General features: G+C 40.5%; 1 protein-coding gene across 2 annotated transcripts; it reads right to left on the minus strand.

Annotated features, from left to right (window-relative positions):
• Positions 1-10,283: 10,283 nt before the first annotated feature.
• KCNK2 (potassium two pore domain channel subfamily K member 2) lies at positions 10,284-115,430 on the minus strand. 2 transcript variants are annotated; one of them, XM_057397035.1, is made up of 8 exons: positions 90,238-90,375; positions 89,535-89,592; positions 87,613-87,923; positions 74,252-74,369; positions 38,598-38,758; positions 35,137-35,323; positions 26,774-26,913; positions 10,284-12,638 (listed from the first exon to the last, which is right to left on the minus strand). In XM_057397035.1, coding segments are annotated over exons 2-8 (1,236 nt in total). In that variant the 5' UTR covers positions 89,536-89,592; positions 90,238-90,375; the 3' UTR covers positions 10,284-12,320. The 2 variants fall into 2 exon arrangements, with proteins under 2 accessions (XP_057253018.1, XP_057253017.1); XM_057397034.1 differs by lacking the exons at positions 89,535-89,592; positions 90,238-90,375 and adding an exon at positions 115,253-115,430.
• Between the last annotated feature and the right edge of the window lie 28,749 nt (positions 115,431-144,179).

The following is a 144,179-nucleotide window of genomic DNA, read 5'->3' on the forward strand; positions in this document are numbered from 1 at the left end:
CAGGTTACGGCAGAGTTTCTTGGATGGTACGTCAATTATGGTTATTCTCCATCTGTCTAAAGATCTTAGCTCTTTTTCGTTTAAGCCCACATAAAGAAGTCTAATCAATCACTCTGGATAGAAAAGCTCTTTTCTTTCCCAGGAAAGAAGTGACATACACATTTCAACTTGTGCCTCAGCCTTGCTTGGCACAGGTTTCTCCCAGCCTCCCTGCTTAGACACCTGCTAAAGCCTTTCAGTTATCTTTGACAGGTACTTTTACTCACTAAAATCTGGTTTTAGTATACTATTAACTTCCATATAGAAGTTAATTTATATTAACTTCTTTCTTACCTGCCAGGTAGGGGGTCCCAACGTTATTCTCAAATATACACCTGCAAATACAGGTCAAATGTAATAAAGAGAACGCTTTCTGTGTACCATCTGAGGTAAGGGTGGTATTGGACCCACTGCTTTTTAATCAACGTACATATTTTAAGAGCGATAATCTAAAAATGCCACTAAATACACCAAAGTACAAATCCTACTACAGGTAAATGCGAACTCCATATGAGAAATCCTGTGTTATTACTACTAACATCCCATTTTTGCCCAGATCTCTTTTAGTGTGACCTGTTTCCTTAGTTTTCTCTTGGAGCGTTCTGGATTTCATTGTAATGGCTACAAAGGCAGCATGATCTTATTTTAATCTCATTTGAATTCTAAAAATTTTATGAAGATGTTTTTATTCTCCTGCATGTTTAATGGAAGGAGGATGTTTCCTGAAGACAGGCATTTTAATCTGCCCACATTTTGCACTGGATTCTCCAGGGCTCTCTGGTGGCCATTTGAATATGGAACTGGGTTAAAATCATACTCCAAATCAATCTTTGCTTTGTATTTGTTTTGTCTTGTCTTTCTAGCACTGTTGAGTAGCTAAGGGTATTGGAGATGAGCAGGAGAACACCTTTTACCTATAGCCCACTGAGCTGAGCTTCTCATCTTGTGTTAGCTAAAGGTATCTTCCTTGTTCCCAGTGAACATGCACCCACACAGCAACGTGGCTAAGTTTACATCCTTTCTCCATGGAGTAAGACTGTGTCCTGAACTGATCAGGCTTCACTGTGGTCTGTAATGATGCCCTGAAACTAGACAACATTTGTTAGGGCTTTAGTCCCAACTTCAAGATATTAATGGAGTGGAGTTGTCAATCCCATCTCTCCTGTCTCAAAGCAGGCAGTGTGTGGCTGAGACGGAGGTAGAGTGCTATATCACACCATACAAGTTTACAGAATAGCACTGCATCCTCCTAAGAGATCCCAAAGGCTGATGTCAAGTCACAGACACCTCCTTGAAAAAGCACATGGCTCAAAGGATGACGCTCACCGCAGAAATACAGAGGAAGATGGCGAGATAATGTTACAGCCTTAACTCCATGCTTTAGTGCATGCTTTACTGGCTTCCCAGCTACTCATAGAGAGCCTATTTCAAAGGAGCAGGATCTCCCAAAGATGGGCTATATTAGATGACACTGAAATCAATATTTCCCCTATCAAGCTTTTCTCATATTCAAACATAGCAGAAAATTTTACACCTAGAATGAATGAAACATTGAAAGCACTACATCTTCAGCAAAGAAATTAGCCTCATTTTAACACTACGCCTTAAACAAATGGCTAAATTCTTTGCTCTTTTAGCATGTTTTGAGAAGTACATATATTCATGGTTTTGCCGTTTCTAAATTGTGTCAGTATTAACATAGGATTAAGTAACATGATTTTCATAAAGGCAAAAATTCCTTCCTAATCATACACTGAAACACACTCAAGGGCTCATGTTAAACCTTCAAAATTCTGAAGCTTTGACACATCATCATAAGTCAAAAAGATGCTCCACCTTATATCAAACCATTATTTCAGCCTGTTCAGGTTGATGGTCTGTTGTTAGCAATCCACTTTCCCTTCCTCTTTGACCTCCTAATAGAGCTGCAGGCAAGTTGGATTATTTATTTATCATCATAGCCTAACAGGCAGAAATGTGAAGAGTTGTATGAGAAGAACTGCTTCCCAGATGAATTGGAGAGCCCATTGTAATGCAGAGCTGCAGAGTACAGGCTCATTTAGGCTAAAAAAGTTATGCAATTTGCAAGAACATCCACTCACCAGATCAGTTCCAGATGCATTGCAGAAACCTTCTAAAGGAAAAGGAGCAAGCCTGAGAAGTGCTTTATTATCAGCACTTCATTAACTAGCCGCCTGGGAAGACCAAAACTAGCCTGATACTTCCAGAAAGTCAAAGCTTCAGCAGCTAATTCCAGATTGAAGCAAACCAGACACCTTTACATTTGGATACAGATATTTTTAGAGTTAGTTTCCAATTGGAAACCACTGAAGGTGTCCATCAAAAGATAACCTGTGAAAACCAGGTGTCAAGACTTCTCAGACATGACCCTCAGGCCTGAAACCCATTTGTTCAGACACCTTCCAGAATAGAAGGGAAGACCCTGCTAGGGTCAGCACACCCCACTCTGTATCCCTCATTCCACAATAGCTTAGGGAACTTGGGCTCTTAAATTATGCACTCTGGTCAGTAAAATGACTATTGGTCAAGCCTGGACATGATTCCCAACTGCTGCAGCTTTCTAACCAACAAATAACATTTCAATACGTTTTCATTATGATTTATGCTGCAAAACATTTAGCAGACCTGCCTGCTCTCTGCCTTGATCTTCTCCATGCCAAATGCTGCTATATGATGGAAACTTTATTTATGAAAGGAAATAGCTTTTTAAAATGATCTAAAAAAGCTACATCAAACCACCACCCCCCCCCCCGAATTTCAATTCTTCACTCATTTAAGTAGCCCCTTATTGAGAAATAGCTCCAAAGGGATGGTATTTCAATTCCATTTTGACAAATAAATCAGAATATTGAAAACAATCTTCCTTTTGTCATAGAAATTGCTTACTTTAAAATTGCATTAACTTTCTCCTGCTTCGTTTTGTGTTTTTCCCTCCAGTTTGCACCAATGGAAACAAATTCTTCATCTTTGCAGAAGAATAGCAAGCAATTTCTCTTTCATTTTCTATTAGCTTGCTCCATTTTCCTGTAACCTTGTTCGACCTTGACCAAACATGGTTTTGTAATGTATTTTCAAGCCTAGATAAAAACTATTAAAAAGCTCCCACAACTGAACTTGTCACATTGAAATCAGTTCATTTTTCATAGCACAAAAGCCAGCTGAAGTGTTCTAATAATGAACAAGAAATCTTGAGTATCTTTTTCTTATAATAAAATCCATTGATTTAGGTGTCCTACTTTTTGACACGTTGAAGGCTGAGCTGTTTCAAAGGCGTTCTCTGGGCTTTTTCATTTTTTTATCCATAGTGAACATTTGTAAGTTGTTTTCCAAATGTTCACTTTTGTTGTGCCTAACATACTGATGTCACTGCTGCTCCTCATGGCAAGGGGTATGGGACGGTATGGAATAAGAGCCACAAGTGATATCATCTGCTTTGAATATGACTCTAAGAATCTGGTCCAAATTCAATTATCTCAAGACCTCAGACAGGATTGATGGCTTTAAGGGTATTTAGGATCTAAACTCAGTAGATACATGCCATAATAATGGATGCTGATCATCACACCTTTGCTGCTGAACTCAAGGTCACAACAGCAGGGATGCAGGGAGAGAGAGCACAGCAGTGCTTCACCTTGAGCCTGTGAAATCACAAACTGAGGTGGGTTTGTGAACACCAGGAGGATTCCTACCTGTTCTCCATTCTCAGTCCTATACACATGCTGAAGCAGAAAGGGATTCTTTTTAATTTAAAGGTAATTCTCTGACCTTGAAATAAGAATGCCTGGGCTCCACAGTAAATCCTGTGTTACATACCCAATTTGTAATTTCTTTTCCATTGCTTTGCACTTTAATGTCTTTTATAAAATGAACATCAGTCTGATGGTTCAGAGTACATATTCCTGAGTTCAGCAAGTGGCTCTCTGCATTTCCTGGCCTTTCACAGCATGCTTTTGTGATTTTAGCCTGCTTCCACAGAGCCAGCAATGCTTGACTTGTTGCCAAGTGTTAGCATCATTTCAGTGTCATCCCTGTGACCTTTTGTACTTGCTGGCTCACAAAGAGGTTGCAGGAGAATCTCAGTCCTCTCACAAAGACTTTTCTAGCTTGTCTTGCTACAGAGGGATAATCCAAGGATCAGAAGTATTGGTTGGATACTGCTCTTTTCATTTAATAAGTCAACCCCTAGGTGTTCAGCAAGTAGACAGTACCATTACCATCCCCTTCAACTTCTCTCCTTTATCGCCATAAGCTGCTAATGAACTAGCATTTTCCTTAGTGAGACACGATAATGAGCAAGTATGGTTGATGATCCTCAAGGCCCTGGCTACCTCTTTTCATGCATTGCCCACAAAGGTCACACTGATCAACTCATAAAACACCCATAATCGGGCTTAGGCATTTTTTTTCTTTTGAAAATAGTTGAGATAAGAATAACAAATTACTAGATATTGGCAATAAAGTCATTTATTAGAGTTGATTGTATAGCATGCCTTATGTTATTATAAGGTTTAATAACCAGAAACACATAACTAAGTCATGTCTAGCTGTGGAGAACGATGAACAATCTGTGCCATAAAAATAGGAGCAGCTGTAGTCATTGATGTTCTCTGATCTTCTTAATGCATGCTAGAAATTTTATTAGCCAAGATAACTGCTGTCTTATTTCAGCAATAGTATGAACATAATCAGATTTGTGAAACTAAATGATTTTAGTAATACGGGGTACTGTGCACTGAGAACAGAGATGTGGTTTTAGGAACCGTAATTCACTACTCAATAAATGACAGAAAATAAGCCATAGGGACTTCACCCTTCACTGTTAGCACGATTACTACTCTTGACAATCCAATATAAACTCCGATTTTTCAGGTGCCTCAAACAGGAAACAGGAAATGCGTAGAATTTTTAACAGAGTATTTACATTGGAAGGAAGAACTGCATGAAAATAAATCAAGTAAATGAAAGTCTGCTCTAGGCATCATGCCTTTCTTAATCAAATCACTATATTAACACACTGGTCATATGAGACTTCTTTGTGCCTTTCAATTGCTCTTTTCTTAATCTTGGTTTTGTCATGCGTATCTCTCCCCTTTGCCCCAAACAGGTGAAAACACGTTAGATGTATTTCCTACTTGAGAAATCGTACCCCTTACCCGATATGGTCTTTTAGCAGCTTGAGAGATGCTTCAGAACCTCCATGTGCTGATGTTTCACTGGGCAAGCTTCCAAATTAGGCTTTAAGTTACATGTTCTTCAACAAACTGATTTACAGGGATGAACAGCTGGTGAGTATAGAGAAGAGCGAGTCTAGCAGAACAATGTGAAAAAGTGGAAAACCTGGAAGCATACAAAATTGATACCACCTCAATAAATGACATCACACCTTAAAAGCCTCCATTATTGTAAACAGATGTGTATTTCCTCTCTATTGCTCATGCATCAAAGTTTCTCTAGGTCCTACTCAAAAGCCAGTTCAAGGGAAGACTTAGGTCCACATAAAAGCATCTGGATCTCTGCACCGGAATCAGACAAGTTCTTAGATGAGTCCAATTCAAAACCCACTTCAGTTAATGGAAGTCTACAGATAACTTCATCCTAGTATTCTATCAAGGAGTAGAGCACCATGTTCATAGTGCCTACACAAACACGTAAGTTACCAAGTAGCCACTACACATTGCTCTTGGAGGGTCACGCCACAATTTGGGAAGGGAGATTAAAAAGCACTCATCGATGTCCTTCACTCCTAACTTCATGACAAGGGAAGAGGGTGGAGGTTGTCAACCTTAATTAATGCCCGCTTTCAAAGCACCTTGCATTGCTTGCCTGACAAGTGCTTCACAAAAGCCAAAAGCTGTTGCTGTTATTAACAACACACAATATAAACACACTTGGCCTGATTTTTCTTTCGCTCATAATAGGCTTCATGCTGAAGTCTCGATTGGGTTGGAATAAGCAGGCTTTCCGCAGTCAGTGCAAGGGGAGGCTCTGAGAGGTTGTGAACGGGAACATCTGAAAGGAAAACCAACAGGAATAATGAAAAAATAATCTTGGTTCAGTGCTCCGTTCCTTGAAGTCTGCGCATGGAATCAAAACAACAACATAAGTCGTTGCCTCTGTGCAGTGTTTAGTCACTGAAGTGAAAAGTCCTCTTGGTTGGAAAAATGTGCTTTTCTTTTTACTCCGTTAAACTGCTTAGGATACAGCTATAGCTGGGGAAGCATCAAAGCAATTCTGCCAAGATTCTCTGATCAGGAAAAACAAGCCAAAAGGAAGGGGATACGGCTCATCACCATGGATCCCAAAACACTTCTCTGCAAAGCATTATGATACTTAGATAGTCAAAAAAGCTCCACCTAATCCTATCGAGTTCTCCAAACAGTCCCAGATGTTTAATGTTCTGCAAGTCACAGGAGCCACTTCTAATGCTAGTTTTGTGCTACAGTCTCGCCTGTTAAAAGCCAAGCCAAGCTCAAAAGTGACATGCAGCTACAATGACAAAACAGAACTGTAGCCTCTGTTCTGGTCTTGAGAGAGAAAATAGGAATCCATTTTTCCCAGACCCTTTCTCTATATAAAACAGCGTTTTAAGGGCTTCATATTGGAAGAAAATGAATACCATTTAGCACTTGGCTGTGGAACTCCCCAAATGCTGCTCCTGTTCTACAAAGGCCAAAGCCAGCTCTACTTACTCCACCTGTGCAGTATGAGCGAGAGAAAAGGTGTCTTCCCTTTCAAACTATCCCATCATAGTGCCAACCAGCACCCAAGAAAGGTATAATACACTTAATAGCTTGCAAAAGCATTGCAAAAGAGCAATAATACACTGATACAATGCAGGCTACTCTCTGACTCTCTTCTGACTGTCTCTAAGGACACCGAGAAATGAAAAAGCCTTTGTGCCTGTTCCATCCCCACTTTACAAAGCACACAATAGCACATGACACGTTACTCCCACTTTCACTTTTCACAGTGGAGCCAACTTTCATCCTCCTTTTCGCTGCAAAGCATTAAGTTTTTCTCCGTTAAAAAAGCATTCAGACTTTGCGGCTTTTCACTCTGTAGTTCAGAAGGGCCTTGACTGCAACTCTTGGGCTATTATTCTGTCCAAGTTGTGCAAGACAGTGCCTTTAAATCTGTAAAATTCCCATTCTTCTACTACAGAATAAGCAAATGAGAAATTATTTTAAGCGCTCTATACGTTACAGGGATTGTATTACAAAGTACGGCTATGGTAGTTAAAGTAGAACCTTCCTTTATCATGGTCAACACCAGACCTAGTGGACTTGAAGGGATTGTCCATTGCAGGGATGCACTATAATTCCCCCTTTCAGACTATTAATTTCAGTACTCAGAGAGCCCTATTGGGTTCACCACTCAACTGTCCAAAAATTCTGTGTGTGACAGAAAATACAGGGAAACTTTGGGCAAAATCATGATCTTGGAAAAAACTTCAGGAAAACTTTCTATCAATCTATTTGAGCGTGCTTGAGGACATGAATACTGAGTCTTTGGAAAAAATGCAAAATTCACACAAAGCACACAAAAACCACCAATGTATTCTCTCATGCTCCCACGAGAGAATTTTTAACCAATAAATTCGTATTTCTAGTCATCCAACAAAATCAGTCTTTGTTGCCAAACAAGGCTAAAATACACTTACTGGGAAAGACCATATCTGGGTCCAGAATAAAAAGCTGTATAAGATACTGTATCAGCTGGAATGTACAAAGAGTAAAATGATGTTGTTCTACCATAAATAACATACCTGTTTACAAGCTTATTGAGCATATTCCTCTGAAAGTTTGTGAAAGCGTGATAAGCAATGGCATAAAAGTTCAAGTTTTCTAAGTATATTATACCTATTCAAATTGATTCTCACATAGGCTTTTCACAATGATAACAATAATTTGGCAAAGCAGAGAATGGTTGCTCAAATGAAAGGGCTAGCTTTTTTCATACGTGTGACTCAACAGGTTTTTACCTCTAATAGTAAAATCAGCATCTTCTCTATTTTTCCTATTGCTCATTTGAATCTGCAGGGCGACACACATACACAAAAAGCCTGATTCATGTTTTATGACAAAATAATTACCTTAACTCTGACAAATTCCTGTAAAATATATAAATTTTTTAATAAGCACTGCAAGGTAGGAAAGAAAAGTTAATTACCACATAACTGTATCACAGCAATTTAGTAGAAACATTACTGCTGTATTTCGACACTAGATGTAGTTCCTCTGACAGGAAAATTTCCTTCCCAGGAAATATAGCTATATACATACGTAAACTTGTGATGTGCATGTAGAGTTGAAGAGAAGTAAAGCAGCCTTGCATTTCTCCTTCCACACAGTGTGTTGTATTCCTAGTTAGAAGTCATTGGAGTAGAAATAATGCATGAGTAGCAAGAACTCCAAACAAATATACAGGTAAGATTTGATCTCATCTGCCACCCTGGTCTTACAGCTTACTTGGTGACCTAAGGAAGGTCCATTTCAGTTCAAGGGTGGTCCCTTCTGTGGGTTCCTGTGTTACCTTCCAGCTTTCCTCCTCTTCTATCAGAGAAGTTTTCAGGAAGAAGTGAAGAGAGGAAGGCATGGTTAAGGATGTTGATGAACTTCCAGGATTGATCCTTCCAGGCTGTTTACAGCTCAAAGAGCAGCACCTCAACATCAGAAAAGAGGACCTACAGAACTGAGGATGCCACAGTCAGCGTTTGGCCTGGTACTCAAGGAAGAACGGAGCATGGAACAAATCCTTCGCAACTCCCAAGTTCTTTCCTTACCTCCCATGCAGTGCTATCAAAAAAATAAATAATCAAAGACTTGACCAATAGACACTTTGCCAGATATAACAGAAACTGCAAGAAAACGCATGGTTATAATAGGCAACATTAAACAATACAGGTTCTCTCTAATTACTTCTCTAACAGGTTTTATTAATGCAGTGTTTCCTGTAACACTGAGTACTAAATTGTTTTGTCAAGTGGCAAAAGTGCCTCTACAGTCTCTTATGTGCTACAACTTGTGCTTCATGTTCTGCCAGTGTCTTTTGAAATGGTGCTTGATTGGCAGTATAAAAGCAAAGAAACCGCTACCAAAATGAAATACCATTTTCAGAAACCTGCTTAAGTAGCAAGTAGCCTGACAGTCTGGAGATGTCCCCATATCTATTTGAGAGAAAGCAGGTTACAAATGGATTTTCATTGAGTGGTAATTCATGATTTTGTAGCTCCATATTGGGAAGGGATAAATGAGCTAGAAAGACACGGTTTTAATATAAAAGCCTTCTTATACAGGAGCAAAATCTTTTATAGAGTCTTATAGAGTTCATCACGGTTTATAAATTCATGTCACCAATTGTGATATCAGTGTATGTGAAGAGGGAAAGATTTTCCACTAGCGTAATGGTACTAGTCACAGTTGGATCACCATAACTCCTCTTACTTATACCATCTGGCCTGTACCATTTTTTTCTTAGTCTTCACTTACTAAACTTACAAATAAAGGACTTTATTTGTTAATGCTTTGTTCCAAACAGGCAAATCTAGTTTGATAAAGTAGGATTAATTTACGTATGTTACAAATGTGGAAAACCCCAGTAACTTTTTTTATATGAATCAACAGGGCTTCTTTTCTGAAAGATCATATACAAAGTTAAGGTAAATAAGTGAATGGATTTAACAAATGTCCATACTAATGTCTCAGACACTGTCACAGGATTTCAAACCAACATACCCATTTCTAGCAGGTCCTGAGATGCCCCAAAGCTTCTTTGAAGCAACCACATAGACACTCGCTCCTATAGATTTCTAACTGGAAACAAACTGGCTAGAACAATCTGAGTATTTAACCTAAGTATCCCATCTCTGAGTGTCAAAGACAATAAACATGAAGCATTACCAGTCCGTTTCTGAAAGTCAGATCCAAAAGGCACCGAGACATATTTGGGGCAATGCAAGAAATCAGTCCTCTTACCACCACCCAGACACAATTAAAGAAGCCATCATAAAATAGTCACTGCTCTGCCATGAAAGGCTTTGCCCTTATAGCTGCTTGTTCACATACTTGCGCAGAAGCAGCCCCAGGACACCTGGAAGGACAGGAGGTCAGAGCTCCCCGCATCTCCCTCAGTGCAAAGAAGGAACAAGTGCCGTCAGCTCTGGAGCACGACAGGAGAAACTGCAGCCTGCCAAGCTTTTGAGACAAAACAGCAAGAAACACAACTTCAGGGAGAGCAACCAAAGAGCATCCTTTTTAATATCAAGGAAAAGAATAATTTGTGCTGGGTGAGTCAAGACTTTATTGCTAAACCAGCTTAAATTAAAGCAGGTGGAAAACTACTATGCTCAGTAACCAATGAAAGCACAAAAATCAGTTTCACAAATCATTTCTTAGCATTCCAGTTGCAGCAAGCAGGAGATTCAGAAAAGCTTATTTTAATGAAAAACTTTATTTTTCATTACAATTCACAGTTTATACACGGCAAAACAAACCCTTGCCATGTGGACATTCAGAACACTGTGCTGGGGAGACAAGGATCTTTGTTATAAGCTGTGTCATGGAATCTCCTTTGTTTTAAAAGCGTACTCTTTGTAAATGTTAATTGACTGATATTTACACTTAATGGACTGAATTTACATATTAACTTATATTTTATTAGAAAACAAGCTAAGCATCCAAAAAACATTAACATTCATATCTTGCATGTTATCTAATGGTCAGAGATGCTGTAATATTTGCCACTTGAATCATGCCCAATCAGCAAAGTCCCATTCTTTAATTTACACAGAACCTTAATTGTTCTCTTAAGGCCTGTTCTATTCATTTTATGTACAGCCAGGTTACAATAGATTAACATAAGAAAAAAAAATGCAAAATTATCCATTCCATCCTGCATTTCTTCTGAATCTCATGTACACCTATAAGCAAAACAGAAGGTACAAAATTAAAGTGTTTTCTTAAAACCAATAAAAACCCCCCATAGTCTGGTTTAGATCTGGTTCTTGTCAGCCTATCCTGTCTGAACAATCATCAGTATTCGGATTGTGCTATTTATCAGCTCTTTTTCACGCCTGCACTTCTATCCAGAGCCATCTCTATTTGAAATGTAGAAAGTCACAGTGATACCACGTCAGTCACAGCTCCATCACAGGCAGCCACTGTACAGTGCGACATTCAGGAAAGCACTTCCAGCAGGATTCCTTGGTAAAATATCATATGGCATCTGGTGTGACTTGACTTGAAGTTAAGAATCCTTTTCAAGGAGCGAATATCTGGCAGACAGGTTTATGCCTATTAGAAAAATCACTGTATTTTTCTGCATTGTTTGCTGGATGTGGTTATTGGAATACAGCAATTAAATAGCCTGTCCTCTAAGTAGTAATTTTCATTTATTCATGTCATCTATCAAGCAATTAGATGACAGACAGATAAGATGCAGGTTTTTTTGGTACACCTGACGCAAAGACAACTGCTGAACACTGCTTGAAATAGACAAGACCCAAAGAGGGCCTGCGAATTCTACAAGTCAGTGTGAACAAGTATCAGCTGGACCTGAGTAAAATAAAATGCTTCTGGGGGGCATGTTTTCAATTTCTGAAACTGCAGTGCCTTTAAATTTAGAGCTAAGATCATCATTTGATGATTGCTGCTTTTGGCATTCGTTCATGCTGGTTGGTATCTTCACAACAGACACCTTTTAAAACACCATCATTTCAAGAAGAATGAAAGCTCAAATGAAACACGTTTCTCATGAAAAAAAACTAACAAACAAAAACCATACAGGAACTGTAGAGGTTCTGGTTCTTCAAAAGATAAGGCACTGACAAAAATTTCTTAGGTAAAAGGCTGCATAAGCATTTCTTGCCATTTACAAATGTGTTGTAGTCCAGAAATGGTCCATTCCTAGGCTCAGTAAGGTAGACCCTGAAATTTTAAGGACTGATCCCTCAAAGCTACATTGTTACCATAAACAAATGTGATTCATTCTTGAGGCCGTATGGCACGTTAAGAGACGTGATAAACAGTCTGGGCAGATAAAGGCAGAAGATGTTGTTTGTTCCAGCATCTTTCGATAACAGAAGTGCCATTCTTTGTGTCTTTGAAGAGATGCGATGGTAACTCTGGACTGCAGTTTCTGTGAAACTCATGCACACATATAAAATGCTATTAGCATTGATCATCGACAGGGTGGGAAAAGAGAAAAGGTATATGGCTAGTCTCAGCCAAGAGCTCCTCAAGGGCTGGGATTCAAAGTCATGGCTACTTAATGTTTTCAATTACAGCTATTTCTTCTGCTGCACAGTGCGGCGTCAAACCATTCATGTAAATGTTGTCTGTCTTTGTTAGAGCTGGCAGGATGTCTTTCTCACTGGTGAGGTGGTTGACTGACAGGGTTCTCTTGCAGGGAGTCAGGTCTTGGTTGTGGTTGACGGCGAGTTCTGCAGAGAGCTTCCTCTTGATAGAGGTAGCCCGCTGGAACTTGTCGTAGATCTCCACGCTCAGGCGTCTTCGGGTTTCTTTGAACTCTGCAGTGACATTGGCTGTCCACTCTGCAGCGTGGGCTCTGAATTCCCCTACCTGTGGTAAAAGTGAGGGGAAAAAAGAAAGGAAGCATTACAAGGACTTCAGACATTGTTTAGTCTCAAGAGCCCAGTGAAAGCACAATGTGACTTTAGGCTGGCAAAGAGCTGCTGCTGCCAGTACAGATTTCTCATGTCACAAACTCATTCGTTTATTGATAGCAACTGAAAGAGAAATGTCACACTGGTAGGAGTTAACAGCAACTCAAAACCACAATAAAAGTCTCGTCTGCTAATATTTCTTCCTTTTAATTACAGGCAGTCAGCAATACAGGAAAGCTACAGAGCCCTGACATCTGCACAGTACCCAGCTGGTCAGGGGATGCTGAAATCCCAGCAGTCTGGGTTGTGTTATGTATTGTTACTAGGGTGCAGGGTTATTTAAGAGCACTTTTAGTGTATCTGGAATGATCCAGACAGACCTGGCAAAGATCTTTCTAAAGCTGGACAGAAAAGCTTTTTTAAAGGAAAACATCAGCTGCTTGTGTTCCTTCTTTTCTGTGCTTGCTCAAACATGGCACCAATACAGCAACAGCTCCAGTCATGTCAGCAACATGTCTGCTTTCGCCACTGCAATGACCTACTAAACAGCAGCTTGAAGACAATTGCAGAGTAGTACCAATTGCACCCTGGAGGTGGGCATTTCCCCTGCTTTGTGCAGATTTCCAGTCAGATTGGCTGCAAGTTACCAGTTTTGTGCCTTCACTAGAATTTCATATATGTATGTAGATCCTTGCTGCCTACTCAGCTCTCCACATCCTTCTACTGACTGACTTTACAGAAAGGCTGACCTACTTTCACTTTGCCATCATCTTTACTCTGTGAGATTTCTTCCCAGCATTTCAATGTTTTAGTACTAGGAAAGCTGGAGCATCCCATGAGCCCAGACTCTGAAGGTAGGGTTGAGGAGGGGGAGAAAGGCAGCTGCTGGCATGGAATCCCAGGTTATCTTTAATTCAGCTACAGTATGAGGCAGACTGGGCAACTCACCGATATAATCATCCGAGGTGAACTGTGGCCTTGTAATTCATATACTATTTGTATTTTGTTGAGAAACTGGAACAGGCTGCCCAAGGAATTTGTAAATGCTCCATCCCTGGCAGTGTTTGAGGTCAGGTTGGATGGAGACTTGGACAACCTGGTCTAATGTGAGCAGTCCCTGCCCATGCCAGGGGGTTGAAACTGGATGATCATAAGGTCCTTTTCATCCCAAACCATTCTGTTGTTCTACAATTCTTTTCTTGCTCATATTTCAACCAAACTCCTGTTACAATATTAACTACGTAACTAAAGGAAGCACCATTTAAGAAGGTTCTCTCGTTATAACTGCAAAGCAAAGAGATTGATTCTCTTTAAATCTCTGCTTTGTAGGCAGTTAATAGCTGGAAGTTACAGCACAGGAAGGATAGACTGTTCCAAAGCAAAGCATTTCAGATGAATTAACCCTCTTACACAAATTAGTCTAATTGGCACTGCTCAATCCAGAATTTCAATCATTAGCAGGCAAGCTTAGACTTGGTGAGCACAGCAATTAATACTAACCAACACCCACAAAAACGAAACAGGGAAATATGGGGATAAACCATCAGAGAAAAGTGGTCAATGGGCTTATTTATGCTTTGCAGTGCAGTGAAAACCAGGAATATAGTGATGGTAAAGGATAAGCAGCCTACCCAGAGGTGACAGGGTTTCAGGAAAAATTCCCCTTTCAGAAACAAAACAAAACCCCTTTACCCAGGGCTCCTTTTATTCCATTTGTCTCAGCTTCAGTGAATTACACAGGCGATTAATACAGACCCATTCCGTATATTGTCTAAAACAAGGATATTATCCATAACACACACACTCACCCAACTGAAGGATTATTAGTATTTAAATTGTGCAATTAGGGTCAGACACACTGCACTTCTGATCCGAAAATAATGAAACCTGTAAACGCTGGAACATTTCATCTGCTCCAATATTTTTATTTGCAGTAAACAAGTAATAAAAATACGATAAGCTGTATCAGCGTACCCCCTTGGGCAGGTTTGTCCTTCTCCAAAGCTTTGCTAAAGGCAGGCTGCTCAGGGTCATAGACTCATAGAACAGTCAGAGTTGGACAGGACCTTAAGATCATCCAGTTCCAACCCCCTGGCATGGGCAGGGACACCTCACACTAAACCACGTTGCCCAAGGCTCTGTCCAACCTGGCCTTAAACATTGCCAGGGATGGAGCATTCACAACTTCCCTGGGCACCCTGTGCCAGTGCCTCAGCACCCTCACAATAAAGATTTTCTCCCTTATATCTAACCTGGACTTCCCCTGTATGAAGCATGCTTCTGTCCAAGGGAGCAAAGAGCCAGTATACGATTTCCTATTTCATCCTACACATTTTTACCCCTCACCAGCTGTGTAAGCATTTGCTAGACCAGTTAATTTGCTCTGGCACACATCTCTGGCATTGCATATTTTCACATTCAAGTGATGTTACCAGGCTGGCAAGTTTAAAATTGTGTCTTAGCAACTTACTGGAAGCTACAAGCATCTTGAACTGTCTCCCCATATGCTTTTAAAACTTGTTTTCACTTGTAGTTTCAATTCACACTTCCCTCATGTTTTCTCAGCAAAAGAAAAACAGTTGGCCATGCTCCTGATCAAAGCTAGTCTATGTAACCCTTAGGATAAGCTCAGAATTCCCCCTTCAGCTCACCTCAGTGCTGGTGATGTACCCATCTTGTACAGGGCAAGCTGCTGTATTTTAACTCTTGCACGCATAAGTTATTCAGAAGAACTTTAAAGCTGCTAGTTGTTAGGATACGTGGTGACTAAATTCCAGTTAGATTTCTTTTGGGAAGCAAGTTTATGCAGCCAGCTAAAGAACATTATTAGATATGCTTTGGAGAGGGGCTCACATTCCAGTTAAAGGTGATGTGGAACATGAATATGGTGGACTCAATTGTATTTACCTGTAGACCAGAGCTATGGTGCTAAAAAAGGTAGGCTATTTCTAAGCAGAAATGAAAATGCATTAGTAGTAAAACAGAGGTAATTGGCACAGCATGAGAAACTAGAATTTGAGTGCTGCATGAACTATGCCTGCCCCAGATTACTGCTTTCCGCCCCTAGCTTTTGTGTGAACCGAAATGCACTCAAAAATGTTATCTCTTCAGAATAAAACTCCTAATTCCATAGCACTTACGGGCTCAAGCACAAAAGGTTATAGGAAAAGAAATGTGCAGTTTTTAACAGCCAGTATACATAAGCAACATGCTCTTATAATTTGCTCTCTCCTTTCTCCATAGGGGCATTTCTGTGTACGTTCAGGTTCTTTCTGTCCTTAGGGTATGACATTTTATCATAATGCATTTCAGCCCCTCTTCATCTGGGAGCTGACAGCCATGAAAAGTCTTATTCAAAGCGATCGAAATGCCAGTTGCCCATGCTACTCAAATAAAGGGAATAATCTTAACATACCTGCCTATTGCAACAACTGATTACAGTTCTCCAATTGTCCTTCCTCATTACAGCACACAGCTCTGTAGACTCTGCAGCTGCCATATTTTGGGCAATGAGGCACGAGGATGAGGCCTTAGTCACAGAAATTATTGATAACTTAGTACTTTACATAAGGCTGAATGACACAAAGCATTTCAAAAGTAACCGGAAAAACACCTCACAGTGATAGCACTTGGTGCATCTACACAATAAGCAGCACTGCTCTGGTGATGATGCTCATGCCTAACCTTTGGGGGAATAGAAATGCCACCAGTAATGGGGATGCAGTCCCTAGCCTAGTTCCCAGATTGGCTTCCTCCTCATCAAAATCCAGATTAGACTGAAAGTTGTTAGACATAGTTCACAAGGAGTATCAACTTTAACCTATTACCATTGTACTTTGAACATCAAGAGCTAGTAATTTTATTAGGCATTTAAGCAGCAATACCCTTACAGAGCTAGGGAAGATAGGTCTCAATGACAAATTCAAGAAATACAGTAATGGTAACACAATAAAATATCCCACACAGCACACTTCACCACAAAATAAGATACTTCCCTAAAAATATTGAGTCAGTTCCTTGCCCAGCACAGGCAGCCTGGCCTCCAGCTACCATTGCAGATGGGCCTGGATATCCCATACACTGCATCATACCTGACAGCTCCAGGGGGTGTCTGAAATACCCCAAGTCATCTCCAGTAGCATCTCTAAATGTCTATGTTAAGGTGTTTCTGTCTACCTGTAGCAGAAATCTCACATTTACTCTACTAGGATATAATGAAGAATAGCCTCTGAACAATTTTGAAGCATATCTACTTATTTCTATTAAAGTCACTTCTCGCAGGCTGTGCACACGTTATCACCAGTATCATTTAAAGTCAGACATACTGAATTTGACAGAACTAGGAAAAAACATAAGCAACCCATCTAAATTAATAATAACCTAAAACCAGCTCTCAACCAATATCACCGATCAGACAAAAACTCTCTACTCATTTTCATCAACATCATGTTTTAGCTTTCTCACTCTAGCTCAGCTCTGTGCTTGGATAGAGGCCAGCAGCATAACCCAGAATATGTCTAAAAGGATGCTACTATTAAAAATGAACAAACAAAGGAACACCAGCCAAAAGCCACATTTGAAGATACTGAATCACCTGCTCCATTGGTCAGTACATTTACTCTAATTCCTTATCCTTGTCTGGAGTTCGAGGACCTTTCTGGAGACTCCACACAAATATCCAAGTAATTATACAAATCAAACTGCCCCCCATGCAGGAAGATCACTCATCCTATTAAGCGTGGTCTGGACAGCACAAGCCATGTAGCCACAACCTTTACAAGAGTAATGTAGGCTTTGAATTAAGCCACATCTGGGATCAAACAGAAAACATCCACAAGTCTAATGAAGGTTATCCTTAGATAGACCAAAATGAAGATACACTTGTCTAACTTTCCCTTAGTTTCACTCTCTTCTTTAAGGAGATTCCTGAAAAACCCCTATATTACAGTATAACTGGTTAATCTACTTACAGAGTGGGAAGAGACATATCCTGCTTGGAGGGAACTCAAATACATGATATGAATGTTATGGTATACTGGGGAGGAGCAAACCCTAAGTATCAAATCAGGTAAAAAAAAAAGTAGCATTACATACACTATGCAAGAAAATGAAAGCATCTCTAATTAATGTCTACCTTTCTTTCATAACTGTACTTTACGCTGTTTCCCTTTGGCATATGGGGCTCATACATTTTATGATGGCCAAATCAGTGCAAGCCAAAAAGTAAGTGGATGAGCTGGAAATATCCATCTGACCGCATTTTAGGAAGAAAAAAGTGACCTTCCTTACAGATACTCTTAATGTTCTACATGTTCCTCAGTATATCATTTCTAGCATTTATCTCTAATGCATTCTCCGAAGTTTCACAGCTTCATTTTTCCACTCCAACGTACTTTTTCTGATACTTAAAAATAATACATCCAATTAACTTCTCCATGATACGCTACTCGGAGAGAAAACTAGAAAGAACATGAACATGTCAAGTTACCCAGGCAGCAGAGCAGAGTACATAACATTATGTCTCAGCTTTCAAGAAACTCATCCAGCATTCAGGGAGGAATTGTTCTCCAAGTCCTACTTAAAAATCGCAATAAAAAATGCAGCTAGGGAGAGGCTTGATGGGTTTAACAATGCAGCTCTGAGTGGGCTGATTCCCTGCGTGGGTAGGTTTTTCTATCTGCCATTACCTGCTGCTCCAGGTAAGCATACAGCACCTCGTCCCACCTGAGCTACTGCTGGCCACAAATTTATGTTCACTACAACAGTGCTCCACAGGGTAGAGAAGATAGGAATGTAGGAAAGTTTCACAAATCTCTTACTGAAGCCTGGGCATTCCCTGTACATTAAGGAGATTTCACTTATAACCCAACTAAATAAATTCCTATGCCCTTTATCTGCTTTTAAGTATTTCAGGCTGTTCAGCCTGGAGAAGTTATGTGGACACCTCAGAGCAGCTTCCAATATCTGCAGGGGGCTACAAGGATGCTGAAGAGGGACTCTTCATCAGAGACTGTAGCAATAAGACAAGGGGTGACGTTCTTTACTGTGAGGGTGCTGCTGCACTGCCACAGGTTGCCCAGAGAAGTGGTAAATGCCTCTGGTGGTGTTCAAGGCCAGGTTGGACAGAGTCTTGGGCAACGTGATCTAGTGAGGGGTATCTCCCATGGCAGGGGGTTGGAACTGGATGCTCTTAAGGTTCTTTCCAACCCAACCCATTCTATCATTCTATGATTTTTGTAATTATAGCATTATTAGTAAGTATCCAAAGCACACAGTGCTGTAATCCTCAGACAGAAGACTGCGATCTGTCTTTAAAGGTAAAGGAAAATAGTAACAACATGCAACATAGAAACACCACATGCACTAATGAGATACCTCTGCCGAGCTTTCCCAGGAGTTTAACCACTGCTTTTTACTCCATCTATCAAGACCTCAGAACTGTAGCAGAGAACTCATCTACACCAGGTCTTTAAGCTACCAGACTTAATTTCAAAGTAAATGGCACAAATGAAGCAGTAAGCAACCTCTTATTTTTTGCTCCCCTGACATCCCTCTGTTTCAGGCAAATATTAGAAGAGAAAAGATGCTATTTTGTGAAATCGTAACATTACAATTACATATACAGTTGTGTTTTTGTAACCATGGTGGTCAGAAATGTTTTTGGAACAATGCTCCCCCGCTGGAAATTGGATTATTCAGTCCTGTAATAAGTAATGTTTGTGGGTTCATTCCGGTGAGCAACGATCATTTGGTTTCACCCACATAACTTCCGTAAGCACACCTGATGCCTGGGATGAAACAAACCATATACTCCAATGGCAATGCTGAGAGTCCATGAATTGTGATTGTTTTTTTGTGGAGGAACATCTACAGTGGCAGATGTGAGAATATGTTTTGTGGAGATGTGACAGATGGCAGATGAGGAAATGGCCCTTCTGCTTTATCATGGCCTGATTCAGCAAAATAAACCCAGGAAGCCTATAAAATAAAAACAATAATAATAAAAGCAATCTTACCTTGTCTACAAACCCAGAACCAGATATACTAACAGTTGCCACATTCATTTTATTGTGCCCCACAAATATGAACACTCCTATGTTAGGTACCTCCTCAGAACTATTACTGAATATGGCCCATCAGACACCTCTTTGCATAAAGCTGCATGTCTGTATCTCAATACTGTACACAAGTTATTAGCCTCATTATCTCAGTCTCTAATATTCTGCCTTGTTAATAACTTCCAAAGGCAAGAGGAAAGATGCTGGCAAATTTCCTATCAAAATCAGCTGTTCTATTTAGTTGTTGCTTCTACCTCAGAGAGCCACGCAACGCCTCTTTCAACTAGATGAGTGTGAATGACATCCACCTGTATTGACCACAAGAAACTATTCAAGTTCCCTGAAAGCTGAACCTAAGGCGATTCAGGAGAACAGCCTGTATTCTGTCTGCACTATCCAGCCAATGACTTTGCTGCAGCCAGAAAGAGCAAACATTAAGAGTTGTACTAGAAGCATAATGAAACCCAAGCCACAAGCAGTTGAAAGACTGCCTCAACTTTCTCCCACAGCAAAGAGACAATGACTATTTCATCAAGTCATTGGACTTTTTGAGCTTATAAAGATATGCTAAAGAAAACAACTCGGTACCTAGTAAAGAATGGCTACTATAACTACATGGTCAAGTCCCAGTAAAAACTATTTCTTAACTTTCTAATGGAATAACTGGAATAATGTTTGTAGGAAACATCAAAACTCCACTTGTGGTTCAACACTTATTTTACTACTGCAGTCATCCCTTGTAAAGGAAAGCATTCCTCTGTTTCTCCAGCCCATTTTATCCATGACTGCAAAGCAGTTTCCTCACTGTCTACAGAACTTGTTAAAGATGTAAGGGTATTCTGCTGAGCTGGCTTTGTCAAGGGACTCGGCCACAAGACAGCTGTTAATCAAATGCATACACACTCAGTGCATACTAACACGCACTGGGCATCTTTTCCTAACAGTAACCAAGAACTGAGCATAGCTTAAAATAAAGTTTTCAGGAAAATCAGCATGTTAATCCTGAAGATTAACAGATTCCAGATTCAATATCACTGTCAATAGAGTTAAATTAGATGTCTTTGTCACAGTAACCTAAAGAGTTGATTAACATCTTGTCTCCAAAAATCAAGACTTCCTGATATAAACCCTGATAATGTACACTCAGGGAATCCTCATGGATAATCAACTCCAAGAAATGCCATTGCTATAACTGAGCTCTCTTTAATCAATTTATCTTACTATGAAGTGTAAGTCACTTGCTCCAGTTTTATTTTTGCAAATTCAATAGCTCTCACCATCACTACCTGGTTGCAATCAGCCCTCAGTAGATGCATTTCCATCTCCCCTGAATCATCCAGTTGCACAGTGAGGCAAGGGGAACCCTGGTGGGAAAGCAGGGCCAGGGATAGGGGCTGGCAGGTGAGGTACTGACAGTGCCCCTTTGCCCTCAGTCAGCACAGTGTGCATGCTGCTCAGGGAAGTGCATTTAGGCAACATGGCTCTATTGTAATCAGCACCACATCAGCATCACTTTAGGACCTGGTACTCAATATTTAATAACAAAACAGCCATCTCTAAAGAGCTTCAATATGCCTAGCTAAGAGGCATTATCTAAATATAAGCCATATAAATATAAACCACCCCAAAATGATAATAGTGCAGATGTTACCTGTCTGCGTGTGCATACTGAATCTGAAGTTGAGCAGCCACCACATGTTCAAAGTACACAAAGCTATGAGGAAAGACACCTCAAAACAAAGTGTCAAAAGCCATCAGTAGATCAGTTTCCCTGGGACTCACAGAACACGTTCTTTCATATTCATTATTGCACATAGTAAAACAGTGTATTTGTAAGAAAATGATCAGTACAGAAACTCAGTATTATAGACTGTTGCTAGGGGAAGACTGAGAATACCACCAGAGTGACTTATGCTCTTGAGAAGGGAAGGGATCAAACTGACTTCAAAGCCAGGTCAGCCATTTCCACCTTCTCCTTACACCAATACCACTCTTTATACATCTTGGACTCAAAGATGTTATGGAGGGACTTCTCCCATCTTTTGTTTCTTGGGTTTGTTTGGGGATTTGGGTTTTTTTTTGCAGGTGTGAGGTGGTTCTTTTTGTTTGTTTTGCTTTTTCACTAGTCAAATTTGACTAGTTAGACCTACGGCTGTGTTTACTTTCTGAATGTGGCTATTCTTTCTCAAATACACTTTTCTGTACTTCTTGGATGCACTGAAAAAAGCCTCCTTAATGCTTAAAGCCTCCATGGTGAATTTCTCTTCAGATAGCTGTTGTGCCATTTTTGTACCTCTTTGCACTCTTTCCAAAGTTCAGACCACAGATCTAGGGTCTGTTTTCCTGTAATGTACTTTAAATAACATCTGTAGTATTCCTACAGAAATGCAATTATCCCCTGCTCGCATCTCCTAGAATTGTGCCACCCCTATCAACTGCTGCCTTGCAAAAGGACTTTACACACAGTTGCTTTCACATCATGACTGTCTCCCACAAATATTTTCATGCTTTCTAGGAACAGGCATCCATCAAGTCAGTCTGACCTACCCATTGAACTTGGGGATAGATAATTCTTAGAACCACAACAGTTGGTTTTGATTTATTGTAAGAAAAGGAAAAGCCCAAGCAATAGTTTGCTTCAACAGAGGCCAATCCATCTCAACACATAATGTATCAGCAGTTGTCTCACACCTTTGTAATAAGCTGATCATCAGGATGAAGAGTTATTCTTACCAACTTCTTTTCTAAGTAAAAAGACTTTGTTTCTTAAAACAGCAAAAGCCAGGTTAAGAGCTCACCATCACTGAAAAAACTTATCCTTTCTCCTCCTTGGTCACACTCCCTACTTGCCAATTCAACTCACTAAAACTTTGTAAAACTCTCTCAATTGAGTCCACTCCTTTTTGCTTTTCATGCATACAGCCTACATTTAGGGTCCCTCCTTAGGGGATTAGAGATGTATTCAAGCTCTTTTTAGGTTGGGACCTTATGCTGAGTGATTACCTTCAACCTGAATCTAGTAAAATGGAAACACAACAAATATCACGGAGGGTGAGATAATCTCCATGGCATCGTTATGTCAAGCATATCCTATTTTGATAGACATAAGTGACACCTCTGCCACTGATGCCAAGAAGATGAAACTAAATGATGATTCAGATGAGTCAAATTTGTTTGTAAAAACTTAAACAAATTGCTTAGAACCAAAATCAATTTTTTTATACAAATTATATTTTATAAAGAACTTTTATTTGTTTATAAAACATAAAAGATGACAAATGCCTCTTGAATTTCCTCAAGAAGTGAATGTGCTTTTTCTCATAAAGTTTTAGGTTTGGTCTTTAAAGCTGGATTCATATCGTTCATTTCAAAAGACAGACACCCAGCATGAAAAAATCACTTGTCCAAACCCAGCCAAGGTCTAACATAAGTCACCTGGATTCTTGGTACACAGCAAAAAGAACAGGCTCTTCCTGGACGCAATTCATATGGTAGATGCCTTAAAAATTCAAATGATTCATGCTAGAAACACTTGTTTCCTTCCACTAACTATAATGGGAATGCAGATGAGTAGGTCAGATGTTGATATCTACACTGGAGATGAATCCCACCTCCATTGACTTGAATGGGGTCTGGACTAGAGCTTAAGGAGACTATTGTGAGGCTGAGGGACAGAAGCATTTAATTTTCAAAGCAAATTTGAAGTTTACAGCCCACATGATTAGGATTCTTGGTTGGACAGGCATTTGTGCCCGAAACACAAACACTGAAACACAGAAGTACAGAAACTGCTGCGTGCTGAAGAAAAGTATGAGAAGGAAAAAAATCCTGCTGAAATTTTACCTTCCAAAAAGACTAAAATCAAAAGACTTTAAAAGTGCTCTGACTAATCAGAGTCTAAGGAATAATGAAGAGGAGAGAGTTTAAGGCAAGCTAGTACAGCTGAAATTGAACTTCAGAGGCAGATCACCTACTTAGGATTACAGCACACAGCATGTTCCAGTGACTTTGTGACACTTCATCTATCCTACTGTATGAACTGCTTTCAGCAGCAGACATAGCCTCCTAAAACTCCCACTTCTGACTCCACTTGTCTTTCACTTCCCTCCCTATTTGAGGCATCAAAACTCTCAGGAGACAAAAGCCACCTGAGCAACTGACAGTCAATCCAGTTATCTGGATTTTTAATATCCAAATATAGCATTATTGTGGATCAGTGTATGTCTGATCAGATTGTTTTCTTTTTGTTCCACTTGCATATGGCAAACTTTGGTAATATCCTGAAAACAATAGATGCTTTATTTTGTTGAAACAGTGAAATACATTATTCCTAGTCTTATGTAAACTGCTTTTCAGAACAATGCAACAACCTTAAGTAAAACGTAAACAGGACTATAGATATTATGTGATATTGATTATCAGCATGCCCACTTTCTGGAATACAGAAGTTTCCTTTCACAATATACATCCTAAATATGCTATGAGAGACCATTTTTTACTTCAGACTATAGTAAACGGCAAAAAGAAGATTTTTTACAGCTGCCTATTAAAAGAGATACTGATACACAGTTTTTGTTATCATAGGGAAGTAGAGAGAGGGGCTTTTCAACACTTGTAACCCCCCTGTCTTCATCCTGCACTCTGGTACAGTTCACTAGATTTGGCTGATACCAGCTCTCAAGTCTTGAGCCACTGAAGCCAATACAACCAGTGGGTATTGAACGATCTGTTCCCTCCTGCATCTAAAACATGGTAGGCTATTATTTCATTTTTTCATGATACAAATCCTCCACAAAATCTTTACTTGCAGGTGTTGATATCCACAATGAGCAAGGTTCATGAAGGAAGGCTTTCAGTGCCTTATATTTCCTAGGAAATTTAGTACATCATTTTCATTTGCAGAGTCCTATAGATTTCATCACAGCCCCTGCGTCTCTGTAGATTTCAATATATGATATTGTTTCTGATTTCATTTTTAGATGTAATGAGCTATTTCCCCAAAGGCTGACAGAATGTTTCCTTAAGACAGTTAAAAAAAAACATTTAGAACTATGATTTTTCCATTGCACTCATTCCTACTCTTTGAACTTTGGTTTCTCTGCCATAATCTTTATCCATAGAAGCTGGAACAGATCATAAATTCAGCTGTAACTGAAAAAGCAGACAATACAAGAAATTCAGAGTCTCCTCTGGCTTCTGCTGGCATAGAAGAGACCTAATGACTACATTTCCACTAAGCTCGCCCAGCTTCTTCACTCAGTTTTTCCAAGGCAGATAGTAAGGATGAGCTACAAGCAGCAGTCAGTTTGTATCACAAAATACTACCTGTAAAGTGAACATTTGTACAGCACTTTTGTTCATACACAGCCAATCGTGTAACAAAATGCAATATATTTATAGAACTTCTTTTTTTTCCCCAACAAAGCATCATTAGGATAGAATGCAGAAACAATTGTTCCTATTTTCTAACTAGAACACAACTTGTGCTATGCCATAATTCAGTTCTCAAGCTGGTCTCAATTTTCAGACCTGTAGCATTTTGAAGCTGCTAAAACATTTTCTTTCTGGTATGGATTCTTAGACATGCCTGAACAATGGTCTAAGAATTGGGGGTGATTTCTGGACATCAGTAATATGATTATTTGGACAAAAGGTACCAATTATGTCTGTCTTTAATCTAACCTAGCACACAAGACGTGTATACAGCAAAATCACGAATACCTGCATCAGCCAAGATGATTTGGATATATCTGAAGAATGATGTTTTCCTTTCTGCAGACAAAATGAATATGCTTGTTTAGGCTACAAAGGTGAGAAAGAACGGAAAGATGAAAGAGGGCACACATTCCTGGTGCCTGAGAAAATAAAGTTTGGCATAGCACTGTGCTGCATAACCCAGCAAATGACATTTTACTTGATAAAATAGGAATGTATTCAATGCGTTATAGGCATCCATGCATTTGTTCAATTAATGTTTTTCTAAATATTTTCTGAAGTTAGTCTACATTGAAATAGCTGCACTATAAAATAAAGGCAAGATATAAATTTCAAACATTCTTAATGTATTATTATTATAATAACATGGATAATGAAACACTAAAGAATGAACCTTCAGTGTGCCATGTGCGGTTCTATAGTCAAGACTGTAAGATCTCTGGATAAGACGTTGTGTGGATAAGAGTAGGAGAAAAGTGAGATTAAAGACCAGATTAGCTCTAGGAAGCAGTGTGAAGAGCTAAACCTTACCACCGGTGTCTGAGGAAATGGAGCAAAGCTAAGCCTGAACAAGGTATTTTTGTATATTAGAAGGAAATACTATGTTGCTAAAACCACAAATCATTTATTTCTCAGACTTTCAGGAAAAACTGAACCGTGCCAGCTACAATCAAAGAAAACTTTATTTATCCTCTAACATTTTCAGAACTGGGACATTTTCTTAAATGACAAAATTTAAAGTAAGATATTGTAGCATTGGCAGAATATTAAATACACATTTGCAAGTAAAAATGTATTTGAACCACAAGCAATGCACCTGACTACAAGTAACTAGGCACGCCACTGAAGATATGGAAAAACACACCCAGGCACATTTAAATAACTCATCCCAATACCTTTCATGATATAAAACATCTATTCTCTTACCACTATAAAATAATGAAAGGTATGTATTTAGTGATTTAGCATTTCTCCTTTACATACCTGCATGCCATATAGAAACAAAAAAGAACGACTTTCAGCTCAGAAATTCAGGGCTACATTCTCAGCCCAGAACAATCCTTTTAGAGACTTTTTTTCCCTGTAAGTCAGGTGCAATTGTGCATATACACTTAATAATAAATATAAAATTAGTTACATGCAGCCATGTAAAAATCACTATGTCTGATTAGACTCCTACAAAGCTTGCTGCAGCTTATGCTTTATACATAAACAGCTTTGACCTATCCTCTAAGAGCAACAGCAGCTGTAAGCTCACCTGAATTCCAGTCAAAGTTTTTTAACAGTAGTATTTCTTCCCCTTTCAACACATTCTTACCTCTTCCTTTGTCTTTTTTGATATGACTCTTAGCCAGTCTCCGATCATGCTGAGGACAGCTGCAAAGTAGGCAAGGCCAACAAGGATCCAGAACCACACCACTGGTTTATAAAAATCTAGGTACTCAATATCCGATCCCCCTGCAAAACAATACGGTTAAAATTAAAGCAGAATTAATACTCATAGGAGCAAACCCAGCTATATGTCTTAATGCTTCTCCTATTTTCTTACCCATGCAATAATTCATAGAAATTCTGCTGAATTGGAATAAATGATGATCTAAATTCATACACTCTTGAAAACAGAGTTTGGAGTATGCAAATTTTAGATAATGATTGCTAATCATTCCTAATAATTAAAAATGAGCACAGACAAACCAATTCAAGTTCTGAGACATCGTTATTTAAGGTAGAGGTCCTTGAGGACAACTTGAATGAAAGCACTTTCCACCTGCTCCAAGTAACAACCCTGTACCAAATACCAAAGTATTGCTCTGGAATATGTAGTGAGTTCCTATCCTGATAAATCAGATTTTGCAAGGACTTTGAAACATCTTAATACTTACACAAATCCTTTAGCCCTAGTAAAGATTAGTACCTGCACTACTAAGTGCTCCTATTGGGTAGGCAAACATTCTCTGTTTTGCAGAGAGGGAAAGCAGGATGGAGGGATTTAAGCTGAACTGATCCATACTCAAGAAAAGGTAGATAAATTAAATGTCAGCTGAAGGCAGCTCTTTTGAATGCCACTGCCATAAGCACCAGTCACTTCCTTCCAGTGTTAAACTAAAAAGCAATTCTGAGATCCCTGTAATGGAGCTTTCAGGTACAATACAGCTACAGGGAACAGATGCCTTATTTTCACACAAGAGAGTTATGTTCATCCGAAGCTCTTGACAACACAATAGCTCACATTTCACAACTTGCAGTTCAATGAAGCAGAAGCCTTAAACTTGCAATTCAACTGTGTTATGACAAATAAAATCAGGCTCCTAGCTTAGGTTGCTACGAGTAGAAGTTTGATGTGCATGTCTGCCCACAGTACAAGTACAGCAAAACCTTTTCAGGCACACTAAAGTAGTCTGTACAGGTACCTAATACGTTGCTTTATGTTTCTGCATCCTGTACTGAAAGAGTCCAAGGATGCTGTGGGGCAAATTTTCAATCACTTTGTTACAGTAACAAGGTTAACTCTCATGAACAGTAATGTTTTTCCTGGCTTTTGTTATCTAATCAGAGATTACATTCAAATAACACAGCGTTTTATTGATGGTTAGCTTTGTATGGAAGCCCTCAGATGGAAACTTTGTCATTGTCATATCAATAAGCCTTTTCACCAATAAAATCCATTGAGCTGCAACAGTTTATTCAATTACCCAAGAGATGAATCCACACTGCAAAAATGGAAATACTTTGACACCTGTACAGTCACATATAAGGCAGAAGACAGTCAAACACCAAAAGGTTGAGTTTGTCACAGCCCATGACAAACAAAGCATCAGAAATGAAGCTGTTTCTCGACATCATCCAGCTCATGTCAATCCAGTAAAACAGGATTTTAGGGATGATCATCATCTGAAAGAACGGTTGATTACCACCATGCCCTTGCTCTATCAGCAGCTAATAACAACCCATGCTTGGAGGTTCACCCTCTCCAACTGCTCTTACAACGCACAAGGAAGCGTCATGTAAAACATCTGCTCAGCTGGTTTTAAATTGATTGTTTGTGAAGTTAATAAACGGAAAGTGGAAGCTAACCCTGCCAGTCTGCAGGAAGCATTTCCTTCAGAGTTTCCACCTAATTTGTTTACAGCAAGGTTAATCACCCGGGCAGGAGTTAGGACACGCTCCCACTCAAGAGTTTTCCGGACCGTCTGGCCAGGAGAGGGCTCCATCTAGCCATGCCCAAAGGAGCTTTGCTTTCCTAGTTAGAAAGGGACAGCCAACAACCCTCTAGGAAAAGGCTTAACAGCCTTATGAGCTGTTGGGATTCTGAATTTCAAGGACTCCTCAGGTGAGATCTCAATTTAATAGACTACCAGGAAGAGAGAGGACGTATCTAAAGGTGTTTGCCCTGAGGTAAATACTGTCTTCTGTGACACTTAATCATCATGGAGTGCTGTAACACAGTTACCTGGAAATCATAGAATCATAGAATAGTAAGGGTTTGAAAGGACCTTAAGATCATCTAGTTCCAACCCTCCTGCCATGGGCAGGGACACCTCAACACTAAACCGTGTCATTAAATAGTATTTCACTGGCAGGAAAACATGAACAAAAGTCAATGCAGTGAATTTAAAGGAAATGGAACTCATTAACTACTGATTTACAATTCACATAAAAGGGTATGAATGTATTTGGGTACGAGTACGTATAGATAAATGTATGTGCACTGAAGCATATGAGGATTCATCTCAATTTTACTGGTAACACTGTAAAAAGTATATCAACACGATACATTTGCACAGATTTTTCATAGCATAACTTTTTACTTAACAGTGCTATCATTTTTCTTTTGCAAAACATCATTTCACATAGCCCTTTAGGAGGTAAAATGCTGAGAAGGCAGAAGTTGCATTTTGTTGTTGGTCAAAACCAATTTTGTGGGCTAAGGGACAAAACTTTTTCCAGCTTTGTTTGACCTCTACCTAAAATAGTTTGCAACCACAATAAAGAGGAAATACCTCACAAATGGAGTGCTCTTACTCTTGAATTAGAATTCTCATGGCCTTAATCTTCCATGGAGATTATGGAGAATCTGATAGGGTAAGAGCAGCCACAATTTATCACCAACATGGTTTGTGGTCAAAATTTGATCCAAAGGCACTTAAAATGTATGAGAAATCAAAGAGGTTTTCCATCCATCTTCATCACAGGGCACTGTAAATCCTGCTGCTACCCCCTTCTTACATCTGCAAAACAACTTATTATTTGGGATTGTCAACATTTTGGAAGGCATGGGCTGTTCTATGGCCTAAACATATTCCTTAAGGAGGTGAAAAGCCCTGTTTTAGTGACGAGTTGCACTAGAGGAGATTTTGGGGGTGCACTAGGACAGATTATGGACCTCATGTAAGGGCTATGGCTTTTATAAATAAATAAATGCATATATTTATTTACATAAATCAAGTATATTGAAAGTAAACAGTTCTTTCTTGTTGACACTCTCTTTCCCATTCTTTCTACAGCTGACTCAAAAGGCAAACATGCAATTATTTGTGCAAAATTGTCTGGTTCTGCTTGCATTGTTGCTTCAAAAGTATAAGCAGAGACTAGAAAGTGCTGTTGGCATCGACTACCTTAATTCCATACCAGCACAAATTTCTGAGTTATTCAGAAACTGGTCCTTCAAACCATCAAATGTCATTGTTATTTATCAGCAGTACAAACGATCCTGAGTATGGGAATAGGCTAAAATCCAAACACTGTTTTAATTGCAAAAAAAATAGTAGCTGTCCATCATCCGCACTGTGGCAAACCTGGCCAACGGGCTTAGTCCAGAAACATCATTAGTCCCAGCCCTGAAGCCTGAAATGAATTACCTCTGAGGACTGTAAAAAAAGCAGAGAGAGGCTGGCTCATGCAGACCCATAAAAGCAACGTGCCTGGGACAAGATAACATTGCACTGTCTGTGAGAGAAAACTCAGGTGGGCCATATGAGTTACTTGATGCCACCCAGTGGAAAAGGGAGAGCTGCTTCAGAATACAAACCACAGCTATAAAACACCCCTTACATGCTGTCCTGTACAGAAATCAAGCAAGACGCAGCATGCTGACTTAGGCTTAAATCTGGCTACGTGGCTCACACCAGACAGCCCTAGTTACAGACATGAAGTCCTGAGGAGGCAAAAAGCACTTCCAAATGCCAAAAAGGGACACAAAACCTGTGGGAAAGCACACAGTTTTCATGGGATGCTCAGCACATGCCTCTGGCTTGGCACGATAGCAATTTCTTCCTGTAGAGGTCTTTCTGCCTGGTAAGTAATATCACATAGCAATATCACGTATTGAGAGCAGATCAGCTGGACTGCTACAACCATCAGGTGAAGCATTAGAATATATTCTTTAAGCGAGACTTGAAAACTTCTGTGAGCTGCTGAATGGCACTGATTGCAGGGTCAGTTTATCATCATTACGCTGCACTGTGAAACAGACCGCTGATGTGCTATTTATATGTTGGACTGTACTACATTCAGTCAAGTTTTGGACAGCTCACCAAATTTAGATATCAAACCTGTTAGATTTAATCACTTAGAAATATTTGACTATACCTTCTCATCTGTACTTCAGTTACAGGATTTATCTGCATGTATGAACAGTATAGCTTCATGTTATACATATATATATATATACATACACGTACTTCAGTGCTAACTTCAGTACCCAATAAAACCTTTCCTTATACTCAAAAAAATGACACTTTTGATCAAAAAAGATCTGTTTTCCCTGTCACAGAATATTGATAATATTGGCTGGATTTCCTGCTGTCATATTAAAGTCGGTGGTTTCTCTTTAAAACAAGAAAAGGGACATTTGACTATGTCCTGGTTTTCATAAGACACTGCAGGCTGTAGTACAGTTTACTTCCCTTATTTGTAAAAAGCTACAAGAATAAGCTTTCTCCAATCACAAAAAATTACTTATACCCCTACAAATATAAAAATCAACACCTCCAAATATTAGAGAAAAATCAAACTATTTCATAAGACAGAGAAATGTTAAATTTGCTTTTTGGGATACTGTTCCTATACTTTCTTGAACGCACACTACAAGGCCTCTTCATCTTTTCACTCCCTGCAAGCCCCTTGAGTAATCAGTCTTATGTTTGCCTTAAGGCTTCTCTTGCTGGTGGAAACTGCAGGTGAAGTTTCCTTAGTCTGCAGACAGATTTTGAGCACAAAAAGGGATGTTTTGGTACTCCAGTTTCTGGGAACAGAGTACTTGGTCTCCAGTGCAAATGAGAGGAAACCTGCAGAAAACTTCTGGGGAAGTCTACAAGAATTTCTAACATGACAACCTGCACTGCAGCCATGAGCACCATTACATTCCTGAATCCCAAGTTCTTCTGGAAGCTCCCTTTTGGTACAGCTATTCAGAAGCACTCTCCCCTTCACCTCCTAAAAGTTCTCAGAGCTCCTCTTCAGCTGAAGTGTACTGGGGTTAAAAGAACAAATACGTTATCACAACCGTGACAGTTGTACATAGGGCTTGCAAACTTGTTCTTTCCTCTGGGATGACAGTTCCCAGGAAAAAAAAAATAACCAGAATACATGGAAGTCTTCAAATATTTAGGGATTTTGGATTTTTTGAGGGAACGTTGAGCCAAAACTGGCACATAATCATGAACTATCCCATGGGGATCAATATGCTACAAGAATTGCCAATTTTATTTTTGTTGCTAAGAGAGTTCACTTGCTGTAATTGCAAAGTGGAGTATTAGCACTGCACACCACTCTGCTTTAGGTTTGACCAATCCTCAGTGTAAGAAGGCAATTTTCACTCAATTATTGAAGAAATATGCCTTTCTGTCGAGGAAGAATCTGAAAAAGGTATAAATCAATGCCAGTGTGAGTTTTTTCTCTAGCTGCATTGCCATCTAGGAACAAAGCAGACTGAAGCATCATTCTGTCTGCTGCCTGGCTCATTGCGACAAACCAAAACCAAGAACACAAGGCTTTAGAGCCGCAGCTTCAGATGCAATACCATATTCTATCATGACAACCTCCCCTACAACGTTACATGGCTTAACTCTACATGCTTGTTTCCATCTCTGTTTACGGCATTCAGCTTTCCTAAACTTCAAGGAAAGAGTACTAGATGGAGTCTACCACAAAAATATCATAGAATCATCATGGAATCATAGAATGGTTCGGCTTGGAAAGGACATTAAGATTATCCAGTTCCAACCCCCCTGCCATGGGCAGGGACTCCTCACACTAGACCTTAGTGTCTATGCCCAAGTTATGTGTCTAGACCAAGTTATGTCTTGCCTAAGAGAAAAACAAGGAAGCACAAAAATTGTAAAGATAACTTACTACTTTGTTAGTGTGCAAAAGATTCTGCATACTTCCTCATGAGTAAGAAGGATGCCTAGCCCTTAAAACAGATTTCATCAGCTCTATTGGGAACTTGCAACACCAGTTTTTCTCAGACACCTTAGTATTTATGTACATTGATGCACTGTGGAAGCTGACAGTCAAAGCACTTTGAATGAATACCCATTTTTTGTAACTTTTATTTAACTAGACAATTATTACTGGAATGACAAGAAAACAAATAAACCTTTTGGAAAATCCTAAGTCGTCTGCCATGAAACAATTGTGTTAGTCCACACACTTATAATATTGTCAACTTCATCTCTGAGGAAACACAGGCCGGTGGCAATGTTAACCTCCCAGTTATGATGGAGATAAACAGTCAGCTAACCCTGTTCTCTTCAGTATCAGCTCTGCAAGTACAGGTCTCATTCCCCCACCAGAAACTTCAAACCAATAACATTACAGTACAAATATACATCGTGTGCATGTTACTCGAACAGAAAATAGAAAACATGAATCACATTTCAACATCATGCATTTACAGTGGAACTTTGATTAAAACAAATAAATAATATAAATAAAATATAAATAATATACAGAATATTCTGTAGAAAGAGACAGTATTTCCTAATAAAGTTAAAAACCACAACAACCCAGACATGATGCAGGAACAAATTATGATATCAAGTGCTCTACAAATAGAAAATTCTGTGGAAATGTATAATGAGAGTAATGATCAATGTACTCAGTGTTCTAGTTAGAGCGAAGTGGGCCATTTCACATAATGCTTTACAGTAAGTATAACCTTTATACACTATTATTTTTATTCCCTGACATACATGCACCCCTCAGGAATGAAACCCTAAACCACCCAGACTCTTGACTTGGAAACAGCATAAATTTTTTATTCCGTGCTAGTGCGAATCTTACCAGAATCACAAATTCCTGACAAAAGAAAAACACGAAAAAATACAAAAAATAATGGGAAAGGAGAAGGAAGAAATCAGTGAGACGCATTCAAAATACAAAAGCATAATAAAAACCCTATGTAAAAGTCCAAACACATTTAATTTGCCATTTTACAGCCCAGTTCCGTGATTCGTCAGACTCTTTGGCAACTTCTCATGTCACCTTTCATTTTTAAACAGGTTGCATAACTTCAACACTAACTTTGTTTCCCCTCGTTTTACCCAGGTCAGTAATGAATATGCCAAACAGTTCAGACCCTTCAGAGGTCTCTGTGGACTTCACCAGCCACATTCCTGCCATCAAGGCAAACTTCAGGCAGGCCCCCAAATCACTAGGAGGAGCTTCACAGCATGAGACCCTCACCTTGGTGCACTTGGACTTGGACAGCTACAGCTGAGGTGGGACATGGGAGGAGCCAACACCATGAGGATGTCTGTCTACTAGGAACACTTCCTCCAGCAGAATAGCTCACTAACAGCAGCCCAGCACTGCTGGTTTTCTCAGCTACTTCTGCCTTGCACAGTGTTCAGAGATGGGAGAGTGAAATCTCATGAGAGAGAGATGATGGTGCTGCATCAGGAGATGCGTGAAATCAGACTGAAGAAAGCAAGTCTCACACTCGAAGCATAATGCTCCGAATTCCTAATCCTCGCCTCAACACATCAATGACTTGGATTAACACACACAACGTACTTCATCCTATTCTGAGAAGCTCCTATTCTAACACCTCTAAACACCTTTCCATGAAACAAGTTGATGCAGAGAACTGACCCAAGCATTTTCAACTCAGTTTGTTAAAGTTATTTGCAACCAATCCAACCCAGATTAATAGAACCATGGAAGCTGGACCCATTATCTATGGGTTATGCTAAACCTTAGATTACAAAACACACATGGTCAAGCATGTACATAAAAAACAAAAGAAAGAAAACACAGAAGCAGGATGCAACAGCAATAGAGACTTCTCAATGGCAGAAGGAGAGCGCTGGGAGAGCACTTTGAAACTAAGAGATGCACATCAAACTGATGTCACATAACTTCACAGGGCAACTTATTTTAAGCAACTCCAGCAGGAAAAAAATTAGCAGACTAAAATACTTTATTAACCCTTGCACTCAACTTGTAAGAACAAAAAACTCTACCTAAAAATCAAGTACACCAGCTTTTAACAGTACAATAAAAGAGAAAAGATTATGCAGAAACAGGCATCTCCTGTCTCTATCCTGCCATATCTTCTAAGGTGCCCTGACACAGGAATGATAAAGGGTAAAACTGGGAGATGCATCTGTCCCAAAATAATATGGCAAAGCAGAACATAACTGCAAAATATTATAAAGAGTTACAAGGAAATCTTACCTGCAACATAGTCACCAAATCCAATGGTAGTTAAAGTGATAACCACAAAGTAAATTGCATCTAGCGTGCTCCAGCCTTCTATGTGCTTGAATATAACTGCAGGAAGAGCAACAAACAGCACACAGCCAAACAGTATGAATATTATTGTTGAAATTATGCGAATCTTTGTCTGACTCACATTCCATTTCTGGAAAGGGAAGGGGAAAAGAGAAGAAACCCATCGTTAGTAAAACTGAACTACAGTACATCAGCACCAATCAATCACCCACAATGAGCACTGGCTGCTCAAGAGCACAGCACATTATAGCTCTCAAACAAATAAGGAAATCAAGTAGGGGTTTATTTTGACAGAGTTTTCAAAGCAAATATGACTATCCTAGGAATCAATCGCACCGGGAAATGCAGAGCAGGGCTGGACTCTATTGTGGCCACATTTGTGATCTGGCCAAGTTACATGTGTAGCATTCATTAACGTTAGCAGCAGATCATGTGGAAGCTTTGAGAGGGGACAGATATTTGAGTGAGCTCCAAGTAGTGCTTGCACCTGCAATCTCTCTACCTTTGGGCATCCACAAATAACAGAATAAACCCAGCAATTTGTAACTGCACAGTTCTCTCTAATCTAGTAATTGGCTAAACAGAATCACAGAAAATAGAGTGGGAAGGGATGTGAAGAGATCACCTTTTCCAAACTCGCCCCAAGACAAAACCAAACCCACCTAAGCCACTGTAGACACACTAGTGGCCAGGCAACATGTGATCATGCTCAACTGTTTTCTTAACACTTGCACTGCATCTCATCTCCTTCATTTTAAGCCTACTATTTATGGTCTTATCCAAGGCAAACACAGCAATTGCTACTTTATTCTTTCCAGCAAACTTTTACAGGTGTTTTCTTTCAATCAGATGTTCTATAGCCCAATTGCATGCATTTATTTCAGTCTTTCATCACCCATCTACTCTTGTTGACTCCAGCAAAATAATCCATGTTTCATTATGTGTTGTACTCAAAGGTAGATATAACCCCCTTCCCTTTGCCTATTTATTTATTTACACTCATATTTCTACTTCTAGCTATGAAGCATCATCATTTCACAGCAGTACAACATTAACCCTTGTTAGCATATGAGCCCCCGGTCCTCAGAACATTTCACAGAAGCCCAGAATCATTAGCGTTGGGAGGGACCTCTGGAGAACATCCAGTCCAACCCCCTGGCAAGGCAGGGCCACCTAGAGCAGGTCATTTCAACTGTTCCCTGAAACAACTGCATGTTTTATTATTCCTTCCCCTGAATTTGTCCTCCTTGAATCGAATCCTGTACATTCAGACTGCTCTTTAAACTTGTCAAGATCATTTTGAATCCTGATTTTGCCTTTCAACTTTTAGTTCTGTCCCCACCTACAGATTACCTGGAGATTTAATAAGCCAAATCCTTTGTCTGTTGTGTAAGCTATTAATGACTTCTCTTCTAAACTGTACAAAAGCTAGAACAGACCACTGTAGAGTCCCATTTGACAGCCCTGGCCAAAGTGACATAATTCCCAAAGAGTTTTCCATCCACCCAAAGCACGTTGATTCAATTTAAAAGAAGCAAAGGAACACTGGAAACTTCCACAAAAGGAGACCAAGAATGAAATCAGACTGTTCACAATATATATTTTCTTGTATTTTAGTGTCAGTAGAAACTGATTTTTTTTACAGTCACCATGACCAAGGTCCAGGTCTTGTAACCCAAATCACAGTGGTAGTTTGGGTTATGGCAACATGAAATTCTCTGCTCTGACCCATTAGCATCTCCTATTAGTTCTTTTGGGGAACTAGTAAAGAGAATAAGGCAGAGTTCCTGACTGCAACATATAGATCAGTGTTCTCATTCAGATATTGCCAAGAGGTGTGCAAGATGCTGTTTTTTATCTTGAGGCATTCTTGTTGTAGGGATACATCCATTATGAAAACAAGGAAAACAATTATCCCTATGAGAAACAGGCAAAGAGACACAAATCGGCCTCAAATCTTTGGTACTTCTCAGCAAAAGAATAAAATTTAGTTATAAAAACCAGAAAGGACAAAAATAAAGTGTGCTTATGGAATGTTCTTGCCTTTTTTTCAGACAAATCTCAATAGAAATGGGTATTATTCACCAGCACCATGTCTGGACTTGAATTGATGTTTCAAAGTTAAAAATACCTCCCTTTTCTTAAAAACCTTTCAAGCTTTTATTTACCTATTGCATAAATCTACCCAGCACAGCCGCAGTTTATTTGTTTCAAAAATAAAGCTACGGCAGACATTTTCCATATAGTAAAGGTGTCCTGCATGCAAGATTAGGGCTTGCTGCAGAAAACCAACCCTTCTAACACTTGCAATGCTGATGCAAACTGCTACAAAGTCTGGCTGCTTCTTAAGTATTAACTGGGTATGACATGGTCTACATATCAAAAGACAAATAGTATTTCATATGCCTTTTGAACATTAGGTAACAGTTAAACCTAAAACATTTTATTGAAGGTAATAAACCACCTGAATAACTAATTTTATTAAGTTTCATTATGCCATTTATTCTATGCTTCAAAAATTCCAGTAAATACATTTTTAATAACTGCATTAGTGAAATACAACCTTAATAAACTTTACTCTGTGTGAAACAGACTGAGTAAATGAAGTTCCTCTGCTAGAATTCAAGGCATTTAAGATTGTTAGGGACAGGCTATGGCTGAGATTTATCAATATCTGCACAAGCTTCTGGTCTGTTTGACAGGCCTCTGCCTCTACTGAAGCTGTGCCATTTTGCATGAATAATTAAAGATTAGCATGAAGCTCCAGGCTGTGTTAAGCCATTTAGTAGCAGAGGCTGAAAACACCTTAAACTGTAGGGCATCCTACAGCCTAGTGAGGAGACCATACAGAGAGGCACCAACATGCTCTGTTCCTCTCTGGCTGTCCTGCTTCTGTGAATGCCCAAAGCTTTAGTCACCTACAACCTGTAAGTCTCAAAACGTAGGTGCCTGCTTTCCTTAAGTGTGATGGCACCGGAGATTTTAAGAATTGTGATTTTAGACTCAAACACCAAATGTCCTCTGTGAATTAAAGAGGCAATTTCCACATTACCCCTGCAGTTCCTGTATTCCATCTCCCCAAGTCAGCAATTTCCTATTGGCTTACATGAAAACCTTTAAAGGCAAGAACTACACCAAGCTTAGGAGTACTATAAAGGCAAACCAAAGTATTTTGGATCTTCTTCCTCTTCCCAACCACACTTCTTGTAGAAAATATTTGGCTTCATCCAACTCCGAGATGTTCAATAGCATGTTCAGGCTTTGCAAAGTTCTTTTTACCTTTTGCTATGCATCTGGTCACAATGAGGAGCTATACCCTGGTTTTCATACTTTTACTTTCATTTGTTAACTTCAGAACAACAAGCAGCAGCATGCAGAACAAATGAGGCAGGCAGCATACTCACAACAAAGGTGTCTTCTACTTTGGCAATTCCTTTTCCAAAGATTGTCCCTAGTTGATCTCCAACACCAGCCAACAGAAACCCAAACAGAGGAATTCCCAGTAAGGCATAGATGATACAGAATATCTTTCCACCTTGCGTGCATGGGGAGATGTTTCCAAAGCCTAAATTACAAACAACTTGAGATGTTTAAGGAGTTACATATATTACATTACACATATTAAATGTTCTGTAGGAACGTAAGTGTTAAGAAATAGGTCCTATTAGGTTAACCATATGGCACAGCAAACATTGTGAAAAATGAAATGAAAGTGTGGGTCATACAGTCCTCTCTGAGCTCAAATTAAACTGCTGCACAACTCACCAACTTGTATGTTGTGTACTGTGGAGAACTCAGGGAGTTTTGTTTCATAAATAACAGCTTTTCTCATCTACTACATGCAGTTAATACCAATTGGTTAAGCTATGCCTTAGCCCCTGCTACCTGGAGATGCCTATTGCTGGGCTTGTAATTGGAATGCTTCAGCACTGGTAAACAAGATATACTTTTCCTTCAGAAGTGCTCTGTTTCAAAGAAAAGTAGCCTGAAAAAAACAACCCCCTCATAACAGGGATTTCTAGGCTAAGCAGGACTGCTCAGAGTCTTCATTCTTAAAGGCTTTGGTTCTTTCAGTGTCCCAAACAAAGCTTAGAGAAACAGTTTACAGCCCTGTCCATTTGAAAGTGTAAAATCATTTTACATTCATTGGCTTGATATGCCTGTGATACCTCAATTGCTGCTGGTCCATTTAAGATGGAGAAATTGATATACAAAGAGCACAGGCCCCAGCATCTGTGAAACACATCATCCAGGATGGCTATAGTAATGATTTTACCAAGGTCACATAGGCAAAACCCTACAAATTTCATGAGCATCACTGCTCCATTTTGATTCCAAAGTTTTCCTCCTGAAAAGGATCACTTGTGCTTTGAGGGAGCAGTAGTAGTAACCCACCAGCGTTTTTGACACTGTTTCACTTTTCTGGCAGTCAGATGGAGAACTTGTCAGGAAAAGGTTTATTTGCCACGGAGAAATTAAACAAAAGCTTTTTGGGTAGAAAAATAAGTGCAAATGAAAAGCAAAATATTTCAGCAAGTAATGGAGAAATTTGGTTTAGTGTCTTGAATTTTGCATGAGGTGCTTCTCATTTACACAAAAAATCATTCAACAAAAAACAAGTTTCCTTGTGAAAAAGCCAATAGACAAATTTTATCATCTCTATTGAGAGCTTGCAACGTTGTTTTCTTTCCAAAATACCTTAGTATTTTTGCATAATGTGACTGTAACCTTCTACAACCTAAAGCACATTTAATGAAGCTCTTAGGTATTTAAGTATTTGTATTAAACTGTTTTGAACATGTTGGTTTAACATCGACTTTCTTTCTGAAATTTCTAATCTCAGGTTTTGGTTCTGCTGTCCTGTAGGTAAACTACATCAAAGCCTTGTTTTCAAAACTCCTTCTTCCTTTCAGTACAGAGGAGACAGAAGCTTCTCCTCACTCAACTGTGTTAAAATAAAAATGAATCACATTGAGTATATATTTTACTCCTGTATCTTTTGCTTCAACAGCTGTTTAAACGAGAAATGCAACGTTGATAGAGTTCAGTTAGATTACAGAAATTAAAGAAGTTGGTATGGATTTTTCCCAAATAATGACTAATGAACACTGACAAATTAAACAAAAAGAACAAAAGTGGAGGAAATATCATCAGTTACAGGTCGCGGAGTCCTCCAAATTTAAGTTTCCCCTGCCCTAATACAACAAAAAGAAAGCCTGACTCTGGCAACTGGAAAAACGTCACAGTGCCTTCAGCCCAACCCAACATCCTTCTGTAACCCAGGCCTGAAATTACTGACCATTACGATTCAGGAATTTCAGCTCCACTGAGTTTTCTCTGTCCCTTTATGCACCAAGCAGAAAAGACCCTTGAGTTTTCAAATAAAAGTAGCTCATCACCAACCAAAAAGGGACAAACAGATACAAGCTCCTCTGTTTACATAAACATGCCTGTTTATGCATCAGCAGGAGCTTGAATAGTTCCAGGGTGTAATTCCTGAGGGGTCCTAATGCAGCTCAGAATCAGGGGTCTGGATACACCAGGTTTATAAAACTCATACTAGGGGATTTGGGAATTGCTCCCCCCCCCCCTTTTCTTTTTGTTAAGAACTGTATTCACTTCAAAGTAGTGCCTCTTAATGGTGACGAAACACATTAAGCCCACGCCAAGCAGGCAGTTTTGCCCAGTTAGCTTCATAAAGCAAATTGGCATTCTCCATGCATCCCACAGCTATTACAGAGACAACTGCTGCTGCAGCATACTTCTCATCTGCTGCTGATTGCTATGAGGACATGAAGTTCATGTTCAGCTCTATATATTCTCCTCCCTGAATCAGTCGCATCTTGGCTCAGGAAAAGGATAGTACCTTACTTCTACACTCACAAATTCTTGCTTTCCAGCCTGAAAAATGAAGAATTCTCTTCCATAAGCAGCAAAGGTTTTGTATTATTAATTGTACTTTACAAAAAGATCTCACACATCACTGGATAAAATAACCCTTCTCCAGCAGGTAGTAGCTTCTCTCTGTCCAGATCCTCACTGCACATAACAAACCAAGGCACTCTCATAACAGGACATGTACTTAAGTGAACTGTATCTACCAAGGGCTTTCCATCACACATTAGTCATGCTTCCTACAGTGTCATGTTTTATAACAGTCTGCTGCTATACACCACAGCCTACTTCCCAAGTTACACAGATTGTCCTTACATCCTAATCTTGGTTTCTCCAGTGAAAAGCTCATCCATCATGTATGCAATGGGAGAGGAAACATTTATATTTCATAGGGTTGATGTAATTGCTGAGGGGTTTATCTCAGAACAGTATTATTGCTTTCTTTTTCTAAAATAGGGGGAAAAATAGAGGAATTCTAATTTTAACCCAAGGAAAACTTTGTTTCAGGCACTGTGTTTGGAGAGTAGCACATGGCCACAGGAATACCACCACCTATCCCTGCAAACCACACGGCTCCTTTCCACCTGCAGGGCAGGAATTCCTGGCACCACTGCAGCAGCTCAGTGGCATGGCATGCTCACTTCAGAGTTCCCACTTCCACTCCAGAGGCTGGCATAAAGTCTGGCTATGACAGCCTTGCTCACTGAGAAGCCCTGGAGGCATCAGCTCCATCACACCATGCTCTCTATTGCACTTCCCTCCCTCTGAGCTGCTTGCCTAGAGGGGATGGTGCACGCTAATTGTACAAGCAGCGTCAGTACCTCCAGTGCTCTTCACACCTTCTAGTCCCATGCAGTTTTTCTCTTCCTCTACTTCTGCTAAAGGGATAGAATCAGTTGGTTCTTCATTGCAACCAATACACCTGGTTCTGAACATGGACATGAAGCACTAGGTTTAAACTTGCAAAATTTCTCAGCAAATTTCCCTGAAAGACTTTTAAACCAGTGCTACCTGCAATGAAAAGCATGAAGCATAAAAACCTAATTTGCACAATGAGATCAGTTTCACCCAAGGCCACTTTCTGCCTCTACTTCTCCAAAGTGCCTTCCCCGTTTCACTTTCATTACCAGGAGCATGATTTACCTCCTAGTGCCACCAAATCCCTTTCATGTCCTGCTAAATGCTTAGCACGCCAGTACTGCCCGAAGGACTTTGTGCATTCAAAATACATTGCCTTTGACAGCAGCTGTGAACAAGAAATACGTTTTGGAAGGAATTTGCAGTAACCCCTGAGTGAATTAAGAACAAAAGGCAGATTTTAGGCAGGTTGTAACTAATTGTTCCATTCGACAAAATAACATATTGCATGGTTTTGTGTCCAGAACCCTTAGAGCCTTTGAGATGAAAACTGGATACAAAGAGAAGCTCATTCCCTTTGGTCGGCCATAGACAGAAGAAAGGATATGCTAAATGAAAACAAACAAAACCACACACATAACCCAGAAAATAACACTGTATAGGATTATTTTGTCTTATTTTCATGTCCTGTTTTCTGACAGATTTGAGGATGAAAGTGTAACTTACTTATTTGAAGTGGATTTGCTATCAAGCAGAAATTAGTAACTTTTATAACTACATATATAGTACTGCTTTTGAGCAAAACAACATATGTTTGAAGTTTTGGGGAGGGGGGTGTCCATGGCAAACAATAGTTTCGATTGCAAATGTGGAAAAGTTTGAAATGCTAGAATTTTTCCTGCAATTGATAAGACATTCCTGTTCAGATGAGGTTCTTTGCATTCAAACCTTCATAAAAAGGAAGCTTAATAATTAAGGAAATCTCTGGTTTAAGCAGAGAAAAAGATCCCTTTGCTTTTTAGTTAACCAGTATCTCAGTCTTTCAGAAAGGTCTTTTAGATCCATGCTTTCAAAGTGGAGTTTGAAGAATAAAGACTCCAAATCAATGTTTTTCACAGAGAATTCCTAGACGAAGCAGGGCATCTGCTGAAACAAGCTGGCTACAATTAAGTATTTCTCATGTGAGAGATTATAGGTGCTTTTGAGAGTTCCAAGACTAAATTTTACTTGCAAAATTGACTGGAAAAGAGTGTCACCACTTATGATTCATTTATATCAAATAGCTTGAGTGGGATTGAAAGGTCTGGGGAAGGTTTGAAGCATTTTCTTTCCAAACAAGAAGATGTAAATTCAAATACCAGTAAATGTTTTCCCATTGTTTTTGACATGCTGCAGATTACACAAGACATCATTCATCAGACAGCAAACAACGTGAAAATTATAGCAAAACAATGTCATGTTTTGAGAGATGAGAAACTGCTCCTGGCTGTAGGGTTGGATATGTGGTCAATTGATGGAGCAGATCAATACTGAAAGATGAATAATTTGGTGAACAAGCACACCCTTAATTACATGAAAATGGATTAGAGAAACTTGATACTAAGCAGATTGTAGAGGCTCAGAGGAAAGGCTCAGCTCCTGGCTGCTGAATCCCATGAGGCCAGAGCCGGGTGAAACAGCTCCATGCCCCTGGCTTCAGCCACCAGATGCTGTGTGCAACTGGTGGCAGCACTGCCGCAGGTTCGCATCCACCCGGATTAGGCAGCTCAGTTACAGTGACTACCCTTTCAAAGGGAATACAAGAATTTTGATACTGAATGTGAAATGGACTTTTAAAATATCAAAATATGTTTTTTCCAGGCCTTGTGGAACTATCTGATGGAATCTTTATGAAAGGTACCTTGCTGAATTTCTAGTTGTTAAGATGGTTTTTCCCTTTGGATTGCCACTTTGGGTCAGGAGGTCAGCATTTATATACATGTCTGCCCATAAGTGCCAAGGCAAAAAATATGTACTTATTCATAGACAAACACCCCTTTTAGCATAAATAATGGTCTGCATAAAATTATTGAACAAAAAGGCAGTATATATACCCATACTGGCTATGGGAAATCTCTGCATGCACTGCAGAAATGCTAAAACATGCATGTTTGTGTTCATCCTCTATAGGCAGATAGGAGCAGCCTCACACTCGCAGGGGGTATTTCAACCATCCTGATTCCTGATATCTGTTGGAGGGATGGTACAGCCCAGTACAAGCAATCCAGGAGGTTCCTCGATTGTGGGGAAGACAACTTCCTCTTGAAAGTAAAAGGAGCTGACAAGGAGAGGTGCCATACCTGACCTCGTGCTCACCAACAGGGAAGGGCTCATTGGAAATGTGATGCTCCAGGGCAGCCTTGGATGCAGCGATCACGAGACGGTCAAGTTCAAGATCCTCAGGCCAGTGAGAAGAGCGTGCAGCAAGCTCACTGCCCTGGACTTCAAAAGAGCAGACTTTGGCCTCTTCAGGAACCTGCTTAGTAAGGTTCCATGGGAGATAGCCCTAGAGGGCAGGGGGACTCAAGGTTGTTGGTTGGTATTCAAGGATCACCTGCTACAACTCAGGAGTGTTGCATCCTGACTAGAAGGAAATGCAGCAGGAGAGGCAGGAGACCTCCATGAATGGATAAGGAGCTGCTGAGAAAACTTAGAGGGGATAAAAGAAGCTTAGAAATGGTGAAAACAAGGACAGGCAGCCTGGGAAGAATACAGGGATATTGTCTGGGAAGCAAAGGCCCAGTTAGAATTAAATCTGGCAAGGAATGTGAAAGATAACAGGAAGGGTTTCTACGGGTACATAGCAAATAAAAGAGACTAGGGACAATGTGGGCCCTCTCCGAAAGCTATTAGGAGAACTGGCTACCCTGGATTTAGAGAAGGCTAAGGTTCTTAATGACTTCATCTGGGACTCTTCACTAGAGAGTGTAGTGATAGGAAAAGGGGTGATGGGTTCAAACTTAAACAGGGGAACTTTAGGTTGAATATAAGGAAGAAGTTGGTGAGGCACTGGAACAGGTTGCCCAAGCAAGTGGTAAGTGCTCCATCCCTGGCAGTGTTCAAAGCCAGGCTGGATGGAGTCTTGAGTGACATGGTGTAGTGTGAGGTGTTCATGCCCACGGCAGGAGCTAAATGATCTTGAAGTGCTTTCCAACCCTAACTATTCTATGATTCTACTGCTGTTTACTTAATATCATTGCTTAGCACAGCACTCCCTTTGGTATTATCTGGAATCTAACATACGGAATTCTGATTTTCAGCACTAACTCTTAATTCGGTGTCACAGCAATGTCCATATATTATTTTGAAGGTTATAATGTTCTGGCTCAAGCCTGAAAAATGCTATATTAAAAAACCCTCTGGATTTCCAATAATTTTCTTTTTCCAACTATGAATAATAACAAGAAAACCTAGGCTGACATTAATTAAACGTGGAATATTCAAGAATTGACGAGACAAAGGCTGATCTCTTTTCAGTGGTTTCTTTTCATCCAAGTTCTGTGGGAGCAGTAGTCACAAATCAATAAAACTTCTTTTAAAAGAACAGGCTATAAATATTCATAAAAAGTAAGTTTTCTTCAAGTCAAAGTGCTGTGCTGGAGAGGTGAAGGAGCATTAGAAGGAAAGTCTCTGTCTGGATATAGAAGCTGTCGCAATATTCAGTAACTCACATTCAGTTGCTAAGGCAATTTCTCAAGAAACTGGGTAACAGCTGTTAAAAGACTTTTAAAGTTTAAACATGAATTCAGATAGCTCTGCCTCCCAGTACAGGTTCCTCATTTCATTCAGCTGTCACTTTGCTCAGTGACAGGTATCTACTTCTCATCAGCAGTAGGACTTATGCCCCTTTTTCAATTACTTCTTTCTGTTGTTATTGCTTATATCCATTTTACCTCTAATTCTTATTCTAGCAAAATTGAATCAGCACCAAAACCCCAAAACTCCCACTTGCTTTCTTCCTTTAAGTGAGATTGCTCCATGGGAGCAAGATGCCTGGCTAACACAGCCAGCAAAAACATAATGTACGTTAAAGTAAAAAGAGAATAGTCCACAATATAGTGAAACTCATACTACCTATGTACTCTTACCACATGTAAATACTTAACAAATGTGACAAACTGACACTCGTTCTGCATCAAAAGTAATGAATAATTTACAAGGTCAAGTGCAAAGTCCTGTACCTGGGTTGAGGCAGCCTTCAGTATCAATCCAGGCTGGGGGATGAAGGGATTGAGAGTAGCCCTAAAGAGAAGGGCTTGGGGGTACTGGTGGATGAAAGATTGGACATAAACCACCAGTGTCTTCTTGCAGCCCAGAAGGCCAGTCGTATCTTGGGCTGCATCCAAAGGATCATGACCAGAAGATCAAGGGGGGGATCCTGCCCCTCTACTCTGCTCTTAGGAGATCCCACCTGCAGTCCTGCATCTGGCTCTGGAGTGCTCAGTACAGGAAGGACATGGACCTGTTGGAGAGGGTACAGAGAAGGCTACAGAAATGATCAGATGGGTGGAGCATCCCTGCTATGAGGAACAGCTGAAAGAGCTGGGGTTCTTCAGCCTGGAGAAGAGAAGACTCCAGGAGGATCTTACTGCGGTCTCAGTTCTTGAAAGGTGCCTTTCTTAAAAGATGGGGAGAGACTCATTGGCAGGGCCTGTTGCAATAGGATGAGAGGTGATGATTTTAAACTAAAAGAGGGGAAGTTCAGGCTGGATGCAAGTAAAAATTCTCCAAGATGAGGCTGGTAAAACACTGGCACAGGTTGCACAGAGAGGTGGTGGATGCATCATCCCTAGAGACATTCAAGGACAAGCTGGATGTGGTTCTGGGCAACCTGACCTAGTTGATGTCCCTACTCGTTGCAGGGGCTTAGACTAGATGAGCTTTGAAAGTCCCTTCTGACCCAAGCTATTCTAAGATCCAAATGATCCACAGAAAAATGAGAAATGTCAATTTTAGGTGTACTGACAAAAACACTCTATGAACAATTTTTTTCTGATGCTGCAGCTTCAGTGGACATCAGATTCCTGTTCACTTCCCTCCGAGATTGGAGGCTTTCTTTTATTACCTTTCCTTCTTGTTCCCTATAGGTAATTGAAGAAACAGGTTTCATTTTTTATTTACAAGTAAAGCAATTCTTGGTGTTGGGTAAAGCAAGCTCTTCCTGGCCTCTCCATCCCCAATACAAAGCAGCCCATATGCTTTCCAGCAGAGTTAAAAACTACCCTGCCTGAACATGCTTCTGTGTTAGCAAAACAAAAGTGTTAGCAAATTAAAACTACAGTGGATTTACAGCAACAACTGATTGGTGAACAGCTGAAATTTCAAGTCACCAGCATTTGCCTTTTCTCCTGAGGAGCAATGTTATTCCCAGAGGTGAGGACATCCAGTTTCTCATGAAACATGTACTATGCCAGCACAGGTATTCTGTAAATTCACCCTGGTTTCAGTGAAGTTACAGATTCAAAACAAAACCTAAAAATCCCATAATCCTACAATCAGCAGAATCACATCATGTTAAGCTGATGCAACTGACCAAAATGAACGCAGGTATGATGGAGCACCTCTGCTCTGGAGCCAGCCTGAGAGAGCTGGGCTTGTTCAGCCTGGAGAAGGGAAGCCTTTGGGGAGACCTTAGAGCAGCTCCAGTTCCTAAAGGGGCTACAGGAAAGCTGGAGAGGGGCTTTGGACAAGAGCCTTAAGGGCAGGGCAAGGGGGAATGGCTTTAACCTGCCGGAGGGGAGACTGAGATGAGCTCTTAGGCAGAGGCTCTTCCCTGTGAGGGTGCTGAGGCGCTGGCACAGGGTGCCCAGAGAAGCTGTGGCTGCCCCATCCCTGGCAGTGTTCAAGGCCAGGTTGGACACAGGGGTGCAACCTGCTCGAGTGGAAGGTGTCCCTGCCTGTGGCAGGGAGTTAAAGGTGGATGAGCTTTAAGGTCCCTTTCAACCCAAATCATTCTGTGATTGTACCATGACACATTAGGTAAGCCAGAGCTCTCTCTGTGGCTTTAAGCTTTTCTACATGCACCCTATTCCACTTGAAGAGACCTTTCACCAGGTCAGTGTTCAAAAACACAAATATTTTGCCTCAGTTTTGCCTGTGTTCCGTATCTATTCTTGACTATAAGCCACACACACATCCCATATATTCAGATCGTTTACCCTGAATCAGAAATAGGCAGAGGAATTCTTCAGAAGAGACAGCAATCCAGGAGAAATGGGAGGCACGGAGACTGCTGTGAAAGAGAAACTCCTCCTTTGCGCATATAAGCGCACAACTCTTAATCTTAGTAAGACTGGTAGGAAGGAAGCTCTTCAAGAGAAGATATGTATACACACAAACATTATTTTGCACACGATGTGAAATAGCTGAGTATTTTATTACTAATAAAAATGCCTCTTGATGCAGTGAGTCCTAATCTATACCAGAAGGTTAAGAAAGACAATTTCATCAAAAGAGTTAAGATTAGAACGCTACCAAGCTCCTACAAGAAACAGCTCTGAAGATTTTCATTCATAGCATTATTTTCCTTAAAAAGAAAAGGAGATGGTTTTGCCTGTGGGATTCACCATCAAGTATCTGAAAGTGTGAGGTCATTCCCCTATTTCTCTTTTCTTCCTCCCTGGAGCAACCTTTACAATTAGGGCTAACACAGAATCTTATAATGACAAAAAATGAACCACTATGCACAAATAACTCCTGACTTCACATTTTAGCTTCTAGCTTCTTATGTGCTATATTCCTGATTCAGCAAAGCAAGTAACATGCTTAACTTGGAAAAACATTTCAATTTATCTCTATTCAGGTAACATTTAGATATCTGAAAGCACACTCATTCTGCCGGCATATACACCTGCAAAGATGAACAAGCATGTACACTTCTGAAAATGAAAGTCTTAACAGGTTTTTCAGTTGATTTTCAGCACGGTTGTGATGTGGCAGAAATCAAGCCTGGAAATCAGGCTGTCACCAGCTCTTTAATTTCCCAGAATCTCACATTATGTATCAATAAATCTCTTGTTATGATGTCATTATCCAAAGCAATTGAAGAAAGTGGAATTACAAAACTGCAAAAAAAAATAAATATTTAAAATCCTTCAGAGGTGCAAGAATTCATTTTTACTTCCACAGTTTTCAATCTTTAGGGACTTAAACCTATGCAGGTGTGCAGGTTTTTCCTCTGCAGTGAGTGCTTGAGTAGGAGGCAGAGGAAGATGAGCACTCTGGCTCAAGAGCATCCTACTAACCCTCAGCTCTATGTCTTCACCCAAGCCACTCTGAGCTATCACTCTGGAGATTCTCACCTGATTCTTTGGCAAAGAGAACAGTCTAAAGACCTCTATAAAAGCATAGAGTCAAGTATTTTATAAAGATAAGTTTGTGATTCCCACCAAAGGTTTCTAACTGAGCAGTAATGGGATATAAAACCGTCTCTGTATGTATTTTAAAGCCATTAAAAAAATAATTGTCAGGCAGTGCAAAACTAATTCCAAACTTTGTGCTTTTGGGTTGACCTCCCCAGTTTGCTTTTGAAAGAAGCCAATGTGATTTACAGTAGGCAGGAGTTTCAGCAAGTAGCAAAATCATGAGCAAGCATTTCCTTCATGCCTCTCTGAAAAACATGGACTATGATTTCTTTTTCTGCCACAAAGTAAAAGGAATCTTTTAGAAAGAAATTAAAAATGCCGCAATACTTCATGAAACAGAGGACAGCTTTCTGTTAACGGTCTTGAATTTATGTAATCTTGCACTTCAGTTCACAGGGGGAAAGGAAACATTAAAACATGTATAAAAATCAGCCACATGTATACATACTTCTCAAACATTATTTCACTTCTTGCCCTACCCTTCGTGGTCCCGAGCTGGTATACAAAGAGCTAAATCAGTGTAGACTAAGCCAGCTGACCACAAACACATCCCTGAGTCTTGACTGGACTATGGAATACGTACAGTCTCCTGAAATCAAGAGTACAGTCTCAGACCAAGCACACAACTAAGAGTAGAAACCCCATTTATTAAGCAAAGTGAAATTTCAGAAGGAAAATAACTTGAGAATTTGACATCTAAAAAGCCCGGGTCACAGGCTCACACATTTAATGCTCCTCTCCCTCATGGCTGAGCGGCATTATGCACAACCTGTCTCTTACCTGGCCTTCCCAAAAGGCCTCCAGGTATTCCCCAACCTTACATCCTCCTGGAGGCTATCATCCTGCTGTCCCATTTCAATCTAAACTACCAGAAAGCATTTCACACCCACAGGGTCAAGCCCTTTGGTTTCCCCATCCTTTGATCTAACAGCCCACATGAAAACAAATGATGACTCAGAAAGATATTAGAAACAAAAGTTCAGGTTGCATTACCACTGCCAAACAGAAAAATGGGAGACAGAAAAGGGAAGAGAATACATACTTTAGGGAGTGCTTATTGGTGTCTTTCAATATCAATGCTTTAGGCTTAATGGATGTAGGTTTGATCTAGCTCCTACTTGGAACAAGCATCTTCACTCGTATGTCAGTTTTAAAACACTGAAACATCAATTTGTGTTTTGACTCTGTCTCTCCTTAAGTGTCAGTGCATCTTGCAAAAGCAAGAGCTCCCTTTTCAACAAAAGCACGGGGTCTGCTTGAACTGAAAGGTGAGGAAAACTGGATCCTCAATAAAATAGTTTCTCTTCCCTTAAAAAATGAAAGCATATAAAGGTATGCACAGCACAGCAGTTACGCAAGCTAAGGCCACTAAATCTTAGTGACTTTTAAATAGGAATATTCTTGTATGAGGACAGTTACATTAAAGTATACCCCATGCCCTCATTCAACTTTAAAAACTAAGAGTTACGTGGAGGTGAGAATACTTTTAATAGTATTTTAGCAGATAGCACATATTGATATTAATTTTCCTATTGTTATTACAGGAGCCTGAAATGCATTGCAGAAAAGAACATGCACTACTTAGCCTCACTAAAGGTCATTACTACTGCATTACTACCAGAAATAAGCACATTGTAGCTCAGACTCATCCTTGGTTATAGGGAAAGTTTAACCAGTGTATTAGCTGTTGTGAATTCTGTTAGTCAACCCAGTTTGAAACGATAAATACGCATGGAAATTAATATTCCCTAAGCTACATGTCAGGAAAAAAAAGTCCTGTATAGAGAACGAAATCTGCGCTCATTTCCTTTAACTGTACTTTGCTCTTTCACACAGAAAATAATTGCCTTTATATATTTGGGTTTTTTTACAAGTAATCTGCAGCAGCACTCAAAAACTGTCTTTGAAGACCTGAACTGGTGTTGAGTTGAAGCAGGTTTCTGTTCCTCTGGGCTTCTAAAACACGTCTGACATTTACATACATGGCTTTTGTTCACACAAATGTTTACTAAGTTGTTGTTTATAAGCCTTGCCATTCTGAACACGTATTTGTGCTTATTCCCCATACCGTCCTGATAGGACAATGTGATATCTTTGAGTCTAGGTTAACATAAGCGTATCATTCATGACACCTCTCTACAATCCCGCCAGATTTCCATTTATATCTAAGAATATAAAACTGCCTGTTAGAATACAAATGCTACAAAACAGTTTCCTCAGTTTTGGGGGGCAAATAACAGCTAATTTGGCAGAAGGCTGCATAACAGTTATACCATACTCACTTTACATGGAATTAGGGAAAGATTGCTATTGAAAACATTTTGTAACTCCAGCTGCAACAGGATCTCATTTTCCTCAGGTTCCTAGAATGGAAGCTAATGGGGACAATAACCAGAAAAGCAGTGAATGGCTTAAAAACTCAAAGCTTAAATTCATTCGGTTTGGCTTTGGTTCTGCTTCTACTGGACACCATTCATTCAAGAGAACACCATAATCCTCTGATTATAACAACCGATTTTGCAACAAGTAATTGATCTATCAAACTGAAGCCTAGCATTTTTCAGCTTGCTTTAACCAGGACTTCTTTTCTGGGACCAGAAACATTTGTAAGAGCAATCGACGTCAGTTTGGCATTGTCACAGCTTCATTTGTCAGCACAAAACCAGGAAACAAATTGTTTGTTGCCATTTGGGTTTTTTCAAGGTAGCTCTGACTCTTGGTAGAAAACAAACCATTGAATGATTTCTTTATGTTTACACACAAGCAGATGAAAGCTAACATATGCCTATTCACATTCTCAAAGACTCAGTGGGATTCATTAGTGTCTTTTGATTCCTTTCAAATAATCATGTACAAATGTTACAATATTTGTCATAGAATCACAGAATGGTTTGGGTTGGAAAAGACCTTAAGATCATCCAGTTCCAAAGCCCTCCCCGTGGGCAGGGATGCCCCACACTAGACCACATCACCCATGACTCCTTCCAACCTGGCCTTGAGCATTACATTATCTGGCATTTTAAAAACTGTGCACACCAGAAAAGTATCCTTAGGCACTCCAATGCCTACTAAGACATTAATGAAATCCCTACTGCAGTCCAGGTCTTAAAGTTGAAGTCAAAAGAACTTACACACCACATTTCTCCTCTCCCCAAATAAGACCTCAGAATTAACTGCACGTGGTTTTGTACTTCATCATGTATTAGCTCCAAGCAAAAGCATGAAACTCCAGGACATAAGGGCTTTCCATACTATAGTTCCTGACATCAATCTAAAGTCGTACTTCAGTATTCAGAGCAGAACAGAAGTGTATTGCCTCCAAACAAAAAAGGGGAACATCCCATGTTGCAAGAAGTATATGTGAATAAACTAATTCCAAATGGAACTGTTGGCAATTTAGGTTACTAGGAAGCTAAACACTACAGAATTACTTACATTAAAACTACAAACAATCAGACCAGAAATGTTTTTTCTAACAAGACTTTCTATTTAATTTATACTTAGTTCTGAAATTCAGAAGGGTCGAAATCATAGAATCATAGAATAGTTTGGGTTGGAAAGGACCTTAAGATCATCAACTTCCAACCCCCCTGCCATGGGCAGGGACACCTCACACTAAACCATATCACCCAAGATAGATACTAAGCATTTATTTCTGTTCAAAACTTATGTAAATGCCTACAGATTAAACTTATTCTCAAAAGAAATACTGGTCCCAAATGCATTTTTCTAATAGATTCAAATGTTTTTTTAATGACTTCTGGAGGAATTCACAGAAGCAGAGCTGAATGATCCAAAGCTGTGTCTAACTGGAATAGCCATAATGAAACTAAGTAGACATAGGACTCCCATGCAGCCATACCCAGAAAACATGGGGAATATACTAAAACTCCACATAATAGTACCCTATTCCTTTCCTCTTGTTACTCACTTCAAGAAAATTGCTCCAGACATTAGCTCATACTAAATCAAAGTGTTCCAGAAATACAGTAAGTTATTTTAATGAATGCATATTAGTGTGTTTCAGTAAAGAAGAAATGCCCTTCCAAAAAGGATATAAAGAACTTCGAACACTTTTGCTTTCAGGATCCACACATACAGCTTAGAAGTACATGCAGACAATAAGGAAAAGAGAGCAAATCATTAGCTTGTATACAAAGAGCCAGTCTTACATCTCTTGAAGTGAAAAAAAGAGGAATCAAAGCTTAAAAATCAGAATAGAATTCTCAACATGGGTCCATAGCAACCATCAAGAAAACATGTACTCCGAGTTCCAGAAGTCAGATTTCAGGTTATTGAATCCGATGACATGCTTAAGCACTTGGACATCATAAAATGCTGATCATGAAACACATGAATCACCTTCCTTATCTGGAGAAGATTTTTGCCAATTAAAAATGGAAACCAGATGGAAGAATGGTATAAAAAAATCTCCACAGATCTCTAGACAAATAATCTACGTTCGATTTAGTCTTCATCTACTTTCAGCTGTAGATTGCAAACTAAAGTTAGTTAAAGATATAGTTCAAATGGTTCTCTCTCAAAACAGGTAATGCCCCTCCCAATTCTTCCTCAGGAAAAGAACATACTGTGAACTGGAAATAAATTTATTCACTGCTACAGAGAGTAACTGGCTCTAATACCACAATTCTTTCCCCATTTAAAAAACATCCTACTGCATAGGACTAAGCCTCTTGATGCTGCCTTTTCTATCCTGAAAAACAGCCTCCAGATGTTAATTTTCATATATCAGTAGAACTGGGGAAAAGGAGAAATTATAAATCCAATGTCTGCAGTGGAGAAACACAATCTGTGTTCAACAAAAGCTGGCACAGAAGCTGGCATAGAGCTTGCAGAGAAGCCCTCTTCAGCTGAAAACTGCACTGTGTACTACAGCTGTGTCACACAGCCCTGTACTAATAAATATCTGGTGCCCAACCAGTCTTTCCTACAGCACTGATTTTGATGAACTGAGAATCTAGAAACTACCACACAAACTTAACACTCAATTGAACAACTTAAGCTAGGAAAATAGAGGATTCCACAGAAAAATATCCTCCAAACCAGAAGATTCTCCAGTCATTGTATTACCTTTACACAGGGCAGCATCTATTTCTTATTTAGCATCAGTACTGTCAGATGCAGGCCTGCCTGTAAAAACAGTGGAAGGCTGGGAGAAATTGGGTGAGTGATATAAGAAGGAAGGAGGTTCAAATCAAATTTTAAAGAGTGGACAAAGATGTTGTACATTTCTCAAAGGGGTTACTGCTTTCGTTTTACTATCTGACTCCTTTCAACCCCTAGCCCTCTCAAGCTGACTTGAGAACAAACACCTCCTTGCAATATATATGAACATTAGTTATACACCCTGTCCTTTGGGCAGTTGTGTAATGAATTTAAAACTATAGATGATAATGCAACGTCTTCCTGTAAAAGCTCTCTGCTGAACTAAATCATCTATTTACACCACCTTTATGCTGCTTATGCACAAACAGAAAACCAGACGTACTGCTAACTCCTTTTCTTTAGGGAAGCTACATGAGGGTGTCCTTTTTCCCCCCTGCTGTATTGCTAAGGAGGCACAAAGGACAGGTCACCTTGTCCCTGGATTTTACTACCCACATAACTGTTTCTGGCTTCAGCTACCACTACCCCTGTGCTGCTTTATCTCCTAACACGAAGGGAATCGCATCTTTTAGCCAAGTGACATGAGATGTCATGGCTGAGGAGGCTGGAAACAAAAGAGAACAGCAGGAAAAAAAAACAACAAGAAAAGGCAGGTTTTTTTTCACCCAGTTCCTGAATTATCTTTCTTTTATTTGCTCCCACACTCCTTTCACAATCCCCCCTTCAGAGAAGGTTGACAAAATCCTAAACCCGTCAGAATTTACCTCCATTAAAATGTCTCTGACCAGAAATGGGACCAGGATCCAGAAGTGAGCCAGAGGCTCTGACCACAGCACCAAAGTTCCTAAGACAGTATCTTAACAAAAGATACTACTATTTAGTTTTTCTACCAGAGATTACAGCCGCATGAGCTAGAACACTGCTGAGGGCTCCAAAAATCCCTGCAAAATCCCTTAGAGATGTTACATAAAACTGCACTATTCTCAAAGGGACTGATGATACTCATCCAAGATCACTCTTGCTACCTCTCAAACCAAAAGTCTCCAGACAGGTCAAGGTTACCTGTCAGTTAAGAGTTTCACAAAGAGCACCAAGTGCTGCAGGCCCCTTCCCACCAGGTAGGGAAGTAGCAGGGCAGAGAGGAGATGACCAAAGGTGTCACCACAATGCCACAAGCTAGTGGGTCACAGCCTTGGTGCAGCCATTTGGCTCTGAAACCATCTTTTACCCCAGTTCAGAGCAGAACTGCAGACACCAGAGGTTTGAAACCAGTGTCTACTTCTATGCTGGTTCAGGGGATCATTTGTATCTTTGCATCCCAGAGACAAAGATGTTCATTGGATATTATACAGCAATTACCAAGGTATACAAGCTACATGTGAAGTAACACTCAACACCCAGAAGGAGATCTTAGGCACACAGTACATACATATATATATATATACATATATATGAATGATTCCACACATCTCCTCTGCATTGATTTGAAGAGAAATTTCTGCATGAATAGAAAGTTTACATACTCTAGAGGTGGGAATAATAAATGACTATTAAAAGGGAAAGCCATACACTGCTTGTAGAGATACTAACACATATATATTTAAAATACCTTGATGCAAATACATACATGTGAATGTATGCTCAAACATACATTATACTTTAATCATACGTTACTCCTGCAGTTATAAAGAAATTTACTGTATGCAGATTCTGTTCTTCCTACCACATGGCTGAGCCATGGTATTGTAGCCAAATCCCAGGAAATCTTTATATCCTTTAATACAAGACATATCCTTCCAATTAAGTTAGTTTAATCCTATTAGCTCTGAGCAAGCTGAGGTAAGTTATGGGAACACCTGCAGCTGCCCTACAATACAGGTACCAGGAACTAAATTGTTCCACTGTTAGAACAGGTAAAAGAAAACCCCTAAAACTCAGTGCAGAAGTACCTTACTAGGTTGGACTCACATCCAGCCTGAATCTCCCCTCTTTTAGTTTAAAATCTCATCACCCCTCATCCCGTCTCTTCAGGCCCTGCTAAAGAGTCTCTTCCCATCTTTCTTATAGGTCCCTCTTAAGAGCTGAAAGGCCACGACAAGGTCTCCCCAGAGCCTTCTCTTCTCCAGGATGAGCAACCCCAACTCTCTCAGCCGTTCCTCATAGCAGAGGTGCTCCAACCCTCTGGTCATTTTTATGTCCCTTCTCTGTACCCTCTCCAACAGGTCTGTGTCCTTCTCCCACTGAGGACTCCAGAGTGGGATGCAGGACCACAGCTGGGGTGTCACCAGAGCAGAGGAGAGGAGCAGAATCACCTCCCTTGACTGCAGTGGAAAGTGTCCAAAATACAGTGAGTGTGGTAGCAACTGAGCCACTGGTGAAGTACAAGCTTGCTGAACTTACACGCTTTAATGAGGTTGAAAGCCAGTGAGTCGATAGAAAAATACAATTTCTATGAAAAATAACATTTTGATGTGCATATAAAAGGACAAAGATTGGCAGAGAGGACTTGAGCAGCAACCAAATAAACTCATCAGAGTCTGATTTGTAAAAGATAAAACTAGAATGGCACAGATTTGAAGAAATATTAAAGAATATATCACCAAGTAACCCAGAGGTTAACTAGCTCTACACTAGAACCCGGTGGTATTCCCCAGATTGAAGGAAAACTCTTAATACTGTTTGTTCCCAGTGTATTTAAATTGATTTGCATTAGTATTACCAAAGAGTGCTTCACAGGACGCACAAAATGTCACGACTGCAGACATGCGCCTCTACCACAGACCCAAACCAGAAGAGTGGAAAATTCTGGGGTTAGACCTCACTGAACTCACAAATACCGAGTCCAGCTGTAACACCAGGCATGTCTTGTCTTCTCCCAGCCACCTAATCATCCCTTTCCACATGAGTTCTCCAAGGTGTGACCCACAGAGAACCTCCTCATGCTCCCCAGAAGTGAGGCATACACAAGGTGTCTGTAAGCTCAGGACCTAGCATTTCAGCTACCCCATATCCCACATGCATTCTGTTTAAAGTTTCATGGTTGGATACGATCCTATCTGGCTCATGCTTAGATTTAGTAGCTCTATGCATCACTACTGTCAAGTCTGCTTTTCTCTGGGGAACCTTCAGATTTTAATTTCTCTAGAAATTTCTTTGTTATTTAGTATTTAGCTTGCCCCAGGTTCAGCAGTAGCAGTCATTTTTCTTCTTCTTAGTAGCTGGTGCAGTGCTGTGTTTTTGACTTTCAGCCTGGGAACAGCACTGATAACACCAATGTTTTTGGTTGTTGCTCAGTAATGTTTACTCTGACCAAGGACTTTGAGTCTCATGCTCTGCCAGGGAGGAGGGGAAGACAGGAGGAAGCAGAGAGAGGACACCTGACCCAGACTGGCCAAAGGGGTATTCCATACCACAGCACATCATACCCAGTATATAAACTGGGGGGAGTTACTCTGAAGGGCTAGATCACTGCTCAGGTTGGGCTGGCTACCGGTCGGCGGGTGGTGAGCAGTTGTATTCTCTTCCCTTGTTATTTCCCTTATCGTTATTATTGGTGGTAGCAGCAGTGGTTTGTGTTACACCTTAGTTACTGGACTGCTCTTATCTCAACCTATGGGAGTTACATTCTTTTGATTCTCCTCCCCATGCTTCCGGGATCAGAGGAAGAAGGAAGGAGGGCAGTGAGCAAGCAGCTGTGTGGTTCTGAGTTGCCAGCTGGGTTTAAACCACAACATAGCTATAGTGCTAATGACAATGCCATATTGAATATATTATGTGACAGATACATTACTGAGGGCTCATAATTGGACTGGCCCAAACCCAAAGTTTTTAAAACACTTTGTGATACGAAGCAGCAGCTCCAAATGGTGCCACTTGCTGTCTCAAAGCCCCTTCCTCAAAGAGATGCAGGCTGTAGCCTTCCCTGGCAAGATGTTCTGTTAGTTCTGTAGTTATTTTTCCAGGTGAGTTCAGAGAGAGGACAGGCGGAAAAGGAGACAAGAAAGGCGGGTCTAGATGAACCTGAGATAAAAGGGATGTTATAAAAAGATGGGGCAAGAAGGAAAGAGTGCTGGAGAAAGAAGCCAGCACAGGATGAAAAACAACCACTTGGGCTGCCAGAAAACTCAGAGGAACATCCCAGCTTTAACGCTTGTGGTAGGTGTCTCTTCTATACAATTCCTCCAAAGGCCATATGCCAGGGAGACTGATAACATCACCAGAGCCTGAGCACACTTGGCACTATTCTGTGTCCAGTGGTCCCTCATCAATAAAGCATTCACCATTCCAGCTGCTTTCTCAGTTTCTCCTGCTATGATCTTTTTTGGTGTTAGTTAATAAGCAGATCTCTGTGGGAGCATTTTCACAGACGACTGCAGTTGAAGTTCCCATCCTCTCTCTGCATGAGAGGATGAAACATGCTGTTCTAACAAGCATCTGGTAATCTTTCACGTCTTCCAACAGCTTGCAATACTTCATTACTCTATCCCATCATCAGAGGTAGGTGCTATCATGATGGTTAACATTATATATCCATATATGCTCATGCATTTGCACATCTGTAAAACACAGGGCTCACGAAGCACTGCAGCACAAAGCTACCCACTCAAACATGATGGGCTGGTTTCTCTCAAGGTCAAACACAGAGCTTCTTGATGCTAATGAGACTGAATATGGGTCCCATCATATTGTCATTCTCTGTTTTAATGCTAGTTCTAGGGGAAAGTCCTCACGTTTCTTTGATTCCCACCTTTACAGCCCTTTGATGGCTGCAGAACACCGGACAGGACTTCTTCAACCAACCAGAGAGTGGAGAAGGAATGTTTCTATCGTGGAAACCAATGTATTACAAATTATTTTCTTGCTCATCAAATAATCTTGACTGCTTTATTACCTTTTTATGAATCATATCTCTAAAAGCATTTATTCTAAATTTGGTATCTTCATTATATTATGGAAAGAATGATTATTTCTGATTAGTCTCCAAGTTGCCACTCAGAAACCTTAGACAACCACTAAGGCTGAGGTGCTCTAAATATCACTTATAAAACAAAAAGGGGGGAGAAGTAGCACAGACAGGTCTTTTACATTTCCTCTGTCAGTTCTGATATTCTAGATATTATATGCTGATCCAGCAGCATATCATTATGGATAATCTCATTTTAAAAGTTAAGAAAGAACAATAAAGACTTTAAAATGCTTTTTTTATGAGAACGGAGACATGAGTCTCAGTATCTGCAAGATGGTTCAAACATTTCAGAGAGGCCTAATATAATCATACATATATTCTTTTATATTTAGAATAGTAGAACATCAAAATAGGGATAAAATCATAGGAAAGCAAAATGCCTTTGAGTAGAGTATTGGATACAACCAAAAAAAACCCCAAACCAACAGCGTTTTGGGTAAATGAGGCCTTCCTCAGCTATGCCCAAAAAGCTTATCTGTTTTTCCAGCTATTTCGGTGGCTCTCATAATAGCTAGTTCCTTTCCCTACAAATCATACCCTTTTACAAAGAAAAAAAAATCACCCATTATTGAATTATAGTAATCTTTCTGCATCATAATTTGCTGTGGTTTTATCAATATATAGCAAGACTCTCAGAAAAGAACAAATCTCTACAAAATGCATTTTTACAAACTTCTAAGAGATCGCCAAGAAATAGTGATCTAGTACCCTCCTACAGTCTACTTCTCATAAACCCACTCCCATATGAGCCACCTTCACTAGACTAAACTGAGATTTGTTTGAATTTCAAAGAGAATTTAAAATTCAGTTTTAAATGATTTTTTAAAAATTACCGATTTCTTATGTCTCCTTCTTTGTTACTGGTCACCAAGGATGTTTAACTCCGTAAATCATTCTAGCGTGCAGGATTGAATACTATCCATACTTATCCTGTAGGCTCATCCAGCTCACTACATCTGAGGGCAGTTGCTAAGGCTAGTTCAATGGGTGGCAGAGCATGGCGTAACATAACACACCTCACCTACAGTGCATGAATAAACTACACTCCTCCTGCCTTCTCCATGTATCACTACTTCAAGGAAACAAAAATGCTGACTATCTTAGGATCACAGAATCACAGACTGGTTTGGGTTGGAAAGGACCTTAAGATCAACCAGTTCAGACCCCTTGCCATGGGCAGGGCTGCCTCACACTACACCATGTCACCCAAGGCTCTGTGCAACCTGGCTCTGAACACTGCCAGTCATGGGGCAGCCACAGCTTCTCCGAACAACCTGTGCCAGTGCCTCAGCACCCTCACAGTAAAGAACTTCTTCCTTATCTCCAACCTGAATCTCCCTGTTTAAGTTTGAACCCATCACCCCTTGTCCTATCACTGCAGTGCCTGATGAAGAGTCCCTCCCCAGCATCCTTGTAGGATCCTTTGTAGGCACAGAGGTCTCATGCAGCCTTCTCTTAAGTGATCATTTCTGTTGTAAGCTCTAATACATCATGCTCCAAGACCGGGTATCTGCCATCTACAGTTCCTGCAACTCCACTCTTCAAAATGAAGCATGATCCTTGGTCTCTGCAACATACTCGTGTTCTCATACCAAAAAGAATCTACTGCACGGTCCTAGATAAACTGATGCTGCACACCTGAACATGCAGCTCTGGTTTCTCACCCCACCAGTAAAGCATTCTGTGCAAACATTTGTGTCTCCCGCAAATAAGTTAATGAAAATAAAAAGGAAGAAGGAAATAGAATAGAATAGTTTGGTATCTTACCCTGTACACTACCCAAAGGCAACTGGTTCGTGGAAGGATAGTTTTTTCATTTTTATGCCATATCTACCAAAACCCACTCTATTGGTAATAGTGCCACTTCAGAGGCATCTGTGAATCTATATATTTAGCAGACATCTAGCAATGAAATCTTTCATTCTTGCATTTCAGCATCTTCACTCTTATCTAACACTATTTGGGGAGTAGTAGCAATTTCTCAGTTTCTCAGTTACAACATGTGTGCATTTCTGAAGGCACTGACTCATTTCTTCTAATCATTGCTGCAAAAATCACACTGGTTACCATTCCTTTTACCCAGTCATAAAGAAAGCACAGCTTGGAGAGTGCAAGATAAAAACCAAGAGCAAAGAGTACAGAATAATGACTTCTCCCAGTCTTCACTGACCTGTAGCGGGCAAAAGGGACTATCAGTTTAGTTGAACAACCAAATCCATATTTCATATTTGTCTGGAAACCTGAAAATCCTAAGCAATTTAACAGTAATGACGAATTAGCAGTCAAAAGTTCAGACAAGAGCATGCAATGCTTCCAAGAACAGATTTAAAAGCTATTTATTTGGTTCAAAAAACACATTAATAAGAATCCATCATAAGTTGTGACAGATTTATGGAAGTCTCTTCACACAGATGACCTACGAACCAGCTCACGATAAAATCAGTTATTTCAGGCGAATGCAAACCGAAATGACATCTTTATGTAGCCTAAAATACCAATTCAGGGCTCAGCTGAAGCTCAATAAATCCCATAATGAGACACACAAAAATTAGAACTTTCTCAGTCTTGATCTATCATGGGGCAGTGAATCAGGTTATGGCTTCTTGTTATGGTAAGCACATTTTCTTTGGCTGGTTCTTAAGCAGACAGTAGATAGACATATAGCCAGAGAAGCTTTCCTTTCTCAGGCTGTTGAAATACAGCTTTGCAATTACGCTCTCCAAACCGTGGAGCAAAGTTTAAAGCCCCTAAAATCTTCTTTCACATCTACCATCCTTTTTAATAGCAGGGAAATAACAGAGCAAGCCAGATAGCAGAAGTTTCTTTGCCTTCACCGAGAGCACTGCCTTGGCTGCTGGTGCCCTAACACTTCCTGAATTCGAGCAAATGTATGTCCATGCATCCATTTCTCCAAGCAGCAATTGTGCCTGTTTATCAAGCCTGAATACTGCTTATCTCTGCTTTTCTGATCAGAGTGAACTGTATCAATCCATGGTGCCATAAGAGCACAAACTGCTATCTCCTTGTCAGTTTGAAGAGGAGAAAAGGTTTAACCCAGCATGAATACTGGCAAATATCTAAAAGCATTTGGTGCTATCAAATGTGTTTCAGCATATTTGTGTCCAAGTCTAAGGCTACATTCAAGCTGCCAACATGACTTTGATTATATATTGTTGCCAACAATATATAATCAAAGACCTTTTCAAGCCATTAAAATTACTGCAGTTTATTTCTATGTTACCTACGTAAAAGCTGAGAGACTCCAATAGCCTCTGACATTACCTTATTTGACTAAAAACTTATAAAGTATGATTAAAGATCCACCACTACATTGAAAAAAAAAATCTCTGTCTTTTTAAGCTACTCTCGTGTTTTGGGTTTTAGTTTTATTTTAAGTAGCATTCAAATATCACATAAAATTAGATTATGTAAATTAGAAGTAGTACAAATCCTTAATCTAAGGGAACTTTGCAGCAGGAATCTTTATTGCAGATCTAAATTGCAGAGTCTTTATTGCAGAGATATAAATAAGCAATTTTAGCTGTAAGATCTCTCTAACTTGTCATCAGTTAAGCTGAGCAATACAGACACTTGTGATCTTTGCCCATGTCCTTGCCATTATGACCCAAAATACTTGCTTCAAAGAGTTTGTGATCTAAATAAACACCACGGACAAAACAACACAGCAGCAAGGAGGTCAGAACAGCAGATGGCAAGCACCATGCTGGTTCCACAATAACTTGTTTGCTGTGATGCATCACACAGCAAAAAGCATCAGAGACCTGTGAACCAAGGTAATCCATCCATCCATGTTTTCCCTGGTAACTATTTTGTGCCACACTACCCAAAGAACACAGGTAAAATTAGCAAGTCAGTACTAATACGTGATCTAATGATATCTAATGTCGGAATGAAAGTCTGCAAAGATTAGATGTGAATAATCCTCACTGTGGCTAATCCAGGAGATTGGAAACTAAAATAGGCTGAATTTAGAGAACGAGAAACAGCAGCTATAGACAAGAGGAGGGAATGTCCTTCCTATGCAGTCTCTTCAGGTGGTGGAAGTTTTCACAGGTTAACAAAATACTAGCATGTAATAAAATTGACCCGATGCTTCAAGTATTTATCTTTACCAAAAAGAAAAACTTCCCTGCACTAAATTGTACAACTAACCCCAGTGACAGAAAAGAGTGTGTCAGTCCCACAAGTAGCAAGTGTCATCAATCCATTCTTGGGAAGTATTTAATCCAGACTATGTGTCTCAAGAAAGAAAATGAGATGGAAGGCCTACATAGCAAAAGGTCATGGCAGCAAGGAAGCAATTATTCAGAAGTCAGAGTTGGAGCCTGGCTATCAGAAACAAGAAAGGACCTAAGAGCAACACACCAAATACTTGCATTTGGTTACAACTTCAGACACCCTCACCATGTTCGGGCACATAAGAAACACCACCACCATTTTCAAACCACTTCACCCTTAAACAGTTCTGGTTTTAGCTATATCTGGCTCCTGGATACTGCAACTTAAATACACATTTTACAGAAAGAGTAACAAGTTCTGTGGAATGAAAAAATGTAGTTACATTCAAAGCATTATAAAACCACCTTAACCTTCATGTATTTAGTGTCTGAATTCTCCCTACCCGGACTGCTTCATACTTTCCACCTATTCATCTAAATATTAAATTAACACTGCCATACCCACAGTATATGGGAATACTGAATTACTGATTTCAGATGGACAGCTGCCTTTGAATAAGGATTTCTGCAGGTAAAGGATCTCTTTGCAGTTAGGGAGACGAACTGAGACCATGCCTACCACCAAATTCCTGTTCAACAAGCAAGGCTTGAATTTGCACCGTTGCTGCGAAACATCCACAGCAAAGATGTCTGAAGGAAGTCACATCTTCTCTTTAATTATATTTTGTTTCCTTTACGCTCTGGTTACCAGCCCAGCAAAACACATCAGAATCCCACACAAGGGCAGAAAAGAGAGAAAAGTACATCTCTAATGAAGCCACAACAATAAAATTCCCTGCAGTTTTTTCCCCGCAGAACAAAAAGCAAAAAAATCTTACCTGCTAACCCTTTAATATCAAGTATTTCTAATTGCTTCTCTTAAAAGAGATCTCTGTAGAATAGGGTGACTTTCAGAAAGTAAATTAACTACAAGGAAAAAGGGGTTATTCTTCCTGATCCTGCTGTGCAAGTCCAGACTAAACTTTTCATCACTGGTACTCAATATAAGACCACCTCAAGAAAAAGAATAACTCATGTTTTACAGGCTCCTAGTGGTACTATTGCACATATCTGTTTGCTTGGCATCCTGCAAGTCCTTTTTACCACCTATCTTAGTATTAACCTGCAAGTAACAGTTGTCTTTTGTAAATGTCTTCTCCTCCCAAATGAAAAACTGAGGTAATCAGAACATAACTTCCCTACTCAACAATTACACTTGCATTAGCAGTTCAAATTGGGTTTTAGCGTGTTTCATCCTCCATCTTAAGCATTGCATGTACAGATTATATGCACATTACTGTAGAAATAACCTTGTACTCCTGAAAAAACACAGATTTCTAACCCACACTGAGAGATGAACTAGAATTTCACTTGCAAGTCAAACTAACTGATGCAGCTCTTGTAAAAAAGATGACCCCAGAGGATGAGATTTTCCAAAGCACCAGAGGATTCAACACAGAAAAACACTCACTGAAAAAAGCTAATGGATTTTGTTAATTTTCCCTTTGTCTGTATTCCTATCCAGCTTCCCTTCCAGTTTTGCAGTTTTTAATGAAATTAAGCTGCTGGCACTAATGAGAAATATAGAAAATAGAGAGTGCATAAAAAAGAAACACTTTTATAAAGTGCTAATGGATGTTCTTGTGTGCTGGAGTGATACTTTAATGCTTTTTTACTCCATAATGCTGGTGACACAACACACTGCGTTTTATGCTGCTAGCCATTCAGGAACTCTTTAAAGCTTTTCCAGATTATCAATATCACTTCCTTTCTATAGTCTTTATAAAAAAATACGAAACAAGAAGTCTACCCTGACCAACTGAGCCTTTTCTTTAGCAGATCTCCAGTACAACACTGGGCTATCAAGGTACAGCTAGTCCCCCCACTGCTCCAAGCGGCCAGGGTGCCAAGAGGCATTGCTGGGACTTGCGAGAAGTTTTACAGTTGATGTGTAGGTCAAGCAGAAACTCAATGTAATACAAGCAATCTTCAGATCTAAGTTTCCAGGAAGAAAACTAACCTCATCCTACATTCAGGTCAATATGATAAGCAGACAGAGTAGGACTTACATTAAGCAGGTTCTTACTTGGTATATAACAAGATGCTATTCAGCCAGATCTGCAAAACTGCTCAACAAGAGAGCAAGGCTTCAGAACCCAGAGCTTGTGCTAAAGGCACCTAAGAAGAGCCTTATGTTCCATAGTAATCAGAAGCCAGGAACTCCAGCTGAGATAAAGGTTAAAACCTCCCACATTAGTCTTTATATTGCTAGCCAAAACGATCCCCCAGACCTAAAAATCTGGTATTGCTGTCATTGATTACAGCTGCTGTTCCCCTGTTAAAAGCTGGTCCTGCTTAGAAGCTCAACTAAACAGTAAGTGCAAACAGCTGTGAATAGAGCAGCACATAGAGGTAAACAGCTTAATGTGGGGAAAGTATCAACAGGTCATCCTGACTGGATATATACACTACATACAGGTGGTTTTATTTTGACCTCTAGACTCTACACAGTTAGTGACTCCAGTTTTGTTACTTTTGTTTGATAGAAACGAAGCACAAAGCATTCATTTTTTCCTGTTTACCAGAATCCCATGCCTCTGTTTGCTTGTAGGGTTTGAGGTTCCCATGGTTAGTTGCACCACTCCTGGTGCAATTACAGAAATAAACAAAAAGGGAAGCAGGAAATCACTGCGTTCATCCTGGCATTCTGCAAACAGTGCAACGATATTCAGCAGTTCTTCCTGGCAGCCTTTATTGATAACAACAAGGCTTTGTAACCTGGGAGTTAAAATAGACGTGACTGAGAGGCTCAGAAACCCTACCCTGGTCAGCTGGTGATGAGAAATCTGAATACAGACCCCAAAATCCAGGTCCATTAGCACGCTAGCATGAACAGAGGAAGCTCTGAACACTCCCATGCTCATTTGCAGTGTAAATTCGGGACTGTGTCCCAAGTGATGAATTGGCATTTTCATTCCACAGCAAGACCTCAGCAGGAGCTGCACTAAGCACAGTTTGTTTAGGAAATTACAGAAGGTACAAAAGAGTGGTGGAAAGCTACATACCTGGCCATTTGTTTTAACACAAATTCTACTGGTTTTGAGGAAAGGAAGATTAAACCATCAGATTGTGCAAGCACATCAAACTGCAAAAATGATACGTCTTCCTCCGTACTTCGCAAGATCCAGCAATAAAGAGACACCCCACCAAATACAAACCCATCACTGCTGCTTAGCAAGAAGCTTATTAATAAAATCTAAAAGGTTTTTTTTGACAAAAACAGGTTTTAATGGGATGACATCAATGTTGAAATACATTCCAGGTGGTCAGAAAAACATTTCACTGGAAACTCGGTGTTACAAGAAAAGTAAGGAGTTGGCAGTGCTCTGAATCCAGATTAAAAGTGTGCCAAAAAAAGATCACTGCAAAAAAAAGATGTGAAAAGTGATGTGAAATGCCACTAATGCCACACTTTCCCTTAAGAGACAGCATCCTTTTATACCAATATATCCATTGCCAAGTCTCTGGTCCAGAATTCAGAGCTAACCAGGTCAACAAAAACTCCCTTGTATATTCACACTACTAAGAGGCTACGCCACCCCAAACTTTTCTAATCTAGCTAGTAATTTAAAGTAACAGCATCACCAGAAGTATTGGATCCTTTCTGTTGTGAATATGGCCCACAGAACATGCAAGTGCTTGCAATTTACCATATACATGCACATTGGATACTTGTGTATCAAAATGGGGCTGGTATAAAAACCAGTATAATGGTCTAATTAAATGACACAAATTTATGTGTCATCCTATAAATTTGCACTTCTTCAATTTCAGAGCCACCCTTACCATTGTTGAGTATTCTGGCATATGCAGGAAGAAAAGTGGTGTTCTCCTAACCTCAGTCATTTTGGTCAGTGAGACTAGATTTCTAGTCTCTGATTTGCTCATTCAATTAAATTCAATTTTTCTGATATACAATCCCTTAATGTCTCTAACTGAGCTCTATCATCTAATAGACTTTCATTTCAGATCTTCACCATGGTCATTCTTCCACCACTGGTCCAGGTTTTTAGATCCTGGCAGTCTTATCCTAACTATTACTTCTGAACCTTGTGCAGTCCAAGTGCTATTTCCTCAGCGTTTCAGTCAAAGAAGCCTGCTTTCTTGCTGCCTGAACAAATGCAGGAGAAAATGAAGGGCATAGTGGTAGTACACTCTCCCCTCACTATTCCTGGGGGAAATAGTTACAGCCAACATCTTGTTTAGTAGCTAATGTCCTGGGAGAGAATATGCTCAGTTCAGATGAACTATTTAGGGGGGCTATAGGGATGCTGGGGAGGGACTCTTCATTAGGGACTGTACTGATAGGACAAGGGGGTTAAAACTTAAACAGGGGAAGTTTAGATTGGATATAAGGAGGAAATTATTTCCTGTTAGGGCGGTGAGGCACTGGAATGGGTTGCCCAGGGAGGTTGTGAATGCTCCATCCCTGGCAGTGTTCAAGACCAGGTTGGATGAGGCCTTGGGTGACATGGTTTAGTGTGAGGTGTTCCTGCCCATGGCAGGGGGATTGGAACTAGATGATTTTAAGGTCCTTTCCAACCCTAACTATTCTATGATTCTATGATTTGGAGAATTTCATTGCAAAAGTCCTAACAGGTCTCTCCAGCGCGTGGCTGAACCACTACTTGTCAACAGCCAGTAACCGGCTCTGATTCAGACAATTCTTCACAGGAGCAACAAAAGAGAAGCAAAGGAGATAAATCAGAATGGAACAAATAGAGACCACAGTGCTGTTGTAGCTCTAACATCTATTAAGAACAGCAGCATGGGAATGGGAAGGTAAGGGCAATGCTGACCTAGAGGAAAGACTGAATTCTGAAGAGACCTCAGGAGGTTTGGTTTTTAAACAAAGGAGTTCTTTCTATTGACATTTAATCAGATGGGATGTGCATGTTTAACATACTTTGAGAGTCAACAGGAGCTCATGATAAGGAAGTAGGAGGTTTTGGTGGAGTCCTCTGCAGAGTAAGAGATTGAAGGAGCATTTCCACCTCATTCCGCAGTGACCTCTTTAGCATGTCTCTCACTATCATCTCTTCACAGACCATAAAACTTAGCCACTGTTTTCTGCATTGCTCTGCAGCTCGTCTTATCAACCGGCTACACTCAGCTTTGCCTCACCCACACTCTTGCTAGGAACTATATGAAATCTGGACACATGCATCCAGAGTATTAGTGGAGGGTAAGATCCATGAGCTTCCCTTAATGAAACTGTACTGGCTGCTTTGGAAAGGGAATCAAAGAAGATTTCAAGCTGAGGAGCTTTGAAAGAAACAGGTCCTCAGAAGCCATAGACTCTAATGTCTACCGTATAGTCTAGCTCATTTAAAAGTCCTAGTCGCAAATGCAGATTTGAATAATGATATGATGGAGAAAATCCCAAACCAGAATGTTTTTCAGGCAGATGTATTTTATGCTTTTTACTTTTAGGAGTTTTTCACCAAGCCCCTTCTCAATCACCTTAGCATTTACACTTCACTCTCTTTTACTTGCTTCTTCTCTCTTCCCTTTCAAATACACAAAAAAGAAATCCCAGAATTTGTATTCTGATAAGCAAATTGGAGCAATCTTTTCCAGTAAAATTTTTGTGCTCATCCTCAGGAGCTCTGCTTCAATGGCACAAACAGGCAGAAAGAAACCCGTTCTAACATAAGGATGCTTCTTCCTTTTCCAAACTGAAGGAATGAAGTTTTCAACATCATTTGCAATTTTTTTTACCTTTATCATTAAATGACATAATAGGTAACATAATATTTGTCTTTTTATAACATCAAACATATCTGGTGTATTTTAGTTATCAACACATTACTCTGCTACTTTGTATTTCAAAAATGCAGTGAAACGGTGCCAGAAGGGACAGATTTAGCAGCAGGACTTTATTGTTGTTTCAAGTCAACAAGCAATGGAATAAGACTTTTTTGAACACCCTGCCTTCACAAGAAAATCTTGTGTGCAGGCAGTGGGGGAATACCAAAGAACTATTCCTTACAGTGAAATCGCATTTGAAGCTACATAACCAACTGCAACTCTAAATACGACAAATTAAGCTCAGATTTCTAGGCAAAAACACAAATCTTTTCTTTTTTTTAGAATCTTGGCTGCTTGTTATTCACAACCGTTCCTACAACAGAAAGATTTACAATCGATTTGATTCTGTTTCTATAAGAAATACTCACATTCCTCTGCACTCTTGGCTTTTGGACCCAAGCAACATAACCATATTACCCCAGCTAGGTGCATGAAGCTAAAGTAAAGACTTCATTCATCAGTGAATTTCTCAAGAGGTTGTTTCCAGTGCATATGAGAAGCTTGGGTTCAAAAACCAAGAGCTGGTGAAAAACAGTGGAAAAGGACAAAAAGAAATGATGTCTTCTTCCTTTTTTTTTTCATTTGTAGATGCAATTACTATCAACTATTGGATTTGGACATCAGTATGGCTCTAAATTATCCTTGAGTGCTAAGGTATTAATGGAGCTCTGTGAGCTCACCCCTGTGTAGACACAGCTCTGGCAAACCACAGGCACCAGCAAGGCTGCTGGCACTCCTGACATGATCACAGCTGCTATCCATGATACTCCATCTTCCAGGAGTCTGAATAAGTATCCTTTCCACTACATGTCTACTTGCAGTGCTTGAAAAAGTCATTATAGACTGGCTGGAATTACAGCAGAAATAATGCAGCTATTTTCGACGAAGATCCACAGGAGTCTGGTAGAGGTTTTTATGATATGGTTTCTGGTATTACAGCTGACATTACATTTTTTACGTGGTGAGACAGAAGCCCTTTGGGAAAACAACTGCTCAGGTTAAGGCCTTGGCATGTCCACTTTGTTTTAATTTCTCTAGATGCAGGTCCCAAGCTTGCAGTAAGAGAGGGGTCCTTTCCTATCTGCTGCCAGGTTAAGATTTTCTCAGGCCCTAAAAGAGGTATGCCCATTTCTGAGTGAAGCTACCTATTGAAGAATATGATCTAGAGGGTAAAAAAACATGTGCAGTGGCAACAATAAGCTCTCAAAAAGAGCTGACATAAAGATTATTTTCCCATCCTCCTCAGCACTATCTCCAGCTTTGTGATGGAGCTACCATTATTTTCTTTCTTTTCTTCTCAGCCCTCTTTTTCCTTTTCTTTGGACATGTGGTTTTAGAACAGGACTGACTAGATAATGACATTTTCAGGTAGACAAAAGGACTCTTTTGTGCTTTGCAGCATGCACAATGTCCCAGGGAACAATGCAACAATATTTTTCATAGCCAATTTCAGCATTCCTATTTCCCTCCATTACCCTTTTCCCTTCTAGAGACTGTCAGAAACCATTCCACACACACAGAGTAATCACAAAGTTTCATATTTCTTTGTTGAGAGAAGGCATATTTGTTATAGAAACATATCCACAAGTGAGAACACCTAACTAAGCAAGCCAAAGCCATAATCAGTGAGGGCCCTTCCCGAAACAAGTTTCATGCTGTTGCCCAGTAGCAAATGCAAGGATAAAGCCAACCTACTCAGACATAGGGAAAAAAGCTACAGAGGATCTTATGAAATTGTTTGATCCTGACCTCTCAACTAAATCCACTTCTTAGGAAAGATCTAGGGGTAGTACAACAGATTATATTCTATTCAAGCGGAGTTTATTAATTTTTAATATGCAGTGTAAAGCTTATTGGATAACATGAAGAGAATAACAAAACTGTGAAATCAGTATCAAGCCATGCTTCCTCTAGTGTAACCTCTGGTTTTGTGAGCTGGCTTTGAAACTCAATAGGTACAAACATCACCTTCAGAGAGCCTTTCCACAGCCTACAGGCAACCCAGAAGAGCAAGAAATTACAGCTAGTTTGGGACTGCTGCCAACAGCCACCAAAATACAGTCAATATTTTTCACTTCAATGTTCATCACTACTGTGATACAATAGCATTAAATATAAACCAATAACTTATTGCTTAGGCAAAGCCTAAAGGCTTTATTTATTATCCCCTCTTCCCAGGAACCAAATGTTTGGGGGATGTAAGTGTAACTGTCAATAAAGAAAGGCTTTATTTTCATTAAAGAAGGGTTTGGGAAATACTATCCATAAAAAAAACTGTTGGCTGCCCTTTGAATTTCTTAGATTCTAGGATATTACCAGAGAGAGTGTGGGCTAAACAATAAGGTAAAATTATAGTAATAAGAGGTTTGAGAAGCTACGAAATCTGCTGCAACACTGGAAAGCTATCGTTTTCTCTAAATGGTAGTGATCCTTTTTCCTTCTATCCAAATCCTTCTGAAGCTATGCTGTCTAAAGGATGTAATATTTACACAATTTATTCAATCACTTCAAATCACTTTTATTGTTATTATTATTAAAATATTTATGTAAAGTTGTTTTAGGAACTTATAAATGTCTTTGTCCACAAAGAATACCTGTAGTGTTTGGTTGAAAGCTATGGCAACTCTCTGGAGTTGCTCATAAACTGCATTTTTAGTCCCTTGAGAAGTTAAAATATCAAGTTATATGATAAAATCATGCCGCTTTATCGGAAGGATTGCCTTCTTTTTCAATAGGTTATTATGCATGAGAAGATACTTTTCTGAACACAAAATCACTTGATGGTACATAACAATATAAAGAATAGGGCAAAGGACACCCAATTGTTTTGCTTGTCACCATTTTCCTGGGAAAACCACAATTCCAAGGGCTTTTCACGACAGTTCCATCTGCTTACACACCACAAGCCCTGTGAGCCAGCGGGGAGGTGGCTTACAGCAGGAAGACAACACCAACCACACTACAGCTTTCTCCTCAGGTCCTGAGAACCAAAGCTCAAACCTGCAACTAACTGGGAGCTTCCTGTCAAAAAGGGTCTCTGATGAAAACCAGTTACTCCAAAGCCAACATTTTTTATGGAAGGCTTTCCCCACACACGTTTTCTCAGGTTTCTATCACAAATCCTGAAATAAATATGCACAGTTGCCTAATGTTACCTGATTCTGACTGCGCTGGTTTGCAGAAATGACCTGAAATACTCACATTCCAATGTATTTCCTATTGGGTTGTCTTGCCTCTTAGGGGCAGTGGATCAGAGGCCTGGATGCCTCTGCAAATCCCCCTCTCCCCTCTAAGCAGGACTCACGTATGTTTTGCTGGACTCAGGTCAATAAATCAGGAAACATCTGGATTTAGAAACGCCCTAGTTCTACTTGGAAATAAGATGGTGAAACAAAATGTTCCACTGCTTGCAAATAATTTTTCAATCACTTAAATTCCTTGAACACTTTTGATCCATCAACTTTTAGTGGGAACTGAAGCAAATACTACACACTTTCTACAGGACCATGGATACTTACAACATAAAGCTTCATGCTGCCAGAAGAGGATAATATAAGACTAACCATAAAGATATCCTTTCAAGGTTCTTGCGTTTTTTGCTATAATCTGCTAAAATTACACATTTCAGTACTTGGGGTTTTTACTACCTTGTGCACCTACTACTATAAAATCAGTTACTAACCTCAAGGAAGTAAGAGTTTCACTCTGTTTTCACTGTGTTTCAGTTGCTCTAGATATGGAAAAACGTTACACATAGACAGTACTTACACATACATATAGACACGCATCTACTCAAACACAAGACATATAGACACACTTCTGCAAAAAGAAAGAGCACAGATATATACCACACTTAGAAAGCATCCTCTTCCATCACAATATGCATATATAGAGGCAATTCTTGTAGGAATGCTACAATTCTTTATACATTACTCTCATAATGGAGGTTTTAAATTGTTCTCCTTTGATTTCTTCTTCAAATTTCCATCCACCTTTGTGGCTGCCCCTTCTGTGATCTGTGAGCACACCTTTGAACGGTGTATCACGTCCGCTATATTATAGTCAGTGAAGATAGATCAAACACTGCTCCTATCCATACCTGCTCTGAGGGACAGAGGCTCTTAAATGCAAAAGGGATCTTAAAACTCCCCAGGCTTGTGAGCATAGAGAAATCACCTGACAGCTTTGGACCTCACTGAAGGCAACGCAAGCCTCAAAGTGAGCCTTAGAATGTAAATTTGCCCATCAATACAATCATAAGTGATTAAATTAAACTGAACCGAATCTTTACCATTTCCTCATCTCTTTCAGAATTCAGAGAAAACAACAATATAGAATAGGCTTATACACAGTTGTCATTCCCTACAGCTCAGTGAAGGTTTAGTGCACACGTGCTTTAAAGCATGCCCTATTTAACACTTGTGACTACACAGCTGACCAAATTCCCCCCCAGAAAACATTTCCACAACCTCTTTTAGTCCCCTTGCAGAAATATACAGCGTTTTTCTTCTAGAGAAAAGCACAATACTCGGGTAGGGCTCCTTACCAACAGCTATCTTCTGCCCCTGCAGCTAGAAAAGTAACTCTCTACTTTAAACCAGAAGATTTGAACGATTTACAATTAACAAATATATGCACACACTGGAAAGCAAAAGGGTTTCAGCTCATTTACTGTAAAAAGATAATAAGCTGTGTCCTACCTATGGTGGTAATAACAGTGCCAGCAAAGAAGAAGGAACTTCCCAAGTCCCAGTGACTGATTTGAGTAGATGTGTTTCCTAAAGGTATGATTCCTGCATTTATTGCTGCCACTACTTGCTGCAAGTTGAAAGAGATTTGTGTCAATATTCATGAAACAATGATATCAATATACATTACACAGTAAATTGATTAAATCAACCATTGTATCCAAGCAATAAACCAGAAAAAGGATCAGCGTTGTCCTGCTCGAGTTTTATCATTGAGTCAGGCTAAAATTTAATCTTCAGCAGACATCCCCAAGCACTTCAGCATGCAGCAGAGCTGTAAATTCCAGACCATGAAGGAGAATGCAATACGCATCACCTTAGGTAGATGGCAAACACAATTAGTTTTACTGTTGCAACCATCTGGTGAAGAAAAATATGCATTATATAAAGATTTACAATGTGAGCTTCCCAAAACATTCATTCTATTGAGTTAGGCAAGGAAATACACTCTGTAAAACACTCATTTTAAAACACCATGAAAAAATGCCCATTCATTGCTTTGGATCAAAAGAACTCAAATGAATTAAAACACTTCTGTAGAACAGATAATTCAATAACTGAAGATTAATAATTACAGTTCTAGAAATTTCACTATATTAAGAAAAAAAAATCAGGGTCAAATATCAAACACGCACCTCGAAGTTTATACAACTGTTTAGTTCAGAAATGCTGCTCTTGAAAAACTCAGTTCTAGCAGCTACAATGCACAAACTTGACACTAGTGACATTTTCAGTCTCAAGGAATATGAATAATTTCCTATTTCATTCTTATCACATAAAGTATTCCTGGTTAGTTTTGTATCTATTGCAGAGAGACACCAGTGTTTGAGTTTAAAAATACTCTTTTCTTGATGTGCGCTGTTTAACTTGGAATATTTTAAGGAATATAGGTTATCATTTAATTCTGAAACTCATATTTCAGAATCATGATCCTTATTATAATATTGATGTCTAACCAAAGAACAACAGGGCAATGCTGCAAAACTAAAATGAATGTTTTAACTGACAGTTTCAGCTTGGGGAGTTGTCCAACACTGATTATGCACATAAAGCTATTCAGCAAAAGAGCAGGCTAGGATGGTTTTCCGTGTGGGCAGTCAGTTGCAGAACAGTGTCGCACAGTAGCGATATTTTTTCCAATCCCCAAAAACACTGGTGATTTGCAAATGAAAATGTTTTGGTTTCTAAACAGTGCCCATGGAAGTCAGTCGATCGGGACAGAAACGACAAAATGCCAATGCTGGATTAACCAGGTCATTGGTGTTTCGTGATGGGACCTCCACTTAAATCCACCATTTCCAGTTTGCCGTTTTCCAAGCTCAGATGCACAAAGTAGCCAGTTTGAAGTCCACAGCTGCATCCCCACAGCCACCTAGGTCATTTTCAACATCCAGGGCTGTCAGCAGAAAGCCAGCTGGGGGATCTCTACATAGACTTTACACTGTTTTATCTTCCTATGTTTTATCTTCCTGCGTTTTATCTTCCTATACCTTCAACTGTTTCCATCTTAACTTTTTTTTTTTTTAATACCACAAAGGCAAACATCAAAGATGTGGAATTTTCAACCCCACTGAGGAAGGAGAAAGGATGCAGACAGGGAAGGGGAAGAGTTTCATTTTCCTTTGGGTTGTAAGAACAAAGTTTCTTCTATGTACATCATGCATAACCTGGCAACAGTAAGTACAGAAGCCCTCATACTGACAGGTATTTACCTTAGCCTAGGATGGGACACATCAGACCAAGCAGCGTATGAAAACCATCCCTTGTATTGTTTGTATAATTTACACAATTCAGATATTCCTTTGACTTTCAAACCCTAGTTTAAAGCTACAGTATAAAGCCTGCTGACTTCATTTTGAGTACTGTTTCGTTTCAGTGAACTAAGAACTTTCATCATAAGTCCTTGCACCTGCAAATAGTCCTTTCCAGTGAGGACATCATATGGTGAAGCACTGGATCGATATAATTTTATGAGACTCTTCATGTTTTATTACAGTTTATTGTAGCAGACAAATGCAGTACCCAGAGCAATGTATGTGTTTAGGCAGCCTAGAAAGACCAAGATTTATACAGGTCCATATGCAAAATGTTTTCAGAGCTTTATATCATCACTACACATTTTGGAAGCCATACTACCTCAGCATCTTTTATTTGAAAGGGGTGCCTAGCTAAACTGCTCAAAGATCCATCAGAGCTCTGCATTTCCTAACTGCAGTGCACTGTACCTACAGCCTTCCAGGGAAAATAAAAAGGTACAACTTAATCCCAAACTGCTCTGCTGGGTCAGCCTGAACGAAACACAACAGATGGCTATAAAAGACAATTAGCTGCTGTTGTCATGTCTCTGATTTTAGCCAACAGCTAATTAGGAAAAGAATCAGGCAAGTAGGCAAGGGATGTTTTCTCTTCATACATCCTAACTTCTGACTAAGCACAGCTTTAGGGACTTTCTGAGTGGGAGGCTGCATCTGCATCATGGTGTTCAGATTGCTTTGGGTGGATCATTTTACCATGAATTTATCTAACTGCTTCTGGAGCTCACTTGTATTTTGGGAGCCAAGCCATTCTGTAGCAGCAGGTTCTGCAATTTACTTGTGGATCATTTAAAAAGCATTTCCCTTTTGAGATTTTTGTGTGTTTCAAAGTAATTTTGTGAGTTCTCATGTTATGAGAAACACTTGAATAGCAATTTCTTATTTGTCTCCTTCAAGAAATTAATGCTCTTATACACCCATCAGCTGCCTCTTTCTTCTGAATTAAAGACTCTTTCTTATTAAATAATATATTTACCTATTTAAATAGATCTGTTGAATATGTATATAAGTAGTTTTTTATTGCCAGTATTTTTCATTGACTTTCTTTGTATCTTTGACTGTTTCACCTTATCGTTTCAAACGTAGTTTTAGTCATAAAGGGCCAGATGATGCCTTCTTCATCAGCAGGTTAGGAAGTTTCCGAACGCACATTATTATGGTGTGTGTTGTTACCATGTTTGGGAAGAGGTATAGCCTTAAGTACTATCAAAGCTGCTGCATTACATTCCTTTAGAGTCTTCTGTACTTAGTCCCTTACTAAGAAGGATGACAGTTAGGTAAGGTTGCTGGTTTCCTGAGATCAATGCTACTATCTCATAACATCTTTAAATGTTGCCTACAGGGTTTTTGGAAGAGGTAATTGCATATTCAGTTCTTTGGATCACAGGACAATCTTTTCTTCTTAGTTTGGTCAGTGCCTATGAGCAGATCTTCATCTAAGACTATTCCTTAGCATCATTTAAAAAGAAAATAATATATGACATAACTTCTAAAATGTGTACATTTCAGGGCTCTGATTTCAGGGTAGCATCTTCTTTCTGACTACATCCACTGCACAAACTTATCTGGAATACTGGATATTAATATTTCCTTAGTACAGAATAAACCCCCAGGCTCATGCAGCTGGTTTCCACTAACTTTACTAAAAGCCAGGATCTCAGTGTTCAAATAGCACAGCAGTCATTGTCAGTGCTGTTGGATTCAATATTCCCTACCACTTCATTCTTGGTCTTCAGCCTTTCTACTTAACTGATGCTTTACTACTAGAGCAAACACAACCACTTCATTTGTCACCAGTTTGGATGCTGCTCTTTCCTTCCTTCAGAACTTCATAACTTCACATCAGCCCTTCAGCTTATGCTAACTCATACAACAGCTATAGTAACTGTGCATTTTGAGCCTTGAAACAATTAGAATCATGAAAGCACTGTACAATCTCTACTTTTATCACATGTTGCATCCTGTAAACACTTTGTGTGATCTCAACATGGGAATTTCTTGACTTTTAGAGAATTACTTTACAGTATTAATGTTAACTGACTGCCCTAGTGGCAATATTTCTTGTTTTTCTTTTTATTCCATACACAAACTAAATTCTGACTTAAAAATCAGTTTCACTTCAGCACTGCAGAACCAGTCAGCATTAGAATAGGGATGTGGATGGTTTCAGTTCTTAAACTACATAGATTATTCCACTTGCCTTACCCCCTTCCAGAGCCTTTGTCTACTAGTTTTTTCATACAAGAAGGCTGAGGACTGAGCAGAGGAGGGGTCACCCAGCACATGGCACACAATCAAGGTCTCTATGTGCAATGGTTTTAAGCATAATAATATACGGTTACAGTAAAAGTAATGTTTTTCTTCTATAATTGTCTTTAGAATGGTGAAAATTTGGAGTTTTTTTTTTGATAGTGAAAAGAACTGAGATAAAATGTTCAAATATTTAAATATTTTTGAAGTTCAGTCCCATTTTTTAAGTTACATGGATTTTTAGGTTAGCTCTGTACTATATCTTAGGATAGGCATGAGTTGTGTCTGTGTCTGAGTACAAGTCCTCACTTCTACTACATCCAGACTACACAGTTTTATATCCATATTCAGGAATTAGCTTTAGTAGAGCATCAAAGAGCAGGGACGTTTGAGCCCAGAGTGGATAGGCCAGTCATGACCTGCCTTGCTTTCCAAAACAGGACCTGAGCTCCAAAACCACATAAGCATTGTGTTTACACTGTAGTTCTTTTGCTTGAAACCAGAACACTGGGAAAAGGACAATGAAAATAGAAAATCTCATTTGAATGGAATGTCAGGTTTTCATTTCCTATATAATTTAGAATCCCTTATGGCAAATCACACAGAGAGAATCGTTTGGGTTGGAAGGGACCTTCAAAGGTCATCTAGTCCAACCCTCTTGCAATGATCAGGGATCTTCAACAAGATCAGGTGCATTGCACAGTTTTGTGTTATCACATCCCTGCATTCACATAGATGTCTGTCCATTGAGGCCACACCAAGCTACCCTTGCAGATGAAGACATGGAATTTTGTGGCTTTTTTTTTTATGTTAAAATGAGCTACAAACCAGCCACTCAGCACAGTCATTTTGTGAAAACAGATGACAATCCTCCTTGGTCAGAGATTGCAGCCTCTGGTCCTCTGATCCTGCAAGGAGTCAATGGAGAGAACTTGACAAAAGCCATAGAGCTACATCCACTAAGCAAGGGGAAATATATGGAGAGGTTACAAACTGAGAGGGCTAGCCTCTGGTAGTCAACTGCTGTCTCATACAGAGGTCAGGCAGAAACAAGTATATGTCAAAGCAGTCACCCTGATGCTCATCTCCTTGTTTCACACCAGGCTCTGAATACATGCTTTTGTACCATCTTCCAGTCCCTTGGCTTTTATGAGATGATGTAAAACAACACTTCATTACTCTCAGCTTTTCTATCCAAAGATAAAAATAGAAGCATCTTAAATAATGCTTCTGATAAAAAACAGAGTGTGCAGTCTTTCATTACCCACCTTGTCAGGAGTTAGCTTGTGCTGCCTGGCAATCATTTAACAAGCGATGTCAAAAAGTCAGATATGCCTCAACGTTTCTGGAAACTCATTTCTCAGCCTGGATATCCTTCTTCACTGTCCATTTAAAAAGAGAACCCTCTCACTTTCCAGTATAGATACCTCTCATATGGCCTGGCTACCGCATGAGACCTGTGTTTCATTCCAGCTTTGGCCTACAAAGAATGGAAATCCTAGTTCTTTGTTCAGAGGCAAACTAGGATGCCTTTAACACTTAGCAGACAACTCGACAGCCTCCAAAAGCACATGGTTTCAAGCCTTGCTGTGGGAAGAGCTTGCAGTGATGTTTGCATTATAATTCTGTGACTCTGTGTTTTGATTTCTAGTTTGCATAACATGACTGTAATCTGCACTGGCGACTAGCACCCAACACATTGACGAATTCAGTAACTCTTTTCACCCTATGTTCACAATCCACTTGAACTAAAAATATGTTGAAACATATTGAAACACATTTCTATTTCTAGCTACGCATTAAAAAGTCTCTATATATATTAGTTTTTTGCATGTGCATACATATATATGTATGTATACATGCACATTCAGGGAAGAGGGCTTTTCTTTGCTTCTTGAGATTAAAGACTGGAAGAATTATGCAGACAGCTGCTCAGCAAAACTGACTGACTCATGAGTCATATCTGCCACCCTTTTTAAGACAAAAGCTGTCATTCAGATGCATTCAAGCTAGCTAGGTTCTAGGTCCTGTAAAACTTTTCATCTGAAGTGCATGTATCATTTAAGAGCCCCAACACCAGAAGCATCCCCAAAAGTTAGAAACCAACCTGTCTGGACAAAGGAGTGACAAGGGCAGTTAGAATTGATTTAGTATTCTTCCCAAAGTCTGCATTGCCCTTGAGCTTGTGAAGGATAAAGACTGTGCCTAAATGAATCCCTTTTGGTTTAGTCACATAGAAAAGAACCACAGGAAAGTGAAGAGGGGAGCTGTCCTGTCACTGGAGGGAATGCTCCCAGGCAACAGAAATTCCCTCCTTCCAGGAGATAAGTGCAGAGCCAGAAGAGGGGATCTCCCTGTAAGAAGACGGTAGGACTGGAACAACCCTAAGCAAGGAGTGCACATAACCCAAAGGCTTCTGCAGCACAGCCAGACTTGACCACAGCATGTGGGTATTTGGTGTGGGTAAGGTTATGTGAGACCTATAAGTATTTATAATAACATTTATAGTAATATTTATATTAATGTTTATATTTATTTATAGTATTAAATATCCCTCTGATCCAGGGATACATAGAACTTGGGGGGGGGGGGGTTACTGTAGAAAGAGACAATAGCATCTGAACATTTATTTTACACAAGAGTGAAGCAGAAAGGAACACTAGACTTACAGACTCAGGGAGAGGAAGAGAGAAACAGGCTCTTACTGCACCAGTTAGGAACCCTATACACTTAAAGTTAAGCACACATGAGCTCAAGTACTTCGACAGGCAGACACTTTACTGAGGACAGACACATGCATAGGGTAACAGCACAAACCACAGTTCCTGTGCTTCATGTTCTAACTGCTTTAAAGGTCATTCATTTCATGTTGCTTTGAATACACCAGTGGGCAGCTCTGCTACTGGTATTTGCAGTTTGTCATAAGCTTCACATCTGAAATGCAGAAGGTACCTAAGGAAAAATGATGGAATGGTATTTGGAATCCCCAGATAAATAAATAAAATAGGCTGCAGCATCCATTTATGCTGGTCTATCAATCTTTTCAAGGCTTTAAGCATAAACACCTGCTGCTTGCAGGTCAGGAGCCAGATTTGGGATGCTTCTTGCTTCCTTTGGGAGAGGCTGGAAGAAACTGCAAAAGGGAGAAGCTAAGAAGCTATTTAGAGTTTAAACTGGTCCGTTCCAACTCCCTCACAAAGTTCCTGCTTAGAGGACACTTAAGCTCAAGGAGCTTATTTGGCTGAAATAAAAAGCATATTCCTGAGGATGCGCAAAATTAGTTTCTTGGGGCTACAGTGCAAGTTGTAAAAACACCATGAGAAGACACAAAGTAAGCTCCTGATGGAAGTGCAACTTAATGTAACTTGTTACCTGGAACTATAAAAATGAAGCTACAGAAAACACGTATTTTAAAGTAAAAAAGTTTTACATTAAATTAATCCCATAAGAAATCACAACGACATTCCGGTGATGCCGGTTTGATGAAAGATACACTGCTCCCATGTCATTCACAACTGTGTCAGGCTTCCCCCAAGAGAGATAAAGGAAAAAAACCCCACATTTTTCCTCAAGGGAGATAAAAAGAAAACACATTTTGGTCTCATTCACAGTCTAAGAGATTAATGGAAAGAAAAGGGAGAATGCAGATGATGCAAACGTAAGATGAAAACAGGCACGGGACATGACAGTGGGCCCCAGCATGGGGAGCTCTTCTCCTCGTGCTAACCGCAAGCTCACACTGAACTCAAGGAGATCAACTTGTGGGATCAAGGTCAGTTCAGCTAACCCTGGCAGTTCATTCAATCTTTGTTTGCTTGCTTGTTTTAAAGGCAAGCACATTTTTGTGGCCATTCAGTTGTCAGAAGATGCCGCATCCCTTAAAAAGGGGCTGGACTTAAAACTCTACAGGAGCCCCTCAGTGCTGAGACAGCTTGGGGCAGCACCCTGAAACTTGCTCAGATTTCAAAACGAAGGCTTTAAAAGACAAAACTGATCACAAACAGCACTTGGAACACATTAAAATACTGTTTAGGGTGATATTATTATTTCCACTGGTTAGGGCTTTCAGCATTTGAAGGATATTTCCACTGAAGGAACCAGAAATGAGGTGTTTTCTGTTCTTAACTTCGGTTCCAGTGCCTCTTTACCTGAAAACTCATTGAAGTTTCAGAATTAGCTCACCAAGATAACTAAAATAATTCACACCAGCTTATTTGGACACTCTAGATATTTAAAAGAACAGATCTGAAATGTCTCTTATTTCCAAATTTTATATGCAAAAATAATACATTAAACAACTTGATGCTTGGGGATTAAAAGGATTTTTTTTTTCCATTGCAGTTTATAAAGGTCAACTTTAAAACAAATAACTGCTGAGCCATATGTAATTGGTGATATTTACACAAAAAACTCTTATCTTTGTTTTAATCAGCTTTCTCTTTGGCAGGAGGACAAATACTTGTCTCTCATTGCCAAGACATCCCACAATGCACAATGCTGAACACAGCCCTACCTCCTAGGAACAACATGAGTTCTGGGTAGGGAGAAAGCAGGTTCATTGTTATCTCATACACCCACTCCCTCTATAGAATCCCCTATAGAGAGAATGAAGTGCATGAAGCAGCAACAAGGACAACTCTACAAAGCTGCTGGGTATTACATTCAGTTAGTCTCACCCATTCCCAGAGACAAACAACCCCAGAAGATGACATGAAGGTACATGCGTGGATTTCATGTGTGCAGGAGGACAGGCGTGCAACCTGAACATCAGCACTGTAACCCAAGGTCTCTTACACATAAATGCATAATAGAATCATAGAATCCTAGAATAGTTAGGGTTGGAAAGGACCTTAACATCATCCAGTTCCAACCCCCCTGCCATGAGCAGGGACAACTCACACTAAACCATGTCACCCAATGCTTTGTCCAACCTGGCCTTGAACACCGCCAGGGATGGAGCATTCCATAAATGCATAAGGATCCCATAAACAGAGCAGATTTTTCTGGGTACTTGGCAATACACTTTGTGCATCTGAGTTTGGAAACTGCCTCCAACATTTCCAATGGTTAAGCAGCAAGCTTGCTATAGGGAAGTCAACATACTAAAAGAGAGCTAGAACTGGATTGAAATAATTTGATACACGTTCCCTAATTAGGGAATTTTTGAATTCTTTAATGCTTATTATCATTTGCATGTGGACAGCTGGATTACTCGCAGGTTCCTGTTAGCTTCTGCAGATACAAACCTCAGCAGTGGGAAAAAACCTGTAACATGCAAGATGTAAAATATCCTTCGTGTAAATGAAGATCAGGTTTATGCACTTTATCACATATACATAAAATCCACACACTCTGAACTACATTGAGTCTTTCATTCTGCCACCTGGCAGGGGCAAGTTGAGAGCAGGCATGGATAGAGAAAACAAAACACCATCCATGATTAATTGTAAAGAGATCTTCCTCTTTCAAAAGAAGGAATAGTAGCAAAGTATATGGGCATACCCCTTTCTACAGCTTTACAACGTATTGGATATTATATGTAACCTTCAGCAAATCCACGTTTTCTCATCTGTTAATAACTGAGATCCTTTCAAGACCTTCCAACTGAAACTAAAATATGATGTTTAACATCAGACCATGCACAGCTTGTGGGTCTCATTACACTTACCAAAGTAATGTTTGCACGTTCACAAGCTTCCCTCCTAGGACATTTCTCTAGTTGTAGATTTCGATGTACTACCACTGATTGCTGTGCCCTGCCCACCTCTGCACTGTTGTGTACAGCATGCAGTGACTCACTTAATATTGTTGATACTGGCTTCAGGCTACAAGCAAAAGGAGTTGAAATTGCCTGGGAAAAAAATGGCCTCTTGGACGTACAGATATTCTCTGTGTGACTTTTGCACATTTTAAGTATGGTACTAAATAGAAGTGCTCAAGAGACATGGAAAGAATGATGTAGCTGGAAGCAGGTCTCGGGGTCATACACTGATGTTGCCCATTGCAGGTGTATTTTATTGCAGTGAGGCAACAAGTAACTGAAGTGGTTTAGGCTGAAATTGATTTGCAACACTGGGCCATGAAAGTCAGAGATGGAGAAGGTCGTGAAGACCATCTCTTTGTCAATGCACAAACAATGCTGCTGGACTGGGCTGAAAACTGATGAGCAAAACTCAGGTCATTTTTCTGAGGCAGCTGAGGCTGTCATCATCAGAGAACTCATTAACTTTGCACATTTGCTATGCTGCATAGCAGCTCTCCATAGCCCCATGTTTCACATGGATACCAAGCATATAAAGTCTGTAAGAGTATAACTTTCACTGAGTACACCCAGAGGAGCTACACAGTCGGTGTGAAAATACCTAACTTCAGGAATTCAAAACCCAGGGAATAAAGCCATGTGTGCCGAAAAGTTGGCAACGGCATATATATCCTTGTGCCAGGAAGGCTTTTGGTGATTAGTGAGATAAAATAAGGATAGAAAAGGCAGGAAGGGAAAATTCCCTATCCTTTGTGCGTTTATAGATACACACAACTCCGTGTTGTAATCATCTCTGTGGCAAAGGGGAGATTTTAACAACGGTGCTGGAAACTGGATGGCCCCTGGGTGGTAGTGAACTGGACTTTCATTCCTCTTGGACAACCTTTTTTAGCTGAATTTGTGCTCTCAAACTAGTCTCCCTAAGCTGCACATTGACTAAGCCACCACATATTGTCTTGTTGGTTAGCAACCTTGGGATAGTCAGAGTAAGGATGAAATGGCCTATCAGAAGTTGGGAAGATTGAAAAAGCCTAGCATGATAAGTACTTTGTGCAATGACTAGCCCAAACCAGAGCCAAACCAGTTTCTGGCTTCCCAGAACATTAAATTCAAAAGGAAAAGTATATAATGGATTTTATTATAGCTTGACTCAAGGTAAATTCTTGATTAAAGAAGACATTACTGTCTGTAAGCTCTGTAATTTTCCTTGCACACACTAATCATTCCAGCTTCCCACTACACTAGTACATATTAATTTTCAGTTTTATAGCTTTCAGTGAATTCTTAAATATCATTTACTTTTTCCTCACACGCACTGTTTATTTTTATTTGTCGAGACATCCAACAAAAACTGCAGAAACACTGCATTATCTTGTAACGGCATTCAGACATAAACCCAGGGCGACAAAATGTATTCCAGTAATTTAGCTTCTGTGACAAAGTAAGTAGGGAAGAAATATAGCCTCATGGTGAAGACAGCAGCCTAGACTTGGAAAAATGGATTTGAGACTCTCTTTTACCACTGCTTTCTGATTTTACTTTAGGCGAGTCACTTCATTCTCAACCCTTAAACAACTTGATGTAATGCGTTATCACTTTTCCTGCATGAAGGAAGGCACCCAAATGAACTCTCTATGCCTCAGCTCTCCTCCCATAAAAGGAGAGTAGTGGTGCTCATCTTCACAGAGGAGCAGATGGGAACAAGAGGAAATGAAGTTTTTCATTTAACCCAACAACAAGCGGAGCAAACTCTTCCCACAGCTCTCTCACATCCATGTGCTGTGGGAGGCTGCATCACCCCCCCCCACTCTGCTTCACAAGCCTGTGCCCTTCTGGTCATACCAAGATCGCTAGTGAAGATGAGAGGTAATGCTGATACAGGTACCTGTGCTCTGATGGTTGTACTGAAACTGTCATTTAGTTTATACAGAACATCAAATGGGCACTGAATGCTGATAAAGTGAGGGGTTTTATTACCAGTCTGTGCTTCTGGGTAGGGAATCATAACTGCTAAAATATCTAAGCACTCCAAAGCAAATTTCAACAGTTTTTTGCCTTAAGGACCATCTCATAGATGATGCGAGATAATACTGCTTTGAAACTTCTATTTTTATCTTCAGAAGTATAGAATCTGACCTAAAAATTTCACATGGGGATATTTATACTAGCTACAAGAGATTGTTTTAATCAGAATGTGTTTGAAAGATTATCTCACATTCTGCTGGTAGACCCACTGAAACACAGTTATTACACAGTATAGAAATCAGTATCAACACCACCTCCTCAGGCATGCCTAGTCAGGACACAGGGAGGTAGGAGCTGCCTGCCAGTGATTTAAAGGGTAGCAGCTTTGGAACGCATTTTAGCAACAAGGCAGGGGAGAAATCACAAAACACAAGGTATCTCCCCAGTTTGCTTTTAAAGTTCAGAAGTAGTGCACCATAAAAGTGATCGGGTGCTTTGGGTTTAAAACTGAACAAACTCAGGTGTCCCTGCTGATGCTCAAGGCAGATTGGTCTAGAGAGGTAAAATCAACTTCTAAACTCTCAGCCATATCTGCAATCAAAAGCCACTTCCAGGAAGCTTTGCTCTCCATGTCCACAGTAGCCAGGATCTGGATGCCCACCACCCCTCTCCAGCTCCCCCCTGTCCCATCTCAAGCTCTGCAAACCCAGATGGCCCCATGGCTGTTGTTCATGAAGGATCAGTCCTCTCCAGCTCTTGACTGGTCACTCCAGCCTCATGTTTCATTGTCTTATCCCCAGAACTGACATTTATTTGACAGCCCCCTGCAGTACAACCAGATATTCATAAGAACATGGGATTTAAGTTAGAGGGGGTCTCAGAATGCTCTAGATCTAGTTCTTGTAAATATTTCATATGGTTCCAAGGCAGGTGATCTGCAAGGGTAAAGTCATGTTAGTAGGAACACACCAATGTCCATCAGTTGTGGATGCGCCTTTAAGAAGCGGAGAAAAAATGAGATCTAAGATCAAAATATCAAGGCCGTGGTACTTTCCTGTACTTAAAACAAAATCAATGAGAAGAGACATACAGCTGGAAGGAAAGCTAGCTTGATATAATCACAGTAAATTAGAAGTCTTTTAAGGCAACGGATGGTGTATTTTCTTCCTCAGAATCAGGCATTTCAAACATTGACAGACCTAGCAAGGCACAATCGATAGATCAATTCCTTTGTGAACTATTAATTATATATATCGCTGATGAATAATCATTTAATTAGCATAATGGGAGGCCTCGGTGAAAAGCCTGTCTACCGAGTGTACTGGACCTAAAAATAGCAATAGTCTTTCAACCGTGAGGCTTTGCATGAAAATGCTATTGCTCAACTTCTGGCCTTAACACTTGTCACATCGCTCGGCCAACCCAGAGCTTTGCTAATGAAGCTTTTCCCCTTTACCACAGCAGTGCTGCCATACATAATTAGTTCCTCTAAGCCATGGCGACAAGGGTTCGGTAGGGATTACCTGGATCAGTTCATCAAGCTCGGTTGCATTCACGCAGGAATGCTGGGATACAAACGTCTGCTTCTGAATCACGATGGTGGTTCTCTGGGAGGTCTCATAAGGCTGCTCCAGGGCTTTAAATACTGTTGCTCCAATTATTAAATACACCACTACCACCAGGAAAATTGTTGAGACCGTCTTCCATTTCATAACATTAATGGCCGAATCACTTTCCTCCCGTGAAGAGAGCACGGTAGGCTTGGTGGAAAAGGATAGTCTGGGCTTGGAGTTCTGAGTGGCCGATTTCGGATCCAGCAAGTCAGGTGCCGCCACTGGCAAAACAGAAAAGGGAAGTTAATTTTTACAGCCCCACTTGGGTATCAGCAACTGAACTTCTTGCCAAGGTCGCTTCTAACTGGAATTCTTGAACTGTTGAATCTTTCCCTTAAATCGCATGGCTCCTCACAACAAACCTGCTGTTCTGACTAGTGTGATCCATTTTACAAGCACACACACACATCTGCAACGTTTTCTACATGCATCTGCTCCCTCATGATATTCAACCATTTCCAAACTGCAGATTTCCCCGACACTCTTGCATTTCATTACACTACTGTAAGGTGGTATTTTGCAGAGATTCTTTACACTCGCTGCTCTCTTAAGCACTGCTAAGCAGCTTTCCAGCTGTGCTCTACTTTGGCGTTACAGAAGTAGCAGAAGCATACAAATCCTTCTTTCCCTCTTCTATTTTGTCCTGCGTGCAGACAAATGCTCTCTGAGAACACAATCACATCCAAACTCCCCAGACACGACCATAAAAACAATACATTGCCCATCATACCAGCCTTGAAGTGTTAATTGCGTATCAGTTACACCTCTCAGAACGGAACAGTAAACCATATGTGTACTTACTGGAAAAGTCACCCATATTTTAGAGTGTGCATTTTTATTTACTTAAAATAATGTTTTAGTCAAACATTTATACATTTATTTAAGCATTTATACATTAAAAAAGTATGTTATTGACATAAAATAATTTCCTAACCCCACCGGGTTAGGAAAAGAGCAGCTGAGCGCGTTGTCAAGTACCTCAGTAATCCATGTGACTACCAGCAACTCTCTGGGCACTAAAAACAAACCCACCACATCAAGCGCAGGTAAAGGTCTCCTGTGGGAAGATGGCCCCAGCAGCTGACCGCACAGGCTATATTTGAAGTGCTTTGAAACACAAGTACATGTTGAACGGCCGCCACTACGCTCCCAGCTGCCGGTGGGAAAAGCCCACATCTAAATTGAGGGAAGACTCCCTCAGGCCAGCGAAGTGGGACACGGCCCCAGCACGGGTGGCGGCGGTGCGTGGCTCCTGAACACCCGCGGGCTCAGGCCTCCAGCCCGGGCTGATGGGGAACCCCGCACAACCCACGGTCACGCCTCCCGCTGCCCCACGGGCAGCCAGAGGATGGGCACGGTGCCCCCCCCTCCCGGCGCCCCACACCTTAGCGGAGGACCCGGTTCCCCTCTGTCTGCCCCTCCGAGCCGACACACACGGTGCCGGGGGACGCGACGCTTCCCTGCCGCGGCCGCTCCCCGCTTCCCACTCGACCGGGGCCGCCGATCTCGCCGCCCGCCCGCCCGGAGCAGCGCCGACCCGCCCGGCGGCGAACAAAGGAGCGGGCACCGGGCACCGCCGCTCCACCGCCCCCGAGCAGCGGCCGCTCCACCGCGCCGGGTGATGCCCGGAGCCGCGGCCGGCAGGGATGCTCCGCGTCGGGGCGCGGTGCGGAGCCGGGAAGGGAAGGGAAAGCAGCCGGGCGAGGTACAAAGGGGCCCGGGCCGCCGCGGCGGTGCGGGGAGCATCCCGGGGTCCCCCCTCCCCGCGCAGGGGCGCATGCAGCATCCGCAGGACTGGGAGCGGGGAAGCACGCCATTGTGCTCGTACTCACTTCTTATTTACCGACCCGGTGCCCTCTCCTCGCTCCACGGGCAGGCATTTTTTCAGGGCTTGGGTAGATACAGTTAGAGCAAATTAAAAAAAAATATATATAAAACCCATAAAAAAATAAGAAAGGAAGAAAAGGCAGGAAGGAGCTGACCGAGGGGAAGAGGCTGACGGATGGGTCTGGAGGAGAGGGAGCGGCAGGGCGGGCTCGCTGGCAGCGCGGATCCAGCCGGCTCCCCACGGCCCCGGGGCGTGCGAGGTGCCTCACGGCGCGCATCGCGCATCGCACATCGTGTGCGGAGTGTGTGTGTGTGCGAGCGTGAGGCAGTGAGTGTGAGGCAGCGTGTGTGAGGCAGTGTATGCGAGGCAGTGCCTCTGTGCAGGCAGTGTGTCTGTGCAGGCAGTGTATCTGTGCAGGCGGTGTGTCCGTACGAGGCAGTGTGTAAACGTGAGGCAATGTGTCCCTGCGTGCTCCGGCGCTCGGAGCGCACGGAGCACCCCAAGCCCGGCGATGCCTTTTGTGGGGTGCCGGGCAGCCGGGCTCCCCCCCACACACACACCTCCCCGAACCCCTCCGCCCGTCCGCCCCCCCCCCCCCCTCCTCGGCAGCGGGGGCAGTTCCGTGCCCCGGCCGGGCAGCGGGCAGATGCTGCAGGGGCGCGGGGAAAAAGATGGAGGCGGGAGGCGGGGGGGAGGCAGTGCGGTACCTGCGGAGACCCGGGTCTCGCCTCTGGAAACGAGCGAGGAGAGAGGCGGGAGGGAGGAGAAGGCACCGGCCGCCCCTCCGGCGAGGCAGGACCTGCCTGCGGTACTCCCCAGGCGGGCGCCTCGCCAGGCTTCCCGTGAACTTTGGGACGGGAGGAAATGTCACGGCGGCGGCAGCGGGGGGACGAGCGGCCCCTGGCTCCCTCCTTGCCGGCCTGGCCTGATTTTTAACCCGTGTGATCAGCAGCAGCGCGGTGCTTTAACACAAGGAGTTAACTAGGTGGGAGCTGGAAGTCAGGGATGGTAGCTGCTCTCCTATCGCACGCACCGCCGGCGTCCCGCCTCCTTCCATTTTAGTCTGATAGATACATCAGAAATGCTGCTCCAGCTGTGGTTTCTGACACTAAAAAGCCTGAAATTGCTCTTGCTACCTCTGCCACGGGCTAGCTCCCCGATTTCCCGGTCATCTGTCACTTGCGACACTATCGGTTGTTCACACCGAGGTGATGAACATCTACACTCACTTAAAAGACAGAAGGGGATCTGCCAAGAGAATCCCAAGCCTGGTCCCACAGCCACTCCGTAAAAAGTCTCTGCAAACACGTTACAAAATTACTGCCTATAACAAACGGGTGCAGGGCACAAGCATTTAAAGCTGAGGATGTAACTGCAAAATGGCCAAAGTTAGTCATACATGGGGTGCTTAATGGGCTATAATCATGCTTAAACCAGCAGCACCATCAGCAAACACTTTAGAAGTCACTTATTTTAACGCTTCTCCATATCAGTGTGACATAATACAAATGAGTGCAATTCTGACTTCCTTAGGACTCCAATTTCAGCAGCAGCAATCAGGCCAGTATTCCCCAGAGTGTTCACGTATCTCCAGGGGTGCAGCAGAGGTCAGGAAGCTGCCTTTGCTATTTCAGGTTGAGCTCACTGCTCCCCATCACCACCAACCAACAAAGAAGTCGTCGAGTTAGAAGAGCTGTTGGGCCCAATCCAACTAAACCTTTGCAAGCAGACCTTCAGTCATACAGTCCACTTCACCAATGTAGTCCCAATCCTCAAACAACACAAGGGTGGAATGCCCGCTCCTGCCTATTGATATTCCCCTGCACACAGGATTCCCAAAGGTGAGAAATTTTAATGCCTCTTTCTTTTTTATTCCAATTAAAAAAAAAAAACAACATCATCTTTCCCCCTTTCTCCTGAAAATATTTCTTAACTGTTACCCTATGGGAAAACAGGCATGAACATTTTCCTCCATGCTGACCTGTGTCTGTATAAAATATTGTGGAAAATTGTACTACATGCCTTTCTTTAGCAATCTAAATATTTGGAACAAGGTTTTTGTTTTTACTTGAGTGTAGGAATTATTATTAAAAGCTGAAAAAGGGTCAGACTTACTGCCTATAATTTTAAATCAGTGGGAAGCTTCCCAAGAGCTTCAGGAGGGTTTGGACCAGCCCTTAAATGTAGGTATTCCACCCCAAAGGGCAGAAAGCATGTTGAGATGCACTCCAGGAACGACTGCATTGGTGCCTTCCCTTTAACAGCTGAAGAGCTGTCTCTGTGAAAGTAATTATTTCCATTCACTATCTAGTAAATATCTCCAATGTCTACTTTCACTGGGCTGATATTTTCCACCTATTGTCACACTAGATACAATCCTCAGCTGGAGCTTACATAAATTGGACTTGAGCTGTGCTTTCTCACTTCTATCAGAGAGATACACACTTCCACACACGGCAGTCACCTTTAACGACAGACATCTTCAAATCCAGCAGGAAAGCCAGTGCTGTACAACAAAAGTGACCGTGGATAGCAGCTCCTGTTTTCTGGAGACCTTCTATAGCCCCAGCATTTGTTCTATGAAGTCATGCCCTCCAGTATGTTCATTGCAATGTACACCACGCATTGCTTGAATAGTGTGTGTAACCATTTTGCCCTCAGATTTGGAACAGACCAGTTTGATGCATCAGGCCTGAGCTTTACTAAACAAACACACTCAAATGCAGTGTGTCACTGGCAAAACATACCACCAACCAACACGGATGAGATTAAGCAGTAAAAGAGGCTGCAACACAGAGCTCCAACCTTGCAAGCAAATGGGCTTGCTGCTGAGCCAAAGAGATTTATCTGAACAGATTAAAGAGGAAAGAAAAAAGGCCTGTAAGATTAAGTACATGCAGGTTTGTGCATTTCATGCTAATATGAGTAAGACTTACGAAGCAGAAGACTGTCAAATGCTGTCTAAAACTGTATTGGCATGAGTTTGGGATGGCCACATTACTCACAGACGGTGGGTGCTGGAAGCTGCTCAACTCTTTGAAATGTTAAAAGTAGTCTCCACTGAGAGAGTCAGGCATGCAGCATGCAGAGGAAGTCAGAGTTGCATGATAAACATAGCAATCACATATTCATACAAATAACAGCTGTAGATGATCTAAATATAGCTTCAATAGGACAGGAGCACACTTGTAAGGAAACAGTTATTCCAGAAAATAGCACCCTTGAAAGACCAACTTAAAAAGAGTCCACAAAGTGCCCTTGATGCTATCGCTTTCTTTTCCTTTTTCCAACTGCAGGAGCAGTTCCTTCGAAGGCCACAAAGAGCACTTGCTTTGTGCTGGCGCAAAGGGCTCCTGCTAAACCCTCACTTCTAGGTGCAGTAAATGCTCTTCCTCTTTAACTGGCTGCACAATAGGAGGTGCCACAGGTTCCAGCCTTCTTCACTCTTATTTAGCTGTCAAGGATTTCTACATTCCCAAAGGACTGTTACGAAGGCTTCCAGTGAAGGTATTCATGCAGGCACCTATTTAATTTGCCACAGGGGATCTGCACCTTTGATCAAACAGTGCATCACTACAGGCTTCAGGTCTTGCAGTGGACACAGCACCTTCCCCTCTAGAGCAAACAACACTTCCTCATGACGTGAGTGAGAAACCTCTGCCTCTTTTCAGAATGGGCCAAACCATACACCCAGTTACAGCCAAGGATAATTCTTTACTACAGCTAAGTTCTATTACAACAGAGCTAAGCAGAAATACTACCAGACTTATTCAGTAAGTTAATTTTAAGGCTCATTTTACTTATTCAATGGGACTTACAAAGTACTTGTCTCTTGACTTCTTTGGAGACATTAAAAGATCTCTGTCAGTTCTTTATGGATAATTATGACATTAAGGCCATGCCATGTTACTCTATTCTGCCATTAAACCATTAGTCATGTCCTGCTATGGAAATTTACACTAAGCGAGAAATGGCATACACTCTGCTTCTCCTTTGAGAAGACAGACCATGTGCTTTGCAGGCAGTAAGGACACAGGGCTGCTCACCGTGACCATGCTGACACTGCGCCCACCCAGCCCACCACCAGCATCAAGAAGGCAGGAGGCAAGAGACACAGAAAAGTGATACACAGCCCTCATCTGCCTCTGAAAGTAGTAAAGCCTTCAAGCAGTCCAATTTAAAACGATGTGATCAATTCTAGTTCATGTTTTCAAATGAGTTAAGCATATGTGCTGCAGCTAGAATATGTATTAATGAGTTTTACCTCACCAGCAAGCTATTACATCTACCATGAGTGTCTGCCTTCCAGTGTGACGAATTATTTGCTCCTCAGAAAAGCCATTGTTTCTCACCTCATCAATTACCAGAAAAAACGTTTACATGTGCCCATCTATTTTCATACAGCTCAGCTGCCAGATTTAATTAGGTTCTAATTCTTTCCATTGCTAGGAATTCTTATCTATTTATCCATGTGCAGCGAAGTGGGAAGTTGTTTTAGAACCCATAAAGTATTTGGTGCTGTAACTAATATCGTGAATGTGTATTTTTCTTTACTGGATTGCATATCTCCCCGTGGGTTTCCTCCCTGCCTGTGTCATGTTACTGGACCTAATGGGATTTATCTGTTACATGTTCTGCCACTGTTTTTTCATATTTGCTTCTCACAAATGTGTTATGCTTGGCCAGCTTCGGAGGCAGCAATTATAACCAACTTTTCAATGCCTTTCTCATCAATGCTAAATGTGAATTGCCATATGTCACCTTTATTATGGATTATTCATGCATAGGAAAAATGCACTACTACTATGAATTGCTGATCTCCTCGAGGGAAAACTAGTGGTGCTGTGGGATGATTACAAAATGGTTTTCTGTCATCATCAAAATGTTCTTCAAAACTGTTGGTTTGTAATTTGTGTTTCATTATTGCTGGTTGTGGTCCCTTCCAAACAGGAGACAGACAATGGAAATATCTAGATTCTATATCTGGCTGTCCACACACCCGTTAGGACCAAGCATGCAACTGTCCTCATAGATTTTCATGGTGCTGCTGGATGACTTACGGGGTGGAAACCTGATCTCAGTATTGTCTTTGCAGGCTGGAAAAAAGCGTGGTGTATTTGGAAAGAAAAAGATTGTGTATGAGACTGCACACACCAGGGCTGACAAGAGAACGGCCAGAGTTCATGCTGATGCTAAAGGGAGTTTTCCTTGAGTAAGTAAGCAAGTGCTTGCTTTTAAACTATGTCTTGAGGAGCTGAGGATTTGATTTTTATATTTGGAAAGTACTACATCCACATTTGAGGGAACTCTGGAAATAGTGAAACAGACGTATGGCACAACAATCTGTAAATAAAATAAACTACAGAGGACCCTGGAAATCACCTAAAATAGCATTTGTGCTATTCCTGGAGAGTAATCCACAAATACAATTTGGAAGTAACTAAACAAACCAGATAAAGACAAGAGAAAATAGCCCTAAATCAGTATCATGCAGGGATAATGAAAGAACTTGCTAGCAGAAATAAAGTATACAATGAGGACATGAAAAAGGAGAACATTAAGTATCATCTCTGGTTTAAAACCACCAGGCTTGCTTTACATGGCAGTAGCCATAAAAGAAAATGCAACGAAATCAATGAATTCTTTTCAAATGTGCACAGAAGACTCCATTTCTCCATTTTCTGGCAGTCTCTGCATATTCAGCTACATCTGGAAAAGATGCTACAGAGTTTGTACAGAAAGACACCATTTGGTAGTCTATTATTATTATTGTTATTATTATGTAGCTTGTTCTAAAGCTTTCTGCTGTGATAAAGAAACCACTAGCACTCTGCAGGCAGAAAGCTTGGTGACCAGAGCCCAGTTTTCACAAGGTGCTTGGACAGCAAGAAGCATAAACTGCTACCATTCAGATGCATGGTGCATTGGCATCGCTCAACACTTCCATCTTTGAACAGTCTCCCCTGTGTTTTCTTTGAAGTGTAGTCGACCTTGAAGTTCTGGGCTTGGTGGCTTAATCTTGGGCTGGCACCTATGGATGGTGCTGGCAGGAGAACAGGCTACAGGTTCATACTCATCTTTGCAGCCTTAATGTATCTGCTAATCTATCTTCACATTTTTGCTAGAAATAAAGTCTTTCAGTTGTGTCGTGCCACTGATGCTAAGCATGCAAGGAAATAGAGCCACTGTTTGGTCGTTTCCTGGTATATTTTCAGTTGTTAGAGGGAACGTTAAAATCTGGTCTCTGGCTCCAAGGACAATGGAGCTACAAAATGTAGGGGAAGATTGGCCCACACTTTCCCTCTTCGTATAGCAAATAAAAACATATCCCAGATGTAAATACCCCAGGCACTAAATAGAACCAGACACTCTTAGGACAGCGACTGACGAGAAAGCTACTTTATACAACCCCTTTACATAAACCAGCTAAAATCATTAGGGGGAAATTTCCATAGCATTTTAGCAGCCTAGACATGAAGGTTTTCCTATTCCTAAAATCCTCCACAACTTCACATTTTTATAATCACTTGCCAAAAAAGATCACTTGCTCTAGCGCATAAATGTGCAAAGTGAGCTTATAAAAAGTTATTATGCCAGTATAAAAGGTATTCTTCAATAAAAATGATTATTTTTCTGAATTACTTCTATTGGCAACACATATAGCATAATCCCTGAAACGATTTATGTCAACTTTCAGTTGGGTTTTTTTTGTTAAAAATGGGAGGATACCCATTTAAGAAGCAGGATTGCCAAGAAAAGTTAATAGAAAAGCCATAAGGAAACCAATTCCTGAAATTATTGCTTTCTGAGCTTTTCATGTTCTCTCTCCTAACAACTTCACATATTAAGGGGATTACTTCAGGCTTTATCCAGGAAGAGCATGTCAATAGAAGAAATGCAACAAAAGCAGTGAGTAAGGAAGCCTCAGGCTAAACATTTATATCAGATTCTGGGGGGGGCCCATTGCATATTCCTTTCTTTATTTTAGAGGGAAGATCTGATGGTTTTTCTCACTCATAAGAAATGGTCCCCAATATTTGGGAAAGTCAGCTATAATCACAATACTAATAAAGTAGACTTGTGGAGAAAATATCCCTAAGTTACAGGGTCCCAGGGAGTAGGTCCTGCATCTTGCTAGCAAATATACAGAAAATCCAGATGTGGTGGATTTGGGATATACCTGTATGCCACAGCAGAACCCCACAAAAGGAGCCCTTTGGGAATTAGAATCAAATATGCTAAGCACATCCATGGCATGTACATGTTGCCTCCAGTTCTGGAGTTACCTCTATGTCAGCTACTTCGGATTTTCCTATATTATAATGCAGGGGACAGAGGTGGTATTAGACTTGGACACAGGCACCTATATGCAAAATTGGGATTCCCAGACCACTATTTCTTTACATTTCTGCTTGGCTCAGTTTTCACCACTGGTGGGTTTCAGCAAGTTTTCTGCTTCCGGACACAAATACACTTCCTACCATGCTGCTCAGCACTAATGGCTTTCTTATACCCAGTTGATCCAGAAAATAAGCCTTTCTTACTTATCTCCTCAGGGGAGTTTATTTGGCTTTTCTGGAAGTCCAGCACAATAAACTTCATGCAAAATGTAGAGATGATTACCACTTGCTTTTAAAACAAATAGAAGTCTCCACTAGATTTTATGCAATAGTGCAATGATTAGAATACTCTCTCAGGTCGAAGAGAAAAAGGACTCTGTTTCTTCTGCATAAAGGAATTTAACTCCACATTTCAGCTTCCTGGAGAAAGCCTGTCACTCAGACTTCCCCAGTTCCAGCAAGCCACGCATAGAAATCCCTGATCCTAACACATTACTGAGCTCAAGTGCTCTGTCCTGTGTCTGAGCCTGGTCCCTAGCAAATACTACTGAGCTGTATTTTTTGCTCTCACATATTGTGTAAAATAAGGTTTACTCTTCAGTGTTATAAATAGTAATATACTTAGAGGGGTGCTTAGAAAGTTTAACCTCCCTTGCCACCAGCAGAAAGAGCTTTACCAGGAACAGGTAAATGATCTGTTTATGCCCAGAGCAAGTACTGAGCTTGTTTTTCCTCCCTATTATATAAAAGGTTTCTTCAGAGTCAGTTAGCTGCTGACTTCCAGCTGAGCCCACACTATCACAGAAGGGTACTCCAAAGGCATCTTTATATTGCAAAGACCAACCTGTGGCAGGCAGGATGCAGCAGAAAACTGGATCCCAGCCTCAGAGGGCAGTGGCAATTACTTTGGAAGTTACTTTGGTTTAAGTGCCTACTAGCTCCATGAGAAAGACAAATCATCCTGAAGCCTAACTAGAATGAGACATATCTACAACATGTTTTGTTGTTTCATTTCTCATACCTCTCTCAAGATATATTTCTTTTATTATTATGGTTGAATCTTAACTTCTTAGTATAATAATTTCACTTCTGACTGAAAGCTAGTTAGAGCAAAGATGGACTTTGGTATGACTGATGAACCTCAAGCAGCCATCTCCTCAGTGTGCGGCAAATCCTTCAGTGTATGTCAGTGGATTCTTACAGCCCCAAGCAGCCCAAGTGTCTCATCCATCTTGTAAAATTTAGCCTGCTTACTGGAAAAACAGACTCCAGGTAGGAGATTAGTCCTCCACTATCAATGTTAATCAGAACCTACTCAGCTGACATACCTCCCTAAATTTATGACAATCCCATAATCCAGGAGGTATTAAAGAGCTCTAATGTAATCCAGTTTTTCCTGTAGAATTCAGGATTCATGAGGTGGGTAAAGGACTGAGGGAGACAGAGAGAGAAAACATTCCTATTTTTGTGCTTATGTATTCCCTTGGAGGAGGAAGACACAAGTTCCTGCTCCAAGGACTGTTTATGCATTTTAACCAATGACAGCTTCAATGGAAATTCCAAGTATAGGAACAAATTACATCTGATCACTCTACAGATATTTATCATTAATAGTCATCATCAGTCTTAGTCAGAAAACAGTACACTGACAACACCTCCCTTCAAATTCTTTCCCAAGTTCAATTGTTTGGCACGCAAGAAGACAAACCATCAAGGATGCTGCAACACGCAGCAAATTCCTGCTAACTCACTTCAAACAGAGCAATTAACAGAATTAATCAATTTGAACTGAATGAGATCAAAGAAATCTCCCATCAGTTGACTGTTTAGAATAACTGAAGGAAGATTAATTTCTGTCCTAGTGTTCTCTTGATCCCAATTGGTTGTTGATGACAGAAGAGTAGAAAGAAAGCTTTTTATCATCAATCACTTTCATTATTACTCGAACACCCGCTGTGTACAAGGATACACACATTCCTCTATATTTAGACAAGAAAGCAACCTGTCAATAACTGCTGACCTATTAGCCACTCAAAATGACCACTTAGGGAAGAGTATATGCACAGTAGATGCTGTCTAGAATATTCAACAGAAAGCTATATATGGAAAAACACAACTTATATTTAAAGTATCAAACCCATCTTTCTCTTAAAGTAAATAACATTAAAGGGATATGTATTACTGATAAACCAACAGCAATGCATCCTTCAACATACCCCATTTTACATAGGCACACATCTGTATTGTCCACGCATACCGCATTTGTACACTAGCTGTAAGTTCTAATTATTACTATAAAACTAAAAACATATCGATATATCATAAGGAGTTTATAATACTAAAATAAATATTAGTAGCTTAATTAACTTGTTTATACACTCGTATAATGCAACAAAGCTAGAGCTATCACTCACTGAACAGACTACTGGCACTGAGATGCGTGACTTTCTGACCTGCAGCATGGACTCCCTATCTTACTGCAATCATACTCTGGACCCCTTACTACAGACATACTGTCCTACAAGATGTTGCAGTAGTAAAGTCTGGAACTGTACTTTCCTTAGACTCCTATCAATTTAATGCTACTGAATGTAAAATGTCAAGCTGGAGGCTGGAGGGTCACCAGTTTATGGAAGGAATTACATGGTCTAGCTGCCTGCAGTAAGAGAGGACAAGGGCAGGTGACTTGGTGTTTCTTCCACTCCAGATTGACATCTTGTCAGTTACTATGTATTGATGTGATCTTGCTGACTTAGATTACACCACTGTAAATAAAGTCAGCCCAGCTTTGGTCATTATCTCTTGTGATTTTGCCTTGGCTGTTATGGGCTTTGGGCTTAGGCAACACAGAGTTTTAAGAGTCACTATGCTCTGCTGTGACGCATCTAGCTTTGGTTAACCACAACAGATGTACACCAAAGTTAGAGCCTGAGTTATAACATATGGTTAGAGCCTGAGCTCCTTGTATAACATATGGGGAAAGTCAGCCACCCATGAGAGGAACTCACAGCGGTCTTCCAGGAGTTGCTATCAACCAGCCTCAGGGCAACACTACAGGAAGAGTACTAAACCCTGTCAAGCACTGGGATTTAAGTCTCTTGAGGAAGGATCCAACTGCACCTCAGATTCCAGATGTTGTTTGGTGAGCTTCTTCAAGTACTTGACAAGGATGGAATAAAAAGGGAGAAGGGATGGAGGAAAGGGAGAGAGGAAAGAGGCAAAAGGCAGTACTCAGTTGAATTCAGTAGCTGAAGCATCCGCTCAGGAGACAGGAGAGGAGATCTGGTCCCACATTTTCTACCTCCCTAAGAATGCTTTAACCAGCAAGCCATTGGGTAGTGTATTCTTAATTCCCCAAGTATTTAGCTTCTTATGATTTCAGCAATAAAGCATTTACTATTGGCACCCGTGTCCTAACAGGCCAAAAACTGAACACTTTTATTCCATTTTTATGCATACGTTACTCAGGAAAATTCCCATCGACTTCAAAGGAAGCCTGAAAACTTACAGGCACTCAGTTCCCACATTATCTATGGCTATGTCTGTATTTATGTTCCCATGCATGGCTTAGCATGCCCCAGGGTCCTGCTCCACAGAGCGTTCAGACCAACGCCCGGCTACAACATGCCCTGGCTCATGCTCAGGTTCTGGGCTTCAGCTTTCCTTGGCATGGGAACTGGGTCTGAGAGGTGAGGGGACAAGGGATCAGCACATGCCTGGGTCTTGCCCCAGTACAGCAGTGGCATTCAGCCTGCATCTGCTTCGGAGTGGGAAGGACTCAGACATAGCATGACCAGAAGTAGTCGACCTGCTTAAGAAGTCTCTGTGGGTGTTCAGCAGAGCACAGCTCTCAGAAAACACCAAGTGCAGGAAAGCTCAAAAGACAAACACTAAAAGAAGTGTACCTGAAAAAAAAAGTGTACACAGCTTGGGTTTGGGTAAAGTGGAACTACAGCAGGAACCCACTTACCCATCATAATCAAAATCAACATATGACCCAAGCCAAAACACAGTCCACCGTTAATTTAGGATGGAGGGCATGCCAATTGTTTAAAGGGACTTATTTCTTTAGTCCTTACCATGAATTTTCTCTCCAGTACTAGACTTCTATGTGTAGCTAGGTAAGCCATGTGTATTGGCCTCATTACAATAGTGTATATATATGCTAAACATTATGAAGTGTTCTTTAGTTCATTAATTCTTTGAAGTGGAAAAGTGCTGTCCTGTCCATTTTTATCAAAGGGGCCTAGAAAACAGTGACTTGACAACACTGCATAGCGCGATCTCTGTGGACAAGGAGTTTTTAACAGGCTGTGGTTCAGCTCTCTGCGTGCTCAACTGGAAATGTGCACTGAGGGAACTGGGACATTTTCCTCCTTTGTAATGGACACGTGTTTCTCAGATTTCCAAAATATATAATGGATATCATGATCATGGATAGAAGGGTTCTTTCCTCATGAATGTACACTTAACAACTTCTGATCTTTCTGCTACCTTTTCCTTACTGTTCTCTTACAACTTAGTGACTGTTTTAATCTCATTTTCTTTGTGAAATTTGCCTTCTATTTTTTTCTTTGCTGCCTATATCTTGGCTATAGTTTGGGTTTCTTAAAAGCTGATTTGCTTTCTACCTCCAAGTGCTTCTGGCCTTCTAGTTTATACACTGTCCCCGTGAGATGAAGTACCACATGCATTTCCAGCTCCTGTCTCCCTCAACAATAAATTAAACTCTATGTTTTCAAGAGACTGCTTCACAATTGTATTTAGCTAGTTCACAGCTATTATGGAACTGAGTTTGTCACTGCACAACCTGGGCTTTTTCGTTTGTATTCAAATTGACTTAAGATTTCATATTGAACTGGGTATCAATAGTCAATTTACAAGCAACAACAATTCCATTCTTGTTCAAGGGGGCATTTCAGTCATCTAAAATAGCACTCTGTGTGAGCAATTTCCACGGAACAATCTGCTTTGTTGTGCAGAATACTTACCTTTAATTTCCTTGTAGGTACAGCTTCCCACAGACAGTTTTGTTTCTTGCCAGAGTAGTAGCTCTATCAAAGACCAGGCTTTGTTTAGCTCCCCATCTTTTCCTTCAAGTGAAAACTTCCACCTTGCTTCTTGCAAATTCACTCCACATGAGAACTGAGCTGTTGAAGCTACTGTTTTACTTTGTGAATCCATTTTGTCTTTAAGTAAGACTTGGTTGTCAGCCCAGTCTACAGTGCTATCACCTCTTTTCTTTCTGCAACTTGCATTCTTATCCAGAAGTGCTCTGCAGCCTGGCAAACTAATACAGCTCCTTCCAAACATAAGGCAGATTCTCATGTTTTTCTCTCAGTTTTGGGCTATCTCCTGCAATACGATCTCAAAATTAGGATCCCACAAACAGGGAAAAACAAATGCTCTGGGGTTTGGGGTTTTTTACAAATATTACATGTTTTTCTCTTGTAGGCACTTCACAGGCAATTAATCCTCTCAGATTTTCATTCTTTCAAAGAGCGTGACTTGACTTTTTTAGTGCAACCTGGTAATTAGACTGCTCTACTTTAATTGCAGTTTGTTAAATAATATCCACTGCCTCTGGCCTGAGGTAACTGGAAAAAAAAAAGAGTAGCTAGCTTGTGCCCATCTTTCCCTTTAGAAACTTTCCCTTTTGAAGAGGCAAACTTCTCCTTTAATCCCTCTGCCTGGTGCATTTCTTGAGAAGCAATAGCTGTAGTCCTCAGCTGCTATTCCAGGTCCTTCAAACCTCCCATTTTATTCTACTTTCCTGACACAGAATGCATGCATCTTTTTTCTGTATCTTCTCCAGATACCATAGGGTGCTCTTGGTGGTAATTAATGCAAGTGGCCAGGCTGGATCTTGTAACTGTGATAAATCTTTCTAATTGCAATGGGCAAACTGACAAACATCACATATATGTAATTCTGGAGCCTGTGAAGGAGGGAAGCTGATGCTGTTCCTCTTCCTTTTGCAGTTGATCTGTTCTGGTTCAAAGGAACACATTGCATACGGAATATTACACTTCTGCCTAAGGTTATGCAGGGTCTAATGATGCTTAAACCCCTGCTTCAACCTGAGTCAAAAATAAGCTTTGTGGCCATAGGAAGGAGTCTCTTCTGAACAGTAGATCTCCTATAAGTGAATGGTGAGAGTTTGCACTTTCTGAAAGGAACCCAGTGTGGCCAGCCCCTGCAGAAAGCCACCAAACATCACACATTTAGGGGTATCGATTCTTTCAGACCCATCTACAAACTGCATATGGGCACCTAATAACTACCCATGGGGTCCAGTGTGTTCTGGTTCCTGATCCTGGTGTTATCACTGAATGAATACAAAGAAGTGCCACACAATAAGCTGGGCCCTTACAGCCTGTTTTAACCAAATCTATTAGAAGTCCTTAAATTCGGTGGTTAAGCCCACCATCTTCTTTCTACTGATTAGTTTTGCTAGTATTAACAACACATAGGAGGTGGCGTTTGGCCAGCTAGTACTATCAGAGTGCTGCATGATAACTCACTGGCCCCAGTCAAACATCAGGGGGAAAAGGGCACTTAGCTGTAGTCATTGATGCTCCAGAAAAATTAACCCAAAGAGGCAGAAAAGACTTCTAGATGGATTGTGTTAGAGGAAACCGGGAGAGCTCCGATCACTTATTCTGGCAAAATGGAGGCTAGGAAGACATCTGATTGCAATGTGTAGCTCAGTGAAAAAGAACTTTTTTTGCTAATGGACCATGCTGGCACAAACCCAAAACCATACTGTGAATAAATTTTGGCTGGAAATCACAAAAAGCACGAGAGGAGCCAGCTTCTTTCACCAGAGAGGATGAGAACAAAAACCTAACATTGTAAAACAGAGGCTTGGTCAATTTATGAAGAAGAGTTTTCTGACAAGCTGCCTGCAAAAACAAGGTTTGTCTCAGGGGCTCGGTGCAGTGGAGAGATGGTCAACCTTCCTGAACCCATAAGCCACATTCTCCAGACTTCACAGAGCCACACAGACTTCAGAGAGCTGTGGGGAGAGTGGATAGCTCAGCAAGGCCCAGATCTTTTACTGTTCCCTTGTGGATTTGGGCTGGATGGCCTCTGCATCCCAGACGAAGTCATGCCCACTGGCTCATGTCTCCCAGCAGCCTCCAAACCAGTGCAGCCACTCCCACATGAGCTCTGTAACCCCAGCATGGGAGTTCATTTGGCATGCGGCTCAAAAAAGCCCAAGACTTTAATCCCAAAATGTCTCAATCACACACACTGACTGAGATGTAACTCTCTTCCAACCTACAGCTCTGTCTTCCAACCTACAAGGCTGTCCCTTTTCCACACTAAGGAGAAAAAATTCAGCTGGAAGAATGTCTTTAAGAATAGACCCTGTTTTTTTAAGAACTTGTTCTCTGATCTCTATTTTTAGCAACAGTAGCACTAAGAACCACAGTGAAAGCTGAACATTTTTATGCTACATTAGCATCATCAGGGTGAAACATTGTACTGATAACTTGAGAAGGTTGGAGATTTCAGAGGCAATAGCGGTGCCCTGCACTGCATGCTCTTCCAAAGCCAAAACACAGCAAGTAAGCGTCAAAGCCAAGGATATATGCCACTTATTAACAGAAGATGAAGCTATTGCTGAGTTAAGAAGTAGCCTCAAGTTACTAGGATAATTAAAAATTGTGATTAAATAGTAAGATGAATGAAAAAAACTAATTTGTGAGCAAAGTGCCAAGTAAATAACTTAAAGAGAGATTTAAAAAGCAGTGGGAACGCCCCTTGTCTGCTTTTTCTGCTTCTTCATATTACTGACCCTTTTTTACCCTTTCTAAAATAATCCTCATGTTCTTCTCTGCTACTTGCATAGGTTAGCAAGGTTACTCTCCCCTACAATATACTGCTGCTTATAACACATGTGTGGAAATCGCAGAAGAGTCTTTGCTTGTTTCCATGTGAAATAGAAAAAAATATGCTGGTGAATAGGAGGACACCCCTTTCTGCAGCAGTCACAGGGAGCAAAATACGTGTTTATGGATAGAGCTAGGAAAGCAAATCAGAGCAGTGGGCATGGGCTGACTGTGGGTTGTTTGGTTATCTAAATGTTTTCCTTTCAGGATATTTCCACCTCCATTTTCTGTGCTGTTAAGAGTTCTTCTTCTTAGTTTGGGTAAATAAAAGCCTTTCCTTGTTTCGTCTAAAGTGTGTCATAGCCTGATATTATTTGCTGCTGAGGAGGATCTAAGAAGCCAAGTAATTGCTGAAGCTAAACTAAGAAGGCAGCATGTGCACTGACTGCACAGGTAGTCAGAAGCTGGATCTTCCCACGCATGCTTCTCTTCACATGCCATCTTCCATATACTGTGAGAATGAATGCTCTGGTTGCTTGCTTGCTTTGGGGGGTTTTGATTAAGAACTAAGAGAAAGACCCTCACACTTCCTGCAAAAGCAACTAAACTGTACGTCAGGACCCTCACCTGGAATATGGAAGAACCAAGAGACAGTAGTAATCTGCCTAATCCAGCACCTCAATTAGCCTGGCAGTATCAAGCAGTTGCACTATTGTGTCCATGGTGGAGCTGAAATGCAGGTTCCCATGGGAAGTTTCAGTTTCATAGACTGGCGCTTTCCTGTGCGCAAAGGGGTTTTTCCTGAAGAACTGGCTTCTGTCATGAAAGACGTTTTATTAGACCTCAAAAAAATTTCTCACCATCCCTACTTCATGGTAGCCTTGTCCTTGTTGTGCCCTATGTGCATTCCTGCTGCCTATTCTGTCTGCCATCAACCTGGATGAAGCCATTAGTCTTTCATGAGCATTCTACGTCCCTATTGCTATATATGCTATCTACAGTGATGCAAATAGACACCTGTAGCTAGAGTACAGTGTGTAATTGCAACCATGCACAAAAGCTGTGCATGGCTAAGGCACTATGCAGTGTTGAATAAACTCAGTAAAAGCACACTTCCAACCCCATAATTTTTCCCATCGATTAAGGGAAACAGAGCTCTGATGCACACTTTAATGCTAGTTGCAAATAAGAAGTGTACAGTATCCAATGGATCAGTGAGTACGTTTTGAAAAGCCTTTTCGAATGGGCAATGGGGAGCTCAGTAGAGATGACAGTAGATCCACCCCACTCTTAACTCTAGGAACTGCCAACCTGTGCCAGAAACAACCCTCTGCTTAAGACTTGATGATTTTCTGTCTAGAGATCTGTCACAGAGACTGCCATAAAGCACTTTCTCAAGTCAGATAGCTGGAGACATCCACAGTTCTGCTATCACTCTCCTGTTACAGTCCTGTCCCCCCACAGCTTTAAATATACTTGATTTTATGTGAAGAAGATGTTCTCTGCCCACAGCTAAACTCAGAATTTCTGCAGTGTTTGTTACTAGAAATACCAGCTACTTCTGCAAAGCCAAAACCCATTTTTCCTGGATATCACTGCATTTTTCTTTCCTGTCATTGCATTTCTGCTGAGAGACATTTTATGTCCACCAGTTTTCCATTTGATCTTTTTAGTCACCCTACTCCATGGCTCTGCGCTTGTGTTAAGCATGTTGGCATTGTGAAGATATTCTGTTGCTTGCACAAGCGCTCAGTTCTCTATGGAAGCAGTAGGATCTGTAACTTAGAGAAAACTTCTACAGAGAACTTCATTCCTCACCTATGTGCCTTGTTTTTACCACACAATAGCAGTTTGGGTGAGCTCTTCTCAGTGGTGGCATCAGCTTCTGCTGGTAATTCTCTCTATTGAATAGAAACTTAAAGTAGATTCTTGAATATGAGTATCCCAGCCTCCTTACAGCCTGTATGAAAACAGGATCAATGGAATTAAGTGTATAAATGAAATGTATATTTTGCAAGGTCAGTAACACATGGTTTCTTCTCTCTGAGGATTTTACTTTTGCTGAAACAGTTTCTTCTCCTTGTATTCATAAAAGATAGGCTTTTCAGATGCACTTTTATGTATTGTGTATCTTTTAAGAATACCAAAAGTATACCATTGCTATCAATTCCTTGTTCACTAAATTAACCTTTTCTTTGCCTTGGTTAAAGGTATAGATTATATATCAGCTTCTTTTGGACATTATACTATAAGGCTGCATTTATGTAGCAAGAAAACCAAGATTCTTGCAGTAGCTTTAAGTAGCTAAAGTTTCCCTGAATGCTTGCTACACAGGCAATGATGATTCAAAACTGGCCAGTTAAATACCTGTAATGAAATATTGATTTCACTGAGTTTCAGTATTGGTTTCAATGGAGTTTTACACTTAATTTTCCTTTTGTATCACATACTTTGTTAAAAGTAAGAATTCTGTTCCATCTTGAAGAGAACAAGTACTGTGTGGCTTTTATTGCACAGGCTAAGAGCTGGTCAATGAGTCACAGAACGACTATAAAGCCACTGCACTCACATTAGGTGGTACTTGCCTCAGCCTCAGAAAGGACTTGACCCCAAGCAGTAGATACAAAGAACAAGGGGAGCAGTAGCATGCAGCATCTCCTCAATGTCTTGCCTCTCTGTGTTTGCTGATGGTATGAAGAGAGATGATCATAGCCCAGAAGACAGATGGTGGAGTATAGCTCATATTCCGAAACAGAGATGACAGCAGGGCAGAGCTTCATCACCAGAGCTCTTCGGTGAGGCCTTCCTTGCCACTTCCTTGCAACTGTTCAGTTTATTGGCCAGTTCATAGTTCACTGTATTCTAGTGGTCATCAAATCAAGGCAGCAGTGACTCACACATTAATAGGACTTTACTCTCAGTCTCCTGCAGTTTATCCTTTACATGGGTTTTCCAAATCAAAGCAAAAGTACGATGATGCCTATCACTTTCCATTGTGTTATATCTGCATATACATCAGCAACAAGGGCTATATGTCTTTCCACTTCAGTCCCAGACCAGATTATTTCTGCAACTGTGTTTTTTATACTCTTCTTGACCAATGGTTTTCAAAGTTCCTTAAAATAATTACAGTAACATTTAAAAGTGGTCAATATCTCATCTGAAGCACTACAACACTCTATAAAAGGCCTCAAGAAAACTAGAAACCTTCTCCTAGATGAACTGGTAGTGGATATGATCTCAGTATCTGATTTGGTCCTTTGCAATAGCCAAGGTTACACTGGAGGTAGCACAGCTTCACAAAAGGTATAAAATACAAGTTCATTGTGATTTTCAAGATGTTGCACTCAGCTCCAATGTTTGATTTCTGCCTGCCTAGATTTCTTTGGAAGCAAATCTTATTCATGTGAAAGATCAGACTATGTACACGAGGCTCAGCCAGCAACATGCACACTACAGATGGACCCTGGTGATCTATCTCTTTTTCTACAGCACTGTTGGACAGAAGCAGTCTGGGCAGCACTGGTACTGTAACAGGCAAATACAGTCTCTTTTTCAGGTGTGTAATCAGGTGTTCAAGGCTCTGATTTCTCCATGTTATAGGAACAGTGGGGCTGAAGGCAGATCTCTTCTGGTATATGTGTCAGTTACCAGAACTCTTTTGGTGTATGTGTGAGTTAGCATGTACAGTCAGCATGGCATCATTGACTTAAACTGTTAGAATACTCCAAAAAGGGGGTGAAGATTCAACTCTCAGAGCTACTGAGGCAGCACAACTTCAAGCCATGTGTTTATAGATGGGAATATGAGCTGAGGTCCTGTCCTTCACATGACAAAGACCACCTGCACAAGTTCTGGTGTGGCCTCTGCATCCCTCCCACCGTATGGTAACATCTCTGAAGCTATCCTCATCAACCAAGGAATGGGGCAGAATGAGACTTTGAAGGCATCCTGCAGCAGCTCTGCCAGAGTCTTTTGGAGGTAAAGTTACAAGTCTGAGAAAACAGAGCGTGGTGTCAGCACTTTCTTTAGCATTCTACTAACTGTCCTCTGTGTACTTAAGTGCACACAATACGCTAAGTTGTTTTGTGAGCAAATATAAAGCAAATGGTAGGAGGGAAAATTGGAAGATCTGTTTGAGAGAATAAAGGCAGTATTAGCAAGATAAAATTGTTATGTAGGCATGTCTCCCACTGAGGAGCTTTTGTTTTGTACACGTGTTTTTGTGAAGAGTGGGAAAAAGTAAGAGGCTTAGATGCAGCAGAGAGAATCCAAACAAATGACCTCACCTCAACCAAGCAAGGACCCAGCGTATATCTACAGGCAACTTAATGGGAATTTTGCCTTATTCATCAGTGCTACAGTCCCAGGTGCCCTTAATGATAATGTTTTTTATTTCATAAATTATACTACAACCCAGAAGTTGTTTATCTCTGGTCATATAATGTGGTTTCTATTTAAATTTAAGTTACATGGTCTTATCAGCTTGCGAGAGATACGACCTTTCTCCAGCCTTTCTCTATTACCTACCAACACATTTTGAGACAGTGATACCTTTCTGGTTTGGAGCATGATGAAAATGAAAACAGAGCAACATAACAGCAGGCATTTCTCAGTGGCCTAAAGGATAATAAAACTGGAGGCTCTGAGATTACTGTGCAACTCAATGCGTTTTCAAATGAGCAGTTTAGCAACCACCAGTCCATCATGCAAGTGATTGTTGAGAAAGATTTTTTTTCAGGTATTAACAGATACTCAGTTTATAATAGGAGAATACATTATTCTAAATCTTAGAACGAGCCAAAATCATTTTTCTCCTGTATAACCTATGCCTGACATTTCTAGTGCAAAGATATGAAATAAAAATATTTTTTTTCAGCTTTGATGCAAGGCTTGGTCCCAGTTAAACACAGAAATAAGCAACATATTTTGGCTCAGAACACGGGATTGGCAGGGTTTCTTTCACTTGTCAGTCAATTCCGAAAGGATTGCTATGCCTGTACAGAATCCAACTGATTTTATATACTGAGAATTACATACTTATCAGGAGTAGGAAAAAGTGAGGCTATGAGCTCCATCAAGTTGCCTTCCAGCTGATCTATCTGTGTCCAATGTATTGTTCCAGTACAACAACTCCTAACATTGCTAAATAAACTTGTGGAAAAAAAAAAGTTATTCTTCTCTGGGCTTCTCTTCCCACCACATATCACCAGGAAAAAGCATTATATTATAATCTTAATCCTGATCCCAAAGTAAATAAAATAGTTTCCTAATTCAGTTTATGTATTTTGAATCACTTGATTTCACCATCAAGCTTTTAAATGAGTGGCTGGTTTAAGTTGTAAAGAGTCCAAGACTAAGACAAAAATTAACTGAGATCCAAAGAGATGGTAGGATATATTTGGAACATTTGAATTATTTCATATGCAGACTCAGAATTCACAAGAAGAGGCAGGTTTTTTTGTGTTACATGTAATCCACAACAGGCATTCCTCATCTAACAGAGGTCATATAAACTAATATGGGATATGTGGATATCCCTGAAGATCCCCTGAAGTAAGACACTCCAGATGATGGTAGTAGACTTTAATTTGACCCAAAGATCAGATCTGGAGCTTTTGATGACTATCACTTTATTAATGTTTAGTTTCCAGGAATCACAATTCTTCTGCCTATTAATCCCAGTAACGTATCCGTCACAGTGAAAACAGTTTTTCATTCTTCATTATAGTTTTTTTAACATTTTTCAGATAGATTTTTTCTTTCTGAAAAAGTGATGTTTGTGGATCCACAAATGCATTAAATCTTTGTTTAAAATCCAAACCATGCCTTTAAAATATCTCCATTTTCAGCCAAAACAGGCAGAGACATGAACCAGCTGAACCTTCCTTGTTCACTCAGTGCTACCAGCCTTGTGGCCTCACACTTGTACAGATCCCTACACAGACAATGCATTTCTAGAATGCAGTTTCTTGCCAGCTGGAATCAGAACTTCAAGGTAGACTTTTGTTGTCATTGCTTGTTTGTAAATGCACTTCATAAGCCAGAATCAAAGATCTGCCTCAAAGTTAAAACTAGAAAGCTGCCTAAAAGTGCTACTTTGTGGCCCCTGGCAACATGCAAAGTTATCTGCTACAAGAGGACGATTCATCCAGGAAAAGAAGGAATTTTAGTTTCAGTTTAAGAAAAAAGACACTCCATCTAGCTTGATATTTAGTATGTGCCCTAAACAGGGGGCAAATGTCTTTCTGTTAGCTTAGGCATTAGTTGAAGCATTTTAGATATTGCAAATCAAAGAAACTGTTCATTTAAAAAGAAACCCATAATGATCTCTACTTTTTTTTTAAGTAGAACTTTGCAAAATGCGTTGCTCCAAGCTCACTGGGTGGCAATTGAACGTTTTTGCTGCTTCGTGTGGGTTCGTGTATCTCGAGTCTTGTTTCTTGTTTCGTATTTTTCTGAAATAAATGCACCAATTAAAATGGATTTGTGTTTAAAACATTACGAACCAACAAAGGAATTTTGCTTTTACACCTAAGAATGACTTGTCTTTATAGATCTGAGAGTGCAGACTCTTGCAGAATGTGTGCAAAGCATATTTTAAAGAGCAATCCTAAACTCTTTCTCAGGGTGTCACAACAGAACACAGTCTTTTTAAACACATAAAATAAAGCATGCTGATTAATTATTTAAGTGTCCCTGCAAAGCAATGGATTTATTTCAAGAATTAAAAGACATAGTCATAGTATTCCTCTTGAAGGGCTGATTTTGCTGAAGTTTGAGAAAGATAAAACCTTGGTGTTAGTGCTGCTCTGTTAACCATCAGCGTTTCAGCAAAAGGATTAAAGTAAAAGTCCTGTCACAATTGTTTCTTATTTTAGGGAAGTGGGATTGTTTAGTCTAAGCAGAGAAAGGACTTTAATTCTTTGAAGCATACAGGGATGGAAAGTTGCAGAGCTGTACTCAGGTCAGTTTGATCTAGCCTGACAAAGGGGAGAGTTAAAAAGCTCTCTGTAGAAAGCTCTATCACCAGGCATCCTTTTTCTGACAATGGGATCTCTTATGCCTGTATTACTAACTACTCAGTTCTTCTCTCTTCTTCCCAAGTCCATATACAGCGAGCACTAAAAGTCACATCCTTGTCACTGCTGGCTCTTGGCCACTCACCTTCCCTTGGTCCCACCACTAGAACCCTTTGCTTTGACGCTGTAACCTTGCACAGCTGCAAAACAGCATTACACCTATCACAGCTACAGCAATTTACAGAGAACATGGCACCTATTTACTCCATCAAGTGCTGTTCCTGCTATTTCAAGGACTAAACAGTGATGAAAGCAAGCTGATCTCCAGTTTCTTCCAAAGCACTAGGAACAGAAGCTGAGCACTGAAGATAGACTGATGTTCTGCAACAGTCATCACTGATATTGACTTAGTAAAGTGCTACTGCAACAATGCTTCAACTGTTGCAAAATGCTATTCCAACAAGGAGGCCAAAACTTAAAGTCATGGCTATTGTAACTCAGTGCTTATTCAGAAAAATCCCACTGGACTCTTTTGCTCAAACATTTTGGATTGTTTGTATCAACAGGAACCCGAACCTGAGCAGCTTGAACAGTCAAAGTATGCAGACAGAACAGTTGAGAAAAAAGTTCTTAGAGCTGGCCTAAAATCCTGAGGATGTGAAACTGAGGTAGGAAAAAGCAACCAACCAACCAAACCAAACCCAGGAAAGTTGTACTAGACTGCTGTGGAATCCCATACTATGGTATACTACATTTCACTGTGAACCTGCATTTTATCTTTACAGGAACACTGTTATCAAATCATCCCTCTCCCAGCCCACTCTGATCTCCCTTTAGAAAGATGTGCTCTCTTTGAGTAACTCAAATATCATGCATGGACAACTCTATGCATTTGCTGCAATGTTTCATGCAGTAAGTGTTGTCTTAAAAGATGCAATTGCATCTACTTCAAGTCAAGTATTTTTTTTCCTCTCCACCAGTCAAAAATAAAGAAGGATGTAATAAATAAAACAGTGGAAGGAGGCCAAAAAGGTATTTGTCTTCGTGTTATTTTGTGGCTTACCGCATCATACTGAAGATCTCTGCATTATACAGCATTGAATGTTATATGAATCTGCCTGCCAACATAGAGTGGTTCCTTTCTTTTCCAGAAGTGGATGAAGAAAGTAAACGCTCTCTTTTAATTACAGATTAAGATGGGAAGTGGTTATGTGTATAAGAAAATTAAACCACCATATATTTTATCTGTATCAACCCATCACATTAAAAGGAAGTATGAAAGGTTAATCTCAACATGATGCCTCTCAACTTCTCAAATATGCTTTGTCAGCACTGCTTATCTTTTTGACTTCATAAAGCTTATAGGTATTAGGAATTAATCACCATCTAGATTTTTGCTTATATCAGGTTTTCAAACCCTGTCCCATTATCTTCTCCAAGACATTTTTCAGCTTTCCTCCATTCCTGCCCTTGGTACACATGAAATTTAAAATCTAGATCACAGTAGATCTCTCATCAAGGGCCCGGAGAAACACAAAGCATACATACTAAGCATACATAAATTTAGAATATGTCTGTAAACTAAGTCCTTACAGCTGTAGTGGGCTGAAAAGTGCCTGCCTATATTTATTGATGCAGCTCCTTAACTAATCTAGAAAACTAGGAAGTTTGAAGACTAATGGAATAACAGAACAGAGGCTACAAGAATAAAACATCATCTATTTGCCTGAAGCATGATCTAGGATGCACCAAATATATTTGCAAGGTAAGCGGTTGGTCAATCAGTGAATTTCAGTTCTGGGACAGCCTTCTACTTTTCTCCTCTGCTTTCAAATGTAATACCTGTTTCTAAAGCATTTAGAAAAATGGGAAATATTTTCTCCTCCATTCTCTTCACAACCTTTCACCTCAGCTTCTCCAGTTCTCTCAGAGAAAGCAGTTGATGTGCTGGTTGTGATAATAGGCTGTTCATGATTTTTCCTTACCTCTCTTTATTCACCTTTCTCGCTTTAGATCATGGCTTTTGTTGCAACACATGTCTTGCAAATACCAAAATAGCACCGATAACCATAAAGATATTCAGATCAATAACTCTAAAGATTAAATGGCTATTAGACACAACCTTCAGAGCAAATCACATCTGATCTTGTTGGCTTGTTTCTGTTCTGGTTTTTCTTTTGTTTCAGAGAGAACAGACTTACTACTTCCTTCCCTGTTCTTCTGAAAAGTATTTTTCACATATAAATATTGTGTTTCTGCAATTTCACCCAATAGACACCAAAAAGCTGAAAAGTGAAAAATAAAATAAATAAAAAGTTCTATGCATTTTTGAAAGCATCATTTCAGCATAATCAAGCATTTAAAGGAATGAGAAATTTTAGTTCACTTTCGGAAATGTTGAAACAGTGATCCAAAGAAGACACAAAACTTTGCAAACAACAGAACTGCACCAAAGACTTAAGTTCTATTACATGGCACTAGAGGTTCATTATGAAGGTGATAAGTTATTCATCCCCAGCCCGACAAAGTACTTATGGTTGTGTTTACCCTTATGTTCAATGAAGACTGCAGACAACCAAGCAGAAGGGAAAAATTCCTGCTCACAAACAAAAACCATACATGCATCACATTGGAAGGAAGCAGACATTTTCTAAAGTTATTCTGGGGGTAAAGAAGACAAAAAAAAAACCAACAACCAAGGAAAAAAAAGATAGACAAAAGCAAAGGAAATACTACTTTGAAAGAAAACCTCCTTTTGTGGTGGCTTGAGAGACTCCTGGCTTGAAAGACTCATCTCTAATTCAGAAACCTACAGTGCAAGTCTCTAATCTGATAGAGCTCTGCAGATTTTCTCTTTCATGCAGTCACTACAGCATTAAACTTTTCTTCTTGAGATTTTGGCTAAGATTTTCCTCAGGTCCTGAGAAAACTTTCCTGCCAAAACTTACATACCTGCTGACAATTCCTAAAGAAAATCGCAAGGATCTCCAATATCTGACTGCAGTAGATTACTCACATTAAGATGTTTCAGAGAAAACACATTTAAAGTGGGCTTTTTGGGGGTAAAAATCACTCTATTCAATAGTTTCTCAATCTCCAAACTCCAAATCAGTCATCACACTGTTATATGTAAATAAATTATGTGCAGTATTTAAGTGATATTTGTGATCACAGCAAAATTAAGGATAGCTCCATCTTCCCAAATAAGCGTTCTCAGTAAACAGCATACTTGATAACTGATGTAATTATGTCATTTGGATGTAGCAAATCTTCCGTGCATACACACATTTCATGTCTAAACAGACCTTACTACAAAATCAAGATTTCAAAGGAAAGACCATTAACTGAAATAAAACACCTTTCTCTAGAATGGATATGTACATCATTGTGGCATTTTTTCTGATTTAATTATGAATCGAATAATCTAGTTCTACATTCTTATCTACCACCTCAAGTTACGAAACTTATAAGAAATGTAAAGTTTGATGTTAATAAGTATTTGTCTGTAGTAGTGGTACTTACAGTAAAAATTATGTCTTGCTTGTGGGTTCCTCATTTGGTGATGCAATAGTCAGAAGTCACCATGCTTTTGTTCTAAGATCAAGCATTTCCTTTACTGCTGTTTTTAAGAAGTCTTCCGAGCAAGTCATTTCAGCATGACATATTCTCTTCTGCAGTACACGTGTGTTTTCTCTCTGTGTTTCCTGCCCAAAATACTCAATGTACACATAAAAATAAACTGGTAAGTTATTTATGATACATGGCATTCATGTAATGTTTTACATTTTCATAGTACTTTACAAAGGGCAGTTGACTGAACAGGTTAAGAAGCACTTAGAAACTTGAACCAAAATTGCCTCGAGTCCCTTAAAAGATGGAATAATTGCATGTCAAATGTCCCAGAAGGTTTTAAAAGACCAGAGCCTCTTTACTATAAAGTAATAGACAAAAATCAGTGTTTCCACTAATTCTTCTTTTCTTAAACATCATTCATGTAAAACATGCACATGCAGCATGTAGTTTAACTGCTGCTGAAAGATCCCCAATACGCTTTAGAGTCAGGTGTGCCTCAAAGTATAAAATTTGCTCCACCGTTTAAAGGAGGAAGATTTACATTGCAACTATTCCTTTTTTAATTGGTGAGTTTCCCAAGCAGCAGTCACAATCCAGGCTTTTAAGCATCTTCTCTCAACTGTATCAAGAGTTACTGATCAGCACAAAAAAGAAGGGAATAAAATACTCTTTAGAGTTTGATCTTATTTTCTGTAACTTCCACTCTTCCTCCCCATGGTCTGCAGCATTATGATTATCCCAGTTCCAAATGTTGACAAAGGATCCTGATTTATTCAGTTCCCTACCTTCAGCTGCACTCAGATTTGCCAAGTTCAGCTGTCAGTAATTTGAGGCATATTAACTGCATTTTTATTGACTCCTTAAAAAATAAGATGCCATAGCTATTCCATATTCCACAAAATCATGTAGGAATTTTACACAGAAAAACTGGCCTGTTAGTTGTAATTGTTGCAACAGTACCTAACAAAGTAGAAAAAGAATACTATTTGTATGGCAATCATATAACCCTAAATATCTGAGATATCATTTTAAACATTTGAAGATATGGCAAGGGGTTAAGAGAATGAATGCAACTCTCTCTTTCTGTCTTAAATATCCTGTAACCCACTTGTAAATATATGCATCCCCCCCAGAAAAGAATATTAGGTTGGACAGAGTCTTGGGTGACGCGGTCTAGTGTGAGGTGTCCCTGCCTGTGGCAGGGGGTTGGAACGGGATGATCTTAAGATCCTCTCCAAGCCAAACCGTTCTGTGATTCTATGACTATTGCCAGTAAAAGAAAGTCTGGCTTTACCCTTGAAACTTTAACTTGTAGCCAAACACTTGTGCGTGCTTGCTTCCCAATCCACTGTTTACAACCCCAATTCTTTTATGGCCAACAGATGAACTCCTCTACACAAAGAGGAAATGATCTGAAACACCTGTTTCTGAAGGTTGTGCTACAGAAAACTCCTTCCCACTCCTATTCAGTTATATTAAGTATTCACACACCTAACTTTCACAGCTTGCCACCAAGAGCTCTAAGACAATATTTTCTTAAAGCCCTGATTCTGATTTTGGGCAAATATTTTGGAGCACCACATGGTTTTGAGTTCTTGAGTTGCTGTTTGCATTGAAGAGCTGGAAATATGAGTTGTAGTTGACAAACAGCACATAAAATAAGATCATAGTAGTATTTTCTGTTCACTTTATACTTACCAATAGCCTAACAGCTATGATGAAGATGCAGATGTAAATTAGAGGAAAATCTGCCTTGCAGCAAGACTTAGTTATGTATTATTTGTTAGTAAGTCACTAGTGCAAGGTGTTCTTTAAATTAGAGAATGTTTTATCTTTTTGTGCATTTTAAGCACAGGACCCCAGCTACTCAGTAAGCAACTGCTTACAGTAACAGTTCTGATGGACAATGCTCCTCTGTTCCCATTTAACTTGAAGTGACCCAGCTCTTTGATCCAGTTTTCTGTCTCTCTGGGAAAACAAACACGTAAATGCTGCCACCTAAGAACCAAGAAAAATCAATCCCAAAGAAAACCAAACCCCAGGAGTTTCAGGTCAAAACCAAGTTAAGAAGTTCTAGGAACTAAAAGAAGCATCAAAGATGGTCAAAGCAGCCTGGCACTGTGTGCTGAAAACATACGTTATCAAGAGAGATTTTCCACACTGCTTTGCTTGCTTGGTTTTTTTTTCTACAGGCGAAACATTTTCCTGGTGTGCATTTCTACAGAAATGCTTTCAGATTATCAATTCTCTTTATTTAGGCCATTTTTGATCATTTTTGATCATTACACAAGCACACAAATTGCCTGTTCTCATTTCTGTAAGTTGTGTAACTCGTTTCTGTGAGCGATTGCCACAACTCTCCGTAAATCTAGTGTGCCGGCGCTTGAGTTCTGGCAACATTTGGGAATGTGTGCAATTAGTTCACTTAATAGGAGCCCGTTAATGAAAATCTTTGAGTGTAAATCCAGAGTGGGGAAAGAGTCTGACTCTATGAATCAGACTCTATTTCACAGGTTTTCTTGGAATTCTTAGGGGAATGGGAACTCTGCTGAGTTGTCCCCTGAGAATTAAATGCTCCATCCCTGGCAGTGTTCAGGGCCAGACTGGACAGAGCCTTGGGTGACATGGTCTAGTGTGAGGTATTCCTGTCCATGGCAGGAGGTTGGAACTGGATGATCTTAAGGTCCTTTCCAACCCTAACTATTCTATGATTCTATGAGATATCTTGTGCAGCATATCCTGGAGACATTTGTCACCTTCTTAATCTTTTCTCTTCAACCCTGTACTCAAAAATGTTTTGTTAGGATCCCATTAGTCTCTGCTGTAGAATACTGTTACATCAGATGGCCCAGAAGATCTTCATCTCAGGGCAATTTTAGATTAAAAAAAAAAAGATAAGTGTACCTGCTTTATGAAATTGTTTGGGCATATTTGTTGCTCTAATTCCATATTTTGTCCATTTATCTGTAGTTTTCTTCCTGTGTTGACTGCAGTTTGCAGTTCTGACTATATTCTCAAAAAAGCATGAATTATTCATTTCAACAGAGTTCAGGAATATTCTTAAACCCTCAAAATTACTTTACCTATTTCCCCATTTCCATCAAAAATTTCAGGAATCAATTTTAAGTTTCTCTTCTTAATGGAATTTTAGGACATGAAAATAGTCAGTTTTGACTGATGCACCACAAATGCATCTCTCACTCACATGAAATGAATATGCATAGCAATCTATGCTTTTGAGCACAGTAGCATTATATGCCTAACCTTGGAATAAACCCCAGAAGCACTTTCCCTAATGTACCAGAGAAAGTTTTACTTGGCTAGATATACTCACTGATAGAAGACAGCACAGGAACACATGCAAAGTTTCAAATGCCTTTTTGGTGTTCTACCATCAGATAGAAACCTGTTGACATTTTGTAACAAATAAATTACTCAAATTGCTGTTCTCTGAAGGAGGTAATAAAAGACTTTCCTGTTTACAAGGTTCAACAGAGTTCAGATGCTCGTCTCACACCTAAGGCATGGAAAGATACCAAAGAGACAAGCAGGAAATGCTTGCTTGTCGCAAGACAATTAATAACAGCCAGTTACTATAAATGATAGGCTAAAGACATCCACTTCCTTATGTGGAGTAACTGGCTTCAATTCCCAGTATCTGAGAAAATGGGCCAACTTCAAACGTGGCCCAGGTTCAAAGCCACTGCCCAGGGCTGAAGGTGCCCCAGGAGCAGGGGATGGTTGCCCATGCAGGCTGACAAGCTCCTGCGGGCTCAGCACACAGGCACATGGTGAAGTTCTCACTCAAAGTTTCATCCCATTAACATGCTTAGTTCATCCAGGGGGGACAAAACAAAACATAACAAAAAAAAACCCAACACAAACCAAGAAAATCAGTGGTCAGCATCTTCCTAAAGCCTCTCCTACTCACACCTGAAGAGAGATGATGTCCTTCCACACAGAATCAGACAGATGAGTCGCAGGAATAGTTGGAGTTGATTTTAACTGAACTGTCTGACATTGTCCTGAAACAATGAGGACTGCTCACACGCTGCCTTACAGCAGCCTTACATCTTCTAGCTATCATTTCTCCCATCAGGCGCAATGCCTGACAATAGTCCTATGACTAGGTTGTAAACCTGTTAATCCATGAAATGTAGAGGCAAATGCATCATTTCAGCAAGCAAGCCCCAAATAAGCTTGGGTAAATAAAGCAATGCACTCTTTCACTGAATCTGTGGCTGTCTTTATTTAAACACTGAGTGTTTTCCTTATTTAGATAAAGACATGAACTTGTGAAGATGTAACTTTCCTAAAAGTGTAACGTTTTATACATCCATACCAGATATGGCATTTATAGAGAAAAAGAGAAAAGTGCACAACTGAAAGGTTGTTATGCCATTACAAAATATGCAAAGTAAGTATTCAGGGCCTGGGGCTACATGGCCTAGTGTGAGGTGTCCCTGCCCATAGCACGGAGTTGGAGCTAGATGATCGTAAGGTCTTTTCCAACCCAAACCATTCCATGATTCATGATTCCATGAAAATCTCATCAGGTCAATTCCTTTTGAAATCAATGGCGAAACAGCACTTTGGAAAATGCTCACAGACAACTCTTCAGAATCAGAAATATAAACTATTTTTCTAAATAAATATCTATCTCCTTTCGAAGACATATGAATCCCACCTAGCCCATTCTCTGTATTCTTTACAGGTTCCATAAAACCCCTCTATTCAAGCTCATGTCATTTTACTGAGGTAATATTGACTCTAGTCTATTCTACAAACACTTGGGCAAAATAAGGTACTGTGCCAGAACCAGGGATAAAACTGCTCCTGCTCTATATCTCAGTCCCTGAATTACAGCAATTACAGAAAAAGCATGCAATGCCTACAAAATGCTAACACTGCTGGAAGGTGAAAGTTTGAACATAAGACCATTCAACATCACCACACAGTAGCACCACTGATTTCAGGTGTAATTAAACTATTTCAGATGATTTCGTTTTCATCTAAGAAATAGGAAACATGGGAATTGAACTAAGGATTTTAGATGCAAAATTATATTTTTGAAGGCACAGATATCTATGTTGACACAAAAAGTATTGTTACACAATAGGAAAATCACACTACACTGACACACGACCACAGTGAAAGTAAAACGTGATGAACTCAAAACTGAGAGAAAAATCCTTTTTTTTGACAAGCATTTGCAAGATCAAAATTAACTTAGGCACTTACATAACTATTTTTTACATAGACTTATATACAGAATTATGTACTTCTTATAAAAATATTAAACAAATAAAATAATTCATAGAAATTAATAAAAGTTCTCTTTGCTAATATTTAAGATCAGAACTCTCATTACAAGTGTGAGAAGGCAATAACAAAGTCAGAAAGGATAGGAAGCAAAATGAAGGAACCAAGAGTAGATCACAGAATCATAGAATGGATTGGGCTGGAAAGGACCTTAAGACTATTTAGTTCCAACCCCATGTTATGGCAGGGACTCTTCACACGAGGCTCTGTCCAACCTGGCCTTGAACACTGCCAGGGATGGAGCATTCATCACTTCTCTGGGCAACCTGTTCCACTGCCTCACCACCCTCACAGCAAAGAACTTCTTTATATCCAACCTGAACTTCCTCTGTTTCAGTTTTAACCCAGTTACCCCTTGTCCTATCACTACAGTCCCTAATGAAGAGTCCCTCCCCAGCATCCCTGTAGGCCCCCTTCAGATACTGGAAGCTGCTCTGAGGTCTCCACGCACCCTTCTCTTCTCCAGGCTGAACAGCCCCAACTTTCCCAAACTGTCTTCATACAGGAGGTGCTCCAGCCCCTGATCATCCTACTAATACTTGAATGGAAACCAAAGGAAAGTGCAGAGTCTTTACTTACAAAGGAAAAAGCAAACAGATGACTCAGAGAAGTTTGAAGCCTAATGTACTAAGGCAGACTATGTAGCGAACAGTTTAAGTTTTAACTCAGTCTTGCCTTGCTAAACTGGAGCTCTCTCCAAGAATAAGGCTTTCCATGTCTCCTTGGAAAATCTACATAACTGTGAGGAAGTATATTGGCAGTCACAAAGTTGGTGTTAAAATCACATTTATGCTGTGCCCGCAAGAAGATCTGGGAAGGAGAAATGAACCATAATGGCCTTTTTCCAGGGAACGGTGCGGCACACGGATGTATTTCGCTTTTAGGGGAAAGGATAGGAATATGACAACAAGTCATGTTTCAAAGAAAAGCACTCTCATCTTCAGTTATATTGAATCAGTCTTCGAAACGGCCTCTAATCCAACAGTTAAAGGAAGGAATGAGTATTCATGAAATCAGCTGCCAATTTGGAGGAGAGAATGGAGCATGAAAAGGGGGGAATCTGGGACACTAATAATCCCATTCCGCCCTGTTTAATCTGGTGCAGCAACTTTCAGCTATTTATTGCATTCATTTCTTCTTCTAATATCATCCTCCTCCAAAGAACACAGAAACAGCCTTTCCTTAAGCAGCTGATCTCTTCATACATGCTTGCAAACTGCCAACTCCAGACCAGGCAAGGACAGATATAAAGAGCTGGATTCTGCTCCTCCTGGATGAGCAGAATCAGATGAACACTGTTGGCAGCTATATCTGCAGTCACCTGCTGTGCCCAACAGGTCTTAGAGACAGGATTAATTTGAAGACAGAGACTGTATCTCTAGGAAGAGACAGCATAACTCAATATCCCTAGCGTGAAAATGGAGATATTTATGTCACTTTTCAGAAAACAACTAGAACTTTTCTTCAGTTATGTGAAAGCACACTTAAGTTTTAGAAAACATGGGTGCTTTGGTATACTTGCAGCAGATGGATAGCTGCTGTGCCTCAGAAAAACAGAGCTGCATGTTAGAAAACCAATAAATATTCAAACATTTATATATCAAGTAGGTGACAGCAGACACTCAAACATCTTGCACATGTCGCTCGCACTTGGTTAAGATGTTTTGAGGATGGGAACGTGACATTAGGAAATGATAATGAACCTTTCTGAGGAGTCTGACTGCCATGCGGGTTGCATCTCTGGAGCAAGGCTGCTCCAGAGTAGCTCACAGCCCCACCACCCACTCAGCGTTTCTGCCATAAGGCAGAATCGATACTGGTGTTATGGAGAGATGAGAAATCTTACCCAAGAAACATCAACACATAAATGGATTAAACCAAGAGTTATTTGAATAGTTAGACTTCACTTTCAGCACTGCTGGGCAGAGTATTCTAGACGCTATGGGTGCAGTGAACATCCCTGACTGCCTTCATCTAAAAGAGGGCAAAAGCTCCATAGTCCTTTGGAAAGGCCAAGACTAGCAGCTCTCTCAGTAACAGGGTTAAGAAAATGCAAGTCTGCAAGTTGTCTATTATTAAATATAACAATTACATTAATGGACTGCCATTACAGATGTACCTCAGCCTTTCTAGTGATTTCATAACGATGAGGAACAAAATGATTTGTTTCCCATGGAGTACATATGTCAGATTTGATGCTCTGAAAGATAAATAAGAACTGAGCTACTAAATCCATACTAGCATTCAGCATTCATGGAAATCAGAATGTTCTCCATTGCACTTAAACAGAGGACATTAAATATTTTCAGATCTTAATCCAAACCATGATATAATCTTTGCCCAGAAGGCAAAAGGCGTAAGCAGAAATATTTCCAGTTTGTACAAAGTATGGAAAATCACCACTGAAAGAGGAAGGATGAGGTGCTTCAAAGCTGCTGTAAACTGTAGCATGGATTTCTTCCTACAATGAGACAGTGAGATGCTGCTGATCGGTGTGCTTGGGGAAGAGAATGTATTCTTCTCCAATTCAACAGGTGAGGGAAAAGCCATACACAAATTAGAGTTGTACAAAAATTAAATCCTATTCCTGCTCCCTCCTGTCATGTTCGTTCCACATTCCATAAAAGACCTTATGAGGATATAGAGGTGTCCTCCTACTCCTGTGCCATAGAAACATGTTTCAAGGACAGTCAGATTGGGTAGGAAGTGAGAAATATAGTCAAGGGTGAATGCAGGAGATGACTCCATGTCTACTACGTGAACTGCAGTAACTTGGAAAAGCAAGCTCAAGGCAGGGCAGGAGAAGTGCAGGAGCTTTCATGCCTCTTGCCTAAACCAGAGCCTTTCTAAGCCATCTTTGTAAGCTAAGATGGCTGCAATTGTCCCAGGAAGGGCGGGGGGGAATATGTTGAGAGAGCAGCGTAAGTACCCAAGCTCAACCCAAATCATCTTGACACCACCTATTATCAGGACAGGAGCAGTTAACCCCATTTCAGCCATAGCCTCAACCACTAACTCTTGCAACAGAAATAAATATCATTTCCCATGTTGCTGGAAAGTTTTGCAGCAGCTCTGTCACAACACAAGTAGCAAGAGAAAACTAATCTCCAACTTCTTTTACCCTATACTTTCCCCTGATGTGCCTGACCTTCGTTCTCACCAGCCTGTCATTTTATGTTGTTTCTGCATTTCACCCAAATGTTGCCAGACCAAAACCCCAAATCACCAAACATGTTCCTAAATCCACTTGAAGGCACCAAATGTAACAATGTGGTATCTATTACATTAAAGATCCAAGCACCTAAAAGCAGGAAAATGAATAATTAAGAACATCAATCTGCTGCCCACAATATAGCCACATTATGCCTCTTTGATCAGAACGCCACTTACTGTCACACCTTGTTTTTAAAATGTATGATTTTATTTTCCTGATGTCAGTAGCTAAATGTGTTCACTGGAAAGAGTGGAATATGGATGGAAGGTACATAGAAACAGCAACAGAAAACATATAAAAAAAGAAACATTATTCAACTTGTAGAAATAGGTTGTATTGGATTGATCCCTTGGCTTTTACTGATGCCTAGTGGGGAATGAGAGGCATGAGGCACATTAACTTGGACCCATAAGGTCTAAAAGAACCAGAAAAAGTAAGCCCAAAATACAAAGACCATCAAATGCAGAATGGTCATTTAGTCCAGAGACAGAACTGCTATCAAGGGCTGCTCCAACAAAGATGTTCTAAACTTGCAAACAAATGACCATCCCCAGCACTAAATCACAGCATTTTCCACCAAGTTCCTATTGCATCTAAGCAGGCATCTCAGGTTTTTACGAAGCAGGAATGAATCATCTGTTATTATTTTATTCCAGGTCATTCAAAACAGAAGACTTAATCTGAGCTTTTTAATGTAAAGAAGTTGTATTTTGACCAGACAAACCTAAAGACATAGCATAAAACCAATATAAAAGTTTGAAAAAGCATCTATACAAGTATTCACAATGCCACAGCATCAGTACCACACCATTCTTCCATTCTCTTTCTTTAAACTGACAAGAGACATTTCATAGAGCTGAACATGGAAAACACATTTCAAAACTGTTTTTGCAAGCCTTTTACATTCTCACAGGCAGGAACTGGGACCTAATCTGAAACGACACTCTTTTCCAAGTCCATGAGAACTGTGTCATTCACTTCACCCTTGTTAGAATGTCACCCATGTAGCCTTTTAATCCAGAGACTGAAATATTGGGGCTGAATTTTGCAGGTTTGCCTTTGCAAGCCTTTTGGATTTGTTTCTGTTTAAGCAGAACCCTTTTCAGAACTGAGAGTCTGCTCATGTTATTGGAATCAACATCCAGAAGGGAGACAAGCACAGCTTCGAAAGGAATCAGGTAGTATCTGGATAAGTACATGAGGCAGCTGAAACCTGAAGATGGATTTCACAAGCTAAAAGAGAACAGATCAAATTGAATTATTCATCCAGCTCCAAACACTGATTAAATCCATAGCTTATGGCTGAGGGCTCAAGCCAACACAGATTTACAACTGAATAAAATTTAGTACCAGAAATAGTTCCATCAGTAGTGTTTGCAGAGCAGGCTGCAGTTTCCCCTTCTCTCATTTTTGAGATACACACAGTTAATATGTCATGATCTTGCTTATGGAAGGGAAGGGGAGAAGAGGACTTACTTTTTTCAGACCTGCAGTTCAAAGAGATGCCTTTCTGCTTTTACAAAATGAGAATTTTTTTCTAAAATTGTATTTTATTTTATTTTATTGTAGTAACAGAGGTCTATGAACTCAAGAAATATTTGGAGCTATGTTTTTAAGACAAGGTTAACTAACAATCAATGATGTTGTGGTAGGAGCAGGTATGTAGGGGGCCTATAGGGATGCTGGGAAGGGATTCTTCATTAGGGACTGTACTGATAGGACAAGGGGTAACGGGTTAAAACTTAAACAGGGGAAGTTTAGATTGGATATAAGGAGGAAATTCTTTCCTGTTAGGGTGTTGAGGCACTGGAATAGGTTGCCCAGGGAGGTTGTGAATGATCCATCCCTGGCAGTGTTCAAGACCAGGTTGGACGAGGCCTTGAGTGATATGGTTTAGTGTGAGGTGTCCCTGCCCATGGCAGGGGGGTGGAACTTGATGATCTTAAGGTCCTTTCCAACCCCAACTATTCTATGATTCTATGATTCTATGATTCTATGTTATAGTTGCTATTTGCAACTGTGACGTATTAGGTCCTGGCCATTGTAAGAAGCAAGATTGATCAGTCAATAGTCTAACGTGATTCAGAATGTCATATGTCCCTATCTCCTCTAAAACCCACGGAAATATAAATGTTACACAAGTAGACCTGATAAAATCAGGCTACTCTCCTGGTCTCTTTCTAACGCACAAGGCAGACTGATACTGGTGCACCAAGCATAAACTCAATCATACCAAAACGTTCTTGAAAGATTCAGCTTGTTGTTTATGGTCTGGCAGCTGAGAGTTTTGTTAAGAGAATCCAGGTACTGAGGAAATGTCATGGCTTTGCAGGCTCCCTTTATTCTGATTACTGTTCTGAAGCCTATTCTGTCAAACCAGAGGAGGTAAGAGGCAGCAGAATGCCCTGCAAAATGCTGTGATTTCTGTACCAGTGAAGTGTATGCATATATGCAATTCATGCTGAAACGACATTTAGAGTGCCACATGCTTTCCTGTGTTGTTGGGGGCACAAAACTAAACCAATGAAAGCGTACTTGTTTTCCTTTTTCCAACGCAGAAAATAGAAAATGACAGGCTTGACCTGTGCATAAAACGTTCCAAAGGATAAGGTTGTCTAGTTTGGTTCTCCTCCTATTTACATTCATTTTTCTATTAGCCGAATGATATTTGCTTGAATGGAATCACTCTTGATTTACCCAAGTGCGAAAATAAAACAATCTGATTCCTCTGTCTGTTCCAAATCAACATGGTTGTGGTATTTCCAATTCTTTCAACACTTTGATGATTTTCAAAAAACATCCTGGTCTTCCAAAATAGAATAATTTGTTTTACCTTGGTCAAATTCCAACCTTCATGTAATTTGTATTGCTAATATTACCTCATTTCCAAATAAGACTTTGTCTATTTTTTTCAGCTCAGAACCTTCCTTAATATAATGGCTATAGTTGCACTTTAGAAAGAGCACTTGAATGCTTGAGAAAAATATCAAATCCACGATAAAGTAGGGACTTCGGAATTATATGCTGGAAAGGGAAAAAGATCACCAGCAGCTGCACATTATAAAGGCTGCAAAGTGCCTTGACTGTGGCTCTCTGATTGATGAACAGCAGTAGCTTTGCAGAAAAGAGTGTGGGTGCCTTCGGTATGTCTCTGCCTTCAGTGAAGTCAGAGAAAAGGGAAAACAAAGTGATTTACAGAAACCTGCTCTTTTGCTTGGACTGATAAGCATACAAAATAGATACTATGCATTAAACATAAGTACAGGGAAGGCAGAGAATATATGCCCTCATATATATTATGTTTCAGCAAATTCATCCAAACTAATCTCCTGTTCTATTTCTAAGCAGCGATTTAGCACAGGACAAACATGGCTCATTATTGACTTGTATTCTGATCTAAACCAAACCAGCGACAACAGCTGCCTGAAAACCCAGGGCTGAGATCCAGTCCCTTAGTCACTTGTGGAGAAGTGCACAGTTTCAGGTGAAATAGTATCCAGAAACCTTGCAGAAATGAGCAGGGAGATCACTACCAGTAGCAGAAAACACATAGTCCCAGTGGTAGAAGACACCGACAATGACATACAGTCCTTCTTCAGCTGCAGAGGCAAGTACTCCACCTTTTTCCTAGTCTCTGTGGGACAACCAGGTATCAAACCCGCACAAAGGTGGGTTTTCAGCTGCCACAAAGGTAAAAAAACCTTAATGATAAGAATTCAGCAGGAAAGGAAAGCTGTGAGCATCTGCAGAACACAAGATTCACAGTAAAATACTTCTGTCTCTCTAGTATCTGTACATGCCAGGACTCACAGTACAACAAAGAGCATCCCAAATAACAGCAAGTAACTCCCAAAGAGCATCCCCTAATAACAGCATTAGTATCTGCACTTTCTAGTAGAGTATGCCAGTCTGTGCAACTGGTGTTCTTAAGGGCTACATTGCAAATATGAAATCAAACTTTGCCCAGTATAAGAAGGATATGTGCAAACCAATAGCACAGAACAGCAAGTTTTTAAGATTTAGGGAATTACATAGGATTGGGGGGGGGGGGAATGGGCTTTTGTTTGTTTGTTTGTTTTGGGAAAGAGTAAAATCAGATGATGGAGAATTGATATTTGAACTCTTTCGTGTTAAACTTTCTGTCCATGTACCTACTGATTTCTTACCCACACTCTGCTGTGTCTCATAGAAATCCCATGCCAGTATTATTCATCTGTAGTGGGCTACATTTTACCCACTGCTATAGCAACAAGTCCCTCAGTGCTCTCTCCTCCAATAACTCCTAGAATGAATGCTAATTTTCAGCAACACATGGTTGTTTTCCAGTTACAACTTATGGGGCATGAATAATTATGTGTTGCATCAATGGCAGAATTCCTCTGACTAGGAAGGAAGGTACTGCTACCGAGTTCCCTGGAAAAGAAATCCACATTTGTGTTGTTAAGTCCAGTGGCTGTAGCTAAGGCAATACTACTACTTGCTACTATATCACATAGGAATTCCCACTAAATCATTCCTGTAGGTTAAAACATTCAAACCTGTACATATCCGCAATGGAAGATCCATTCATGCCAGTTTTTTGATCGATATCTTTCCACTACTGTGTCCTTCTGAAACGATGAATAAATCCCTGCGAAACAACCCACATTGTCTACTGGTTCTTTCAGATTTTACAATCTGCAGAGCTGTGTATCTGAATAATTTCTTTTCAGCCCAAGTTTTTCCAGTGTTTAATTGTGATCTGACCCAGATATCCCAAAACCTGCAAGTAGCTGCTTTTATCAACACGTACTCACTAAGAAGCATGGCACCAAAATAAATGGCTGGCATGCTTTGGTTGCATCCTGCCTTAAGACTCAAGAACCCAAGCACCTTCTAGACCACCACTACTTAGTGGACAACTGTCATTCTCTTGCTCTCTCCACTCCTTGTTTCCCTCCATATGACCTTGCAGATGTTCCCAGAGAAAGTTATCCTAAACCAAGTCAATTATCATCTTGGAACTTATATCTGGAACGTTGCCTTTTTGTGCATGGATACAGCTGAAGGAAGAAGATAAGCATGCTGTAGTGCAGCTCTGTAATCTAAGGAGCTCTTCTGTTTGCAGTGAGATCAAAGGTATGTTGCCTTTGGCATTTAGAAATCTAGATACCCATTAAGATTCTGGAATACTCTGACAACAGCTGCTTTAAACAGAAGTTACCAGATGGTAATATTTGTGTGGGTACCACATTGTCTGGCAAGGAACAAGCTAATGATGCACAAAATGCTTTGATGCACAGCGTTCAAGCAGTAAGCTTAAAGTGACATGAGGCTGTATACAAGGACTCATCTATGCTGCTTTGTAATGATGCGTGATACAAGTAGTATTTATCAATGCAAGTGTACAGGTATGAAGACACAAAGTTATCTGGCACAGAAGTGGGATTAAAATGAGCATCATCCCTCAAAATTACTAACATTTGTGAACTTCTGGGTAAATTTCCGGAGAGCTACAGATCATATTTTAGATGAACTGCAGTTAGGATGGTGGATGCGTGGAATATACAAATCCAGCAGTCACATGGAGATTCAAGCACAAGCCTCTTTCAGTCATATTTTGGAGATAGAACTTGATGACAGCCTAAAACCCCAAATCCAACAAGTTTAAGGAAAGCCACTAGAAAACTGAGGAAATACTATTCATATGGGTATATCATCAATACAAACAGGATTAGAGCCGTTCCCTACAAAGAACATCTTTATATTTCAAGGCAGCTAATTTCAGAGCTATCTGCTGTATGTATATACGCATAAGAGGCTCTAAGTGAATTTCTTTGGTATGAATTATACAATTGATAACAGAAAAATGACAGAAACAGTAAGAGGATTTCTTACAGTGGTCTTACAAGGATGCATGAAGACTCCAAAGGATCAGAGCATCATTGATATCCTGATTTTTTATTTACTGAAGAAATCCACAGAGCATTGCTCACACAGAAATGAAAGCAGCAGTAACTATTAAACTATTAAAGAAATACTTGGTTGTGGTCTGCATTTCCACTGTTACTTTAGAGTTCATGTACCATATTTGTAATCAACTTGGCCATGCAAAATGCAAACCTAAAAATAGACCTGCACGCACACCTGGATTTCACTTTTTCATTGAGCACTTACACTACAAAAATAAGAAGTTATTCAAAGTCTATACTTTCACAGGTGAGGGCTCAGCTGGAATCTCCCTGAAAATTGTGTTGAACAGATACCCTGCTGATCTAAATTGCAGCGTGGAAACCTTTGTCAAAGAACACAAAACAACGCGGAGGGATTACTTTAACATTTTTGCATGCTGGAAAGCACACTGAATTTGCAGTGGGGTTTTTTGGTTGGTTTACTGAAAAGTGTAGCAGGCTTGCTTTGAATTAAATACTCTATTTCTTATCAAATACATTTTTCATCAAATAAATCTATTGACAAATTACAGATGACCAAAGCTTGACCAAAGTCAGATAAATTATGTTCATGAATATATAACTCTATAAAGCACATACTACTTGTTAATATTATTACTTCTCTTAGGAAATGGTCCCTTAAGTTGCCATATGCTAAACAATCAACTTCTTAGAACAAACTAAAGCAAAATTAACTATAGATATACAGTCTAAGTCATTTAGTGGTCTATGACTCTGGTGAGCATCATCTGATGTTCTTCTGTGTTGCCATGTAGGACTTCTGAGAAATAAATTAGAGTGATAATTATTGTCCCTAGAAATTTAAGACAGAATAATCACATCACAGCATAGCAACTTATTTATGGGGTTTTTTATTTGTTCTGTTGGACCATTTCTCCAGGACAACAATTATATTCAATATCCTCAGTATATTAGCATCCTGCAGTAATGTATTTAAGTTGGGCATGTTTATTATATTTATTAACCAAAGGACAAATATAACAGAATGAGATGTAATGGAACACATACACCTTGTGTGTAGTCAGCAAGCAATATGTTTAATTGTTCCTCCTTCATGTTTGTTGATTTAAGTGAAAGACAGCAACAGATTCTAAATCCAATACCCTTTACTTCACACAGACCAAATTCTGTTCCAGGGGTAACCCTGGAAATTTAAGTACGACTGTAGCCCTAGAAGTTTCTGCAGCAACAGTGAGGAATTCCCACTGGAATGCATCTGTACCTCAGCACCAGGGAAGAGAGAAGTGTCATACACAGTGCTGTGCCCATCAGCAAGAATATGGTGGCATAATGTCCTGCCACTCCTGCAGTGAATGTATCAGGTCAGCAATGTGAAAGAGTGGCATATGGTATAGCCTATTCCCATATTGAGAGGAGAAAGGGTTCAGCTCCTGAAAACTTCCACATCTGCCCAGACTAAAGGTCTAGCCAGCTCAGTCCTATCCTTGGGAACAGACACAAGCATGTTCATGGAACAGAGCACAAGAACAGACTAAGCAGAAGTCATCTCTCTTAGCAGACTCTCACAGATCTACCACAATACGATTACCTTTGTCACTGTTTCACCCTGACTTACTCCATCTACTGTTCTACTTTGCCCAGAGACAGGTGTAAGCCACAAATTTCTCATGCATCTCTGAATTCCTCTGAATTTTCAGATGAAGAAATATGCCAGCAATTTTAAATGCATTTTCCTATAGCTTGGAAATTATTCTTACAAAACAATGGTTCTCTCCTGCCCAAATACAGTAAGTGGGCACATGTTTTATTCTCCTAAACTGTGTGCAATTGTACAATTAAGCTATTCCTATGCCATTTATTTGTAGGGATTTCACTTTGATCAAATCCATGTGCTGAAGTATTCAGCTGACAGAACAATTGCCTTTCTTTTTAAACAGTGTATGAAGAGCTGTGACAGTAGAGAAATGTGCCTCTGACACAATGCTGGAACTGAGATACAGGATAAAATATCTAAAATGCTAAGGGATCATGAGGTCTAAGGATCTTCTTTTGTCTTCTGACTTATCATAGGTCTTCTTTTAATGTTACCTAGATCTGGGGTTGGTGATAACACAAAAAGTCATTTAGACCAGTCATTGCAGTCTTCAAATGTAGAAGAAAATTATACAGACTCTGGAGGTCATCCTACTGTCATTAAAGCAAACTGCAAGACCGTTGCAAGGCAGAGGGAGCAGGAGCCAGCTACCCAGTCAGTTATCAAACAGAGAGCCCTGTTTAAAAGTACGCAGTTTCTTCGCTTTGCTTTGTCATGCACTACCTGGTTTATCTTCATAAGATAAGCATTGTTTCTAGGGGTGAGTTAGCCACTGTCTAGCACAAGTGGGGTAGCTGTGCTCATGGGTTGCCTTGTTCTTCCTGACTCTGAGTAAATGTCAGTATCAGGATTTAAAACCAGAATTGCTTGGCTCCTCTTCTCAGGATAACATCCAAAACACTACCTCACTTCCTATGTTGCATGAAAACAGAATTTAAATAACACCAGGATCTTCCACCTTGTACTATGTATATCCCTTCATTTTAAATATTTCATGTAACTCTATCCAAGCTCAACAAAAAGCACCTATGATCTGAATCAGAAAGTACCATGTGTAGTACTCCCCAAGCTCACTAGCTTTATTAAAACTGCACTATGCTGCCTGCTAAAACAGTTCCCCTATCAGCTCACTTCTGGAGCAATGCCTGCTTCTGCACATCTATTGCTGTTAGCATGCAACAATATCCAAGTCCTATAAGGCTTTCCAACCTTTGGATCGTCTCTTTACACCCTGTGAGCAGGTGACAAGTACAAGTAACACGACTCAGTCCCTTAAGTCAAACCTGCTGAGATCCAAGAATTTCATATTTTTCTAATCATCTTTAACCCACAGCACCAGCACATGAATTTAATATAGAGCACACATTATGCCGTAGGAAATACCCTAGATTAACATTTCAATTACTTTTACTGCCTTAATAACAAAGAAAAATTAGTAAAATAACTGCATGATTAAGCAATTACTCTCTAATATTTCCAGCATTTTTATGATTTGTTCAAACCTACTACAGGCACTTACATATCCCAGTTCTCAAAGAAGGAAACCCATTTGTATTCAGAGATAACATACTGTAAGAGGAAGAACTCCTGGTGATGTACAGGTCCTAGTGTAACCAGAAGCTGGTTAGAACGGAGGCAGTGTGCTCCTGAAAGACATTTAGCAATGGGATTTTCATGTCAGGTTGGACCTGCCCCTCCTGCCCCTCTGCAGGAATGGGCAGATGGTGTTAGATGTTTCCAAGGTTTTTGATACAAATGTCTTCAGGTAAACAGATCCATGTGAAGAGTATTTCTTTTAACAGACTAACATGAGGATCATATTTTTATATAAGATTCTCAGAGGGTTTTTCATTTTGCTTCTGTTATCAAATACAAACTCAACTTCAGTGTGAAGCTACCATGATCAATTAAGAGAATGACAACAGCTTCTTTAAATTACTTGTTTCCCACTCTGTTTACAGCAGGGAATTTCATTAAGATGTGTCTTTCAGGTTGGAGTATTCCATGTCTTGCTCAAATCCTCTGACTAATAATTTTATCCACTTCAAGATCCCTTGATAGCTTCCTGTGTAGGTAAGCCCAAATGAGAGCCCAACTCCAAATACAGACGGTTGTGTTTAGCACTGTGTTTATCACCACATTAATTCCTGCATTCCTGTTCCAACATGAATGTCATTTCCCAGAGCAGAGAAGCCTCAGTTGTAGGCGTTTTACGGAGATCAGCCTCAGGCCACTAATACTCTGGGACAGAAATGTTATTCTTTCCTTGGAGACCCATGTCATCTCTGGAATGAGGGCTGATTTGTCAGCATACAAACAAGGATGCTAAGTGTACTACTTGGAGCAGGCATTCCTGAAATTTTCTAGGGGATGAGAAAGACTATTTTTTCTGATGTATCAGTACTGGAATTACGTATTTCCGGAAGCAAGGGAATGACTTTGGGGAGTGATCAATACTTCTCCTTTACTTCCCACTGCCACCAAGCAGTTCCAGACGCTTTCCCTCGCTCGTGCCATGCTGATCCCTCTCTTTATCCTCCTATTGTGGAGCAAGCAAAGAATGTTTTATCGCTGCTGGGGAAGAGTGGCTGCACAGGCAGTAGGGAAGGAAACATAAAGGAAAGAAAAAGGTGTGTGGGTAGGTTTGTTTTCAGTTTCCTATTTATGCAAGAGTCCATAAAGATTCATGCCACAGCAGCATCTCACAGCAGATATTGCCTCACATATGTAGAGTAAAACAGTTTTTTAATCTGGAAACCTAACAATCAGAATTTTAGCTGGCAGTACATAGCAGCTCTCTCATCCAAGGAAGAATTCATATCTCCAAGAAGGACATATTCCTTCCGCTGTCAGTGAGCCATTTTCTACTCAAAGAAAGTCTGTGCCAAAGAGTCTGCAGAAGATCTGTCAGTCAAGACAAAACACACAGATTCAAAACCGTGGTGTACACTTGGCCATGGCATTCCCCACAGTCAGCTACAGAACTGAGGGAGAATCACAGAGCATCTGTAGAGGATATGGGAGAAAAGGTGATCTCCAGTTCACCAATGTGTGTGAACAGGTAGGAGAGATGTATCACTTCTACCACTGCACCTCACCCCACACCAGTGCTCACACACATACATACAAACCAGTGCTGAAAACCAGAACACAACATGCTGCACTACATCCTGTACACATTCATATGGGACATGACAAGAATGACACCTACCCATCCTCCTTGTGCAGCATCACCTGTGATACTATCCCTCTCTCACACTGCCATTGTCACAGCTCTCCTGCTTTTCTCAGTCCCTCAGCAGATATCACTACATCACTGCAGTTGCCCTAGAGCAGCCATTCTTACCTTCACATCCTGCACCAGGGTCTTCACCACCAGCAGCTGACATAGCTCATGTGGCCCATAATCATAAACCATGTATATCATATGTAGTTTGGTTGGGAAGAAGCTTTGCTTGGAATCAGACGAGTGAAGAGACAAAGATGGATGGATTCATCTCTTGGATATGTCTGGAGGTACATGTTGCTGCAACAGATTTACAAGTAAACCAACTTCTTTTTTTTTCAGTGTACAGGGTTATTTTTGGCCAAGAATGTTGTTCTTTGAGTGTCTGAGCTCCTCTGGAGGCTTCTTCTTCCTGTGAACCATGGGCTGGTTCACTGAGCAGCCTCCAAGTCCTCTGTGGTAAGCTATCAGTTCCAAGAAGAATGAGTCAAGTGTTTGCCCACATGAAATTCATTCCGTTATTTTAGGAAGAGGCAGAGAGGCTCATAACTCATTCTCATCACTGCTGGGAAGCAATCACCAGGTCTCTTGCACAACACAGTGAACAGGGCTTTCATAGTGATTTAGGCAACATAATTTTACAGCCAAGGTAACACATGACATCGGCAATGCCAGGCAATGTGCCCTTGTAACACAAATACTACAACAGATATCCCTGTACTATACCTCAAGAGGAATCATCCACCCGCATCTGGGTTGAGATTTGTTGGAAATATTATAAAAAAGATTCTGCTAACTATTTTCTAAACATGTTAGTGAAATAATTTCATTACTGACAATGACAGTAATAATCTGAATTGCTCTCAATACTATGAATCAAAACCCACAGATGTCCATCACTATCTACACTAGTCACTCTACCTCTGTGAAGGGCTTGGATTCCCTAGGTCATGGGTTTAATTTTGGAAAGGCAAAGATCAATCTGCAAACCCTCATTTCATCTTGCCTTTCTCTAAAAAAGACTGAATCTATATTAACTCTTCCTTTAGCCATGCAGATGTGTCATCTGCAATGAACACAGAAAGAAAAGTGACGCTCAGCAGGGTCTCAGGTGTTAAAGGTGGTGTCAAATCCTCCATTTCAAACCCAACTTGACAAAGGGCCTAAGGATAATCTCATTTATCAAACTGAAATGTGTCTGGAGTGCCACTGCAGAGACTAAATCAGTGCTCCATATGACTGGTGAATGGGTTCATCCAGGCTGAGGCGCTGTGTAACTGTAATGGCTAATTAGCTTCATGATGTCAGGACTTGCAGAATCAACCAGTACTGCTGACAAAGTCTGTGTCAAGACTAAAGGCACTGGTGGTATACCCTCAAACATGGCTACAGAACAGACTTCTTGCACCAGCTCACAAAGCTTGCCTTCCCCTAGGGGTTGCATTCAGTCATGCAGTTTCTCAAAAAGGATCAAGGAGCAATGTTCTACAAGATGCACGATAAAACAGTATAAAAACTGAGTGGCAAGTGGTCATTGTAGCTGAGCTTGAGGTTAAATTTATTTCTAATGCTTCTCTGTCAACAAGCTATTTAAGGCTTGCCTCTATATTTTTATCCTTCCTGCTGGTTTGAGTTTCTGGATCATTACTGCAAATTAATGATAAAGATATTAGTAAGATACACTTCCTTCCAGTGGCTGGAAACATGTATTTTAGAAACATGTTCCTCTACCAGTTTATTACAGCCAGAAATTAAAGGTTTCCAAGAATCAAATTAGGCTATTTATATATTAGATGAGAAAGGATAGATTTTACTTGCAAAATTTCAGCAACAATAAGAGTAACTCATAACTGTGCCATTAAGATGTACTCTGGAGATAAATGAGCATATGCAAGTACATTTAGAAGTACACATCAGTTTAGCTTGGTTATGAGTGAGAATGCAGATTTTTACATTGCATATGAAAAAGAAGATGATGGAAATAATCTCAGCAGCAGCTTAATTCTCCGGTCTTTATGGTGTACTGGAACTCACAAGGTGCACCATCTCCATTCATGTTTGCAGGGTAGTATAAGCATTGGCAGTTGGTATGTTCTCTAAAGAAGTAAAACCTGTGCTTTAGAGAGCCCTTTAAGAGACAGTTTTCCTCCCTAAGTGATAGTTGTATGTGGGAACCACACGTAATAATACTTTTCAATTCCTATATTATGGTAGCCTTCACCTAATACTTTGAATCTCACATTGATTCAAATGGGATCCTTTGCTAATGCAACCACGTTACAGTGAAAGAGATATGTTGGTTAAACTCATGAGACTGAAGCTTCCTGGAAAGAAAACTTAGAATAACAAAGCCACTTAAAACTGCAGAGATAACTCCAAACACATGATGGTACACTATTCAATAACAATATCCATGGAAAGACACCCAGAGAGAGAAAGCAGAGGGCCAAAGGGTAATATGTATCTGTACAAAAATCCCACACATACACGCAGATGGCTGAAGGCTGGGAGTATTCACTTATTTCTGATATTTATACTTGTGAAAGATGGTGACTAAAAATATAGTAAGACAGCTAGAGAAGCTCTTTAGACCTCTTTCCTTTCAGTGATCCAGCAAGAGGGAGAATGTCATAGATTGGTTTGGGTTTTAAAATGGAATGGCATCTCACTTTTGCCTCCTGTACCAATTCTTCTGGATGTACCATATGCAAGTAGAGAAAAATTCCCTGCTGTTGATCTGGATAAAGGAGGGGTGGAAAGGGAAGTAGGGGAAGGAAGGGAGAAAGGGAGGAAAAGAGGTAAGGGAGAAGAGAAGGAGAAAGGAGGGAGAAGGGTTAGGAGAGGAAGAAAGGGCAAGCTGGTTAATGTTTTTCTTTCAGCTTGTTTTTCATGAGTCACTCCACTAAGTATTTGCATTAGCAGGTCTCCTGCTGCTGCTAGATCATTCAGCTGTTTGTTTAGTTGCTGTGCCTCTTGAAAAGTCCAACAACACTGAATTTTTATACATCTTCCCTGTATTTTACTAACAAACTAAATCTTTAAGAGCCAAATAACTTCTCATCACTGTGGTCCCTGTAGAAGTAGCAGCCCCATAAACTCAGTGCTATTAGTCACTAAAGTAAAGGCTACAGAAACAGATATTTATTGTTGCTTCTTCACATGTTGTCTTCTGACCAAGTTGTATAAGCAAAAGTGAAAATAACAACATAACTGGAATGACACAATAATCAAGTTTAAAGTTCAAAGCTCTTTATTCCCACTTGCGAGTTGAAATGAAAAAGTTGCTTAATCTTGGACAACATTTGCAAACCCAAACACTGCAAACAACTTGGATCAAATCACTTTGAAAGAGTTCTATTTCTCTCTTCAGGTATGAGACTAATACTGCTCAAATACGTATCAAATCAGAAGCTGCATATGCATTAAGATTGATGTTGCCTTATTCCTGCAGAATAAGGTCTTAAAAAACATTTTGCTATTGAGTTAAACAAGACTAAGCAAAACTCTATCACGGCCAGTATGAAAAGAAACTGATAAGGGTAAGGAAAGCAAGGGGAGAAAGAACAGCAGACAATGTTTTCTGTTGTTATGAAAAAAAACAGCTATTTTCTGCTTGATCTCCTTTATCTCTTGCTTATTCTTCATCATTCTGGATTTATCAGTTTGCTTTCAACAAACCTTTTTTTTTCTTTCAAGAGTGCCAGCATAAAATGTGTTGATTAAATACAAGCTAGAAACCTGCCCACTACATTAAAAGGCAATAAAAGCATCAGAACTTACCTGTTCACAGAGAAGGATGGTTCAGACAAGAGATCCACTTTTACATGAGAGACTGGGTTCCAAGAGGAGCATTTGTAAAGGAAGCTCTTCAGAACAGCTCTACATCTTCTGAATAAGGTGTTTGTTTAGTTGTTCCTTCTCTTCAACGAAAATAATGACTGATAGGAGAAAAGTGGTTGTTAAAAGGATGATAAAAGCCTTGCCTTGGTTCTAAAAAGAATCAGCACATTAAGAGCAACTTTTCTTGCTTGCAGGCTTATGATCTACGCAACTTTCTCTGAAGCACAGTTCATCCCCAAATAGTGACTGTGTATAAACGTATCTTCTTACTTGGTACAGCTGTTCCCTGTGTGAACTCAGACATGGGTGTGCTGACTTCAGTAACAAAAACACCTTTTTTTTTTAAGTTACTTGTTATTCTTGCTACACCAACATAACTGAGGGAGTACGAGCTATAACTCTTGTCTATCATCAACAGAACTATGAGAAAATTAAAGGACTAGTCAGTTATCTGTATGCAAATGAACTGCCTAGGTTTTTTAAAAGGAAATTTAAAGCACAGATTGCCCTTCAGAACATTTGTCACCCGTAGTGATCTGCGAGAAGACATGAAGCTAAAAGATTAAAATGCTTAGTTGCCTGCTTTAAGCTTAAAGAGTTTTAAGGGAAGAAAGTTTGTCTTCCACTTGCCACCTGGGGACATTTTATTTTGAAGTGGTTGGAAATGTTAAACACAATTTTCTAAAGCTGGAAGTTTAATCTCCCTCCTAAGTGTTGCTTGATTCTAGGTATATTCTTGCCCTATATGCCCACATAGGTTCAAGGTGGACTTGAGATGTCACTAGGATGACTCTGGAACAACCATGTCACTCTACTTAAAACTCACTGCAAGACAGTGCTACAAATTGTGTTCTGCAACTTACATTATTTTCTAGCGCATGGCATTGATGTTTACATCTGTTTTAACTACACACAAGGAGCACCAATGATCAGTGTGTTTTACTCAGAATGCCCTTCCTCATCTCTTGCTCTACAGCAGGTGAAACTCACCAGCTAAACCAAAGTTGTTCCTTTGTCATGGCTAAGACAATGAACAAGAGTATACAATAACTAGTATTGAACGAAAGCATTCCTGCACAGTTGTGCAGTTGCTTCACCTTTCTGCCTGATATTGCAGCCGGTGTTCCCCTCTTAACAGCTCCTCTTGGAGCTGCATAATCTGAAAGGCAGAAGACACGGAAGTCTGGATAAACATGTCTTTACAGAACTACAGAGAGTATCAGGGCAGTGCTCACATAAAGCCTAACTTATCCTTTGGTCACTTAATGGGTGGCGGAATGTGTGTGCCCTAAGCTGTCCGCTGGTTCTTTTGAGTTTAATGTGAATTGAATGTACCAAGGAAAGCGAGAACAAACCCTTCAGGTCCTCAAAAAGCTAATGAGCTCCTACAACAATGCTTGTTTCTAAGATAATGCTAAAAAGTGGATATTGCTAAAACGCAAGTTTTATGACTGGTATGTATGCTTCAATTGATCATCTCAATAGTGTGTTATTGACTGCACAGAAACATGTTAGTGTGAGGTGTCCCTGCCCACGGCAGGGGGTTGGAACTAGATGATCTTCAGGACCTTTCCAACCCAAACCATTCTATGATTCTATGTTTCTCTGCCAGCTCTTTACCACTCTAAACATTAAATGTGTGGGACACATTACTGCTTCCAAGATCTTATTTTCTGTAACACGTTTGAACAGGTCAGCCAGTGTTGTCCTTCTGATCCTTTCAGTGCTTCCTCTCCCTCAGGCCCTTGGTGGAGGTGCCTGCCTGCAGCCTGGCGCGTGTGGTGCTTGCAGCCCCAGCTTCATGCTTAATATTAGCTTCACGTTTAACATTATCTCGGCATTTAATGTGATTCTGAGCATTTAATGCGATGAGCTAACACGTTTTATCACTCACCCTTGGTTACTGAAGGCGCTGGGGGTGCTGGGCTGGCTCCCTGGCTGCATCCCATGCATGCTTCACTAGGCTTTGCTGCCGAGACCCAGGCTGGGCTCTAAGGTGGGAGAGCCATAAATAGGAGCCACTTGAAGAGACCCCAAAATGCCCCATCGGCGCCGCTGCTGCCGAGGGGCGAGCGCCTTCCAGACGCGTCCTGAGGGGAGGAGAGGGCCGGGGGGCGGATGGACATGGCCGCGGGGCAGGGGGAACGGCCCGGCCCGGCCCGGCCCGGCTCTGCCGCGGGGCAGGGGGAACGGCCCGGCCCGGCCCGGCCCGGCTCTGCCGCGGGGCTCCTCCCCGGGGAGCCGCGGTTGCCAGGCGGAACCCCGCGGGCCAGCGGCCGCTGCTGTGCGGGTCCCGAGCCTCCCGCCGCCCTCCGCCGGTGAGGTAACGCGGATTCCGGCGGGGTGGGTGCGCGGGAGGCCGGGAGGGGACGGGCGGCTGCCCCGGGGCTGTGCGGAGGGCAGCGGGCAGCTGAGGGTGCTCTTGGTGGAGCCCAGGATGGGACCCGCGGCCGTGGGCACAAGCTGCGGCACGGGAGCGTCTTCCTGAGTGTCGGGACTGCCTTTTTCCTTTGAAAGTGACAGAGCGCTAGCACGGGTTGCCCAGGGAGTCTCAGTGCCAGCTGGTCATGGCCCTGGGCACCAGCCCTTGAGCAGGGGCTAGACCAGCTGCCCTCAGAGGTCCCTTTCCACCTCAGCCATCCTGGGATTCTGTGAAATCCCTGGAGACACTGCCAGGGATGGAAGCTGGGGCTGCCCCATCCCTGGCAGTGTTCAAGGCCAGGCTGGATGGGGTTTTGAGCAACCTGGCCCAGGGAAAGGTGTCCCTGCCTGAGGCAGGAGGTTGGAACTGGATGAGCTTTAAGGGCCTTTCCAACCCAACCCACTCCATGATTCTGGGCAATCAGAGCCTCACTCAGAAGTACCAGATCTGAGGATTCTCCTTTGCTTAAGACTTCCAGGATTGTGCTTAAATCGAATTAAGAACTTTATAGTCTGCTGTTGCTGCTTATGGCTTTATGGTGGAGAAGGTCTCCTAGGGCCACCTTTGATTGCAGCCAGCAGGCCTCCAGTAGAGAACTGTCTGTGCCTTAAGAGAGCGAGCAGCAGGGAATTACATTTAATACCTCCTCCTTCCAGTTCTGACGTTCTTGCTGCAAGGAACAGCAGGGCTCCCCTACTATGCTGTATGCTCTCTCTCTCTCAACTGATTTCCCCTTCTAACAGGAAAGCTCTTGCTTGCACAATGAAAACCAGAAAGTCAGAATCGTGTGGCTGTAATGCTGTAGTTTCAATGTTTTTTTGCCCTACTCAATGCTCTGCTTGTGTTCTGAGCTAACCTGTGTCTGGCATCATTTGAGAAGGTAAGAAAAAGCAACACCACCACCCCCCCCCCCCCAAGTGGCTATCCCACTTCACCAAAGGTCACTCATTTACTGAGAAGAAGAGCTGGGTCTCCATAATAAAGACAGCCAGCATTTTGCTGCAGCCACATAGTCTATTGCAAATGTTCATGTATCTGAAGATAGTCCCTTCTGAAAGATTATTAGGTACATCTTTTTTTGCTGAACTGCTAGCAGAAAATGGCTTTCTTTCATAAAATGGAAAGTTTAATTGCAAGAGGCCAGTTTTGCTACACACTTTGGAGGCTTCATTTTATGAAGGCTTTCGCTGCCAACAAAGTCTTTTCCAGCCGAGCCCTCATGGTATTTGAAGAAACCAGAGGAGTACATAGTTTCTTGAACACAGAGGTGTGGCCTCTCTGTTGGTCTCACAAACACACACATACCTGCCTGCATTTCTTCATGCTTCCTGCTTGAAAACACCCATGGGCCTCCAGAGAATTGAATTGTGACCTTGTTGAAGTCAATGTCAACACCATTATGGACTCCAGTGGGGACTGGGGCTGGAAGCAAACTTGCAGCAGTGATTGAAACTTGAAAGTAAAATGTACTTGTCTGTTACAGTCGTTATATATTTGTTAAGTATTTTACTGGGCCAATTTTGTAAAGGATAAAAGAGGAAAACAGATTTTATGTTTGGGTTTGGTTTTTTTCTTTCCTACCTTTCTTTTTTTAATGGATTACAAAACAATGATTCCTGGGGATTTTTTGACCGGCATGCAAAAAACGGCAAGAAATTGCAACAGAATGAAAAAGTTCTCATCTAAATAAGTGAAACAGTTACATAGCTGAGGTTATAGAATCATGCTCATTTGTGTATGAAGAGCTGTAGGTTTCCCAAACATGTGGAGACCTATGATCTTTTCTAAGAAACACCACAGAATATAGAGGGGCAGGTAGGTAAATAAAGACTGAAAGATCTGGCTGGTGCCTGGCAGCCCTTAAGATAATGGCAAAGTCTTAGCTGTTTTATTTACAGCTTGTTTGGCTCGTGCTGCATGTGAAGTGAATTCTTACTTAAAGCTTTTATCCCTGTCACTCAGGAAAGAAGAATTAGAATGTCATTATTTTCATCCTGCAATATCCAACACCATACAAATGTATGACAAGCACTTTACAATTTATATTTCTCCCCAAAAGATGTTGGTCTAAATCTTGGCTGTGTTTATCATTAATATCTGATGGTATATTTTGCCCTGTCCTTCAATACCACGATAACTTTGTGACAGTGTAACTTCAGAGAATTTGGCAGTAAATCATGGGTTTAATATTATCTCAGCAGATTTAGATAGCAGTGGCTGTCTTTAATTATTTAAAACTTGGAAGCTGCTAATTTGGCCTCATCGGTTGAAGTGTCACCGTGTACAGTTAACAGAAGGAGGACTTGGAAAACTTATAAATGTTGAGTTAATATTACTTAGTGATTTAGAGGCATTGAAATGCTTTCAAGGCACCTGGTGAAGTGACTGCTAAGACTACAAAGGACTGATAAATGCCAAGATCTTGTTTCTCATCTTTTCAGTTGTGTTTAGAGGTGACACAAACTGATGTATCAACTAGTCTGTAATGAATTCTAATAGATTTATTGGGAAGAGTAATAAATTTCTTCCTTTATTCAGAGGGTAGCTTCTGGGTGTTAGAAGATGTAGGAGGAGGACAAGAACAGATTGGCTTTTATACATACACTTGCTGCAGGGTTTTTTCAGGTACTTGAAAGGCAGGATCCCAGTGGCAGGATGCTGAACTAGATGGGCTGCAGTTCTGGTACAAAAGAGCAATCATTTTATTGACTATGTCACAAAAAAGTTACAGAGTCCTCAGCTTCTTGAACTGACAGTGTTCATATCTTCAACGATTTATCCTGGCCCTGTAGTTAGCCTCTGAATTGAGCTTTATACATCCTCCTGTGGGGTTTTTTGGCATTTAGGAACAGATGTGTCGCTGTTCTTGCTATCCTTATGCTAGAGGCTGTATGACTACATGGAACAGAGCTGGTTTATTGGCTTGTGGCCACTGGGAGTTTTTTGCCTACTCTGGAGAAATTTCCAGCTTGCTAGCATCCAGAGCTTCACCCTCCCATTTCACTGCCCTGGCCCCAGTTGTGGCTGATCTCGACTCTGCTTTGTGACACCAAACACTGATTATTCCTCACCGGTGCCAAAGGTGCTGTAGTAAGCTTCCTGGCAGCCCCACCCTTCCAGCATGCCCCTGAAGTGACATAAAGAAAAGGAAGAGTTCCCCAGTTCTTTTTTTCTCCCTTTCAGCCATGAGTCTGTTATTTCTGTCTGCTGCAGCTGCTGCAGGAAGAGGCTGTATTACCTTTGTGAACTGTTGAAACTTGTAGCTAACTGCTGTGAGCCAGCAGGCTTCAATTGCGAACTGTAGTTCCTTGGGAGGATCTTATGTTCAAGATGGTCACCTCTGACC

This window comes from Pezoporus wallicus, unplaced genomic scaffold (assembly GCF_028554395.1).
Source record: "Pezoporus wallicus isolate ANWC-B61680 ecotype Strahan unplaced genomic scaffold, APGP_CSIRO_Pwel_v1 contig_14703, whole genome shotgun sequence".
Classification (NCBI taxonomy): domain Eukaryota; kingdom Metazoa; phylum Chordata; class Aves; order Psittaciformes; family Psittacidae; genus Pezoporus; species Pezoporus wallicus.

Coding starts and splice junctions, on each gene's coding strand:
- KCNK2 (XM_057397034.1), bottom strand. CDS start 115,286: ATGAGGAACCCACAAGCAAGACATAATTTTTACT. Junction 38,759..74,251: donor CACTGTTATTACCACCATAG/GTAGGACACAGC, acceptor TTTGTAATTTAG/GCTTTGGAAACATCTCCCCA. Junction 12,639..26,773: donor CAAAAAAGACAAAGGAAGAG/GTAAGAATGTGT, acceptor CTTTTACCACAG/GTAGGGGAATTCAGAGCCCA.